Source organism: Cavia porcellus, unplaced genomic scaffold, assembly GCF_034190915.1.
Source record: "Cavia porcellus strain 051 isolate PalLab524CR breed Dunkin Hartley unplaced genomic scaffold, mCavPor4.1 scaffold_20, whole genome shotgun sequence".
In the NCBI taxonomy this organism is placed as follows: domain Eukaryota; kingdom Metazoa; phylum Chordata; class Mammalia; order Rodentia; family Caviidae; genus Cavia; species Cavia porcellus.
In genome coordinates, this window is record NW_026947503.1 from 66,346,691 (window position 1) to 66,488,996 (window position 142,306).

At 46.0% G+C, this 142,306-nt stretch overlaps 3 protein-coding genes across 14 annotated transcripts in view; 2 read left to right on the forward strand and 1 right to left on the reverse strand.

Annotated features, from left to right (window-relative positions):
- The first annotated feature begins 13,550 nt into the window (after positions 1-13,550).
- Twsg1 (twisted gastrulation BMP signaling modulator 1) lies at positions 13,551-78,798 on the forward strand. Of its 6 annotated transcripts, none has more exons than XM_063231978.1 (6): positions 13,804-13,927; positions 14,763-14,922; positions 41,390-41,489; positions 48,049-48,315; positions 50,038-50,250; positions 71,859-78,798. In XM_063231978.1, exons 1-5 carry the CDS (start codon positions 13,809-13,811, stop codon positions 50,217-50,219), a joined length of 828 nt encoding a protein of 275 aa, XP_063088048.1. In that variant the 5' UTR covers positions 13,804-13,808; the 3' UTR covers positions 50,220-50,250; positions 71,859-78,798. The 6 variants fall into 6 exon arrangements, with proteins under 6 accessions (XP_063088050.1, XP_063088048.1, XP_063088049.1 ...); XM_063231979.1 differs by lacking the exon at positions 71,859-78,798 and adding an exon at positions 56,987-57,841; XM_063231977.1 differs by lacking the exon at positions 71,859-78,798 and adding an exon at positions 56,194-56,398.
- Positions 78,799-85,428: 6,630 nt separating this feature from the next.
- Ralbp1 (ralA binding protein 1) lies at positions 85,429-119,519 on the forward strand. Of its 4 annotated transcripts, none has more exons than XM_005001230.4 (10): positions 85,429-85,571; positions 107,151-107,451; positions 108,813-109,271; positions 111,389-111,738; positions 113,074-113,235; positions 114,128-114,259; positions 116,141-116,248; positions 117,237-117,358; positions 117,710-117,833; positions 118,081-119,519. In XM_005001230.4, exons 2-10 carry the CDS (start codon positions 107,208-107,210, stop codon positions 118,282-118,284), a joined length of 1,905 nt encoding a protein of 634 aa, XP_005001287.1. In that variant the 5' UTR covers positions 85,429-85,571; positions 107,151-107,207; the 3' UTR covers positions 118,285-119,519. The 4 variants fall into 4 exon arrangements, with proteins under 4 accessions (XP_005001287.1, XP_003464483.1, XP_063088043.1 ...); XM_003464435.5 differs by having other exon boundaries at positions 85,554-85,704; XM_063231973.1 differs by lacking the exon at positions 85,429-85,571 and adding an exon at positions 85,959-86,144.
- A 2,486-nt stretch (positions 119,520-122,005) lies between these two features.
- The window catches only part of Ppp4r1 (protein phosphatase 4 regulatory subunit 1), a 48,521-nt gene continuing 28,220 nt past the window's right edge, over positions 122,006-142,306 (reverse strand). For 3 of the 4 annotated variants that reach the window (XM_063231968.1, XM_063231971.1, XM_063231970.1), the window contains 10 exons: positions 135,789-136,297; positions 132,065-132,237; positions 130,741-130,836; positions 129,231-129,416; positions 127,351-127,512; positions 125,517-125,617; positions 124,269-124,389; positions 124,048-124,182; positions 123,472-123,613; positions 122,006-122,861 (listed from right to left, as the gene is read on the reverse strand). In XM_063231968.1, the coding sequence (XP_063088038.1) occupies positions 122,698-122,861; positions 123,472-123,613; positions 124,048-124,182; positions 124,269-124,389; positions 125,517-125,617; positions 127,351-127,512; positions 129,231-129,416; positions 130,741-130,836; positions 132,065-132,237; positions 135,789-136,297 (1,789 nt within the window). In that variant the 3' untranslated portion in view covers positions 122,006-122,697. The remainder of the gene's footprint in view (positions 122,862-123,471; positions 123,614-124,047; positions 124,183-124,268; positions 124,390-125,516; positions 125,618-127,350; positions 127,513-129,230; positions 129,417-130,740; positions 130,837-132,064; positions 132,238-135,788; positions 136,298-142,306) is intronic. The other variant, XM_063231972.1, reaches the window with a different exon arrangement.

Sequence of the window (142,306 nt, forward strand, 5' to 3'; positions counted from 1 at the left end):
GCCAATTTTTCCAACACCATTTATTAAAGAGGCTATCCTTCTTCCAGTGAACATGATTAGCACCTTTGTCAAATATCAGGTGGCTGAGTGTCTTTGTAGTTGTGTTTGCATCTTCTAATCTGTTCCATTGATCCTCAGGCCTATTTCTTTGCCAGTACCATGCTGATTTTATCACTGTGGCTTTGTAGTATAGTTTCAAGTCAGGAACTGAGATGCCTCCTGCCTCGCCTCTATTGCTCAGAATTGCTTTTGCTACTTTAGGTTTCTTCTGTTTCCAAATGAATTTTAGGAGTGTTTTCTCTAGATGTGTAAGGTATGTTAATGATATTTTGATTGGGATTGTGTTGAATCTGTATAACAGTTTTGGGAGTATGGCCATTTTCACAATGTTGGTTCTTTCTAGCCAAGAGCAAAGAATATCTTTCCATTTTCTAATATCCTCTTCAATCTCCTTTTTAAGCGTAGCATAATTTTCAGCATATAGGTTTTTTATATTCTTAGGTTGATTCCTAACTATTTCATTTTTTTTAGATGCTATTGTGAAGGGTGATATTTCCATAATTTCTCTCTCAGTGAGTTTTTGTTTGTGTACAGGAGTGCTATTGATTTTTGAGTGTTCACTTTGTATCCAGCTACATTGCTGAATTTTATTACCTCTAGTAGTCTTTTAGTGGAGTTTTTTGGATCCTCTATATAGAGTATCATTCATCTACAAATAGTGATAATTTAGCTTCTTCCTTTCCTATCTTTATCCTTTTTCTTTCTCTCTCTTGTCTGATTGCCCTGGATGGTATTTCCAGAACTATATTGAATAGGAGTGGTGACAGTGGGCATCCTTGTCTTGTTCCTGATTTTAATGTGAAAGCTTTCAGTTTTTGTCCATTTAGTATAACATTGGCTGTTGGTTTGTCATAGAGGGCCTTTATGAGATTGAGGTAGACACCATGTATTCTGAGTTTCTGAAGGGTTTTTATCATGAACATGTGTTGGACTTTATCAAAAGCTTTTTCTGCATCTACTGAGATGATCATGTGGTTTTTGTTTTTGGCCCTGTTGATGAGGTGTATTACATTTATTGATTTGCATATGTTAAACCATCCCTGCATTCCTGCAATGAATCCCACTTGGTCATGATATATAATCTTGATGATTTGCTGCATTGTATTTGCCAGTATTTTATTGAGAACCTTTGCATCAATGTTCATTAGTGAGATAGGCCTATAGTTCTCCTTTTTTGGTTGGGTCTTTCTCTGGTTTTGGTATGAGAGTAACACTTCCCTCCAGGAATGTTTTAGGGTGGATTGCTTCCTTTTCAATTTCACTGAAGAGGTTAAGAAGTATTGGCATCAAATCTTCTCTAAATTTCTTGTAGAATTCGACCATGAATCCATCAGGACTGGGGCTTTTCTTTGTTGGTAAGTTTTTAATTATGTTTTCAATGCCAATAGTTGATACTGGGTTATTCAATATTGCTATATCTTCTTGGTTGAACTTTGGTAGTTCATATGTTTCTAGAAATCTGTCCATTTCCTCTGTGCTTTCCACTCTATGTGAGTAGAAAAGTTCAAAGAAGGTATTTATGATCTTTTGAATTTCCATGAGATCTGTGGTAATTTCCCCCTTTTCAGGCCTTATTGCATGAATTTGGGCTTTTTCTTTATAAGGTTAGCTAGAGGTTTGTCAATTTGCTTATTCTCTCAAAAAACCAGTTTTTTGAATCATTAATTCTTTGTATTATTTTTTTAGTTTCAATTGCATTGATTTCTGCTCTAATCTTTACAGTTTCCTCTCTTTTATGAACTTTGGATTTAACTTGCTGGGTTTTTTTCTAGCAGCTTGAGATGAAGCATTACGTTGTTTATTTGTGCTCATTCTGTTTTCTTGATATGACAATTTATTGCTATATATTTCCCTCTTAAAACTGCTTTCATTGCATCCCACAGATTACAGTATGTTGTTTCTGCATTATCATTGAATTGTAGGTATTGCTTCATTTCTTCTTTAGTTTTATCATCTGTAGCCCACTGTTTGTTCAGAAGGTTGTTATTTAATTTCCATGTATTTATGCAGGTTTTGCAATTTCCTTTGCCATTAATTTCCAATTTCAGTGCACTATGTTCAGATATTACACATGGGGTAATTTCAATATCTTTGCATTTACATAAGAATGTTTTATGGGATAATATATGGTCTGTTTTGGAAAATGTCCCATGCACAGTTGAGAAGAATGTGTATTCTGATATGGTTGGGTGGAATACTCTGTAGACATTTACTAAGTCCAATTGCTTGCAGGTATGATTCAGTTCTATTATTTCTTTGCCAACTTTTGTCTAGTTGATCTATCTCTTTGTGATAATGGGCTTGTTAAGGTCCCCTGTTATAATTGTGTTCTTGTGTGTTTGGTTTTTCATGTCCATTGGTATCTCTTATATAGTTGGATGCTCCTGTATTTGGTGCATATATAATTGTTAGTTCTTCCTGAATTTTTCCACTAACGAGTATGTAGTGACCTTCTTTATCTCTTTTAGGTTTAAAGTTCACACTGTCTGCAAATAAAATGGTTTCCCCTGCTTTTTTCTGGGTTCCTGTTGCACGGAATACTGTTTTCCATCCTTTACTTTTAATCTATGAGTTTCCTTTTGGGTCAGATGTGTTTCTTGTATACAGCATACTGTGGGATCATGTTTCTTGATCTATTCTGTCAACCTGTTTCTTTTGATAGCTGCATTGAGGTCATTTACATTTATGGATCTCACTGATATGTACTGGCTTGACTTTGCCATGTTATGTTCCAGTTGTTTGCTTTCTGTTTTTCCACATTGTTTAATTGCTTGTCCTACCTGGTGATTTCTTTCTGTTGTTGTTCTGGGGATTGTGGTCATTTTTATCTCTATCTAGTATGTCTTTCAACACTTTCTAGGGTTGGTTTTGTGGACATGAATTTCTTCAGTTGTTCTTTGTCATGGAAGTATCTTGTTTCTCCATTAAATTTCAATGAAATTTTCCTGGGTACATCAGTCTGAGTTGAAAGTTGTTTTCTTTTAGGACTTGAAATACCTCACTCCAAGCTCATCTTGACTTGAGGTTTGTGCTGAAAAGTCTGCTGTGATTCTAGTGGGCTTTCCTTGATAGGTAAGTTGTGTCTTTTTTCTAACAGCTTTTAGTATTCTGTTTTTATGCTGCATGTCTGGGATCTTAACTTTTATGTCTGTGTGTAGACTTATGTTGATTGTGACTATTTGGTGTTCTATATGCCTCACTTATGTGCATATCAGATTTTTCCCCATGTTTGGGAAGTTTTCTGCTATTACTTCTGTGAATATTTTAGTTATGTCATTTTCATTGACTCCTGCATCTTCACTAATGCCTATCCGTCTTATATTGTTACTCTTGCATTCTTCTGAAGCTGCTGGATTGTCATTTCATGCTGCTTTGTTATTTCTAAAAGTTCTATCCTTTCATGATTGCTAATTGCAATCCTGTTCTCAAGGTCCGAAATTCTATCCTCAGCTTCATTTAAACAGTTTTGCCAGCTTTCAATAGAATTTTTTGTTTCTTGGATGTCTCTTGGCATCCAAGAGTTTGGATGAGTTTGTTTCTTAAATTCTGCTTGTTTTCTATATTGTTCATTCAAGGTTTCAATCAGTTTTCCATGCTGCTATGTTTTTTTTTTTTTAAATTTCTTCTCTAGCTGCACTGAGCAACTCCTTTACCACGGTTGTTATTTCTGTTTTTACATGAGAGATTACTTCTAATTTGATTTCCTCTATAGCCTCATAGAGTTGTGTTTTTTTTGGTTTTTTTTGTTTTGTTTTGTTTTGTTTTGTTTTATTTCACTTGATATCTTTTCGGAGATTTCTGGTGTGTTACTTTTGAAGTCCTCTATTTCAGTGTCCCTTGTACTTGCTCCTGGCAGACTAGATGTTTAAGATTGCATTTTGCTTTTTCATTTTGCCATTTTCCCCTTTTGGGTTAATATTTGGTCCTTCAATCCCACTAGTGTCAACAGTTGGTAGTGTGTATCTAGGGATCCTACTGTGAGGTTGATATTTGTCCAATTGCTGGGCCCCACAATGAAGAGGTGGGCCAGTCACCTGAATTCCCCCTGCAGGGCCTAGGGATATTGATGGATCAGTCCCTAGTTCCTGCTGTTATTATGTCTTCAGGTTGTTCAGAGTCACCATATCTCCCTGTTTATAGCATTTGTCTCAGCTGGGACCGTACTGTGTCTCTGGGTGGCCCACAGGCCCCCTTAATTTTCTCCAGGTTGGGGGAGGCCTTGTTGGCACTCTCCTCAATCTACCTGATATTCTCTGTGTGGAGGAATGACTCACCCACCCACTTGCCAAGCTCATCTAAGGCCTACTTCTGGATGGGGCTTCTCTGTTGCTCCTGTTTACCCACTGAAGGTGGCAAACTCTATTCCTATTTTAGGGGCAAACTCACCTCACAGATGGAAGCCTGCTGAGTTCTTCTTGCTGAGTCTCGCCTCCATAGTCCATGGTTAATCCACTGCAGTCCAAGGTTCTTGGGGGGCAGGGGAGTATTTTCCCTCTTTTGACCTTTTTTTCTCTTTTAATTGTATTCTCTTCCTTTTTATATTTCCTATACTTTGCTCTCTTTTCTTTTTTAAGTATTTTTCTTGTTTCTTTCTCTCTTTTTCTTTCTCTCTTTTTCTTTTTTTTTTTTTTTTTTTTTTTTTTTTTTTTTTTTTTTTTGGTACTGGGTTCTTTCTGTCAGCTGTTCTTTCACACAATTTTCTGTTTACTCCTGAGTAGGACTAACCCACATCTCACTTTTCTATCTTCCTTCAAATTTTACTCTTTTTATTCTCTAATTTCCTATCCCTCATCAGAACTAGAAGACAGCACTGTTGTCAGTGTGACTACTAAATGTGAGATATGAACACGAGAACATGAAAAATGAATTCAGCAGCTACGTGATATAAGAAAGACTAATTGGAATTAGTGAAAAATCAGAAGACAGCACAAATGGCAAAAGAAAACCTGTTTACCAAGATAATAGCAGAAAACTTTCCAAGTAAGGGAAAAGACTTTAATATACAGGTAAGTGTGGCTTATAGAACCCAAAGAGCCACAATGAGAAAAGAACTTCTCCATGATATATCATAGTCAAAACCCTGGAATCCAACAGAAGAACAAAATCTTAAAAGTGGTTCCAGAAAATCAGTGAGTCACATATAAAGTTAGAACCATTAGAATTATAGCAGACTTCTCAGCATAAACCTTAAAAGCCAGGAGAGCTTGGAGTGCAGTGTTTCATCCTAAAAGAAAACAATTTCCAAGGCTGACATATGCTGCAAAACTATCTTTCAGAGTTGATGGAGAAATGAGACATATCCATGATAAAAAGCACCTAAGGAAATTCATTATTTCACAAGATTTTCAAGGATTTCCCAGAAAGAGAAAATAATGCTGACAATGACAAAAGGTCGGATAGGATGAACACACCACATAGGGTGAAGAGTTAAGTAAAGGGAAAGACAGGGAAACAGCAAGAGAAACATAAGACAAGGCAGGAATGTCAATATCTATCAGCAACAACTCACAGTGTGAATGGTCTCAATTCCCAGTCAAAAGATTCTGTAAGAACGGAGTCGGAAACGCGACGGACAGGGAGGAAGGCTGACTGGTGGCGAGGTGAGCGAGGAACTGACTCCCTACCGCAGTCTGACTCCAGCGGAGGATTTTCTGGGCGCGGGCAGTCCTGTAAGAGCAGGGCGCGGTGGCAACTGCAGCCGCACGTTTCCCTCTCGGACGGGATTGGTGAAAGGTGCCTGGCCGGATGGACGCTGCTGGCGGACTCCCTAGGCTGGCCTAACCCAGATCCCAGAGCCTGACGGTGGCCCGGAGGAGCGACTGACTCCCGCGTAGGCTGCCTCCTCCGCAACTCCCTGGGGCGCAGCGGTGAGCGGGAACAACTAACCAGCGCAATTTGATCAAGCTGTGGCTGACAGGCAGGGAAGCCGGGCCTCCTGTGTAAGATTACATTTTATAAGGAACAGAAAATATGGGGAAGGGAAGCAACAAAAAAGGCTCCTCGACCCCCAATCCTGAGAATCAGGCAATAGTGGACACTGCACCAATAGACATTAAGCGCCATTTAGAGAGCCTCATAGACCAATTCAGGAATGAAGTTATCAATGACCTGAAGCTAGAAGTATGCAGAATAGTTAGAGAAATGCTAAGCACCACCCAAGAAAAAGCAGATGGTGGAATGGAAGAACAGAAAAAGAGGGGAGAATTGCTTGATGGAGAAAACAGAGAAAGCATTGAGTATGTGAAGCAGGTGCAAAGGGACTATCAAGAAATCAAGAAGTCTACCCAAGACTGGCATAACAGCTTGAAAGAAACTAAGGACAGACTATCTGAATTGGAGGGCAGACTTGAAACATGGGAGAATGAAATGAAAAACTTCTTAAAAATAATAAAGAAACACACAGCAATAATACAAAGACAAGAAGATGATAAGAGGAGCCATAACTTAAGGATTAAGAACATAAAAGAAGAAGTAGGGACACAAACAAGTGAACTACAAAAGCTACTCACAGAAATAATCCAGGAGAATTTTCCTAATTTAGCAAAAGGTAAAGATACTCAAATGTATGAGGCATACAGGACCCCAGCTACCTACAACCCTAACAGAGAAACACCCAGGCATATAATAATAAAAATTCCAGAAATTCAATACAAGAACAGAATATTAAAAGCTGTAAGAGACAAGAAACAGATCACTTACAAGGGAAGACCCATCAGAATTACAGCAGATTTCTCTTCACAAGCCATCAAATCACGAAGAGCATGGGGAGAAATAATTCAAGCTTTGAAAGATAATAATCTACAGCCAAGATTGAGATATCCTGCACAACTGTCCCTGGAAATTGATGGAAAAACAAGGTGCTTCCAAGATAAAGAGGAACTGGGGGAATTTGCAACCACCAATTCAACCCTACAGAAAGTATTGCAGGATATTCTAAAAAAAGAAAAATACAAAGAACCCAGAAATAGGGGCGGGGAGGCCACAATGAATGGAGCAGAGAACAAAATGAAGAAGACAAACTGACAGCTACTGACAGAAAAAGAGCTCAACAGAAATGAGACAGAGAAGATTGGATGATAGGAACAGCTTTTTTTGGAGAAAATGACATCTTAATAGGTAATGCTGATTTAGTACCATCTTGTTTTGAAGTCTCATCTAGCTTTTGTTCTTCTGTCTCCAATGGTCTAAACAGGTTGTATCTTATTGGATTTTGCTATGTACGATAGTATAAGAAAAAACCTTTTAAAGACAAGGAGATTATACAGAGACCATTGTTCATTTTCTGTTAGTCGATTCTAAATACTCTATAATGCTGTCATTCTCTTAAATGGATTTACATTGTTTTGATATACTTAATGCTACAGTATTTGAAGTTGTACTCAAGGACTTCAGGGAGGGAATCAATATGGTAACTATTTTTGGGTCAGGATTAGCTGGTGGTGAAACACTATTCTGCTTAAATGGTTATGTTTTGATCTGCCCTGTTTCGCTGTTATGCCCTCTTTTTTCTCAATCTCCACTCCATTATTTACTTTTTTATTTTTATCCATTTAATTAAAGGGAAAAATATAGCAGGATATAATATAGTAACCCACTTTGACTTTCTATTATCTCGATTTGAAGCCCTGTATTACTCTCACCATCTTGTTTTTGACTGAGGTTCCTATATTCTGTTTTGCTGGATAGTATCAGGTTCGAAAGTTTAGGCATCAGCTGAGAAGATAATGAGATTCATTATAACGCCCATTCTCGTTGACTTTTATCTACTTTTGAAGACCTACAATATCTCCAATGTTTTGGTTTTGTCGGTTTTATTCTTTACGGTTTTGTTCAATTGTATTACAACTAATGATATAGGCAATTCTATTAGAAATAGCGGGAGGCATTATGGTAACCATTGTTGATCACCTTGTATTATGTTTTTATATTATCTATTATGTCCACCCTTTTGACTTGACCGATTCTGTTCTGTTATGTCACATTTGGTTTTACTCTCTTCCAAAAAAGCAACAAGAACCGTGGGAGCAATGAAACCCAAAATGTGTAATAGTCACTGTACAAAAGAGAGGAAAAGAAAGTGCTCTAAACTATATAACTGCATGTATATTTCAATGTATAAGATAGAAACTGATATCACAGAGTTTTATTGGATCATTGAACAGAACTGTTTGCAGTATCATTGTTGGAATGTCCACTCTACAAGCTTTAATTTTGTGACTTGAACAATTATTTCTAAGATGGCAATATGTAATCCATTAACTAGTGATTTCCTACTGCGCATTTTTTTATTCTGTAAATCTGTATAACTTGTACCCCTTCACTGTTTTTTTTTCTTTCTTTTCTTTTCTCCTTAAATAAAAATTTAAAAAAAAAAAAAAGATTCCGTAAGGCAGAATAGACCAAGAAAAACATTCAGTTATGCTGAATGAAAGAAACATAATTTAACCCAAAAAGAAGCACATATCGACTAAAAATCAAAGAATGTAAAACAGTATTCCATGTAATAAGAATGTGGAAAAAAGCAGGTATAGCTGTCTCATATTCAGACAAAGTGAACTTGAAGCCAAAACTCATCAAGAGGCAAAGAAGGTTACTATTTATTGGTTAAGGAAGAGATAACCATTATTAACAGAAATAGATAACAATTATTAACATATACGCAGAATAATGGCACACTGAACTTAATAAAACAAGTAAAAGCTGTAATGGATGCTTGTAATCCCACTTAGGAGGCTGAGGCAGGAGGACTGCTGTGGGTTTGAGGCCAGGCTGAACTTCATAAGTGGGTTCAAGACCAGCCTGAACAGCATAGCAAGGTCCTTTCTCAGCTTACCCCCCACCAAACAAATAAATGAAACAAGTAATACTGGACATAAAAGATCAGATAAACATAAACATAATTATAGTGGGAGACCTCAAAACCTCACTATCACAAAGAGATCAACTAGTCAAAAAATCAACAAACAAATATGAGTTGAACAAAAGTTTTTAAACAAATGGGCTTAACAGATATCCACAGAGTGTTCCACCCAATGAAAATAAAGTATACATTCTTCACAGCAGCACATGGAACTTTCTCCAGAATAGACCACATCATAGCCAATAAAGCAACCTTAAGTATATGTAAAGGAATTTAAATTATACCATGCATATTTATCAGATCATAGTACAATGAAGCTAGAAATTAACGACAAAAGAAAACACAAATTATGCCACGGCATGGAAACCAAACAATATTCACTTAAACATTGGATTACAGAAGAAATCAAGGAAGAAATTAAAAGTTTCTAGAACTAAACAATAATGCTAGTGCAACAAACCAGAATTTCTGGGACACAAGGAAAGCAGTCCTAGGAGGGAAGTTCATAGTTATGAATGTCCATATCACAAAAACAGCACGCCCAGATAAATAACCTAACAATGGAGGTCCTAGAAAAAAAGAACAAACAATTCAAACCCAAACCTAGTACAAGAAAGGAAATTATGATGATCAAGGCAGAAAAAACAAACAAACAACAATATCAAAGTTGGCTCTTCAAAAGAATAAATGAAACAGAGAAACCCTTAGCTAATCTAACCAAAAGAAGAGGAAAAAAAAACCAAAATCAATCTAATTGGAAATGAAAAAGGAGAAATTATAATGAATACTACCAAAATAAAAAAGGTTATAACAACTACTTTGCAAATCTGTACACAAATAAATTGGAGAATACAGAAGAAATGGATAGATTCGTAGATTACATAAGAATTACCAAAACTGAACCATGAAGATTTAAAAACTCCAAATAATCCAGTAAGAGGCAATGAAATTGAAGCAACAAAAAATAAACAACTAAACAGAACCCTGCCAATTCAGAAAAACCCAGATCCAGATGAATTCTCTACTGAACTCTACAAAAATGTCAAGGAAGATTTAACACCAATACCTTGATGCTCCCTAATGATGTTGAAAGGGAGTACTCCCAAAGACATTTGTGGGAGCTACCATTACCCTGATTCCAAAACTAGACAAATGAATGGATTATATCTCATAAACAGAAGCAAGGACAAAAATCACATCATCATCTTGGCATAACAGGCAATAAAGAAAGCCTTGTCAAAAAGCCTTTGACAAAAATTCAATATCCTTTCATTATAAAAAAACATTGAAAACACTAGGTATAAAAGGGCCTTCTCTCAGTCTGATTAAAGCCATTTATGACAAACTGATTGCCAACATCACTTGAAATGTTACAAACTGAAAGCATTGCCTCTAAAATAAAAAACAAGACAAGGATGTCTACTATCACCATTAACACAGTACTTGAAATACTAGCCAGAGCAATCATGCAAGAAAAATAAATGAAAAGGATATTGTATGAAAGGAAGAGCCCAAGATACCAATGTTTGCAGATGGCATTAGCCTCTACATGGAAGACCCAAGAGACTCCTAGAATTAATAACCAAATTTAGTAATGTAGCAGGATACAAAACCAACACACAAAAATCAATAGCACTCCTTTATAGCAATAATGAATCCACTGAGAAGGAAAATATCCATGATAGCACCAAGAAAAATTAAATACTTAGGAATTAACCTAACTAAGGAAATAAAAGACCTCTACAGTGCTCTGAAAAAGGAAATCGGAGAGTACATCAGAAAAATGGAAATATATCCCTGGTCCCTGGATAGGCAGAACCAATATAGTCAAAATGGTTATGCTTCCAAAACTGATACACATATTTAATGCAATCCCAATCAAAATAGCATCAAACATTGGATTACAGGAGAAATCAAAGATTTCCTCAAAGAACTAAAGAACACAAATCTAAAATTCATTCAAGGGAACCAGAAGAAACTCAGAATAGTAAAAGCAATCATGGGTAACAAGAGTATAGAAGGGGGAATTACAATCCCGGGCTTGAAGTTATATTACAAAGCTACAGTGGTTAAAAAAATAAAAACAAAGCCAGGCATGATGACACGTGCTTGGAATCCTAGCACTTGGGAGGCTGAAGCAGGAGGATCGTTGCAAATTTAGGATCAGCCTGGGCTACAAAGTGAGCTCATGTCAGCCTGAACTACACAGTGAAACCCTCTCTCAAAGAGACAAAAAAATTAAAAATTAAAAACAAAACCCCCCAGAAGACAGCATAGTACTGGCACAGAAACAGACACAGGATCAATGGACCAGAACAGAGGACACAGAAACAATTCCAAGCACACTCAAGCTATTTGATCTTTGACAAAAGAGATCAAAAACATGTCCTGGAAGAAAGCTGGTCTCTTTAATAAACAGTGCCAGGAAAATTAGCTATCCACATGCAGAAAATTGAATCTAGATCCATGGCTCTCATCATTCACTAAAGCCAAAGTGGATTAAGGATACAGCACAGGAGGTGGTCTGACCACAGTGAAGAGGGGCGACTTGCCTCTGAGAATAGGCCAGGGGGAGCAGGGAGGCCCTGGCTGGAAAGTGCTCAGGTCTCCTGCAGAGGCTGGCCGCCTGCTGAGGGACAGGTGGCCCTTAGACACCCACAGGGAAGGTGACAAGTTGGCTCCTGGTGTCCCGCACAGGCCCTGAGGTTAGACCTCTGACTCCAGGACTGTTAAGAGCGCATCTGTGATGTTTGCAGCAGCTTGTGTGGTAATCTGTTACCAATACAGCTTTAGGAAGATAGTGCCACCAGTTTACAACCCCAGAAGCACACTGTCTGGCTCAGTCCTTCGACTTGTCTTCGAAGCCTATTAAGAAGCCTGTGTCACCATAAGACGGTTTCTTTCATGATGCTCAGAGAGAGGCTTCTGGTAAAAGAAAACAGTGACCCTGAGGCTCCGGGTTCCCGAAGGACCTGCCACAGAACTGAATGCCTTGGCATCTCCCCAAGGCCTTAGGCAACCACCACTTGATCTGCCAGGGCCTGTGAAAGGGCTTCATGTCATGTTAAAAATAATTTTTTTTTCCTTATTACCAAAATGAAACACATGAAAACACATCAGAAAATCCAAAGAAGCAAGAAGGGGAAACACCACCAACAATAGACAACACTGCATCTCAGTCTTGACGCCACAGAGAGGCCTTTTCAGGCCTTTCAAGTAACCATGTGCACAACTCAACACCCTAATCATTCTAAAAACGCGATTCCAACTATAAAATGTTCATGGGCCATGCATCGCTTTCCACATTGAGGATATTCACCTGCAATGGGAGTTTGGAAAGCATGGTCTATGTCTCCAGGATCACTTTTTGGAAGGAGTCAGGAGCTCAAAATTACTTTGATTGTAATATTTGAAATTATTTGGCTTTACCACTCTGATGCTCTCACAAGCACACACGAAGGTTTCCCAGAGGCCCCATGGTCCATGTTACTGAGCTGCGCAGATACAGATAGACAGAAAGCAAACCCGGCTTCTGCTGCTTGACGTTTGCAAGAGGGCACACGTCTGAAACTATGCCACTCTGCACACTGTTTTCTCTGTTTTGAAATATACTTATTTCTCATAAAATGTTATTTAGGTTACCATATCACAGGCTATTATTTTTAAATGAAATAATGGATAATTTTTATATGCCTGTTTAATTTCAAAAGTGTTGATAGAGGAGCACGCGCAAAGCCTCTGCAGAAGCCTTCTATAATTTTCAAGAGTGCGTAGAGGGGCTTCTTTACACGAAAGTCTGCTGCCTTCCGAGCTACATCTTTTCATATTTTGGCTGAGGATGGAGCCCAGGGCCTCACCGACTCAGGGTAAGAACTCTCTCCACGGCGCCCTTGCCCAGCCTTAAAGTATCATTTATTTAAATGGCTGCATCAGTCTATCTATCTGGAGTACCGTAATTCCACGAAGCCATAAAATTAGAATAAGATCCAGAAAGTTAAATTTGTGCAATCATTTTTAAAAATTGTATGCATGTGTACGGTCATGCGTTCTTGCAGTACTGGGGATTGAACCCCAGGCCTTCGCCTGGGCCGCATCCCGGCCCTCTTTAGTTTTGAGACTGGGTCTGTCTCGCTAAGTCTCTAAGTCGCCGGCGGGACTTGAATTCTCGGGATGGTCTTGCTTCAGCCTCCCTGCGTGGTGGGATTCCAGGCGCGCACCGCCCCGCCCGGGCACCTCGGTGACTCTCCCGTGGGGTGACTTTCCAGGCTGCTGGCTTGCTGCACAGGCCCCACCTCGCGAGGCGGCCACCGCGGGCTCTTCCTCCTTCCACTTCCTGCCAGTGGACACTAGGGAGGGGAAAGCTCGGACTCTGCTGCTTTAAGGCTGTAACACTGGGCCATCACCTCCCAGGGAAAGGGCACTTGTGGATCACCTAACGCTATAGGTTCTGTCGACTTATTCACCTCGCCGTTAGTTTAAAAAGCGAGTTTTTTGGAAGCCGGAGAAAGAACCGAGCGCGTCCGTGCTTCCCGCGGGGCCTGCGGAGAGGGCGTGGTTCACGGCAAGACTCCCCGATGGGCGTGTCTCGGGGAGGGCGTGGTCTTGGAGAGCGCTGGTGGGCGTGGCCTGCGGGCGGCGTGGGCGGGCGCGACTCCCCAGCAGGCGGCGGGCGCGGGCGTAGCCGAGTGCGGAGGACGCGGCGCGCCTGACTCTTCGCGGCGCTGAGGGGACGCGGCCTGGCCTGGCTCGGCGACGCGAGGACCGGGGGGCACGACGGGGGGCACGGCGGTGAGCGGGCGAGCCGGGCGGGCTTGGGCCTGTGCGGTGCGGGGCGGCGGGCTGGGCCTGCGCGGCGCGGGGCGAGGCCCGGCCCGGTGTCCCCGCGCGAATGAACGGCTTTCCCGGCGGCCGCGGCAGCGTCCCCCCTCGGGGACTCGGCCGTGCGGGAGCGGCGCGCCGTGGCCACGGGAGCGAGAGGCCGGGCTCTGAAGCTGAGAGCCGGTTCCGGTCAGTCTGGGTTCTGGCCCACTTTGTTTTCTGGGAATGCGCAGCGGCCCTGCGCCCGGCCCTGGGGTCGCAGCGGCGGCAGGAGTGGGGCGCAGATGGGCTGATGCCCCGCGACCTTCTGCCTGCGCTGGACCCGGGCCCCGCGAAGGCCCGCAAGCCGACCTTTACCCCTCGCTCGGGAGTTACTTTAATTGCCTGTGTTCGGGGAGGGGGGGGGTGTGTTTAACGCCCAGAAACTTACCTTGTAAAGGTTGAATCATTCTGTGGGCTGTTAAACCCCTGCCAGAATTTGTGCGGGTCGTTTTTATATTTGAACTATAATATCTTCTTAATAACTTTGAAGCATGTAACAGAAATGAAAGGATAGGTTTACATTTAATAAATTATTCAGTTATTAATGCAATTAACAATTGGCCGTCCCCCTCTGTTACTGGCTCGTTATTTGACTGCAGATTCCTCTCTTGGAGCCACTGTATTTCATTAATAACAGGCAAAATGAAATCGCCATAAATAATCATGAGAAGAATTTCCACAATTCCAGTATTTAAATAACTGGACTCGGGGCATAGTTTGGTGGGAGGCACTTGGGTGGCATGTACTGCTAGGCCCTGGGTAGAATCCCATGTGTAAAGCACACCTGCAGAAAGTGTTTTTAAATTGTTAAGACAGTAGTGGTGGTTTTCATATGGGTTCAAAGCTGAATAATAATGGACCTAAAATTAAAGTCGAATCGTCATTCAGTCTTTTGACATAACAGTAAGTCTTGGTTTCTGTGTGGGTGTATCACCCCCCCACACACTTGCGGTTGATTGAAAGTTGGTTTGTGTATGTCCAGCTTGCTGGGAGTTTTAGGTCATCTCGGCGGGAGAATCATGAAGTCACACTGCGTTGCTGCGCTGATGTTGGCAGGGCTGATGTTCCTCCTGTGGCTGCCAGGATCCCTGAGCTGCAACAAAGCCCTGTGTGCCAGCGACGTGAGCAAGTGCCTCATCCAGGTGGGACTGCGGAGGTTGGGTCTGTTAGGTGCAGTGGTGATGTATGTGTAGCACACAGGTGCAACTCGGGCCTGAGTGTTGGGTGCCAAACATCAGACCCTGAGGTACCGAATCATGGTGTGCTCCTGATTTTTACATCAGTGGTCAGATTCAGGGAGCTCTAGACCAACTGCAGTATCCAGCTTTATATCCCACATGCCACTCTAGGGGAAGAAACGCTCAGTCCAGATGAACTGAAGGATTTCCTTGTGTAATTTGGTTTATAGAGCACAGTCTTAATGACTCAGTGTTGAGAAACAAAATTAGCCAGCTAGTTAACAGGCAGTTGTACCCTAAGAATAAAGTATGCGTTTTCTGTTGTGTAACAAATTACAGCATAGTGGCAGCTTAGTGCAGTGAATATTATGTCGTGGAGTTTCTGAGGAGCATTTCATTTGGGGGTTCTGGCTTAGGTCTCACAGGTTGCAGGTAAGTTACTGGCTAGGATGAGAGAACCAGCTTCCAAGAGAGTTGAAAACAAGTTTACTAAGTTCCAGCCAGCCTTGCTTTTCATTTCTCCAAAAAGAACAGTGAGTTAGGCAGTTTGGCTAGGTTCACGTAGCTCGTAAGTCCTGTGGAATTTCATCTCTGACTCCAAAGTGCACTGTCTTTGCACTAAACATACTGGTCAGTTCTCTCATAAAGTTGTGAAAATTAGTGGCAGACTAATGTCTTCCATAGCAGGTTTCTTTTCCGCTCCTGTGTGGCCACTAGCAAGCTCTCGTCTATCAGCCTCCCTTTGATTACTAGCTGTGAGCTAAAAAGTCCAATAATTGCACATATGGGTTGGTTACCACTTACTTAAATGGTTGGGGCCTAGATGTGTTTCAGATTTTGAAACATTTGCATCTTGGGAAGGGATTGAAATTTAAATGGAGAATTCATATCCACCTCATACACCTCATTCATATCCACCTTGAGATTTTTTTATGCAGTGCTTATATTTTGTCAGACTCATCGGCTGAGGTTGGGTGTGGGATTTCCACAGTGACTTCATGGTGGTACTCACAAAAGGTTGGACTTCGGAGTATTTCAGGTCTTGAAACTTTGGATTAGAGGCACTCAGCCTATATTAGCAGTCTGTCTGAAGCTTGAGTCAGCTAACTCTTGACTATAATCCTCACTTGAGGTAATTGCATGTATCTACTAGAGTGATAATTATTTTGGTAGACCAAAAGCATTTTGTGCTTATTTCTGACATTTTGGTCCTTTTTATTAAGAATTCAAATTCTGGTTGCTCCCATCTGTTACGGCTTTATCTACATTACTCCCAACACCTCACACAGTCATAGGTGGGAATTTTCAGAAGTGTCTGGATCCAGAGTGTGAGATAACTAAATTAGTCCGCCGATCGGTTTAGTGCAGTTCTGGATGTGGGTAACAGGAAGACCTACCCTGAGTGCGGGTGGTACCAAGAAACAGGCTGGTAACCTGGGTGGGATAAAAGGCTCACACATGCTGCCACTTCCTGCCTGCCCTCCTATGGACTGTTTCTCTTTGGCCTTGGAGCTGCCCAACTATGGACTGAAACTTCTACAAACTATGAGCTAAAGTAAGCCTTTCCTCCCTAGCTTGTGGGTGTTGGGTATTTTGTCTTAGCAATGAAAAAGTAACTAAGACATTATTTCATACCCTTTACAATCTTTACTTTGCATTTCAAATCACTTAACTAGGGAAGGTGGTTGGTAAGTTGCTTGGCTTACACACTTTTTACTGTGGACATTTTCAAGTCTGAACAGAGGAGAGTATAATAAACTCAGCAGATAAATCAATCACTAACTCAAAGATACCCCTCATCTGTACTCTTCTACACCATCTACCCTAACTGTATTTTAATTTCAAGATAATCTTTTATTCTGTTTTACCCATAATACCAATGTGTATCTCTAACAGATAAAAACTCTTTAATGCAAAGCTATTAGATCAATATAATGACCTAAAAATTAACAGTAACTTGTCTGCTTAGGCATGTGCTGGCTCTGAGGTCTGTCATTTGCTTCTGAGGTACAGCTGTGCCATGACCAGATGGGGAATCTATGCCACCCCAGGTTCCAGTTCAACTTCATTATTAAAATTAAAGCCTTAGAAGCTTTGCTGTACCGGTCTGTAGGTGGAAATTCATGTAAATCAGAAATCCTCAACTTTTTTGGCACCAGTAACAGGTTTTATAGAAGACAGCTTCTCCATGGACAGTGAGAGCAGGGAGTTTGTGATGATTTAAGTACATTACATTTATTGAGCACTTTATTATTATTATATTGTAATATATAATGAAATGATTATACGGTTCACCATAATGCAGGGGAGCTCTGGACTTTTTTTTCTTGCAATTAGATGGTGACTCCATGGTGGCGTTTTGGTTACTGTCACTGCAGTAGAAAACTCTGGTTCACAAAGATAGGATGTTGAGAATGGAAGCAGGCTTTTTAGTGCTTTTGTGGTAATCTCGGGATATTCTACCTTGCCTCCAATGCAGAACATATGGAAATCTGAAATGGTCTCCAGCAGAGCACTATCATCAGCTCAGCCCACTGATGCTCTTCTGGCATGGCCAAAGTTTATTCACCTGGTTTATTCACAAGTGGGTCATAGATCCATTCTTTCCCAGTATGGGGTGTTTTATGGTTGGCAAATGAAGTTCAAATTTTTCTGGGAGGAGATTGGTAATTGTGTACCAATCAGGAGAAAGGAAGCCCTGGCTCAGTCTCTTTCAAAATCTCTCTAATATTTGAAAGATGTCAACAAATCCCCAGTGTTCATTTGTTCCCCCGAGGTGACGGATTGAGTTTGGTGGGCAGGTTGATTATATGTCACATAAATAAGCATATTTTATGTTCCATTCAGTTTTGCTGAGATGTGGTGTTGGTGGTGACTTTTTCTCAAAGAAGTTGGATTTTAACTGAAAGCTTTTTTTTTTTTTTTTGTCTTTTTCATTTTTCATTTTTTTTATCGGTACCAGGGATCGAACTCACGACGGCCTGCTTGCAAGGCAGGTGCTTATGCCGCTGAGCTAAATCCCCAGCCCCTTAACTTAAAGCTTTTAGATTTCTCTTGCCACTCACTGATAGTGTTTTGATGTGACTCTGCAAGCAATCATTTTTGAGGGCCTCGGTGCCATCAGCCCTCTGTGCTGTGTTAATTTCTGTTTGCAGCCTCTCCCCAGTGCTAGCATCACTGTCTCAGCTCCACTTCTGATCATCAGGAGCGCACAGTGTAGATCTTCACACATGAAGTTTGCAGTAAGGTCCGTAGTCTTATGAGAATATGAGCTGAGCTGATAGGAGGCAGAATGTAGGCTGTAATTTGAGTGATGGGGAGAAGCTCCCATTGCTTTCCCTGTTGCTCACCTGTTGTGCACCCCAAACTGATGCCAGATACCAGATTGGTGTTCCTTGACTTGAATCCCAGGGTATTTTTGCTTGTTCTTGTTGGTTGTTTTGTTTGTTTGTTTGTTTCCCTTGTGGTACTAGGAATTGAACCCATAGCCTTCACACTAATCTCATCCTCAGCCCTTTCTTATTTTGAGACAAGGTCTTACCTGACCTAATTGGTAAGCCTCCTGCTTCACCTTCCTGGAATGCTGAGAAGTATGCCACCACACCCAGACTCTCCAAGTCTATAACTTCTCTTAGTTACAATAATTAAAAATTACACTTTATTTAAAATGCTTTGCTTTTAAGGAGTTTATGTATTTATTTAGTCTTTTTGAGACAGAGTTTCACAATGCAGTTCTGACTGGTCTTAAACTTATAGCAATCCTCCTGTCTCAGCCCCTTGAGTTATAGGTGTATACCACCACATCCAGCCTCATTCTTCTCAATTTCAATCAATGATTTTTTTGCATTTAAAAAGTTTACGTTAGTCCATGTTTGTAGTACATAGTGATTATAGGTTAGATGAACACAGTGAAAAATAGAGCCCTGGACCCACTTCTCCCTGTTTCTCCTGGCGCCCATGAAGAGCTGCTTTTTCGTGTATGTCCACGGCTTCTGTGAGTGCTTTTTAGCCATGTAGCAAAATCATCCCCTTCTGCTGCTCTTTTGTGATTTCTCAGCCGTAGTTATAAGGCATCTCAGGCTTGGTGCCTGATGGGTACAGCTGTAGTTGGCTGCCTTCACCCCAGCTGCCAGTGGTCACTGTTTCCTGTTTATCTCTTGGTTACCTTTCTGCTTCTGTAGCATGTTGAACCTTTCTGACCTATCCTACCAACAAGACATATCATCTCTAGATTCCTGAGAACCAAGAATCAAGCATAGAAAAAAAATAGCCCCACTCTTTGCTTTTAAAATTTTCTTTTATATTGTGAAATGATTCAGGGTATAGTTTTATTTTATTTTGAGTTTTTTGAGACAGGTTCTAACTATGTTGTCCTTGCTTGAGTTAAAGATCCTCCCGCCTCAGCCTCCTAAATGTTGGGATTACAGATGTGTGCCACCATGTCTGGCTTTAAAATATAATTTTAGTTTTAAAAACAGCAGTGCGTTTCTTTAGGGACTCTGGAAAAGGGAGAGTTTATTGGGGCTGCAAACTTCTGGTCGGCCTGGGAACCTGCCAAAGGTCACCACTCTGCAAGTCATGAAAGACAAGAAATCTGCGTCCTTGCATCTATAAAGACTGCCCTCAGACTTTCTGCTTCTGGCACAACTTGCTGAGGGCTGCATGCACCTGTGGAGAAAGGACATTTCCTGAACTTCCTGGACTTCTGCTTCCGGGTCGTCAATGTTGGTGACACCTGTATTCAGAGGTGATCCCGGGAGCTCTGGAGCCCACTGTCTGAAGCTGAATCAGTTCGCACCTCCTGAGGTAGCCAGGGACGGGTGAACCCGTTCTGGGCTTCAGCACCCTCACCTTGCTGTGGAGCACCCCCCGGCCCTTGTGCTGAGGCCAGAGCTGGGTCACCCCAGGTCTCCGCTTGTGAATGCAGCTGCAGGTGTGTTCCCGCGCATAGAGACTTGTGTTTGGTTAGGTTACAGGGATTACACAAATCATGATCACTGTCTCGTCACACAGGGTACAGACGACATTTCCTTGGACAACCATGTCTTTCTTGAGTCGCTAACCATGTTGCTTTAGCTCACACCATCTGTCACTGCCGTTGACCCAGTTTTCCTCCCAGATGGAACCTTTGTTCTTGCTGATCCCAGCCCTGGCCGCGGCTCCGGTCTCCCGTCTGGGAGTGACTCTCCTCTGCTGTGTTCTCCAGGCCGTCCCACCGGGTTTGTTGGACTCCCTCTCATTCTATTAAATTTCCTCCTCATTTTGCTCTAGCTTGCCCTTGAGCAGTCTCGTAGGATGCATGTAGCAAGCCCTCCATATCCTCTCACCTGTTCCTGGTGGCTGGTTTGTGGAACACAGACTTCTTTGTTAAACTCTTCCCCCAGAACTTGGAAGCATTTTTCTGTCATCTGCTAGCATTCCACCCTGCAAGCGAGAAGGCGGATGTGGCATTTTCTGACTCTGTTGGTTATGTCTTCTTCTGAAAACACTGAGTATCTCCTCTGTCTTAGTTATTCTCCTCACGCCTGACTGGCCTTTTGGATAGGAGGAAGCATCTATTTGGAGCCCCTGGCATTTAACCCTAAGCCTGGTACAGGCCAGGCAAGTGCTTACCCCCACCCGTTTCCGCAGCCCTGCTGAGTTCTCTGTTTTGACCAACTGGGCTTGGTTCGCGTGCCTGGTGGCAGGCAGGGGCCCATCCTGTCTTTGGTGTATGGTTAGTCTGTCATCCCAGCATCACTGCTGTTTCCCTGGCGTGGTGTTGAAACCTCTTTCAGTCATCTGACCGTGAATGTCAGGGTTTGTTTCTGAGCTGAGTCTCGCTCCGTTGGCCACGTGCCAGTCTTTACTCCAGCACTGCTTAGCCTCTGTCACTGTAGCTGCTGGAACCATTAGCAATCAGGAAGCTCGAGTTTTGCAGCTTTGTTCTTCTCAGGATTATTTTGGCTGCTCTGGGTCCCTTGCAAGTCTGCGTGAGTTTCAGGGTCCCCTTGTCAGTTTCTATGGTAAACCCAGCTAGCATTTATCTTAACGTAATTGACCTTTTATTTGGAGGTAATGAGGATTGAACCAAGGGTGCTCTACCACAGAGCTACATCCCCAGTCCTTTTTTATTTTGAGAGAGAATCTTGTTCAGTTGCCCAGCTGACCTCAAACGTGCCTCTGCCTTTCTTGTAGGAGGGATTATAGATGTGTGCCACCACCTGATAATAGACTCTGTGTTTCTAGGTTTATAGAAAACTTGAGCAGAGACTATGGAGTCCCTTATGCCTCCCCACATGTGTCCCATATTATTAACGTCTTGCATTCGTGTGGTATACATGTTCCTACTGATTAACCAATATTGATCCTTTATCGGCTAGAATCCATAGTTTGCATCAGAGCTTATCTTTCTACCTTTCTATTGGTTTTGACAGTATAGAAATGTCATATATCCACCGTTACACTTCATCCAGAATAGTTTCACTGCCCTAAAACTCATCTGTTCTCCAACTTACTCTGCTGCAACCCAGTGTGGCATCTGAGGTTCTTGGGGTGAAGGACCAGGAAAGGATGAGAAAAATAAAGAAGAGACAAAGCGGGGGTCAGGGGGAGCCCTTATCCTCCTGATGGGAGGAAAGGAACTGCTCAACCACTGCAGCGTGTTTATTTATATACTAGGAAAGACGATGTCAATGTCAGCCCCTCTTCCTAGCAACCCATTGCTTGGATTGTCTAGGAGCTTGGTGTTCTCTTGGGCTGTAGCAACTTCTTCACCTGGCTGACCAGGGCGATCTTTGTTGTCTGGTAGGGTCATGTCTGGGTCATGCCCTAACCTCAATGGCTCCCAACATTATTTATCTTTCCCTACCTTTCCCGAAACTCCTAGCAGCCACTAATGCTTTTTTATTGTCTGCTATGGTTTGGATCTAAACTATTCCCCACACGTCTCATGTATTCAGAGATGGAACTTTGGGAAGGTGACTGGGTCATGGGAGGAGATACACCATCAGCGGATTGATCCATTTATGAGTTGTTGGCTTACTGTGCCCTTAGGAGGTGAAGCCTGGCTGGCGGCAGTCACTGAGAGTGAGAGCTGGAAGGGCGCTTTGTAGTGTTGTCTCCGGCTCCGCCCTTCTCTTTCTGCTTCCCGCCTGTGTTGGGTGAGCAGTTTTCCTCTGCTATGCCCTTCTACCATGTTTCTTCCTTGGAATCAGTAAAACAATGGGCTGAACCCCCTGGAAACTGAGGTAAACCTTCTCTCCTTCCAGTATTGTTCCCAAATAACTCAGTGGTAGATGACTTTATACATCATATATGTAGTTTTGCCTTTTTCAGAGTGGTTTGGAATTGGAATCACAGAGTAGCCTCTCACTCAGCAATATGAATTTATTGGCTCCAAGCCTTGCGTGGGGTAATGAATTGTTTCCTTTATTGCTGGGTCATGTTCTGTTGTATGTGCATAGGCACTGATTAATACTCCACTGTGTGGCTGTGCCAGTTTTTTTTAATCCACTCACCCACTGAAGGACATCTTGACCATGTCCATGACTGGTTAGTTATGGCTAATATTGCTATGACTTTCTGTGTGCAGGTTTATGTGGCCGTACAGTTTTAGCTGATTGGGAGAACACTGAGGAACTCAGTCTTGTCTATCCTGTCACACCTTCTTAGCTTCATTCTGAAAATTCCTTTGGTCTTACCTCTGGACACGTTCTACTGATTTTGTTTTTCATTTTAGCAATAACTTTTAAATTTGAAAAGTTCTTATTGCTTGCTTGTCAGTTGTTCACATATTGTATGGCAGGACTACGTGTAGTTTTGTAGGAAGCACCAAATCGTCTTCCATTGCAGATGTTCCGTTTTGCATTCTTAGCACATTGAATGAGAGCGAGCTCCTGGCACCCTGTGTCCTCACTAGCACTTAGCATCCTCAGTATTTGGACTTTAATGTTTTCATAGGTGTGTAATGGTGTTCATTTTATTTTAATTTTTGTCTAGGCTGGGGTTGTAGCTCAGTCAGTAGAGTGGTTGCCTAGCACACAAAAGGCCCTGGCTTCAGTCCCTAGCACTAGGAAAAAGCGTGTGGCATGTTTTGTGTGTGCACGTGTGCGCATGTAAGATTTTCAACTTCCTTGTGACCTGGTTTGGAGCATCTTTTCAAGTGATTTTTTTTAACTATGGGGGTGTATCTTTTAGCGATGTGTGTGAAAGGCTTTTGTCCGTTGCTCAAATCAGATTGTCTGTTTTCTTACTGTTGAGTTTTAAGAGATTTTTTTTATGTTTTAGATTCACAAGTCTGTATCAGATAAGATTTTTGCAAACATTTTCTCATAGCCTGTGGCTCATCATTTTATTCATTAAATTTTTGTGTTCATGTTTTTTGCAGAGCAGAAGTTTTTGAGCTTTTCGGTTGTTTCTTTCCCCAGTTGTGGCTTTGAGATGGCCAGGTGCACTGTGATAGGCATTGCGCTGAATCTGTAGGTCTGTGTGGGCAGCATCAGGTCTTCTAATTTGTGAACATGAAGGTATTTCCTTTTCTTAAGATTTTCTTTAATCATTTTCAATAATACTTTGTTGGAGGTGGTTTTTGTGGCCATAAGTCTGCAGGGTTTTTGTGGTATACTGGTCTTGCATTTTTGTTAAATTTATTCATAAATATTTGTATTCTTTTTGATACTGTTGCCATTGGAATTGGTCTAATTTCATCTTTTGGATCATTCCTTGCTTGTAAATAGTCTATTAGATCGTATCTATTCTATTACACTTTCTTAACTTTATTTTGGAAATTTGTTTGGCCTTGCCTTTGAACACTTTCTACTGACTTTTTTTTTGGTACCAGGAATCAAACTTACCAGGCAGGCACTTATGCCACTGAGCTAGAGCCCTAGCCTTTTTTTTTTTTTTTTTTTTTTACATTTTAGCAACTTTTAAATTTGAAAAGTTCTTATTGATTGCTTATTAATTGTGCATAGTAATGCTTTTCACTTGTGTGTCTAAGATCATTCTTTTTTTTTTGTACCAGGGATCAAACTCATGACCTCATGCTTGCCAGGCAGGCACTTATGCTGCTGCTGAGCTAAATCCCCAGTCAAGATCATTCTCTTAGACTCTCGGAGGATACTTGCTGGTGTTTTTAGTGCTGGTACACTACTGGTACATGGCTGGTACGCAGCTGGTACACGGCAGCTGGTACACGCTAGTGCGTGGCTTGTACACAGCTGGTACGCAGCTGGTACATGGCTGGTACACAGTCCCGGTGTCTCCTGGACTGTCTGCTTCTATGGAGACCCATTTTCTTTTTACTTGTCCCTCCACAGCAGTGCTCCCAAGGCTGTCCGCATGCAGGCCTGGAGGAGTCACTGGGGATAGGGAGGCCTGGGGTCCTGGAGTGGGTTCCCTAGAGAGTGCTCTCAGGTTGTTTGTATTGGCCCGTTTTGTTGCTGTGGGTGCTGGTGAGTCACTGACCTCTTTTTATATAAAGCCTGGTTTTCTTTCCAGAGGCCTTAGTATGTAGGTAACCTGACTGATGTGATGGAAATTTGAACCTTAACACCGAGTTTTGATCCCTTCTCTTTCACTGAAGCACAGATTGGCTCTATGCCAGTCATCCCTACCTGGGTACTCCTGATGGCTTCAGGGCGTCCCCTGGATTGTGTTCCTAATTCAGGACAGGCCCGTACTTCCAAGAAGTTCTCAGAGTGACTGATGACCCAAAGAGGCTGGGCAGTGTTGCGGCCTTGCTCTCCTCTGGGATGCGTGGCGTCATCACTAAGGCCCGCTACACAGCAGGGCACGTGTATGCTGACATTGTTAGAAGAAATAGCAATAGCTATTCTTCAAACTTTCTGATAAGTGTACTGAAATGACTGAAGGGAGCTTAAGTACTCTAAGAAGGACAAATATGGTATGTTATAGAAGTGTTTTGGAAGATACTACTTCCTTCCCAGAGAGTACAGAGTTTCACTCTGGGTGGCTGGGTTTGAACAGTACCTGCAGTGTTGAAATGCTGCATCAGGAGGATAATTCAGAACATTTGTTTACATTGACCTCGCTATACTCCTGACATGACTGAGTATAAAAAGTTCACCCTGGAAGCTCATAGTTATATAAATATTTTTTACCAGGCTCTAGTCATTCCTGTTCCTCCTACAGGGTGTTACATATAAGGGTGGTCCTGCTATAAATATTTACCTTGTGCCTCTGACTGGAAAGAAACCTACCTAACTTTAAACATCAAGAGAGTAAAATTGTTGTGTTGCATAATGAGTGGTTTAGCTATCTCAGGGAGAAATTGGTGTGGAGCATTTTGCTTTTAACAAGATCATTACTATTTGAACTTTTTGTTTGTTTTTAGAAGACCTTTAAAAATGTGGGTCAGTATTAGGCTCTAGCCTGTTACGTTACCTTTCTGTCACTGTGAAAAATCTCCAAGTCAACCAGCTTAAAGAAGAAAAGATTATTTTGGCTCACAGTTTGATGTTGGACCATGGTCTCTTGGCCCAGTTGCTGTGGGCTGGTGGCCACAAAGTGTGTCATGGTACAGGACGCTGCTCAAGTCATGGTGATCAGGAAGCGAAAAGAGACAGAAACAGGCAGAGCCAGTACCCTCTCAAGGCTACACCCCCAGCAATCCCCCTTCTTCCCTCTAGGCCTCACCTTTTAAAGGTTCTACCATTTCCTGATGGAACCATAGGTTGGGGACCAAACTCTCAACACATGTACTTTTGGGGGACATTGAGAATCCCAGCTATCACCTGTCAAATTCACCAGGTCCTTTTTCACCCTATTTTCCGAAGGGAGTAAAAGCTCATATTGCTTTGTAAGTACTTGTGGCTGGTGTTTATGATCTAAATATTATAGTTGATGAGAACAGCACAGTTCCCAGGTTATGGTGCACCATCCGATCACTTTCCTGCTTGCTTGACACAGCCATCCATGACCTTCTAGAAAGGTGACTCTGGGGGCTGGGGATTTAGCTCAGTGGCATAAGTGCCTGCCTTGCAAGCAGACAGTCGTGAGTTCGATCCCTGGTACCGATAAAAACGAAAAAGACCAAAAAAAAAAGAAAGGTGACTCTGCAGGAACAGACAGGTGGCGCAGCAGGGCTCCACACCCAGCATAGGAAAAGCTCCTGTGGTGAGAGGAGTCTCCACCCAGGCGTGGCAGCTGTTCGTGGGATGTGCTTGTCAAGAGCCACAGGACTGCCACCTAGGAAGAACGGGTCCCACCTGTGTGCAGTGTACCACAGTAAGCCTGGCCAGAACCTCTGGCAAGGTCAGAGAACACTTTATGTGTCTCACCCTAAAAACCCGTGGAGTTTCCACTGTATAAAAAAAAAAAAAGACAAACCACCAGGAAAACCGAAAGGTTATCTCAGTGCTCGCTGGTATTAAAGCAGCACAGCACCTTGTGCTTCTAACTCTGAAACCACAGTCCTCTATTTGACCTTTAAACAGCACAGAGCTTTTATAAACTGACAAATATGCATAAGCACCTGCCTTGCAAGCGCATGGTCGTGAGTTCGATCCCTGGTACCGATAAACTGACAAATACTTTGTTCTTTACAAAGAAACAAAGCAGTGCTAACGAAAAGTATAGAATATAAAAGTTTATGTTGTTAAAAAGAATTGCCTAACGGGAGGATTGTTGTGAGTTCAAGACCAGCCTGGGCTACTAAGTGAGCTCAAGGCCAGTCTGAACTGCATAGTGAGACCCTGGCATAAAAAGACAAAAAAAAAAGAAAAAGAATTGCCTAAATATAGAAAAAGACCCAGAAGGAGTTACATCAAAATATTTGGGACAGTCTATGTTTGGATGATAGGGCAATAAACGATTTATTCTCCTTTCTGCTTCTACATGTTTTCTAATTTTTGAGTGGAAAATATTCTTAAAATGACAGGCATTTAATTTGTCTAGTGCAACTTTTTAAGATGCAGCTTTATTACTGATTGTACAATAAAGATACCGAAACACTCAAACTTAAATTAAAAGCCTGATGTGATGTACACCTGTAATCTTAGCACTCTGGAAGGCTGAGGTAGGAGAATCCTAAATTCAAGCCCATTCTGGGCAGGTTAGCAAAACCCTGTCTTAATAAATAGAGAGCTGCGCACATACAGCTCAGTGAGAAGGTCCCAGCTTTAATTTCTGGTAGTGGAAAAAAAATGAAGTTAAGCAAACTCTTAAGTATTTATAATATCTTGATCTAAAATAAGCAGGACTGTAAGAGCAAATTTAAGTAACTGTATTGTTAAGAATCAGTCATCACATAATGTTAGATTGCAACTATGCTGACATGACTTTTCAACCTTTACTTAGGTCAAATGGGCATTTAATAAAAACAGGTAAAACATCCTCAAATAATCAGCCCTTACCCAAAATCAGCATAACTGTGATGAGCTTCAGCTCCCCAGCTGCACTCTGACCTGTCAGTGCTCTGTGAATGGGTACCCTCCACAGAGCTTGACTGTGCTTGTTTCTAACTGACCTGTAGATTTGTGTCCTGAAACGAGCATCAGTTTGGTGAGTCTGCACCGACGACAGGATGAGTAAAGCAAGCCACAGGTTCACACGCACATCGGAGCAGGAGGGCATCCCTACGCGTTCTTGACTGTGTGCAGCTGGCCGCAGACCTCCACTGATGTCACCTGTTCACTTGCCTTTACTCAGCGACCCAGCCTGGACTGGACATGGCCAAGCCGACTACAGCTGGGGTGTGCTTTGCTTCACCCCACCCCGGTAGAGGCTCCTGTTGGCCTGGGTGCAGAGCCCTGCCACCAGACCTGTCTGGCCTTCTAGAAGGCCACGTGGTAGCTGGGACCGTGCAGCGTCGAGCCCACCCTCCCCTGCAGGACATGGTTCTTACATTGCTCAAGGGCCACAGGCCAGGCTTTGGCTCTGCTGCTGATGGAGGTGAAGTAATTTCCAGCTTTCAGTGACATAAGGACATTGCCGACCTGATCAGGTCTCAGTATGGACCTGTGTGCCCAGCTCATTTGAGCGGCTTCTTGGGGATGGCCTTGCCAGGTCACCAGAACATTTCCATATTCCTTGTCCCATACGGGAAGATCCAGAAATATTGTTGCTCTTATCACTGAGCAGCAGACTCGAGGTATTCCCAGCTACAGCTTCTGGGCCTGAGGACATCACACCCGGCCCCCAAAGTCCACCTTCTCGAGTCCGTGTGAACCCCGCTGTTGCTTCAGTGCGGTTGCCTTGTGTGAGCAGCAGGACTGATGGCAGCACCGCCCCACACACCTCGGCAGCTGATAGAGCCTGGGGACGTTGGTCAGTGAAGGAGCTTCCCCCTATGTTGGGTTCCATTTCTGACCCGGATCTTATTTCATTTATTTTTTTCTCCGTGGTGGTATTAGAGTTTGAACCCAGGGCTTTTTTTGGTTTTTTATTTTGAGATAGAGTTTTGCAGAGTCACTAGATTGTTCATGCTGGGCTCAGACTTGCAGTGTTCCTGCCTCAGCCTCCTAGTGTGCTGGGATTATAGACATCACACCACCAATCCTGACTTGGATGTTTATGCAGTAAATCTTAAATCATGAAGTCTGTTAGTAGTTAAGTCACTGTCTCAATTCATTTTACATAAAGGATTAAGGTCTCACCAGAATGTTAGATGTTTGTAAAGTCTTTCTCTACAGTTGGTTAAATAGTTAAATAAAATTTCTGTCTTTTGGCATTCAGAAATTGAGAGTCTGTCATATTGTAGGTCTTCCCTAATACAAATGTAGTAAAATATGTTTTAAAAATGATTAGCCTCTTGGCCAGAACTTTCCAGACTGCCAGATTTTCACTTCTTGTCAGCTTTAGACAGTTCGCAGGGTTCTGGCGATGCTGGGGTTGGTAGAGAGGACAGTGCAGAAAAGTAACTTCATTTTCTGTGTAACATGAGTTTTCACTTTTTCCCCCTCATGGATGTAGTGAACCACATGATTATCAGGCTCTAAGAACATCTAGTGTCACACTGTCTCTGCAAGGCTGAGAGGTCCCTGGAGCTGAGAAGGGGGCGTGACCCACCCTATCCACAAGATAGGTTTGCAGGTGTGCTGACTCCCAACCTGGAAAAAGAATTCTCGGATGTGTCAGTGGGCAGTATAAAGGCCTTTACTAGGCAGAGTTAAAGCACACTGGACAAGCAGGTGTGGGCCCCAAGAGAGAAACAGGCATTGTTTCCTGGGACAGGACCTTTTGTGCTACTCACCCTGGAGGCAGCTGACCCACCTGACAGGTATGGGTCTGTTTTGTTTGTTTGTTTGTTTGTTTGTTTAAGGTAGTTAATTTAGCATCTTTGGGTTCTTTCAGCCAGTTCCTTTATCTTAAGATCAGACGCCTTAGGTTACTTTGGGTCCCCTAAGTTGCAGTCTTCTTTAAGTACAATTTTGAGTTCACGATTGTCCTTTTTTTTCTTTAAATGCTAGGGATGGGGCTGGGGATTTAGCTCAGTGGCATAAGCACCTGCCTTGCAAGCAGGCGGTCATGAGTTCGATCCCCAGTACCAATAAAAAAATAACTAGGGATCGAACTCACAACCTTGTGCTTTCCAGGCAGGTACTTATACCACTGAGCTAAGTTCCCAACCCTCTTGACTCCTTTCTACCTACTTCACCCCACCCTCTACAGGACTCCAATCCCTTATTCTTAATGGGTGCAGAAGGACCAACGGTCCATCTTCTTACTGCTTCAGGCCTAGAAGGGAGGCTGATCTTGGCCAGGGATCAGAAGCCTCACCCTGGATGATCTAAGGAGACAAAGGAGAATGGGTTTTGTTACTTGATTTGTGTAGGAAAATTACCAAACCACACCAAAGGAGAACTCTTTGCACCAAGGAGATAAAAGGAAGCAGTGTACTATTGCAGGATAATTCCACAACGGCTACAGCTCTGAGTTTACAGAGAGCTCAGCTTATATAGAATTTAGAAGTAGGAGGTACAAAGCAGGTGACAAACTGTTACATAATTGGCTACATGTATTGAGTTCTATATTGACAGGCTAGTCTTGAGCAAATTGGTTGAAACACAGGAATTGTTTATCATTATATAGAAACACTTGGGGAACAAGGGTGGGGCCCTTACAGGGTGGGCACAGTTAAAGAAGTCCCCATAGAAACATCAGAGGAGGGCCCTTACAGAGTGTCCTTGACTAGCCCAGTGTGCTTTAAGGTAGACAGTTCCCCTGACTCTGTGTTTATCAGAGGTGTGCAGCTGGGCTTTAGACACTGTCAAGGTCCGTTGAATTAAGCAGAAGCAGCAGAAACTTGGTCAGAGACCTCTAATTGATCATGAAATACATATCAGCTTGCTATTTTATAAATGTGTTCTTACCTTGTAATTGTACCTCCGCATGATGAACCTCATCTCAGTGGTACCGAAAAGAGGGCAAAGACAGCAAGTCATGGTGCTTAAGCTTCGTTAGATCCATGCTGCCACGTTCTTGACAAGGCCAGAATTCCCATGTCTCGATGCCAGGTAGCTCTGATTTGAATTCAGTCCTTCCCACGGGTTGCAGTGGTACCGCCAGCACGTGACCATCCCGTTGGGCTGATGGTACTGCTTCTTTGATTACAAGAATACAAAGACAAGTGTTGATTTAGAGATGAGATTTCATCGTACTGTGGTTCCTTAATGAAAACATTAAAATGGTGTAACAGTTGTAATACCGCTAATTTATGGTATGGTAGTTGTAAATGCATGTTATATACACCCTCAATGGGGTACTTGTAAGATTTCATATAAAGATTTCCATGTTTAGAGAATTAATTCTTAATAAACCATGAATGTAAAATTTTTAAATTATGAAATGAATACATTAATAATTATTGTAATGGTATTTTGATTTGTATGAATTTTATATATTATAAATACATATATTTATATTTGTAATTATTATTTGGTAATTATTATTACAGTAATTATTTAAATTCAAGCAACAATCCAGTCCTTTTATAGTGTTTTGTTTTTAGTAAAAAGACATAGAAGTGATTAGATCTGTGTACCACCAGAGGTGCAAGCTACCCCATGAGACAGTCATGCATGTTCTACCGGTGGTTCAAGCCGGCACAGGGAACATGTAAAATATTGGTGAATTATACGAAGTTGACAAAGCTAGGTGCCATTTGGCATAAGCCCTTTATCTTTAATGTTAATGGCTGTTTGTTTTAAGGTGTTACCCCAAATACAACAGGTAGAGCTTAACAGCATGGAGACTCTTTCCTGTTTGTTAAAAAAAATGTAATCTACAAAATTTTAATTATAACAGTGACAAAAGGGTGCACTAAATATATCTTATGTTTTTGTGATTACTGGGCCATTAAAAAAATTTTTTTACTCTAAAAAGTCCTGAAGGCTTTTTATAAGCCAGCTAAAATAACATAATGAAAACATATTAAGTAGCTAGAGGACACATTTTCATTCAGACTGGCCAGTTGGCCTGGGAATCAGACTTCTCTTGGCTCTAAGTTACAGGTGCAGCAGGGGCTGGCCAGCAGCTGGCTGGTGTTTGGAGTCTCTACCCTAGCTTTCCATGTTCTGTAGAACTAGTGCTTTAATTTTTTGTTATATTTTCCTGCTGGGTGGTTAAGACCAAGTCAAAGTAAGACCTGTGTTAGTCTGTATATTTATTGTCAAGGCTGTTATGGTTCCTCAGGCATCACTTTTGGGACCATGTGAGAGTCCATTAACGCTTCTGGGTTTTTGTTTTGGTTTTGGTACGGGCACTCACTGCTGAGCTATATTCCCAGTTCAGTATCTCTGGTTTTTCCTCTGCCAGTTGTGTCTCTGCCAGGATGGGCCATGGTCTTGCTTGGCCAGAGGGCGTCCTTGGAAGTGTGGGAATGCTTCCCTCTCCTGGTCCCTCCTTTCAGCACAGTGCCTGCTGACTGACTCCCATCCTCTGGAACCCAACAGTCTCCCTGCTCAGGAGGTTGACTGACTCACCAGACTTTTAGGATCCTTTTAGCAGGATTGCATCATGCACTGGTTCTGGCTGGCCTCGGGGGCCAGGGCCAAACCATTGGCTGTCCTCTTAGCCCAGGTCTTTCTTAGTGTTGGTCTCCAAGCCTTGGTTGTTGAGCCCAGAAGGTCAGTTGCTCCAGTCTTGAAGTAGAATAGCAGACCTTAGATATTCTAATTCTGTCTGTTGGACTCTTGGACAGATAGAATCCACACTACCTCTGAAAGCAAACGCTGAACGTGGTCAATAGAAGAGACAGCTATTCTCTAGTCAGATTTGCCCTGCAGGGGATGGCTGCCATCTTAATGTGCTATTGAGGTTGTCTCTTAGAAGTCTTGTGTTTGTGGAATGCTAACAGATGACAGTTATGAAGTATTATAAAGAAAATTTAAAATCAAGAGTAAACATGTTAGAATAACAGCTACAATGACATTATTATATTAGAACCATTAGGTTCATTTTAGTATCTAAAGATGCATTTAAATTCTCAGTTTAGTATGAAATACGGTGTTACCTCAGTTCACAAACTTAATTCATTGCATGATTCTGGGGAAGCTGGCCATGGTCATGGCCATCACCTGATGCAGAGTTCACAAACAGAAGCAAACTTGTGCCAGTGACATCAGTGTTTATCAAGTCGAACATTCTTGTTTGCCGACATGCTCTGCAGATGGCTGATACCTAGTCGCATCTTCAGAGTGATACTCCCTGAACTGCGTGATGTTCTGGTACTTGGAGCTGTCATAATACTACTCCATTACAGTCACAAACACAAGCCTGGACAAGTCCATCAGTATGCATGGTTTTGTTTGCATGGCAGGGTATTCTCCTACGTTATATATTTCCAAGGGCTTAAACACTTGGGGATCATAAATGCATTTAATATACCGTGAGGTTATACCACAGCTATGTGGAAGCTAACCATGTTCTTTCTCTCCAAGGAGGAGTGTTAAGCCCTTATGGTGGTGTGTGCCTGGAACCTCGGCACTCAGGGAAGTTGAGCCAGGAGGAGCACAAGTGTGAGCCCAGCCTGGGCCACCAAGTGAGACCCTGTCTCACGCACAAAATGGGTGGGGCACGCAGCTCAGTGCAGAAGCCCAGCCGCTGGGGGGGCAGGGAGTAGCCTTGGAAACGTTAAGCTTTATATTTGTTTTTCCAGTGTTTAAAACTTGGAACATCTAACGGCAGCTGGAGTCACAGCACCCGTTTACTCTTTGAATGCTGTGTACATTCACAGCTTACTGATGAATGAGTAGTGACTGCCTTGCTGGGCGCTCAGTGAGGTTCAGGATAATGCATGTGAAACAGCATGATGCCCGTCAGGGTTAAACAGCGTGCCTGGGCTTTGGAGGAGGAGGAGGCAGTGAGTTACTGGAAGCTTTGAATCAGTCAGTATTTTGGACTTGGGCGAACACTGTTTGGCTTAACCACACGTTCCGTGCAACTGAGCAGTACCCAAGTTTAGTCACGGAGAGGTTTGGAAAATACATAAATATCCTGCTGCAAAGAGAAGTTCACGTTTCAGCTCACTGTGTGTTCTGCTTAAAGAGGAGGGTCTGTGAGCTACCATGGCACTAAACAGAAGTGGCAGTTCCATGGTGAGGGTGCTCAGTTGGAGGAGGCAGAGACTCCAAGGCTGCTTCTGACCATTGTACAGCTCAGTGACAGTGACAGATTTTTGTAGTAGTGAAATGCTTATTCCTCTAAATTACAATCATTTTATTAGAAATGCATAGGAATTTACCAGAGTGGGAGGAATTTGGCTGACTTTTTATTCCTTTCTATTCTAGTAGACATTTCCCAGAGGCTTTTATAATTTAAGGTAACATTAAAAATACACTTTTTTTCTGGAGATTTAGCTGAGCAGCCTAAGCACCTGCCTGGCAAGCACAAGGTTGTGAATTTGATCCTTCTTACTAAAAAAAGTACATTGTTTGGATCTGTGGGTCTTACTCTGCTGCTCAGGTTACTCTAGAACTCTTGAACTCAAATGATCCTCCTGCCTCAGCCTCCTGCATAGCTGAGACTATTCAGATATGTGCTACCACATCTGCTGAAGCATCTCTTTTAATCTTGACTCTTGTGTTTCTAATTATAGATTTATTTTTTTCTTCATAACTGAAATATCTAGAGGTGAAGTGTTTTAAATGACCTGAATAAGAGAGTCTGGTTGACTTAAATGGGGTAATTTTTTATGTAACTGTTGATGCAACACGGTTACATTTTGAGTTGTTTCTCTTTTGTATTTCCAATACTTGAGTTCAAAGCACTTGCAGGTGTTTTTGATATTCAGGAACATTCATCCTCATGCAGTTTGCTTGCTACCAAAACAATTAAAGCACAGGCTTCCAAGTATGTCCACAGCCAAGTGTCAGTCAGCTATCTGCAGGCAGAGAGGGAAGAGGCGGGGAGAGGGCTCCTTCAGGGAGCTGTGCTCCACTGCCTTTTGCAGTGGTTCTCACAGAATTCACTATGTCATTTGGTTTCTTGCTTAAAAACAGTAGTCATGTGCAGCGGGTATAGCTCAGCAGCACAGGTCTGCCTGGTAAGCTCAAGTTCCCAGTTCGATCCCCATACAAAAAAAAAAAAAAAAGCCTACAAAGCACAGTAGTCATAAAGCAAATACTGCCTATACATTTTTGTTCTCTTTTGTTTTGTTTTGGGGGGGTTATTTTGTTTTGTTTTGAGACAGAGTCCCACTGTGTAGTGCAGGTTGGCCCTCATGTAGCCCAGACTAGCCTTGAATTCTCCTGCCCCAGCCTCCCAAGTGCTAGGATTATAGGCCTGCACCACCACAGCCCACTCATCTCCGCACTCTTTTTTTAATTTTTTTTAAATTTTATTAAAGGAGAAAAAGAAAAAAGAAAAAAAAGGTTACAAGTTATACAGAATTTCAGAAAAAATAAACAGTAGGAAATCACTAGTTAATAGATTACATATTGTCATCTTAGAAATAGTTGTTCAGTTTACAAAATTAAAGCATATAAAGTGGACATTCAAACAGTGAGACTGCAAACAGTTCTGTTCAATGATCCAACAAAACTCAGTAATATGGTTATCTGGGTTTTTTTGTTGTTGTTGTTGTTGCTGTTGTTGTCTTTTTCCTTTTTATCGGTACCGGGGATTGAACTAACGACTGCCTGCTTGCAAGGCAGGCGCTTATACTGCTGAGCTAAACCTCCAGCCCCTATGGTTATTATCTATCTTATACACTTAAATATACATGCAGTTATATCCTTTAGAGAACTTTCTTTTCCTCTCTTTTGTACAATGACAATTACACATTTTGGGTTTTATTACTCTCACAGTTCTTACTATTTTTTTTTTTTGGAAGAGAATAAAACCAAATGTGACATAACAAAACAGAGTCAGTCAAATCAAAAGGATGGACATAGTACATGATGTAAAAACACAATACAAGGTGATCAACAATGGTTACCATAATGCCTCTTGCTATCTTAAAAATAATTGCCTATATCATCAGTTAAAATAAAATTGAACAAAACAGTACAGAACAAAACCAATAAAACTGAAACATTGGAGACATTACAGGACTTCAAAAGAAGATAACAGTCAAACCAGAATGGGCATCATAGTGAATCTTATTGTCTTCAAAGTAGTTGCCTATACTCTCAAACTTGATACTATCAAGCAAAACAGAATAGAAGAAAATCAGTCAAAACAAGATGGTGAGAGCAATACAGGGTTAAATATCAAGTTAATAGGAAATCAAAGTGGGTCATTATAATATATCCTGCTATTTTTATTTATTTTTCCTTTAATTAAAAAGATAAAAATAAAAAAGTAATAAAACAAGGAGATTGAGATAAAAGAGGACATTACAACAAAACAGCACAGGTCAAAACATAACCATTTAAGCAAAATAGTGTTTCACCACAAAATATCCCGACATAAAAGTAGTTACTATAGTGTCTCTTTCCTTGAAATCTTTGAGTATAACTTCATATACTGTAGCATCAAATATATCAAAACAATGTAAAACCATTCAAGAGAATGACAGTATTACAGGGTATTTAGAATCAACTAACAGAAAATGAACAGTGGTTTCTGTATAATCTCCTTGTCTATAAAACTTTTTGTTTATATTATCACATATAATAAAATCCAATAAGATACAACATGTTAAAACCGATGGAGACAGAAAAACAAAAGCTTGATGGGATTTCAAAACAAGATTTTTTTTTTTTTTTTTTGTCTTTTTTCGTTTTTACCGGTACCGGGGATCGAGAACTCAAGACTGCCTGCTTGCAAGGCAGGCACTTATGCCGCTGAGCTAAATCCCCAGCCCCAAAACACGATGATATTAAATCAGCACTAACTGATTATGATGTCTTGTTTCCTCCAAAATAGCTGTTCCTACCATCCAACCTTCTCTGCCTCATTTCTGTTGAGCTCTTTTTCTGTCATTAGTTGTCAGTTTATCTTCTTCATTTCGCTTTCTGCTCCATTCATTGTGGCCTCTCTGCCACTGTTTCGGAATCTTGGTATTTTTCTTTTCTAGAATGTCCTGCAGTATTCTCTGTAGAGTTGAATTGGTGATTGAAAATTCCCCTAGTTCCTCTTTATCCTGGAAGCACCTTGTTTTTCCATCAATTTCTAGGGACAGTTGTGCAGGATGTATCAATCTTGGCTGGAGGTTATTATCTTTCAAAGCTTAAATTATTTCACCTCATGCTCTTCATGATTTGATGGTTTGTGCCAAGAAGTCTGCTGTAATTCTGATGGGTTTTCCTTGTAAGTGATCTGTTTCTTGTCTCTGACGGCTTTGAATACTCTGTTCTTATATTGGATTTCTGGAATTTTGATTATTATATGCCTGGGTGTAGCTCTGTTTGGGTTGTAGGTGGCTGGGGTCCTGTATGCCTCATACATCTGAGTATACACCTTTTGCTAAATTAGGGAAATTCTCCTGGATTATTTCTGTCAATAGCCTCTGTAGTTCATTTGTTTGTGTCCCTACTTCTTCTTTTACATTCTTAAGTTATAGATCCTCTTATCATCTTCTAGCCTTTGTATTATTGTTGTTTGTTTCCTTGTTATTTTTAAGAAGTTTTTCATTTCATGCTCCCACATTACAAATCTGTCCTCCAGTTGAGATAATCTATCTTTAGTTTCTTTCAAGCTGTTATGCCAGCTTTCAATAGAGTTTTTAGTTTCCTGGTAATCTCTTTGAACCTGCTTCACATATTCTATGTTTTCTCTATTTTCTCCATCAAACAATTCTCCCCTTTTTTTCTGTTCTTCCATTCCACCATCTGTTATTTTTCCTGGGCAGTGCTTAGCATTTCTGTAACTATTCTACTTATATCTTGCTTTACTTCGTTAAATACTTCACTTTTGAATTCTATGAGGCTCCGGAGATACCACTTTATGTCTATTGGTGCCATGCCTGATACTGCATGTTTTCCGTCCTCATTCTCTTTTGCATTTACCTTTCCTGGATCAGTGTTCTCTGGATTGGGGGCCGAGGACCCTTTCTTGTTGCCTCCTCTTCCCATACTTTTTGTTCCTTCCATACAAGCGTATATAAGAAGCCCAGTTTCTTTCTTTGAGGGTTACAGTTTGTTTGAATCCGCCGGCTAGGTGTTCCCGCCCATTGCATTGTACTAGGGAGACACAGACCTGGGCAGCCTCTGCTGGGCCCGCCTCTCCAGGTCGACCTACTGAAGGCTTCACTGCTAGGGTGCACCGCCAGGCACTGGGACCTGGTTTGGCCTAGCCTGCTGGGTCTTAGTCTGTAGCGTCACCCGGGTCAAGCGCTCCCCACCAATCCCGCTTGAGGGGGGAATATGCAACTAAAGTCACTGCAGGGCCCTGTTCCGGCTAGTCTGCCCGGTCCCAGAATGTCCTCTGTTGGAGCCTCCTAGTCTATGGAAGGGTCCCTGTTCCTCTCACTCACTGCAGGTTGACTGACATCCCTGCCAGTCCCGCTCTCAACTCCGTTCACCGATTCCCCCTCTCAGAGCTTTTGTGTCTCTGTCCCTGCTGTGCCGATTGAGACGCAGCAGCGGCAGCAGGAAATTCAAATTGCAGTTTCCAGAGGCACGGGTTCCAGCTTTGGTGCTGAGATTTTATCTGTTCCGGTTACAGCACCGGGATTGCATTTCCTGTTGGTTTCTCTCAGCTTAGTTCGTTCCTGGGTCAGCAGGGTACATCTCCTCTTGCTTAGGACTCCTCTCACTGCACCTTTCCTGGATTCTAAGCTGACTATCTCACAGAGCCTCCGTAGCTGCTGTTGTCTATGCGCCATGTTCTCTCGGAAGCCATCTCTGCACTCTTGATTTGCAGTGAGACTTTGGAGATTGTAATGACATCCACTAAACTTGCCAACATGGTGTTTTCCTCCTAGGAAGTGGCAGGTATGTTTCCACAACCAGGAAAGGCACTGGTGAAGGCCAAAAGGTAGGTTTGAGGCTCTCACTCTTCCCAGCCTCCTAAAAAGGTTGCTGCTGTGAGTTGCAAATGACAGGAGGGTTGGGCACATGTGGCAGTGCATTTCTCAGATTACTGAAGTTCGTGTGTTTAAATTTTGTGAAGGCAGGGGGTCTTCATTTTTTTTTTTTAAGTAAAGTGAAGAAAAAAAAAAACTGGCTAGGATATTGTTGCTTGCATCCAACTACTTTTAGCAGTTATTGATGATCAAAATGTGTCTTGTTTTTTTTTTCCTGTGGTTCTAAGTAGTGAACCTGAGTACCAAGGTCACAGGCTTGCACCACCACATCTGACACAGCTAAACACTGGCTGTGGATTTTGCCTGTTTAATAGCACAGCAATGAAACTTCTCCCAAAGTCACCTGCCATCTCTCCTGATAGTTGTCACTGTGTGTCACTAAGTCATGGGTCAGTGCATGAGGCCCCAGGTGTGCATCCTGCAGCTCAGCAGGGGTCTCCATGTGCAGGTCACCCACAGATGTTGGCTTTCATGTCCCACTGGTAAACAGGAATGTTGGCATCACACACTGTCACCTCCAAGAGACCTGGCTGTGGCTGGCATGACCAGTACTCTGGAGGCGGAAGCTGGGAGGCTGACCTTCAAAGTCTAGCATCACATGCAGCAGTTCATTCAGTGAACTAGGTTTGGAAGCTGCAAAAAGAAACATTGTGTTCTTTGAATAATTGTGCTCTTTTCTAATTTGTTTCTCCTTAATTAAATATAAGCACCTATGAAAATAAAGGGATTTTCTGTGCATAATGTAGAAGTTTCTTGTGACTGAGTGACAACCTTTATAAAACTAAGAGACAGAAATAATCAGCATCCTAAGGATGCTCTGACAGTGCTTTTAAAAATCGGTATTCAGAGAATTTCCTTTACTGCAAAGCTGAGCCAAGCAGGTTGTCAGGAAGCAGGTTATGCAGTACAGCTCTGCAGTCCTGTTTTGTAGATGTCAGTAAGTCGAGGCCTGCAGCATGTTTTCTGTGGAGCTGGGCAGGGACCGGGATTCTGGCCTGCTGGGTAAGCACTATCCATACCCAGCCACCCCCTGGGCTTGGAGGTTGTGATTAAGAATCTGAACTTCTCAATAAGGTCCTGCCCTTGTGGGTCTTTTCTTATTCTATTTTTATTTTATTTGTCCAGGGCTGAGGAGCAAGCCCAGGACACAACCCCCACCCAGCTGCATCCCCACCCCTGGGTATTCTGCTAAACCTGGCAGGGCTGGGTGTGCACCACGGAACACAGCCTGAGGCTGCAGAAGCCTGGGCACCACTGTGCTCATGCACTGTGGGCACAGGAGAACCCATGGAACTGCTGAGTGAATTAGACAGCAGTGTCACTGCAGTTCTGCAGAGTGCTGCTGTGTGACAACCAGAGCTCTGAAGAGGGCGAAACGAAAGAAGTAAAATCAGCGTTCCAGAAAATGGCAAGCCAGAGTCTGTGCTGAGCAGGCTCTGGTTGCCCAGAGATGCGTTTCATCAAGACGAATATTATGCCCACCACACAGTATTTACATAGAGAGGCAGTGGCTGCATAGTATTAGTCAGTTTTGAAAGCATCTAAGTCTCACTGAAACCAGTTGCTTAAGGCGTGTGACAGAGGACACTGACGGCAAGTTTATACCCACTCAAGCCAACTGGTTTGAGGCCGCTCTGACCTTAAAGTCTCTGCACTTCAGGGAGGGGAAGCCTGCTGCGCCCTGCTCCTTGTACCCGAGGATGATGGTGATGATGAAGGCAAGAACAGAACTCCCTGTCAGGTCCCAGGAACCATGAGGAGACCGTGAGGGAATCTGGTCTCATAGGCACAGGCAGGAAGTAAAAGACAGACATTGCTTTGTTTTAACCAGGCCTGCCAGGCAGCCATTACAGCTGGGCCTCTCGGGCTGGAGCTTTTCTAGGGCCACGTGGCCACGCAGTGTTCCCTTCCTGCTCTCCCCAGTCACCACTTGCCACTTGAAGCCCCTAATGGATCCACAGGACCTGGCCCCACACCTCTGTCTTGGGGCTGAGCTCGATCCAGCTGTCCGGAGCCTGGAGAAGAACCGTCACGCAGTTCACGCAGCAGCTGTAGAGCCCGCAGAGGCATCGGGGGAGGTGACCTCGGTGCAGCAGAGTCTGAGAACGAGGTGCCCTGTGGAAGGAAGTTAGGGCTGAAAGGGCTTCCCTGGGCCGGATGCACTGCTCAAGGTGTTAATCTCCTCCTGGGCTAAGCAGGAGAACATCACTGTCCAGGGAACATCGCAGAAGAGCTGGACAGTGGGCAGGAGGAAGGTCCTTCAGAGCCCAGGAGCAAGATCGGATTTATCGCCCACACTGAAATGTTAATGTGGCTTTTATAAAGATACAGGGAGGGCTGGGGACTTAGCTCAAAGGCACAAGCACCTGCCTAGCAAGCGCGAGGTCATGAGTTCAATTCCCAGTACCAAAAAAAAAAAAAAAGATACAAGGAGAAGCCCGTGGTGGGGACAGAATTTCCATGGGGTTGGGATTGGAGGGGAGTGGGGGTCTGGCAGAGGCCGGGGCTAGGAGGGACAGAAGTCACAGTGCCAGGACGGGACTGTGGGGAGGAGAGCAACTGCCACCTTCTCTACCAGTAATCCAGCATGGCAAGCATGGTATATAAGGGGTCATAGGCCAGTGAAAGTGACCTAAATGCCAGGTATGTGGGTGTGTGTGTGCACATGCATGTGCCCAGGAACGCCTCCCTTGTGCAGGCTGGGACAGTGGGAGAAGCAGCCACGCCTGCAGATAGACCTACACGGTGAGTCTAGCTGAAAAGCAGGATCTTTTCCTTGGACCGAGTTTCTCGTTGAGGGGATATGGAGGTTTAAAGTTCAAGGTTATAAAACATGAGGTCTTTCTTCCCCCACAGTAAAGCGGAAACATCCAGTATGCTCACTGAACGTGTCCAGAGGGAGAATGAGTATGCATAGAGTGCAGAGCTGCACAGAAGTAGTGACGGCAGACACAGGTGCTGCAGGGCTTTGCTGCCCACGGCCTGAACGCACAACGCTGATGCTGTCTCTCTGTCTAGGAACTGTGCCAGTGCCGGCCCGGTGAGGGGAACTGCTCGTGCTGCAAGGAGTGCATGCTGTGTCTGGGCGCCCTCTGGGATGAGTGCTGCGACTGTGTCGGTAAGTGTGGCCGGCTGGCCTTGAGCCCACAGCCTTCCCACCTCAGCCTCCTGAGCCCTGCTTTGTCTTAGTATCCCCTACGACCAGATCCTCCGTAAACAAGCACCTGTGTAGACACAGCGTGCATAGAAGGCACCACTTGATTTCCCTTGCTTGTACTGCATTGTATTCACAGTTTTACAGAAAGGACACCAAAAGGAAATCTAAAAATGCTTACCTTTGAACAAGGGAGAATTTGTTATTTTCTGTTTTGAAATCTTACATACTGTTGAGTTTTTATGAGTCACATATTGGTTTTCTAACACAGAGCATGCTTTATAAGAAGCATCTGAGGAACTTTTCACAACATACATTAATAAAAAGGCCAGGTGCACGAGTGTTCAGTAGAGCGCTGTCCCCTGTGTTGTTGAGAGAAGGTGTCTACATGCATGTTGTGGGCAGCACCTGTGTCCCCAGCAGTCAGCCCTCTCCCCTGGAGGCCAGGGCAGTGTGTCCTTCCTGCAGAGCCCTCCAAGAGGATCAAGGTGGCGGAGCCCCCATGCACACATGTGCAGGGTCTGTGTCCACATGTGTAGGAGTGGTGTGCACATGTGTGCAGATCCATGCACACAGATTGTCTTAGTCATGTTTCTCTCATTGCTGAGACAAAACACCCAGCACCCAAAGTTAAAGGGGGAAGATTTATTTAGCTTGCAGTTTATAGAGGTTTCAGTCCATCATCAGCTGGGTGCATGGCAGAGCAACATGGCAGAGGGCAGCAAAGCAAGCAAGAGGCCAGGCAAGCCTCGCTCTGTCCTTACACTGTGCTCAGGCGACCTGGCTCGGGTGGTGTCAGGTCCGTCAATGGGCTGGTTTAGAAATGCCCTACCCTTAACCTTAGCATTGCACCATGGATCAGTCACACACTAAATCCAGCCACTGCTGAACAGCCCCACCCGAGGCCTTGGAGGACATCTGGATACATCTGTGACAGGTCCCTAGAGCAGGAACACCGCCCTGTCCGTCTTTCCACCTTAGTTCCCGCTTCCTTGCGTGAGGCTCGCTCGCCTCTTCTTCACTCCACTTTCCCACACCTTCTGCTCCTCGGTGATATTTTGCTTCTGCAGCTCTAAATAATACCCTCTTAGAGCCGGGCATGGTGGCTCACGTCTGGAATCCCAGCACTTGGGAGGCTGAGGTGGGAGGATCATTGCGAGTTCGAGAACAGCCTGGGCTACAAAGTGAGCTCAAGGCCAGCCTGAACTGCATAGCGAGACTCGGTCTCAAAAAGACAAAAAAAAAAAACCTCTTGCTCTCTGGTGCTTTCATTGTTAAAACCATCAGCTGACTCCCTGTTACCATGTGGCTGCCCGTACTTCAGTGAGAGCAGCATTTCATAAAGCGGGGTCACCTCTGATGCATAGTAATTTACTAAGTGAATTATCCTGTCACCTGTGTTTCGGGTTTTGGGTGTACTTCATGGACCATTTCCTAATCTTTCAGTGCTTGTGTTAACTCCTTGTTTTGTTTCGCATTTATGGCACTGGGGGTCAGTCCTGGGCCTCCACTGTAAGCTCATCCCCAGTCCTTTGTATTAATTTTTAATTTTTTTGTTTTGTTTTGCTTAAGACTGTGTAGTGCAGGTCTTGAACTCACTGTAGAGCCCAGGTTGGCCTCGCACTCATTATCGTCCTGTCTCAGCCTCCTGAGCATGCCAGCAGAGCCAGCTTAAATGTTTAGATTCCTGACTTTTCTGATGCCCAAATGCTCTCCTGAGTGTCTGCTGGGCACACACACACTGATTTGTTTTCGACTTTGATGCTTTCCTGGTCACTGCAGCTGTCAATGCTGATCCCCGTCCCTCTCTGAGACCATCTCTCCCCCATGTCTTCAGGGACCCACATGTCTCTGTCTCACTCCTCACCTGTTTTCCACCTGGTCACTGCCTACAGCAGGTTTTGGCTTCCCCAGCCCAGGGCTCCCGTACCTGAAGTGGTTACAGTGCTTCCTTGATACTGTCTGATGCTCAGCCAGTCCATTCACTGTCCTCCTTGGGGCTTACTTTTCTTTGTTAGTCATTTACTCATTTTTGATACAGAGTCTTGCCCTGTTGCCCAGGCTGGGATCTGATTTCCTGCCTCCACCTCCCAAGTAGCTGGGTGTGGCTGTGGGTCTGCTGGTTTCTGTCTCTGTAGAAGCCCCACCTCGCATTCTGCTGGGTTTGAAGAATCTGGCCAGTGCCGGTGGAGAATAAGCCGCATTGCAGATCTGCTGATGGCTACACTGTATTAAAGTGCTGCTCTGCTGTTGCCACTGCTGGGCAGTGGGAAGCTGGACCTAGAGCCTGTGGGGTCTCGGGTTGTGGGAGGTGGGTGCAGTGCGTGCACACAACAGGGGGCCTACACTGGTCACTTGGTCACACCTTGCCCTGCCTGGTGGCGTCACCAGAGACAGTGACTCCATGAGACGTTGCCAGACAGTGACCTCCCTGCCGGCTTGACAGGTGCTGGTGTCCTTGGGGTTATCCCTACCTGATGGGGCGTTTATTCACCTGGAAAGAACAGGTAACACAAGGCAGTGCAGGACCCTTCCTTTTCCCATGTTCAGAGTGCTGAATTCAGGGCCTGGTATGGCCCGCTAAGATGCAGTACGTTTATTTTGTTTTTGAGTTCCTGCTTACTTTTTAAGTGTGGCTGTGAACTTACGGCTGTTAAACAACGTTCAGCGTTTTATTGTTGCACCACACATCTTGCTGGGTTACAGGCCGCTCGCAGCTTCTCCTGGCCCTGTGTCCTCTAGGTGTGATCACTGCTGTCCGCCAGCTCAGCAAGCCTGGGACAGCAGCTTGAGTGCCTGTCACCTCATGGCTGGGCCATGCCTCGGCCCCACAGAGTACTGGTTTCTTTAGGAAACAGACCAGGGCCTGGGCCTGGGTCATGTTCTATCCTGTCCAGTGGTCAGCGCTAAAAAACTGGGTACAGGGTTGTATTGATAATGCCAGTTCCAATTTAAGACTATAGGTCTTGCTGGCTATGGTGGCGCATGCTGGTTATCCCAGCACTCGAGAGGCTGAGGTGGCAGGATTGCTGTGAGTTTGAGGCCAGCCTGAACTACTTATTGAGATCCTGGCTCCACCCCCTCCCTCCAAAGCTTGCAGGTCTTTCTTCCTCTTGATTTTGTTGCTGGGTTTTGTTGTAATTCTTTTCTCTTAAGCTGAAATTCTTTGTCCCTAACACCATGGATGCCAGTACTTAGGTGCTTTATGTGTAACATTTCGATGAGACCGAGAAAAGACTGCTGTGTTCTTGAAGGCATAAGCCCAGATACTGTGCCCAGCCCTGCTGGAGTCCTTCTCTGGCTTCTGGACCACTGTGATGTATAGGAAGATTCCTGTGTGCTCATTTGTTTTGATTTTTGCAAAACATTTACATGATAACAAAGACAAAGGTTCATAACCATGTGCATCACTTCCACTCCGAGGCCTCTCTCACCTGCGGTGGAGGCAGCCACGTTGTTTCCCACTCAGACTGGACGTGGGAGGGAGAGATGGCAGCAGGCCGAGCAGGCAGACCCAAAACGCTGATTTCTGGAGTGCAACTTCCCGCTCTTTCCTCCTCTCTGCTCTGCTCTTCTCCCCCTCTTCCCTTTCCTTTCAGACTCCGCTGACACCTCGCAGCTGGCCCAACACCTTGTTCCCGTAGACAGCTCAGACCCTTGCTGACTGCAGTGGTTTCTGCACCCACACACATTCGCCCACGTGGGTGGTCGGGTGGGTGCACGATCACAAAAGACCATCACACTGGGCTCTGTGTGGAGATGTGCAGTTAGGTGTAGTTACTAGTGACTAGGAGACTTTCTTCCCAAAGAGTCACATCCCTCTCATTTTCACCAGCACATGTAGCTCTGCAGCTGCGACAGGGCAGCTACAAAATCATAGTACCAGTGGGCATGGTACGCAGGCCTATAATCCCAGCACTCAGGAGGACTGATTGTTGGGAGTTCGAGACCAGCCTGGGTTACAAAGTGAACTCAAGGACAGCCTGAACTGCATAGTGAAGCACTGCCTCAAAAAAGACCAAAAGAAAAAAAAGATAAAAATCATATCACCAAACTTTGGTTGCCATTGTTAATAACTGGATTTTTGTTCTTAAGATGGGCTAAAAAAATGATATAATCTCTTTTTTTCTGCAGTACTGAGGATTGAACCAAGGACTTCACACTGAACTCTGTCCGCAACCCTTTTTTATTTTATTTGAAACAGTCTCATTAAATTGCCAAGCTGGTAGTGAACCTGTGATCCTCCTGCCTCAGCTTTCCAGAGTACTGGGATTACAGATGTGCAAATGTTCTTTTTCAAACAACTGCCCCTATCTACTTATATTATTTTAAAAGTCCTAATAGTAGTATGGTGGGACATACTTATAATCTCCACACTATAGGAGGCTGAGGCAGGAGGATCAAAACATTGAGCCCAATCTGGGCAACTTAGGAACTTAGTCCCTGTCTCAAAAATAAAACAGTTTTAAAAGGCTGGGGATGTAGTTCAGGCCAAAACAAAAATAGTAATGTGGCAGAAAAATGAAGACTTGCTAACCCTCATGCTGCTTCCCTACTCTCTGGGCCCTGCAGGTGTCACTGCTCCTCACCTGTTGGGCAAAGGAGGTTGACTGACTCCCTGATGCCAGACAGCTGCAGTGGAGGGGACCCAGCACCACGCTGGCCCCTTGTCTGTGACCCCGAATCCCTGGCTGCTTGCCTGCCACATGTCATTCAGATCCTTGTTAAGAAGCGAGGGCTGAGGGCAACAGCGGCCTCACAGTCCTGTCAGAGCTTTCACCCCAGTACCCCTTATTCTTCAGCTAGGAAAGGATGCTGCCTGTAAGAAATAATCATTTACAATACATGTTTTCATCATTTAAATTACAAGTCTTTTGTCCCTAAGTGTTGTAAATGCACAAAATCTCAGAGCTTTTGGTGTACTGAGTCATATGACGTCAGCACTACTGATAGCTGGCCTTGGCTGTGGTTCTGGTCACACATTTCCACTCCTTCATTTGTTCGGGTGGAAGACAGTGCTCAAAGCAGTGTTTGCTTGTCTGTGCCATTAAGAGTGATTGTGGGCGGGGTCACCAGGAAGTGTGCAGGGCCAAACACAAGCCTGCTATCTTGGCTGGAGCCCGGGTTAGTAACTTAGACCTGTCTCATTAATCTGGGCTGGGCAGTTCCCACCCTGGGAGGAGAGGGGTCAGACCTGCCATGATCTGGGCTCTTTGATACACTTGGATCCTTAAAGTTCAGATGTATTGAAAGTTATTTTCCTTTAGCCCTTGCCAGGGTCCTTAAGAAAATGTGGAAAACAAATGAGACATTTTCTTCCCTCCCTGAATGCATAAGTCCTAGAACTTATAAATTTGGTCTAACATCTCAGTCCCTTAATTTGGGAGGAGACGTGTAATTACACATTAGATCTAATAGCTAATAAACAAAAATGAAATAATTTAAATTGCAAAGGAGTTTGCTTGGATGCAGGGCCTCACTGTATGCTAGGATTATTTCCAAAAGATGAAAAATATTTCCAAAAGATGAGAAGTATAAAATAAAAAGCGGCCTTTATTCTGAGAACACGGAGAGAGACGACCGGCACCTCCACCGCTGGCGTCTGGCGATCTCTCCGGCGGACACGTGGTGTGGGGGGCATGTAAATAGCCTCGGTTTGGGGTGGAACCTAAGGCGGGGATTAGGGATGCACAGGTAGCCCATTGGTCCTAGGTTTGGCGCCATATGTAAATTCCCAGGGGTGGGAAGATGGTGTCACAGGTAACTTCCTAGGGGCAGGGCAAGATGGGGCTTCCTGCTTCCGGTTGTGGCTTTCCTGGCTACAGTGTCCTGTCTGGGCCAAAACCCTTTCACTGTGTAGCCTAGGTTGGCCTTGAACTCGCAGCATCCCGAGTGCTAAATTACAAAATGCCTGTGCCACCACGCCCAGCCTGAAGTTTAAGAGGACTGAGTTCACAAAGGGAACCCTGAGGCTCTGTTGTAGTTTGGCTGCTCTGAAACCCGGCCCACAGAGGGGTTCAGCAAGTGGGAGCTGAGAGGGGCCCAGGCTGCCCCACCCAGCCACCTGCAAGCCCTCAGTGACCTGGTGCTCACTCCCCTCCTTGCTCAGAGTTGTTCTCTGCCCTCTTGTCCCCGTCAGCCTCCATCAGTGGGTGTGGACACACACTGCCTTCACCACTTGCTTATTCCTGTATAACTGGGGTCCCCTTACCACCACTTTCATCTCAGCTGTGTGTGGGTGGGCGGCCCCCAGATCACTTCCTAGCCCATCTCACCCCAGCCCAAAAGAGCATTCCCAGCCGGCTTTGCACCTGGAATCGGCTCTTCTCCAGGATCTGGTCCCTGGTGCTCCCAGCCCCTGGGAGCTGGGACAGCACTGCCCTCCTGGGTCCCTTCAGCAAACATGCTGGGAAGTCCTGGCCCTGGCTCTGACCCTAACCCTGACCCCAAGGTAACCTGAGAAGCCCCAAGGCTTTATCCTCTGCAGGAAGCAGCAAGCCTTTTGCCTCTCTGCCTCTCCCAGGGATGTGCAACCCCCGGAACTACAGTGACACCCCGCCCACCTCCAAGAGCACGGTGGAGGAGCTGCACGAGCCTATCCCATCCCTCTTCCGGGCGCTCACTGAGGGGGATACACAGCTCAACTGGAACATTGTGTCCTTCCCTGTGGCCGAGGAACTGTCACACCATGAGAACCTGGTTTCTTTCCTGGAGACAGTGAACCAGCCCCACCACCAGAACGTGTCTGTCCCCAGCAACAATGTCCACACGCCCTACTCCAGTGACAAAGGTAACCTTCCTGTCCCCCACAGCTGTGTTCCTGTGGGAAGCCTGGACCAAGTGTCTTTGGAGCAGAGTCTCAGGAAGCTCCAGGTGTTTACTCCCATGTTGGCCCTGTCATAGCCCCTGGTTTCTTCTGCCTGGAGGAGGGTGGGGAGCAGCGCTGCCACCTGACTGCATAGCGTCACTTAGTATCAGGTGCCATCCTGGCTCTGGTGAGGCGGTGGCACTAAGGCCGCCATCCCCCAGCTGGCCTGTCCCCTGCAGAGCAGAGTCCCAGGAATGCTAAGGTGGGGGACTTCCTGGACACCAGCTCTGCAAAGAATACATGCTTGTGATCGAGGGCCCTAGCCTGACTGGAGAAAGTGAAGGGCAGGGCGGGGAAGGTCTGAAGGCTTCTGAGTCTCCAGTAACCGATAGCGGCAGCCTAACTGGAGAGCGAGGCAGTCACGAGCTTGGTTATTCCCTAGGACATGAGTTACAGATAAATGCTGCCATTTCTGCTCTTTAGTTGGTTGTTTATTGTAGCCACTATTATGATCCTGCCTACTTAAACAGAAGAGATCTTGAAGCATGAATAGTACAAGCAAAACAGCTTTTGTTAAGTGAGAATTCTTACTCCCTTTTAAATTAAAATATTTTATGAAACAGATTCTATGTCTTTGAAAACATCAGAAATATATGGCATGTGGTACTGAGGTGTTTTGCTTCCACTGGCCCCACTATTAAAATGTAAAGAACCCACATCTTCTCTACTGGGGAGATCAGGGAGCTCCCAAAGGCCCTGACAGGAAACAGCTCCTGGCTGGGGCTCTGCTGCCTGCGCTCAGCTTGCAGGGCCCCCTTGGTCTCATGGTTCCTGCCTCTGCTCAATTCCTGGTCCCAGGTGGGTATCCCCCAGCAGCGGCCACCATCAGCAACCACACTTTGTGAGCCGATGGGTGAAGTGGGTGCAGGGGTTTTGAAGGCACTGGTTTCCCACTCCCTACCAGCACCCCCATCTTGCTGGTCTGGTATTGTCCACGTCCCTCTGGTGATCCTGAGATTTTCTCACAGCTCCACTGCTGTCTGGCTGTGTCTGCCCCTTGCCCTGCCCCATACCCCCAGCCCCCGCTTTTGACTTTTCTCTTCTGGCGCTGGGCCTCAGCTCTTATTTCTCTCCCCTTCCTGCCTGTTGGGACCCTTGGTGAGTTCTGTCTTCTGTAGGCACCTTTGAGCGTGCACTCTCAGTTTGGTCGGGTTTGTTGCCCTTGATTTATTCTCTGGCATGATACTCCTAGCTGGGGAGCAGGACTTTAAGCTGTCGTTAGTGATGAGAGTGCTTTATGATAGCCCACATCTGTACCCAGCATTGCCAGTCACTGTGTTGAGTTTGGTTCACTCTACTGTAAATCAGCATAGCATAATCTTAGAATTGCGCCTGGCAGACTTCTTTTGGCTGGAGGATTCTCTCACTGTAGGAAGACCCCTCAGAAAAGCTGGGTTTAGGAAGCACAGCTGGGCCTGCGGTGGGGCCGAGCAGAAGCAGGAACCTGGCTCCTCTCCAGCAGGTGGTCAGGCTTGTGGGCCTTCGCTTCCCCGCCCCCCCAGTGCAGACCCCACCACCACCCTTCCCCGTCCCTTCCCCCTCCGACTCTGCTCCTCCCTGCTCTGCCTACTGCCCAGCTGTCCCCAACCTAAGCCAGCTTCCTTCCTGTCGTCCTCCCTCGCCCCTGGCCTGCCTATCCCGCAGAGCACCTGTGCACGGTGGTGTACTTCGATGACTGCATGTCCATCCACCAGTGTAAGATCTCCTGTGAGTCCATGGGCGCCTCCAAGTACCGCTGGTTCCACAACGCCTGCTGCGAGTGCATCGGCCCCGAGTGTGTGGACTACGGCAGCAAGACCGTCAAGTGCATGAACTGCATGTTCTAGGGCGATCCAGCCATGGGCGGGACGTGGCGTGGTGAGTCTGCTGGCAGCCTGAGGGTGCCGAGGGTCTCTGAGGTGGAGGGTTAGGGTGAGCGGCTTCTAAAGTGCACGCGCCCAGGAACCTACTCCGTCCTCCTTCCTGGCCTTCCTGCCCGCCAGTGATGCACACTGCCCTGGGACGCTCATGTGGTTTGCCGGACAGGAAGCCGGAGTTCAGAGTCCCTTGGAATCCCCCAGTGCCGTTTCCTCCAGAGTCCGGACCCCTTCTGCTGTCCAAGTGCCGCAGGAACCTGGACCCGGCCTGTCCCTGCTCAGCCCCGCACAGAGGCTATGGCTGTGTGGGGCGGACAGCACCCCTCAGCTGGTTTCAGAAAGCAGGTGCTCGATGTGTTCCACCCCTGAGGGCAGCACCAAGAAGAACCCTTCCTGTAGCACACTAGCTGTCTCCGCTGTAAGGAACGTATCCCGTGTCTCCCATGCCACCCAAAGTGCTGGTGTCACCCAAAGAGTCATCTTCATCCAGGCCTTCAGGTGCTCCACGAGGGACACACTGGCAGAGCCCCAGGCTGGGGGTCCCTGCCTGCCCAGGTGCCATGCAGGTCCCAGCAGAGGCATGATAGGCAGGGACAGAAGGAGACCCATGGAGAGGGGCGAGGCAGGGCCAGGATGGAAAAGGAACTGCGTATGTGCCCTGTTTCCATTACTTCGTCTTCATTTGTTAGGCTTCTGTCTGGATCTGACCTTCTCATTAAACAGGCCTCACTGTGTTGTAGAAAGTTAAGGCTCTGGGGTGGGGGTGCAGCTCAGGGGCAAGGCACCTGCTGGGCATCTTCAAGGTTGTGAGTTTGAGTCCCAGTACCGAAAAAAAAGGAAGTTAAGATTCTGAAACTTATAAGAAAGTCCATTCAGAACGGTGTCCACTCCAGACACTCCACGGGACACCTCTTTGCACCTCCTCATGACCTCTGTGTCTGAATTTTCTTTTTCTTTTTTTGTACTGGGAATTGAGCTCAGGACCTCGAGCGTGCCAGGCAGGCACTGTGCTGCTGAGCTGTGTCTCCGGGCCTTGTCCCACCATCTTCGAGCACCAGTCAGAGGCATATTTACGTGACAGTAGAGTTAGTTCACAGAACTGCGTATCTCTAGTGCTTTTGAAGGACAAATAACTTTCTCGAAACACTCCTGTGTCGGCATGTTTTAGTATGTAAAATGCATTACACTCTGGGATCTGTTTTTACTATTATTTGAGCACTAGTTAGATCATTTGAGACAGTGATTAATTTTTATAAGATAAAGCTGAAACCTTTCCTTCTCTTTCAGATAACTCTAATGAGTATTCAAGGTACTTTAGCCTTTTAAGAAGTTGCGGAGTAGATTGTGGAAGTACACTTTTGTGGGGGAGCATTGGAGTGTCCTTCCTTCCTTTACCTGCAGTGCCTCTGTTCAGAGCGCCTTAGCCCTCCCGCGCTCTCCTCCCGCAGCAGCTGAAGGAGAGGGACCGGAGAGGGACCTGCATTCTTTCAGCCTGCTGAGTTGTGGGAATTTGACACTTGTGAATGGAATGCTTTTTGTGTGTATGTCTCTCGGCAGCATCGGTAATTTTTCTTCTTGTTGATCGCAAGCATCTTAACTACATTTGTCATTTTTAAGATCTTCATTATTAAAGATTCAGTATTTCCTTTTCACTTCTCAAATTTCACTGTGATAATTTCTTAAACCATATTACTTCAACTGGTTTTTCTTCACCTGTTTGTCCCACTAGAAATTTTCCCCAGCAGTGTGATCTTTCGTATTTAAGCTTGTTTATTTCTCCCATTTTACCAAGTGGTTGGGAAAAAGACGGACTTCACCTAAAAGCGTTGGTTTCCAGTTCTGAAATGCATTCAGGGCCTCAGGAGTGGTCTTTCCAGGTGGAAAGGAGTGTGTTTGCGAAGCTGTTTGCCTCACTGAAAGTTGAACGACTTTATCAATCCAGCACACTCATTCTTTGATCGAAGCTATTTAAAATTCCTTTTTCTTTTTAATGAAGAATTAGGTTGTTACCTTTTTTGCGATCAGACCCCAGATGCTGGGTTCTAAATCAGTAGATTCTGTGCAGCTGCGTGCACAGCCTTTCCAGCGTTTCGGGCTTACTCCTGGGGGCCGAGGGCTCTCCCACGTTGGCATTATTGCCACAGCTGTGCCCATCATTGTCACCCCAAATCAAGTAAACTTTCACATAAAATCTGACATCTGCTTCCACAAGAGAGGAATCTTTGTGTAGAATTATGATTCTAAAGTTTCAAACAGCAGAGTTGTTGTTAGACTATTTGAACAAATATTTATAAATCAGAATGGCATCAGAATAAAGAATTCAAAACTTTTCCTGGAATGTCAGGTAATCAGCACAAGCCTTACATTGTAAAGTTCCTTTTTATGAAAGCTTCTCTGAAGGACTTTAAAATCTGTTCTTCACTGCAGTGGGTGTCTTTGCTGTATTTTTCATGACCTGATGTGTGGAAAAGTGTGTGTGTGTTCTTTGTTGTCTTTAGAAACAAAAGCATAGTTTAATAAAAATGTGAAGTGAATGTGAGTTGTATTTTGTTCAAGTCATTGTGGGACAGCGGCGCACAGGCCACTCTGCTCTCTGAGGGCCCATGAAGCATACGCTTTCCCCGAGTCTCTCTGATGCTGTCGCTGCTGACCTGGGCTCCTGGCAGTTTGCGCCCTGCTCTCTTGTGCTGTCCTCCAGCCCAGGGACCTTGGACTCAAGTCCATTCCTCTAGTTTTGCCGGGCTCTGGGCCAGCGGCAGGTGGTAGGCAGCAGCCACAGGTGGACCAGACAGGAAGAGGATATGTCAGAGCCAGAGCCAGAGCCAGAGCCGAGGCTTTGCCGTGGAAGCCCAGAATCCGACAGTGGAAGACACACGGGAGCCAGTTTAGGGGTGTGGGGCCGAGGGTGCGTCTCAGGGAAGGACACTTGCTGGACATATCCACTGCAAGCCCAGTGTACACAGAAACTGGAGGAGGGTAATACAGAATGATTGAGCCAGCAGGGAGCCTGACACTGAGATGCCCAGGGGCACACAGTGCAGGGCTACCGCCCCATCACGGATTACCTGTTCAGACTTGATGTGTTTTTTGCTTTTAAGCCACACATGGTGGTTGCCCGAAGGTATGAGGTATTTGACTGCGTAGATTCTTAGCGTCCCAGTGAGATCAGATCAGCTGGCATATCTCATCCCCAGTGTTTCTTTGTCTTGAGAACTTCAAGAGCCTTCTGCTAGGGATGGCGCAGGGCCTGGCACACATAGGCAGGTCCCTGGCCCCTTGCTATATCTGTAGGATACTAGATCATGAGGATGGGACCTAGCTGCGCTCTCCGAGCACAGAGGAGAGGGGCAGCAAGGTGCAGGTGAGCTGGCACGGCTGAGATGGGCCATGCACCAGGGCGTGTTCTGCAGCCACCAAGAGGCCGATGAATCTCCTGACCTAATTGCTTGTTTCCATGTCTAAGTAAAAGTGAGGTGCGCCAGATGCTTAGGGCTCCTTGTCCACTAGAGGCAAGGCCCGCTGGCCCCTCTTTCAGCATTATCTCTGTGTCCTGTCTTAACTGCATTCGCCTCTCCAGCTGGGCAGCCCTAGGAGAATGGTGGCTGTGAAGTCCAGGCATAGTAAGGGAGTGACGGCGAGTAACAGGGAGTGACAGGAGCTCACAGCAAGGGGATCCCATCGGCAGCAGAGGAAACAACAGGATTTTCTCAGCCCGCCGCGGTGACAGGCAGAAGTCCCTGGCGGAAGTGGAGCGCACTGCCGTTGATTGTGCCCATCCAGGGCTCAGGTCCGTGCCCGGTTGCTTCCTGACATGTTACCGGGTGTCAGCAGGCATTACCCTTGGTTTCCTCAAATGGACATGTTTAATGTAGAGAGTTGGGAAGTAGAAGTTTTGGGGTGTGCTAGAAGCCAGGACTCGGTTCTATGCCCCGAAACTTCCTCCACACAGAGCTTGGTCTGTGCACTTCTTTGTCCTCTAACTGCAGGGAGCATTCTACACTCAACGTGCCCTGAGATCTCATCTCCACTTGCCTCTGGGTTAGGCCTTCCTAGTGGACTGGTTTCCCAGGGTTTTGCTGATTTGATCCAGTGGGGATGCTCTTGGGATCCTCCTGCCTCAGTTTCCCAAGTAGTTGGGTTTACAGACATGTGCAACCCCTCCAGCCTCCTATGCTAGCTGCTTTGAAGTATTCAGTTAGTCTTTGTCGACTATGGTCACCCAGTGTCACAGGACATCAGAAGCTATTGTCCGCTCACTGTACCTTAGCCATCTGCTCTCGTGTCCCCCCCACCCCGTAGGGTCTCCCCTGCTAAATTGACAGCAAACTTTAGGGAAGCAGCTGGTCCCCAGGTGGACCAGTTTTTCTTGAGCACAGATGTCAGTTACCCGAATATGATAAGGAAGACTCCATTCAGCCTTTACAAAGCAGCCTGAAGGACCCCCCCCCTGGCTCCCCCAGGCCATCTGAGCTGCAGTTGCAGCTGCGGTGCCCAGGGCTCTGTACCCAGGACACAGCCACCTGTGCTGTCCTGGGTTCTGGTCCTCCTAGCGGGAGATGGCAGTTTCAAACAGGACAGGACTCGGGATCAGACTTGAACCAGTGGAAAGCAAACAGCGACAAAGGAAGGGGTGCAGCCCCAAGTCTGCAGGTCGCCTTGCCCCCCCCCCGCCCCCCCTTGCCCAGCCATTCACTGCCTTGATTTGGACCTGGGTGGTTGTGTCCCCATCTGTCTGGGGTGACAGTCACGCAGTTGGGGCCCAGGCTGCAGGTCAGTTCGTGGGTGCTGCTAGTGCCTCCAAACCCTGGAGATCACAGACTAGCGGACACTGGTGGGGGGTCCCTAGCAGCCCAGTGGGAGGTGGGAGTTCTCAGGTGTCCTTGAGGGCAGTTTTTGTTTGTAGTAAAGACAATCTGAAACTAAATATTCATTTTAAAGTAATGTTCAATTTCTTTCATTTATAAAGTCATAAACCTAGTTTTTCTATACATTTTTAAAAGGTTTGCCAGCATTTCTGCCTGGGGCCTGGCATTAGGAATAGGGTGTGAGTGAGTGAGGCTTGGGGTCTGCCCAACACTTAAGGAGCAGACTCAGTGCTTGGTCCCCGCAGGCTTAGCAGAACCAGCCAGACTCCACTGCCCAGCTACTCGAGTCACATTGGAGACGAAGGCTACACTCGGAGAAGCCAGCTCCGAGCATTTCAGCACCCAGCTCTTAACACAAAAATACTGACAATGCAGTTTTGATTCTCTTATCGGGGCCGCTAAGTCATTCCAGCATGAAAATCAGCTTACCGTTCGGAAGGCATTCACTGTGGTTTCTTCCACCCCCATAAAAGTTGAGGTCTATGACCTGGAAGGGAAGGAATACAGCAGCAGACTGCTGAGCTCCACCCGGATGTCCCTAAAATTCAGCTTGAGGGGGACCCAACCCTGGCCATATGCTGCAAAATACCTATTTCTTATGGATGGCCCAGCCGATGGGGAAGTGTGTCCAGTTTCCACCAAAGTTTGCCCTTCTGGTCATTTCTCACTCAGGCAGGTTCCCTGGCATGTAACAAGATCTCCTGGGAAGAAGGGTACTCAGGTGGGGGGGGGGGCTCTATCGCCCTGATTCTCAAAGAAGCCTGTCCTTCTTGCTCAGGTCAGTGCCAGGATCAAATCTAGCATGTCTTTGGACGTTTTTTGTTTGTTTTGTTTTTGTTTTTGCTTTTTGAGACGGGGTCTCATTATGCAGTTCAGGCTGACCTTGAGCTCACTTTGTAGCCCAGGATGGCATTGAACTCACAGCAATCCTCCTGCCTCAGCCTCCTGTGTGCTGGGATTACAGGAGCGGCCACCACACTGGCCTTAAAATACGTTTTTGTTTTTTCCTCTAAGAGTCCTGTGATGAAATTCTCAGTGGAAATGTCTCTCAGAAACTGATGGAATCTTCCATGTCTTAGGGCTCTGAGGACCTGACAGCTGATACAGAATCTGTTGGTGCAGGCGGCTCGTCACAGGTGTGGCTGCAGCTTCCTAGGAAAGTTGTTCCCTCAAAGAAGCCCAGCGACTTTTGACCACAGGCCCCCATTTCCTTGTCTCCCCTTGGGGTTCACTCCTTTTTTAATGATGGATAATGGAGATCTGAAGTAAATGCACCTTGAATAAGCAGAGATTGTTTTTTCTCACATAACTTGGAGTCCGAAGCTAGGTAGACGTCCCCAACTCGACCACCCAATCTCCAGCTCCCAAGCCCATGGTGCCAAGAGCTGACCGAGCTGTAAGCAGCAAGAAACCACCCAGCCTGTGGTATTCAGTTACAGCAGCAGCAGCAGCAGCAGATTGATCCCCGCTCCAGGGAGGAAGGCAGGCGGTTAGTGCCCTCCACCCTCCACAAGGTGAGCTTTAGGAAACAGCCCACAGCTCATAGCTCTCAGAGCAGCAGAAAGTTGTGCCATGATGTTAAAGACGGCTGCAGCATCACTAGGCAACAGGGATTCCTCTGTCACTTTACAACCTTCCTCTCCGTGGTCTGCTCCTGTCTGAAATGTGGTTATGTGGTGTGTGACTCTGCTGTTGTCAATGTTTCCCTTCAGTTCTGTAGGGTTGTGCTCAGTGTATTGTGGAGTTCTCATAGGTGCACGTATATATGTGATTGCTAGAACTTCTTAGTGAATTGACCCATTTTTCATTATCATGGCGATGCTCAGTTTGAACAATCATAATTACCATGTCCTTCTTTGTCTTTGGAAACAGTTTTGACCTTAAGGACTCTTTTGCATGGTCTTACATGGCCCCTACTTCTGGATGTTCCAGTTTCAGACTTCCCCAGTGTCCCGCACAAGACTCACTTTGTCAGCTTATGAACAAATCCGACTTACAGACTTACAAATCCCCAGAATGGAACTCCTTCGTAAACTGTGGACACGCCGCATTTGCTGTTACGTCATTCTTTGTATCTTTTTACTTTTAACCTATTTGTGGCTTTGATTCTAAAGCAAGTCTCCTGTAGATGTTGAATCATTGGACTGCTTTTTTAATCCAGGCTACCAATCTCTGCCATTGAATTACAGTGTTAAATCCATTTACCTTTTATCTAAGTGCTGGTAGGCAAAGGGCTGTGTGTAGCATTCTACTATCTGCTTTGCTAAATTTTTTGTCTTTTTATTTCTCTATTACCACATTACTGTTTTGTTCTTCTCTTTTTATTAAACACATGTTTTCTAGTGTACCATTTTAATTCTCTTATTATATTTTACTGGTTGCCCTGGGGATTATAATTAATGTCTTAATTTATAGAAATCTGCTTTAGATGAGTTCCAATTTAATTTCAGCAGTAATCAATAACTTCAATTCTGTGTCTCCATTCCCTCCTTGCTCTGTGATGTCACTGAGAAAAATTATGGGCTGGGGATTTAGCTCAGCGGCATAAGCGCCTGCCTTTCAAGCATGCGGTAGTGAGTTCGATCCCTGGTACCGGTAAAAAAAAGAAAAATTACATCTTTGTACTTTGTGTACCCACTACACACAGATTATTTTACTGCTTTATATGGTTGCTTTTTAAATCAGGAAGAGAAAAGAGCTACAAATAATAAAATACATTTATATTGCTTTGTGTGTGTGTGTGTATGTGTGTGTGTGTTTGTGTGTGTGCATGCATGCACACCCATGCATGCACTAGGGACTGAACCCAGGGCCTTTGCACTGTGCTGTATTCCCAGACCTTTTTTAATTTCAAGAGGGAGTTATAGGCTGTAGCTTAGTGTCACAGTGCCTGTCTGGGAAGCTTAAGGCCCTGAGTTCAATTCCAGGTACAACAACAAAACAAAATAAAAACATCCCAAGTCCAAATAGATTGCTGAGGCTGACATGACAGGCAGACCCTAACACCTCGGGCCTATACTTGTCTTTTTTTTTTTTTTTTTTTTGTCTTTTTCCTTTTTATCGGTACCAGAGATCGAACCCATGATTGCCTGCTTGCAAGGCAGGCGCTTATGCCACTGAACTAAATCCCCAGCCCCTCACTTGTCTTGTTTTGTTTCATTTTTGTCATTTTTGAGACAGAGTCTCACTGTGCACATCAGGCTGGCATCGAACTCATAGTAATCCTCCTGCCTCAGCTTCCAATCCCCGAGAGATACTACAGTGTGTACTGTTATCCTTGGGACAGATGATCAGACCACCGGCCCCGGACCTGTAAGGGCAGTGAAACACCCAACACCACAAGCATCAAATTGCATTTCACCTAAATAGCTATCTTTCATTTCCATCCAAAAGACCCCTTTAGCATTTCTAGTGGGAAAGGATTTAGTTGTAAGGGGCAGAAACCAAATTTAAGCCACTCCTAACAAAAGCAACAAACCAGTGGGGAATGCTGCCACACCTAGCCAGGCACAAGACTCTGGTGCCCTCCCGTCCCTGCTCCAGGCAGGTCCCCAACTCCACCCGCAGGACCAGCTTGTTCCTGCACAGTGGGATCTAAGTGGGGTTACAGAGTCTGGGGAGGTCCCCACAGATGGGAACTGAACCCACCGACTGTAGACTTTGTGTGTGTGCTGGCCCCCATAATGCAAAAGGAATTCTCTGGAAGCAGCCTGTGTACCCATGAACAGGTGATTGGTAGAGAAAATGTGGTATCCATATATAACAGAATACTACTTGGCTACAAAGAATGACAACTTTAAGACAGTAGGAAAATAGATGCACTCAGAAAATACAATTTTTTAGTGAAATAAACCAGACATACAGGCTTAAATACCATATGGTATTATTTGAGTAAGGCAAAGTACAAATAAAGGGAATGATAAAGGATGGATTTCCTGCCATAGGGGCATGGTCCAAGGGAACAAGGGTGAGGGGAGAGGAGGAAAAAATAAGAATAAATTATGCCATTTTCAGGAGCCTGATAACCCCAATTATTGTAAGTGGTATATGCCATCACACGAGCTAGGACAGTATCAGCAAGTAGAAAAAAGCAGGTAGGAGTACGGAGGAAGGAGGAGGAGGGAGGAGGGAGGAGGGGGGAGGAGGGGATTTTAAAAACTGAAGCAAGGGGCTGGGGATTTAGCTCAGCGGCATAAGCGCCTGCCTTGAAAGCAGGCAGTCGTGAGTTTGATTCTCAGTACTGATAAAAAGGAAAAAGACAAAAAAAAAAAAAAACTGAAGCAAGCTGTGCTGTGTACACATAACCACTCTCCAAGATGACTGTTAACTGTATGAATTGCAAACGTGTAACAATAGAAATGAATTTTTAGGACATGTCCGTGAGAAGCACAGTAAGGGTTTCATTAAACAGAAATTTAAAGCATGCACCCAAAGAAATAAGAGTGCAAGCCCTCGAGAGAAAGAGCTATGTGATACCAGAGCAGGAGCATTTTCTCCCAGTGAAAACTGCAGAAAAAGATACCCCTGCCCAGGGTGCTGGCCACATTACAGGTGTGAGCCCAGGTTGTGTGTGTATTGGAGAATTTAATCTTCTCTGAATCCTCTCAGCCAGTTCCTTTATCTTAGGATTAGATTCCTGGTCTTTGTGTTCTCAATTATCCAATGTGTGGACTTTTGCATTCCTGAGGAATTGTAAGTGTGACAGGTCCAGAAGGAAAGGAGCCGCCCGTAACCAGGGGATGCTTGTGGACACCTTAAGTCCCTAAGGTGTCCCAGTCTTCTTTTTTTTTTTCTTTCAAGTTTTAATTTGAGTTAATTTATTACAGAGATTTTAGGAAGGGTTCAGGATGCTATGTGTCCAGCATAAAAGGGGGGAAATTTCTTTATGTTTCATTTTAAAGAAAATAAAACAATAGAATGAAACAAAACAATGCAAGGAGAGTAACCTTGGATTTCAAAAACAAGACAGTGGAAAATCAACAATAGTTTCTTTTTTTTTTTTTGTCTTTTTATCGGTACCGGGGATCGAACTCACGACCGCCTGCTTGCAAGGCAGGTGCTTACGCCGCTGAGCTAAATCCCCAGCCCCAACAATAGTTTCTATACTGCACGTTGTTATGCTCCAAGTAGTTGCTGTACTAGATACAGGCACGCAAAGTTAATCAAAATATAAGCACTGAGTTGTTTTTTCACTTCAGTTACTATTATTTCAGAAATTTCAGGTGTGTGACTTACAACTTCTTTTGTGTCTTCAGTCTTCTTAAATGTATAAATTTTAGTGATGATTTCCTCATCTCCTTCCTACCTGTCTTTCATTTCTTCTAATTCAGCTCAGAAGCACTCCTCATCATTGATCCAGGGGGTAGGGGGATCCGTTCTCGCAGATCCCTAGCCAGACTGGAAACTGATGTCCAAACACTGGTGTGACACAGAACACCTACGTGTTTGTGATGTCAAGGAACCAAAGGAGGTTGGTGTCATGGATCCCAGTGTATAGTAGACATGCAGTATCCTAGTTCTGTTCCTTCATTCCTGAGACAGAATACCTGATGTCCAAAATTAAGGAAAGAAAGGTTTATTTATAGAGATTTCAGTCCATAAATCAGCTGGTTCCGAAGCGGGGTGGTAGGGCAGAGGGGCAACAGTTCATGGTGACAGAAGACAGCAAAACAAGTAGCAAAAAGGGGAGAGCAAGCCTCTTCCTCCCTTATACTGTATGCAGGCTGCGTGCCTTGGGTACGTGCAGCACTCACACCATCCCTGGGCCCTCCTTGCGCACAGGTTCAGGATATTTACAAAGTGAGGACCCTGGCCCCCTCATGAGTTGAACTGGAAATGCTGAAACTCTATCCTGAGGTGAGGGCGTGAAAAGAAGAGGTCTATGTTGACTCTGTCTTCAAAAAGCCTGCTCATGACCACACAAGGCCTTGGGGGACATCCAGACACCATAAGTTTCTTCCTCTAGACCCCAAAAGATTCATGCACATCCCATTTGGTCCATCTACAAGAGTTTTACTAAAGTTGGGGCTTGGGATTTAGCTCAGCGGCATAAGCGCCTGCCTTGAAAGCAGGCAGTCGTGAGTTCGATCCCTGGTACCAATAAAAAAGAAAAAGACAAAAAAAAAAGAGTTTTACTAAAGTCCTAACAGTTTCAGCATTGCTGAAAAGTCTAAGTTCCAAGTCTCCTCTTGAGATGTAAGGCAAACTCTTAGCTGCCAGCCCCTGTGCAAATGAAAAGAAAGATATTTCCAACATTAATGGCACAAGATAAACATTTTCATTCCAAAAGTTACAACGGGGATACAAAAGATTGGGATGAAAGCAAATCTAAGACTTCCAGGAGAACATGGCGGACACATAGCAGCAGCTACGAAGGTTCTCTGAAAGACCCACCTTAGAATTCAGGAATGGTGCGGAGTAAGGAATCATAAGCAAGACGAGATATGCCCCGCTGACCCAAAAACAAACTGGGCTGAGAGAAACCAACTAGGAATGCAATCCTGGTGCTATAGGAACAGAAAAGCCTCAGTGTGGAAGTTGGAGCCCGCGCCATTGGAAGCCGCGATTTGGGTTTTCCGCCACCGCTGCTGCGTCTACATCGGCTTGGCAGGGAGAGAGACTGATGAAAGCTGAGAACGGGAATCAGTGAACGGAGTTGAAAGCAGGACAGGCGGGGAGCTGTGCATTGACCTGCAGTGAATGAGAGAAACTGGGACTCTTCCACGGTCTAGGAGACTCCCAACAGAGGACATTCTGGGACCGGGCAGACTTGCGGGAACAGGGCGCTGCAGTGACTTCAGTCACGTATCCCCCTCTCTAGCAGGATTGGTGAGCAGTGCCTAGCCTATGTGTCACTGCTAGCTGAGACCCAGTAGGCTAGCACAGCCCAGGTCCCAGCACCTGAAAGTAGATTGACCTGGAGGGGCGGGCCCCACATAGGCTGCCTGGTCTGCAACTTCCTGGTGCGCTGTGGTGGGCAGGAACACCTAGCCAGCGCAATTCAATCAGACTGTGGCCGGCAGGGAAAGAAGCTGGGCCTCCTATATACGCTTGCATATATAAGGAACAAAGAATATGGGAAGAGGCAGCAACAAGAAAGGCTCCTCGGCCCCCAATCCTGAGAAAGAGACAACAGCAGACACAGCACCAATAGATATAAAGCGCTATCTCCAGAGCCTCATAGACAAGTTCAAGAATGAAGTTATTAATGACCTGAAGCTAGACATAAGCAGAATAGTTAGAGAAATGCTAAGCACCACCCAAGAAAAAACAGATGGTAAAATGGAAGAACAGAAAAAGAGGGGAGAATTGTTTGATGGAGAAAATAGAGAAAGCATAGAATATGTGAAGCAGGTTCAAAGAGATTACCAGGAAACTAAAAACTCTATCGAAAACTGGCATAACAGCTTGAAAGAAACTAAGGACAGATTATCTGAACTGGAGGGCAGATTTGTAATATGGGAGCATGAAATGAAAAACTTCTTAAAAATAACAAAGAAACAAACAGCAATAATACAAAGACTAGAAGATGATAAGAGGGTCTATAACTTAAGAATTAAGAACATAAAAGAAGAAGTAGGGACACAAACAAATGAACTACAAAAGCTACTCACAGAAATAATCCAGAAGAATTTTCCTAATTTAGCAAAAGGTAAAGATACTCAGTTGTATGAAGCATACAGGACCCCAGCCACCTACAACCCAAACAGAGCAACACCCAGGCATATAATAATCAAAATTCCAGAAATCCAGTACAAGAACAGAATATTAAAAGCCGTCAGAGACAAGAAACAGATCACTTACAAGGGAACACCCATCAGATTTATAGCAGACTTCTTGGCACAAACCATCAAATCACGAAGAGCGTGGGGGGAAATAATTCAAGCTTTGAAAGATAATAATCTCCAGCCAAGATTGATATATCCTGCACAACTATCCCTGGAAATTGATGGAAAAACAAGGTGCTTCCAGGATAAAGAGGAACTAGGGGAATATGCAACCACCAATTCAACTCTACAGAGACTACTGCAGGATATTCTAAAAAAGAAAAATACGAAGAATCCAGAAATAGCGTCAGAGAGGCCACAATGAATGGAGCAGAAAACAAAATGAAGAAGACAAACTGACAACTAATGACAGAAAAAGAGCTCAACAGAAATGAGGCAGAGAAGATTGGATGATAGGAACAGCTATTTTGGAGAAAATGACGTCTTAAGAGGTAATACTGATTTAGTATCATCTTGTTTTGAAGTCTCATCAAGCTTTTGTTCTTCTATCTCCATTGGTCTAAACAGGTTGTATCTTATTGGATTTTATTATATATGATAGTATAAGCAAAAACTTTTATAGACAAGGAGATTATACAGAAACCATTGTTCATTTTCTGTTAGTTGATTCTAAATACCCTGTAATACTGTTATTCTCTTAAATGGTTTTACATTGTTTTGATATATTTGATGCTACAGTATACGAAGTTATACTCAAAGATTTCAAGGAAAGAGACAATATAGTAACTACTTTTATGTCAATTATCTTGTGGTGAAACACTATTTTGCTTAAATGGTTATGTTTTGGTCTGTGCTATTTTGCTGTTATGCCCTCTTTTATCTCAATCTCCATTTTATTATTTACTTTTTTATTTTTATCCTTTTAATTAAGGGAAAAATAAGTTTAAAATAGCAGGATATATTATAGTAACCCACTTTGACTTTCCATTATCTTGATTTAAAGCCATGTATTGCTCTCACCATCTTGTTTTGACTGATGTTCCTCTATTCTGTTTTGCTTGATAGTACCAGGTTCAAAAGTTTAGGCAACAGCTGTGAAGATAGTGGGATTTATTATGATCCCATTCTGGTTGACTATTATCTACTTTTGAAGACCTATAATGTCTCCAACGTTTTGATTTTGTGGTTTTGTTCTTTACTGTTTTGTTCAATTTTATTATAACTGATGATATAGGCAATTCTATTAGAGATAGCGGGAGGCATTATGGTAACCATTGTTGATCACCTTGTATTATGCTTTTACATTATCTATTATGTCCACCCTTTTGATCTGACTGACTCTGTTCTGTTATGTCACATTTGGTTCTACTCTCTTCCAAAAAAGTAATAAGAACTGTGGGAGCAACAAAACCCAAAATGTGTAATTGTCATTGTACAAAAGAGAGAAAAAGAAAGTGCTCTAAACAATATAACTGCATGTATATTTAAGTGTATAAGATAGATAATGATATTACTGAGTTTTATTGGATCATTGAACAGAACTGTTTGCAGTCTCACTGTTGGAATGTCCACTTTATAAGCTTTAATTTTGTAACTTGAACCATTATTTCTAAGATGACAATATGTAATCCATTAACTAGTGATTTCCTACTGTTTATTTTTTTCTGTAAACCTGTATAACTTGTACCCTTTCTCTGCTTTTTTTTTTTTATCATTTTCTCCTTAAATAAAATTTAAAAAAAAAGAAAGCAAATCTAAACTCCAGCAGGCCCTGTGGCTCCACGTGCAGCACTGAGGCAATCTGCGAGATGTGAGCTTTGGCGCTGCAGGTGACTGTAGCTCCCATAGCTTCCCTCTTGGTCCTGTTGTGCTGCCTTCTTGCAGGTTTCTCAGGTGACCCACATTCCTGGCCTCCAAACTTCTGGGTTCTCCACTGCACCTTTCACCTCACCCTCATAGCTTCGCACACTGTCCTCTTGGGAGCACACTGCTTGTCTTCCCAGGCCTCTTTGTGAAATCAAGGTGGACGTTTTCTTAACCCACAGGTCTTGCGTTCTCCATGTGCCTAAGACCAGCACCATGTGAAGGCTGCCAAGGTCCGCTGCCAGCTGGAGCAGTAGCCCAGCTTGTCTGTCTCTTAGCTGTAAGGGTCAAGTGCCTGGATCACAAGCACTCCGAATCCAGTTTCGAGGAGCCAATTCTCTAGGAATGTGGTGCTCGGAGGCTCTCACCTCAAAGCAAAGTCTTTCGCTTTTGCAGTTTTGGGGGCTGGGATGCCCGCAGGCCATTTTTTCTGTTGTCCACTCCCTTCCCAGCAATCATGATCTCTCCTCTACCTTCGCAGTCTACAACTTTATTGGAGCTTCCTTTCTGGCTGAACTCACAGCATTTTAAATCATTATTCCAGGCTCATTGCTCTTGATTCTCAATAACATAAACAGTAGCCATGCCACCAACTCAGCATTCAACTGCCTTGGAATTTCTTCCACAATATTAGTTGGTCCACTCCCCTTAATCTCATTCTCAGGCAGAGTCTCTGGACATGAGCAAAATGCAGATAAACTTTCACATCATCTGGAATCCAACAGCCAATGCAGTCCTTCTTCCCAGCAGAAACTTCCAGAGCCTGGTCTTTACTGGAAGGATTTCTATCAGCCTTCTGGTCGTCCAAGCTCTGACCAGAATCTCCCTTATACAACAGCATAAGGCATTCCAGATGTCACTCTTTGAGGTGACATCTCTGAACCTGTGCCATGCTAGGCAAGCACCTGGCCCCTGAGCTTCACCCCCACTATTAGTCCTGTTTTTGATGGACAGGGACATAGATTCAGTTCTCAAGCACTAATAGTTTACAGATAGGATGTTATATTTTAGGGGTTTTTTGTTAATTGATTTTTGAAGGGTCTCTGTGTAGTCCAGGCTTCCTTAAGCTCACCAATTAGCCTAGGCTGACCTCAAATTCTCAGTGATCCTCCTGCTTCAGCCTCTGGAATGCTAGGGCCACAGGTGTGTGACACCGTGACTGGCGAGGATGTTGTTACAGTATTTTGGTGCAATAGAGAAGTAAAAGTACAAAATGAACAGGTTTATTGAGTCGAGGATGTGGAAAGGAGCACACAACCCACGGTGGCTGGGCTGTCTCCTTTGACCAGACAGAGAGGCTGAGGGTTCTATGATGTGTGATTGAAGTGGCGCACGGGGTGGATATTGATGACATGTTAGGAACTGATTGGAATTCCCTGTGCCTGCAGACAGAAAGGGGAGTTGCAATTAGGGCTGAAGAAGAAGCACGAAGTTGGGGCTGGGGATTTAGCTCAGCGGCATAAGCGCCTGCCTTGCAAGCAGGTAGTCGTGACTTCAATCCCCGGTACCGATAAAAACAAAAAAGACAAAAAAAAAAAAAAATTAAAAAAAAAAGAAGCAGCAGGAAGTGGTAGGTGTTCCTGCTTTGGCCTTCTACCATGTTAGACCACCGCCATAAAGAAAGTGATTCATACTAGGGCAAGAATCTTTCAGATGTTATATTTGAGCAGTATGATTTGAGGACAGCTCTACCTGTATTGTACAACTTGTCCTTCCAAAGGAATTTGTTCTGTCACCTCAAAGGAGATGTTTGAGATTATAAATGTAATGCATGGCCTGCATTTAAAGAGCTGTGTTTGATGTGCTGACACTAATCAAGACTGATGTGAGCACCAACAAGAAACTCCAACTGGTTTCATGAGTCCATGAGCGTGAGCTTTAGAAATGCATTTTTTAAAATGTGTTTGATTTTTTTTGTTTTTTTTATCGGTACCCGGGATCGAACGCACTCGACCGCCTGCTTGCAAGGCGGGTGCTTATGCCGCTGAGCTAAATCGCCAGCCCTAGAAATGCATTCCCCCCCCCCCAGGTGCATGAATCCAATAGAAATGCATTTTTAATCACAAAACACACCAACCAACCACTCACAGCTGTGCTACTGTATAATCTGTGACAGGCCTGCCTTTAATGCAGGAGATTAGGGTGGGGCAGGCCGGGTGGGAAAGTGGGTGTGGTCTGTTAATTCCAAAATTCCTGGGCACATGCCCAGAGCAGTTCCCCAAACCCTGCACATGGAGCTGTCTCCCAATCCCTCTTGGAAGAACTCGAGCAAGTGTTCACTAGGACCTGACCTCACCCGAGGAACTGGGACACAGAGACAGACCCCCCCCCCCCCGCACTCTCTACCACCTGCTTCTTGCATAATAGTCCACCTTCATGCTAATTTACTAGTTTACTACTTTACTTGGCCCAAACTTGCTCTGCAGAGGCTTTTTTTTTTTTGGTTTTTTTCATTTTTATCGGTACCAGGGATTGAACTCACGACTACCTGCTTGCAAGGCAGGTGCTTATGCCGCTGAGCTAAATCCCCAGCCCCTGCAAAGCCTCTTTTTTTTCCTGCCTTTAATGTAATACCTTCTTATCTTTTGCCCTTGTCTTGACTAGTTTCTTTGTTCAGAATAGAAAGAGCCTAGAAACTACTTCTAGAAGGAGACGGTAGCCCCCCAGAACCGCAGTGTCCTTGGAATATCCCTGGACGGTGCTCATGGGCAGGAAGCAGAAAGCGCCTTGGGGAAGGCGATTGCTAATTACTAAAGCAAACCTGGCCTGTGAGCTGTTTCCCACCCTCGTGCCCTGCAGAACCCATCACGGACTGTGATGGGACAGGTGTGTACAGGCATCTGATGGCAGCATAGTTAGCAGTGAGTGTGTATTTCTTACCACTGCTGCTTTGAAAGACAGTAACCTTTAGGGTTTGTCCTGGCGGAGAGGGAGGAAATCCTCCCCAGTCCCTGGTCCCTCCCATCCCCTCTCTAGTCCACATGTGTCAGAGGTTCTTTTGTTGCTTCTTGATGCCTGGTTCCCCTTGGTTGGGGGGGAACAGTCACTGCCCCAGTGCCACAGCTGGACCTCCAAGCACACTCAGTGCCTGGCTGCCTTACTGACTGGCAAGGTTTTCTCCTCAGACTGGAGGTGAATCTCCTTGGTATTGTTTTACCTCCCCCCAGTACTGAGAATCACCCCAGCACCTTCACACTAGACTATACCCTGGCCTGTTAAAATTTTTTTTTTTTTATTTTTAAAATTTTGAGACTGTCTCAGTAAATTGCCTGGGCTGGACTGGAACTCATGACCTTCCTGCCTCAGCCTCCACCATGGTGGGTTTGAATCAGCTTTAGCAGGTTCATCTAATGGGATGATACTGAAACCCTGCAGGCCGCAGGGCTGGGAGCCAAGCCCAAGGCTGAGCAGATGCAGAACCTCCTGTAGTTTGCACAGAGGGGGTCTTGCACAGCCTGGCTAAGGGGTTGGTGTAAACTGGGTCTCAAGTTCTTTCAAGTGTGGAGTCAAAAGAGGACCCTGGAGAGGATGGCAGCCTGTGGGCTGTGGGCAACAGTTCCTGCTCCTGCCAGGGAGCCTTTGAGGTCCTGAGCACCTTCCGTAAGGGAGGATGGGAACTCCCTGCAAGAGGGCATCGTGGGCAACACTTTCTCTCGATTTGTAAAACACTGCAGGGGTTACTTTTGAAGGAAACATCAGCCTGGACACAGAAGCTTGCCCCAAACACTTATGCGTGGACTAAGTCCCCAGACCCAGCTTGTGAGTCCCCTCCCCCTGTATTTGTGGTCACCCAGAGGTGCAGAGGGGTGCTGGGCAGCATTCCATGGCTGTTACAAAGCACCCGAGAGCACAAATGTATAAAAAGAGAAAGGCAAACACACCACTGCCATCTGACCCAGCCATTCTGCCTCTGGTTATTCACCCAAAAACTGAAGCAGGAACTCAGACAGACGTTTGTGTGTCTGTGTTCACAGCAGCTTTATTCATGCAAACGGCCTGGAGCTGGGAATAACCCGAATGTCTGTCAGCCAATGAACAAGTGAGCAAAATGTGAATACACACTGCAGGCCGTGATCCATGTGTAGAAGGGAAGGTGTTCTGCAGTGTCACAATGGGCCCAGGGCCCGAAGGCCGTGGGCCAGGCCGGTCCCCAGACCCAAAGACACGCTGTGACTTACCCTCTCAAGTCGCGGAGGGCAACACAGGAAGTAGCCAGGCCAGTGCGGACCAGGACTGGGCGAGGTGGGTTTCAGTTTAGCAGTAGAAAAATCCCTGGAGATGGATGGTGTGGACGGTGGCACAGCAGTCAACCAACCTGGTATCACCGACCTGTGCAAGTTGTGAAAATAGTAAATTTTGTGTTAATGTACATTTTACTTTAATCTAGTAGGGAAGCGTGAGGAATACATTGCCCACTGCAAACAAATCGGTAAGGAACATAAAATGATAATTTTCAACTTCTTGTCAAAAAACTTTTTTTTGAGATAGGCTCTCTCTGTGTAGCCCAGGGTGGCCTTGAGCTCACAGGTAGCTAAGGTATTTCCTAGTACATCTACAGCATGCCTTTTTCTGATCATAGCTCTTACATAACACAAAAACAATCACTGTTCTTCAGACAGCAGTGATACGGAAGAAAATATAATTAAAAACCAACTTGTTTTTTCACTAGTAAAGAGCAAACATCTTCATGCTGAAGATTTCACAATGTTGGTTTCTGAATGTAGACAACCAATAGCGGTTTGAAATCAACTCCAACTCTCCATTTAGAAACCAAACAGAAAAACTATAAAAATACACTGAGCTTTTCTTAGTCCCAAATTGCAAGCCACTGAAAGAGCTGCTTGATCTATTTTTGGTGTCATAAAAACGCAGATACATTTCAATCTGTTTTTTTCTTAAGGACATTTAGCAATAAGATACATGTAAGTTACATTTTAAAACTCATTACAGCAGGGTTTGGGCTGGAAAAATGTCTGGCAGACCCATCTCCCTGTGGAGCACTGACAGGTGTGGTCAGCTTGTAACCCCAGCTGACCTGATCAGGGTGGTGCTGACCGTGCACAGCCCACCTGAGGACTGCTGTCAGGATAAAAAGGAGATGTGCAGAGGTAAGGTGCTGGCTCTCCTGGTGCTGTGGGTGCTCTTGAAGTAGTCTGTCTAGCTTCTTCCCTGATAGGAACTTGGCTGTTAACTTTTTTTTTTTTTTGGTCTTTTTCATTTTTATCGGTACCGGGGATCGAACTCATGACTGCCTGCTTGCAAGGCAGGCGCTTATGCTGCTAAGCTAAATCCCCAGCCCCCAGCTTGGCTGTTCTTATCGTCAGAGGAGTGCAGCACCCTTTGGCTGAGAATGGCTGTGGTTCACTTTGGGGGAGCTCTGGTTTTTACTGTTTCTTGGCTCTGGAGGGGAAGGTGTGTGCTGTTCATACTGGCTTCCTGATACGAACTCAGCTGTTATTATCGGAGTGGCTCGGGACCTCGTTGTTGCTGAGGATGGCTGTGGTACAGCCCTGGTCTTTATTTTGAGCGTTACTTCCTGGCTCCAGGGCAGATCCCTCAGCCTGCTGGCACAGATCCTTCACCCCACTGGCACAGGTTTTCTGGCTTACCCCACTGACTTTGGGCCTTCCTAGCCCAGATCTGTGAAACAAACTTGCAGGAGTTATTGTCTGACTCATGGGGGCATTGTCATGGCCCTAAGCCTCCAGCTGAACTCATGCAGGACACTGCTGTGGGACCCACACCCTTAGCTGGATTCTTTGGGTCTTGGTGTGTGGATGACTTTCCTGCACTTTCTTTGTATTTGACTCTTTGGGTAACCATTATAAATAATACTACAAATTATGTGTCCGGGATCGTCTTGTTCTCCTTGCAAACTCTGACTACAGTACCACCACAGACCTCGTCTTCCAGGCTATCATTTTTCTTGTGTTTTATTCTCTTGTTAGTGAACTTCATTTCCAAATACTGCTTTTATACATCAATACTTTTAAATTAAATAGGTATCATCCAAGAGCTCCCCCTCTGAAAGATGAGAACTTAACCCACACAATGGCTGTCTTCTTAAATTATCAGTTACTTTATCTTTAGTTAATCTGTTTTATCTTGCCTTGGATTCACTGAAATCTCTTTCTGATTTGTTAACCTTACACTGTATTCCTTGCCTCTCTAGGATGTAAAAGTCTTTCCCAACTTTCACTTCTCAGCTGAGGTTCCTGTACTAAGTGGTCTGGGGGTGATCTAGTTGATGCTAAGAGTTGGAAGCTATTGAGTGGCGTGCATGCTGGAGGGACAGGGTACAGGAGAGCAGCTCAGCTCCTGGCAGCCAGGAAACAGAGGGAGGAGCCAGGAGAAAGAACACACCCTTGCAGGCCACAGTGCAGGGAATCTCCCCACTCCAGGCTCCCCCACCCCCACTTCCAGCCAGGCCCCACCTCCTGACCATCTTCAGCTGCAAACTCATCCTTGGATGAATCCACTGATAGATATAGCGCTCCAGGATCCAGTCAGCTCCCAAAAGCTCCCCCTCTGAACATACTAGAGTTTAGGGAGAGAGTCTAGATCTACATTTAATCTGTTGTTTGTTTACGGTGCTGGGGATTGAACTCAGGACCTTATGCATGCAACACATGCACAATGCCACTAAGATACTTGAATTGTAGGTGGAGGATTACGTTAATATATGTTGTTTTAGTGTCTTCTTTTACACCCTTTATGAGGACCTAGGTGACTGTAGATCTTTAAAGCCCAGCCTATTGCTTTTTGCTCTGTTTTGTGCAATGAAAATAAAAGTTACAGCTGATCTTTTCCAAACATAAAGCACCATTATTTCCCTCCCTCAGAATCCATCACTGTCATACACAGTGGCCGTGCTGACATGCGTGCTCCTTCCAGACAGCTGCCAGCTGTTTGCTCTATCATGGACATGGACACTTTTCATGCCCAGACCTCAGACCCACCTTTTCAAAACACTGTGTAGCATCTGCTGCAATGGACTCATAGCTGATTAATCCGTGAGGGTGAGCCTTTGCTATTCAAAGCAACGGAACATCAACGCTCTTGTGCATATCACACCCGGTCTGTGATTGGAGTAAGGTTCTGCATGACAGCCTGCATGTGTTTTTGATTTTGTGAGATGCTCTTTTTCTCTCTAGGAGGCCTTCACCAACCACAGCCCCCGTGCACTGTTGCAGTTTGGCTACAGCTTCAGCTTCTGAAAGTCTGCAGCTCCACCTCGAAGCAGTGAGATATTCCACAGGGGAACCTTGCTTGTTCCCTGGAGGGCCGGTTCTTGTCCTTTGCTAGAGAAACTCCCAGCTGCTTGGATCAAACTCTTGACAGCTTTGGCAGTCGACTCTCCTTTGTTGTAATTAGACCCACACGTGGACGCCCTGGGGGTGGTAATTACCACCACCCGACTTTATAAGCCTGTCTGTGCTGAAAGCTTTCAATAGCCGCTCTGAGGAGATCCTTTGATGGCAAACTTCAAAGCCCTGCTTTGGTGAAGGCTTTTTTTCTTTCTTGTTTCAACTCCAGTAAAAAGATGGGACAGACACCCAGTTCCTTCCCGAGAGCAGTGGAAACAGGGCAAAGGCAGAGCAGAGTCTAACTGGACTGAACGAGACGCATTGCACAGGCACAGACTCTCAGTAGGGCAAAGAGTCCATGCCGGGCACAGGGGAACAGGAAAGAAGGAGGGAAAAGAGAGAGAGGAAGTGGGCTGGGGGTTTAGCTCAGCAACATAAGTACCTGCCTTGCAAGCAGGCAGTCGTGAGTTTGATCCCCGGTACCGCTAAAAATGAAAAAAAAGACCAAAGAAAGAGAGAGAGAGGAAGTCTGTGGCCTAAGATAGTTTGAAAAAATGACTGATCGAAGCTACTACCTGCCTGCTTCTGCAGGGCCAGGAGCTAATATGAATATTTTTGGTTCAGTCACGAGAGACCTATCAGACAGCCCAGTGTCTTACACAGCTGGAACCCAGGCAGAAATGCACCCTAATGCCCCACTGTCAGCCTCTGCCAAGTCGCCTCCGATCCAGCCAGAACAGACAGAGCTTAGTGATAGACACACACTGACCAAGGGTACCTAGCAAGGGCACAGTGCAGGCTGAGCCCCACGTCTCCTCTGACTTTGGAGCCCCCTTCACCGCCCAGTCCCCAGTGCAAGGTGAAAATCACGTCACCTAGTGTTCCTTCCTTGTCGATGTCAGTGATTGTGAAAAGGATCACAAGCGTAGATCACGCATACATACAAACTGCATACAGTGGTACCGGCTATGAAGGAGTCAGTGTGACCTGGGAGTTTTATAGATAAAGGGTTAAATCCAGACAGGTGGCTCCAGATCCATGGATGTGATGTCAAGATTCATTTAATAAAAAAAATACATATTCAAGTTAGATGTACAATTCTTCACATAGTCATTCCATACATAGTAGATGATTTTATTCTAAGCAGGGGCAGAAGACGTAGAGAGTCATGAGGCATAGTGCCCAACGACATAAACTGAGGGGCATCTTTTGCACCCGAAGGAGACAGTGTGTCAGAATATGAACTCAGCGCATGGAAAGAAGAGACACTGAGAGCCAGGAAGAGAGTCTTGGAGTTGCTTAGGCCTTAGTGTCAGCTGGAGTTAAGATTCCTGACCATGTACAGTGGGATAGTCTCCTTTTCTTGAGTTTGAACTGGATTTCTATCACTTCCTACTGAAGAAGTCTAATAATGTCTGCAGTACCTATTTCATGGCCGAGTTTAACAATCATCAGAGAGAGACTGGCGAGGACTTACCTTCCTGTGCTCACTTACATGGTTCCAGACACCTACCCTGCAAGACAGCTGCTCCTTGAAAGCTTCCAATTCACAATTTATAGATTCTTGAAGGATTTAAAACCACCAAGAAGCCAAGGAGAGCCGAGAGTTCTTGTTTCAGGTCACAACTACATGGTTTAAATTGCCTGAAGTCTTTCAGGGTCGATTTCTCTGGTCCTTGAACCTGCAACTTGGTGGGTGACTTGGTTTGCCGGGTGAAATGTTCATCAGTGACTCACAAACAGGGATTTAAAATGCGCACCAGAACAGAGAACATGGGCAAGACTCCGGAGGACAGGCGGCTGCAGAGACCATCAATCTTCCCTGCTAAGTCCACCAACTGCCATGCATGAGTGGCCCAGGCACAATCAGCAGTGCAGAGGTTCAAAGCCACATAGTCACAAAAAGCAAAAAGGTGATGGTCACAAAAAGCAAAGAGAGGCTCACACAGCTTTGTGTCTGGCTTCTAAACGCCTTTCTCTTGTGTGCATATTTTTTTAAAAGGAAATTTCAATTACGGAGCAGTGCTTTGACTCAGAGGACTGTGGGGATCAGAGTTCTGGTGATGGTCCTGAGGAAGTGGGCAAGTGGCTTTCTGGAGTCTTTACACTCAGCTCTTCCAGGGATCGAGGTGCCTTTATGTTAGGCAAACATTTGATTGCTCACGAGGGTGTTTAATTTCCATTCATTTGCATAGTTTTTATGCTTTTTCTTACCATTGATTTCTAGCTTCATTGCACTATGATCTGATGATTTACCTGGGATAATTTTGATTCTTTGGCATTTATGCAAGCATGCTTTATGAGTTACTATGTCATCTGTTTTGGAGAAAGTCATGTGTGCTGTTGAGCACAATGTATTTCGTTGTTGATGGAACACTGTAGATATCAAGCATTTCCATTTGTTTAAAGGTTTAGTTCAACTCTGAATTTTTTTGTTGATTTTTTTCTAGTTTGCCTGTCCATTTGTGACAATGGGGTATTGAGGTCCCCTGTTACAATTGTATTGCTGTTTGTATGATTTTTAACATACCGTGATATTTACTTTATGAAGTTGAGTATGCCAGTATTTTTTTTTTTTTTGTCTTTTTCGTTTTTATCGGTACCAGGGATCGAACTCACGACTGCCTGCTTGCCAGGCAGGTGCTTATGCCGCTGAGCTAAATCCCCAGGCCCCAGTATGCCAGTATTTGGTGCCTATGTGTTTATAATTTCTCTTACTGTTGAATTATTCTCTTAAATAATATGTAATGACCTTCTTTGTCTCTTCTCAAGAGTTTTGGCTTCAAATCTACTTTGTCTAAAAGTAGCATAGCTACTCTTACGTTTCTCAGGTTCCTATTGCATGGAATATTGTTTTTTTATCCTTTGATGTTTTTAATCTGTGGATTTTTTGTTAAGTTTCCCGCAAGCTTGAACTACTGGTGGAATGTACCTGACTGTTCCACCAGTTGGCTTATACCACTGGTGGGACAAACTGATCTAATCACTTTTACTGTCTTTATACTAGTAGAATTATTAGAAATTCATCTAGTGGGACAGTCACGCATACACCACTGGTGGGTCAAGTGGCCTGGCATGAGACGCGTGAATTGTGGCCCCATCATAAACATGTGAAGTGTGTTTCTTATATACTTCATATTGTTGGGTTTTATTTTTGATCCATTCTGCCAATCTCAGTCTTCTGATTGGGGAATTGAGGCCATTCACGTCAAAAGCTATTCCTGGAAGGTAACTGACTTACTGCTGCCATGGCATTGTTTTCCTATGCTGATTTCCTTGCTTTTCCCTTTTGCTTAGCTGCTCATCCCGCCACACGTATTCATTCTTTTTTACTATTGGCATTGTTGGATTTATAGTCTCTTAAAAGTGGGCAGGTGGGGCCTTTGTATCAGAGGGCTCAGGGAGAACCCCAGCAACAGAAGCCCAGTCCCAGCACCCACACCCAGAGGCCAAGATCAGCCCCATGCCCAGCACAAACCTCAGTGGAGATTTGGCTACAGTACACAGCACATTTCTGGAATCTGACTTTGACCTGCTGTGGAACTATAGACATAGACACTAGAGGAATTTTACTACTTTTATTTTTCTCTGTGTGTTAGATTGGTTTTCCTTTTTCTGTCCAGTGGAGTTTTTGTTTTGTCTTATTTTGGTTTTTGTGGTTATTTTTATTTTTTTCTTTTCTCTTTTTTTCTTTTTTTCAGAATTTAGGTTTTTTTTTTCTTTTTCTTTTTTTTTGAGACGGGGTCTTGCTATGCAGTTCAGGCTGGCCTTGAGCTCACTTTGTAGCCCAGGCTGGGCTCGAACTCGCAACGATCCTCCCGCCTCAGCCTCCCGAGTGCTGGGATTACAGGCATGAACCACCACGCCTGGCTCTAAAATTTAGGTTTCTTACCTTTCATGTTGCTCTCTTCCTGTTACCTTCTTTCTCTCTTTCCCCAACTATCTCACTTGATTTTATGTTACTTTTATGTAGGCAAACATTGTCACTTCTCTTTCTGGTTTACTTCAGTATTCCTTCGTTTCTCTTTCCCTCCTGCATCCTCCAGTTTCCCAAAACATGGGGGGATCTCTCTTTACCCTCCAACTTTGCTCCTACTATATCTGACCTCATTCATTTCTCTATCTTGTCCTCTATCCCTCTTAAACTTCGCCTCAACAACTGGGTAAAATCACCCCACTAAGGGAAAAATTATTGCATACAGGTTCCTGGTATATGTTGGATTTTGTTATAGAATGCAGAATTTGTGCCTATGGTTAAAGGTATCAGGTTAACAGTTACCACAGTTTATTAGTAGCCAAGCAGGCTTGAGACTGTTCATACTGCTAACTGTACTACTTTAGCCAGGAAATTATACCTGTTATAACCAGTTTTACTCCTCTGTATGACAAAACCATGATTGAGTGGGATCATAACCATAATTGTAAGTCAAGTACCAAAGGACTGGGTACTGAGCCAAATAGATAGCAGCTTCTCATCCCTAATACATTGGGAAAGGAGGTTCTTGAGATAGACACAAAGATCAAGAACTATCTACATCTAGAAGACATCCCTGAGGAACAGACATTTCCTAGGAAGTCTCTATTCTAGGGATACAGCTGCCTACCTTAAGAAATCTACAGGTGGGGTTAGGGATTTAGCTCAGCGGCATAAGTGAGTTCGATCCCGGATACCGATAAAAAGGAAAAAGACCAAAAAAAAAAAAAAAAAAAAAAAAAAAAGACAAAAGAAATCTATAGGCATCAGCAGAAAATGAATCAATAGAAAATGATGAGATGCAGAGCAAAATGAACCCTGGCCCCCGGCCAAACAGGACAAGCTCAGAGCACAGTGAGACAGAAACAACTGGAAACGAACCACTGGAACTTTCTGGAATGATGGCAACAGAAGTGAAAATACAAACAGAAGAGGCTACAGAAAAAAATAATCTCTGACTTGCAAAAAGAAATGATCAAAAATAAAGAGATTAAAGCATACACAGATTTACAAAAAAACAGAGGAGCTCAGGAAAACAATAGAAACTATGAACTCGCAACACAGGAAAGAAGTGGAATCCATGAAACAGACCCAAACAAAAACCCAGAAGATTAAAAAGTACATTGAAAGTATGTGCAACAGATTGAATTAAGGCAAGAATAGAATATCAGGTCTAGAAGGCAGGGTTGTGGCTAGTGACCATTAAAAGAAAGATATCTTTTTTTTGTTTTTTTTTTGGTCTTTTTCCCTTTTATCAGTACCAGGGATTGAACTTTGAACTCACGACTGCCTGCTTGCAAGGCAGGCGCTTATGCCACTGAGCTAAATCCCAGCCCCAAGAAAGATATCTTAAAAAAGCAAGAGGACCAGGAACATAGCTCAATGGCACAGTGCCTGCCTGGCAAGCACGAGGTCTTGAGTTCAATTCCAGTATATAAAAAAAAAGGCAAGAAACCATGACAAATCCAACAGCTACAATATGAAGCAAAGAAGAACAACATAAGATTAACTGGAGTCAGTGAGAAAGCTGGAGAGAGCACAAAAGTCATAAAAAAAAAAAAACTTCACAGAGATAATTGCAGAAAACTTTCCAAACAGGGACAAAAAATTTGACATACAAATAAATGAAGTATATAAAATACATAAATGAAGGATATAGAACTCCAAATAGCCATGACTAAAAAGTTTGTATGTGTGATGTACTTCTGGTGCTTTGGGTGTAATGTGGTTCAGAAATGTTTTAGTTGGTCATAGCTATTTGTGTTACTATATGCCTCACTTATCTGTATGTTCTTTTCTTACATTTAGGTAGTTTTCTGCCATTTATTTCTGTGAATAGTTTTTTATGCCATCTGTGCTGATTTGTCTTGTTTGCATCATCTAGCAGTTGGTGGGTCCATTATCTATACTCTCTTGTTGCTTTTAAGGTGTCTTGGAGTTGGTCTTTGAAGTATCTTTGTCTTCTGGGTCTGAAATTCTGTCCTCATATTGGTTGCTTTTCCTGCTCATACATTCAGTATAATTGTTTTTTTTTTTTTTGTCTTTTTCATTTTTTTATTGGTACCAGGGATCAAACTCACGACTGCCTGCTTGCAAGGCAGGCGTTTATGCTGCTGAGCTAAATCCCCAGCCCCCAGTATAATTTTTAATCTCCTGGTTTTCTGACTAAAACCTTTTCAAGGACTCCAGTTCTTTGCTAACCTGGTCATGTTTTGTACCATTTTGTTAGGTCTTCCAGCTTTTTATTAATGTCTTCTGAAATTTTCCAGATTCTTTTGGTTATTACTTCCACTGTCTGTTTAGTTATATATATATATATATATATATATATATATATATACATACATATATATATATACTTTAATCATTGTCTAATCTGTTACCCTTTGAAGTAAACTGAGTGGCTGGTTTATGTGCTCTTCTCAATACCCCTGGATTGGCTTTGGGGGAGTTGGTAGATTTGGGAGGCGTGGTGTTATCTTGTTTTCTCATGTTTCCATTGTTTTTGTTTGTTGGCTTTGTGCTGAAGTTTGTGGACACTTATGACTTTGTTCACAGTACAGAGAGTTCTTTGGCTACTTGCTTTTCAGTGATGTACTTTGGGTATTGCTAATTATAGTGTTTGTCTCAGCCCCAAGAGCCAACCACCTTGGTTAGTTTGGGAGGGGAGGGTGCAATGTAATTGGCCCAACACTGAATTCTCTGGGAATGTCTTCTAGTACTGTGAATGTCATAAATGTAACCTGAGTGTTGGATTATAGAGAATACCCATTACTAGCAACAATTATGTGACCCTGGTAATATCAAGCAAAACAGCTATAATAGCATCATCTAAGCCAAAATGGATATTAAGATGCCATATGAACCAATAATGTACCACTTTTTACTCTGAATAGAAAATCCACAATTATGGTATATACATTAAGATGACCCAGGTAGTTGGAACTTAGGTACTTTGGGAAGCCAAGCAAGCACCTCCCCTCCCTGGTAAGCGGTGGAGGTCTGGCCCACTTGCAGCCCTTCCAGGGGGAGAACCAGCAGCAGCTCCTGAGATCCGCACCATGTTGGAACTGAGGACGCTGTGAAACCAAATGACCATCCTGCCTCCCTGCTAAGCAATAGTGAACCTACTGCTACATGGCCTAGAGTCAGATATCCCACTTCCCCTATCCTCCTCCCCCCGCCCGCCCCCCCCCCCCGCCCATTAGCAAATGGGAACCAGAAATCTGAGCATCTCCTGGGAGGTTGACCATTGCAAATAAGGGGGACTTCCTTCTACCATTTCTTTGAAGGCAAATATTTTTATTACTGTTTTGCTCTTTTCTGATTAATGGTACTGCTCTATTCAATATTCTGTTTTGATAAGTTCTATAGTGTTCTATATTTCATCTCATTTTGATATACATGATTGAAAGAACAACTATTATAAAGATAACAAAATATACTGTGGGGGCTGGGGATTTAGCTCAGCGGCATAAGCGCCTGCCTTGCAAGCAGGCAGTCGTGAGTTCGATCCCCGGTACCAATAAAAAGGAAAAAGGAAAAAAAAAAATACTGTGATACCTATTACTGTTATCCTGGTAACCTGCTTTGAAGTTCTGTACCAATTTCACTGTACGATCTTAGTTGGCTTTATTCTGACTTGTTCTGTTGTATACTTTCAAAATAAAATTAAAAAAAAAAAAGATGACCCAGGTATTGATTTATAGCTAATATGTACTAAATGCTACAACTATAGCTACACTAACAATAGACGAGTATCAATAGTAATTTTATAGGGTTATTTCTGGAATATTAAAGCTTTATGGTTATACTATTGAGAATGGGGAATACTATCTGAGAGAAGTGGTATAAAGTTGTGGAGTGGAGTGAATTATGTACACAATTACAGAACTATGTAAAAACAGGAAAAAACGGACAAGAAATAGAAGATAAAAGAAAAAGGAAGAAAAGAGAAATTTTATGGGAATAAAAACTAAAGTGTGAGTAGTTAAAAGGGAAAAGAGGAAAAATACAGAAGAAAAGAGATAAAAAGCAAGGAAAAAAGAACAAAAGAAAATTTCCCAATTTTCCCTTTACTGCAGAAGAAAGTAGGAAAAAAGAAATCTGAGTGTTGGTTTACACAAAAAACCCACTAATAGTAATAATTATGCAAGTCTGGTAGTATTAAATAAATCAGCAAAAAACAAAACAAACACACCACACACAAAACAAGCACAAAAACAAAACAAAACAAAACAAAAAACCCCAAAAAAACCCACTTCTCTGTGATTCTGAGTGTTTTTCTTCCTGGATCTACAGTTTGGGGCAATGTTTAAGTCAAGATCGATCCCTGTTCATGCTTGTAGATAAAAACAGCAGCCAGACGCAGATGTGCGGTGGATGCAGGCATAGCAGGCAGAGGGCCCAGGGTAAGGGTGCTGTGTCATCAGGTGCAGAGGCACTCAGCAGGAGCCTGAGCTTCGGGCACCGGGGCAGGCCTGCCCTGTAACTGAGACCCCTTGGTGGGCCTCTTTGCAGCTGCTCCTTGACTGCAGCTGTTCACTGGCTGTCTCTCACCATGGGGACCTAACACAAGGAGCTCTGAAATCAAGCCTTCATGCAGCTTCTGAGTCCTGGCTCAGACAAGGAACCTTCTCTGGCTCATTGTCCAGCCATGTGTTCTCCCCAGTCACGTGCCGGATGCTCAGGCTGCAGCTGGTCAGCGGCTGTTGCCTTCAGAGACTCCCTGGAGCAGAATCCCACGCACGCCCTGCAGCCTACAGCACCTGTGGGTCCACTGCTCTACCACTCTCGGGATTCAGTGTCCTCGCAGAGAGCCTTAAGCCAGGGAGAAGAGGTGCAGACTGTCCCTTCTGTTCTCTTCAGTTTTCCTGCAAACCCTTCCTGGTTCTTGGGATCTACTTTTCTTTTCCTCTCCAGGTTGCTGTTTGCCAGGGTCTGGAGTTCAAATCTCAGAGAAGCTAAACTGTTGCTTACCACTCTACCATATTCCTTTTAATTCTGATTTTGAGAAGCGTTCTTGTGAAGTTTCCCAGGCTGGCCTCCAACTTGCAGCCCCTCTACCTCAATCTTCCAATAGCCGGGATTATGAATGTGTGGCAAACACCCAACTTCGTGACTTTTCTTTTCTGCCTTAATTTTCAGTTGTGTGGGTCTGATATACTTATCTGTGGTTCCCTTTGTTCTGGTCTTACTTTGGATTTACCTGAACTTTTTATCTGTCAAGTTGTTGTCTTTATTTTTTTGTCTTTTTCCTTTTTATCGGTACCAGGGATCGAACTCACCACTGCCTGTTTGCAAGGTAGGCACTTGAAGTTGTTGTCTTTAAATCAGGTTTAGAAAACATTTAGCTATAATTTTAAGTTTTGGCTTTCCTTTCTCTCTCTTCTTTTTCTATCATTCTCATTCCATGTGTGTCGGAGTTTCATAGAATTCCACAGGCCTCTGTGGCTCTTTCTCTTTCTCCCTTTTTAATGCCACATGGAGCTTCCTGTATTTTTTTCACTTCTCCCCAGTAGTGAGAAGTGAACCCAGAGATTCTTTGGTTAAAGACTTGCTAAGTCACTAAGTTCCCAAGCTGGAATGGTCTTGTAATTCTCTGGCTCTGGCCTCCCAAAATGCTGGGACTGCAGACGTGTGGCACCATACCATGCTCAGAACGTTAGAGGTACATTACTTATTTGGGTTCCTATGAAGGAATAATCTGCATCACTCTTTGGTAAAATAATATTTAGTTTTATTATAAGAACACCTGATGTTTACATATCACCTCCAGTATAAAAAGTACTGCCACACTTTCTCTCACCAGTATCTAGGTACTTGCTTTTTCCCTCTGCATAACAGCTACAAATGCATATTCTTAAGTTTTGCTCACTGATAAAAAATACTTTTTTATATTAAATTGCAGAGGCAGTATGAATGCTATTTTTTCATGGGGGGGTGGAATAACATCTCAATTTATTTTGATTTATAGGATTCTTTTTTATGTCATCACAAATCTTCCACCGAGATCATCTAATAAAATTTATTGCTGTACTTTTCAACTCTATAAATTTCATTTCTTTCTTATATAGAGTTCTATTGTGACGACGTTGCTGAGTGGATTGGTTCTAAATGAGGAGCTGCATATGGTATATTTGTTATTACAATGTTCAGAGCAAAGAGATGGTTAAAGGAAACTCCCAACAACTGCTTTTTTTTTTTTTGGTACCAGGGATCGAACTCACGATTGCCGCTTGCCAGGCAGGCACTTATGCCGCTGCCAACAACTGCTTTTATTTGCATAACTCTTACAAGCAGTTACTGTAATATAATAACAACGTAAAACTATAGTATGATACAGTATAATCAGCCAAGATTACAGTACTGTATAAAAAAGGTATATGGTACCAAAAATGGTGAGGCTTTATAAACAAGATGTGCAGAACTGTTTCAAAAGAAGAACAAAGGGGCTGGGGATTTAGCTCAGCGGCATAAACACCTGCCTTGCAAGCAGGCGGTCGTGAGTTCGATCCCAGGTACCAGAAAAAAGCAAAAAAAAAAAAAAAAAAAAAAAAAAAAAAGAACAAAGAGGGGTCATAAGTCCTAGGAGGTGGTGTTAAGTCTGAACAATACACGTTGGTCCAATTCTGATCATTCATTTAATGGGTGGGCTGTTAAAAGAGCAATATTTGCAGGCCACTTCTCTATTGAGATTTTCTATCTGTTAAATAACTCATTAACTTTCCATTTAATCCTTTGAAAAATGCTCTTTAATTTTTAAACATAAGACCTATTTAAAAGTGTACTTTTAAGGACAGTATCTAGGCCTACCTAAAGACATTTTCTATTGATTGCTTTTTCTCCTGTTTTTCGTATTTGTCCATAAGAACTGCCATTTTGGGTTGAAATGTGGACATTTTATGTGTTACAGCAACTCTACACATATTTTAATTTTTCATGATGTTGTTGGTGTTTTGTTTTTAATTATCTGCTCAGATTTAGAACTTGTCTCTCCCATGATGTGTGGCTGCTACCAGCTGTTTTTAAAATCCTCATTTGTACTTTAGCCTGACTTTCTGGTGCACGGCTGCACAGGTGAGTGGTGGGCAAGTGACTGGGGAAAAGGCTATATTCCAACACTGCTAGTTGAGGAAAGCAGTCCAGCCTACACTTCTCAAGTCCCCTTGACTTTCACTTTTTTTTTTTAAACTTTAGAGAAAAAAAAGACAGAAAAAAACCTAGAAACAAACAACAGCAACAACTTTCATTTTTAAAGTGGGTCTCAGGTCAACCCCATTGAAGTGCCTCATTTCTTAGCTGGTTAGAGATCTGTAGAGGCTTATTTTACCCTTCAGTGGCTCACTTATTTCTTTCTTTCTTTTTTTTTGGCTCTTTTCGTTTTTTACTGGTACCAGGGATTGAACTCACGACTGCCTGCTTTTGAGGCAGGCGCTTATGCCGCTGAGCTAAATCCCTAGCCCGGCTCTCTTATTTCTAAACTCTCCCTCTCCCTGGGGCAGGGGAGGGAAGAGAAGCAGCCTTAGGCAAGACTAGACACAGACTATTTCTACTGAACTTCTAGCAGTTTTTGAATAGTAGATGTTTCTTAGTTTTTTGTATTTGATTTCCACTGCTCCAAAATAGTTACTTTGCCAGTTTTACCCAGCTTTATGTTTGTTTTGTGTGCAGAGAATTACTGAGGCAGTTAGTGGCTAGTAAGGATGTTACAGTGCTGTGTAAAATAAATCCAACTGAATTAGTAAATTGCTAGAATTTTAATAGCAACCAGCCTAACCGACACAGGGCACTTATGGCTCTCAAGTTTAAAGCTAGTTTTTGCTTTCTGTTCTATCGGATAGGATATTTTATAGTATTAACGAGGTAAGGTTCTAATGATTCCACCAAACTCAATGTTATAATCCATCTTTCCAGCACTTGCCAGTCCTGACTTCATCCTCGGGCTGCACTGGCTGGCTGCCCCCTAAATTCTCATCCCTCTAAGCTTTCCCCTCACAGGAGAAAAGTGGTCATATTTGCAGAGCTCATGTACTTACTGTACACTACCCAAGAGCAGGGAACTGCAGTTTACTGAGTGCCCCAATTCAAGTCTTTGAGGGCTCACTGGTTTTAGTAGGGTTATGTAACGAGCATCTCTGAAACTGTGACCTCAGGTAATGGTTATGCTGCACAGCTTAAATGGGAGGGAAGAATGCCGGAGAGGGCAGCCACCAAATATGCTCTGTACTCACTCACACCTCTGTTCGACATAATGCAGGTATGGCTTGTGTACTGGTTGGCCCTTCCATGCTCACATGCGCAAAAACACTTAAGGAAGAAAACACGGGTGAGATCAGGATGCATTCTACAACTTGCTTCTTCTGTCCTTTCTCCCGTCTGTTATTCCTACTGCAGATAGCCCCAGGAAATACCACCAGCAGTGACTCCATCACCCGCCCTAAGCAGAACGTGTGCACCGCCAGTCGCCATACTGGTGCTTCTGGGAGACTGTCCTGTTGCTGAAGGGGCCTTAGGAACGCTGTTCCACACCTCCATGTCCAACTTCGAGCCGCTGAAGGTGCTCTCTATATAAACGAGAGGCAGAGCACAGGGAACACACTCGGGGCCAGACGTGAGAAAGGCCAATACTGGAGCACAGGGCAAACTGCATGCCAGTCATAGGCTCAAGAAAGTTTTTGGTTTCTTTTTGGAGACAGAGTAGTCTAGGCTGCCCTCGAGCTCCTACAGGTTTCTGACCTCAGCCTCCTGAGCGCTTGGATTATAGCAATGCCCCACCTCGCCTGGGGGAAGGGCGTTCTCAATAGAATGTGGCTCAGGAAAGGAGCGATTGGGAGCCTGAGTGGTCGAAATCCCATCTTTCCTGGAATAACTGTTAAGTTTATAAAACAAAGAGGCTCAAAGTCCTGGCTTTGAGCTTCCGGTGCACACGAGGCGACGATTTTTTGGGGTCTTGTGAAGGGCTCTGGGGGGAACTCAGTTTCGTTGGCGACGTGCAGCTCGCACTCCAAGGAGCTCTCCGCACCCGCCAGGCGCTCCCTCCCTCTGAACCTCAGAGCCAGCGACTCCACCCAGGGGAGCCAGGCAGGCTTCGCCCGTGGCCTGGAGGCGGTGCGCAGGCAGGTTGGTCCGGTTAGGACTGCAGAGGTCTGCGCGGGACAGTGTGGAATTCGGCAGCAAAGGGACACGCCGCCCGAGCGGAAGGACAAACAAACCTTTCCCACTCAGCACTAAATCCTCGCTGGACTTGTAGGAGTGCCCCCCCAGGGCTCATACTGCGCAGGCGCCTGCAGAGCATCAGTGTTCGGCGCACGCTCGTGTCACCTCAGTGAGCCCAGGGGCGCGGGAAGCGTGGAGGCGCGGTGTCTTCTGGGTGTGGTAGTGTGTTTCCGGGACGAGCGGTCCTCAGCAGGGCTTAGGATTGGCGTCTGAAGACTACAACTCCCATCATGCCCTGCGCGAGGGCCCCGTGCGCATATCCTTGACTGCTTCAGTTATCACAGCTAAGCGACCCGGGAAGTCGGCGGCAGCCGGAGAAGCGGTTGCGCGTGCGCCCCGGGCCACACCGTCGCGTTCTTTTCCAATCAGTAAACAGGCGGGGGCAGGGAGGGGTGGGAATGGGGCTCTTGAGGCTCACCGGGGGCACAGCGCTGGAGGCAGTGGCGGCGGCTTGAGCGGGGCGGCGGCAGGGTGTGCGGCCGCGCGGCAGCGACCTCGCAGGTCAGCCGGGCGTGTGGCGGTGGCTGCGGTTCCCTGAGTGTCGGAGAGCCTGCCGTCTGTCAGGGTGCTGCGCGTTCTGGCTCGGACTTGGCTGGAAGTGGGGATCGAGTCAGGCCGAGCCAGGGCCGGGCGGGGGCGTGTCAGCCTCCCAGGAGCACCAGAGCGAGCCTCCCGCGGCCTGGCGGGGCGGGGGTTGGCGGGGGCCTACCCTGCGTCCACCTGCGCCCAGGCGGGGCTCTGCAGCTCCACGGCGGGAGAGGGGAGAAGCCCACTCTTTCCGCATCTCGGGCCCAGGCTGTACGCGCTGGGGCACGGGCCGGGGCGCCTACGGGCGCGGGCCGGAGTCTGGGTCCAGCGGGGTGCACGGGCCGACCTGGAGTCCAGCATTCCCTTTCCAGGCCGTTTCCAAAGGTGCTTGTGCCACGCAGCCCTTAATTGAGGTCAGCTCGCTGTCCTTCCGTTCTTTCCAGTTTGCCCCTGTGAAACAGGTTTTTCAGTACCTCGGCGTTCCGGAGCCGCTGCTCCTCTGCTGGCTCAGGCTCTTTGGCTCAGCGTTGCAGAGCGGCCCTCCTTGTGCGCGGCGTTTGCCCCGAGGCCTCGCAGCTTGTAGATCGCGGAAATTTTAGTTCAAGGGATTTATCGGGTTGGCTGGAGACGCTTTCCCAGAGTGCTTGTTTGAGAGCCGGGTTTGAATGCTGCAGTGCTTTCGTCATTTTTGACAGTTTCCCAGAATATCTGAGTGGTGATAAGGAATAGCCCCACTTGGGATTGGGTGTTCGGGGAGACAGCACTTCTAGGAGAAGAAATGAAACTGCTAACGAGAAATGTAGCCTTATTTTGTCTCTTTGGAATTGTGTAGGTGATTTTTTTGATAATTCGCTTTTTGGCATGTACCTGAAAATGAGCTGTACTGGCAGTACACTTAGTAGGGTAGTTCCCACTTTTCATTCAAGGTGCCCCGAGGTACAAGGCGATAGGCTTAACAGAAACTACAGATAAGTACTTTTTAGAAAAAGTATCTAGCAACTACATGCAAGAACTTAATTCGTCATCTTTTCAAAATAGTATTTCTTATAGATCGAGATGGACTATTTCCCCCCAATTTAGATGTGGTATGAGAAAGTGCATATTAACTTTATTTTATAGGTGTATTTGCAAAGTTGTTTGCTTGGTAAAGACAGATTAGGTCCCTGATATTACCTGAAAATGTGTTCTTTTGCAGAAGAAAACCCTGCATGTAAGAAGGAACAAGGAAAAATAAATTGTTTAGGTTCTTTCCCAGGTGAAAGGACTTCAAGGTGGATGAGACCACCTGCCTTCAGGTGGTCCAGCTTTGGTTCTTGAACTGTGCACAGGTGGAGCCCAGGACCTCAGCTGTGCTAGGAGAACCCTGCCTCTGAGCACACCCCAGCCCACAAGTACAGTGTGTGTTTAGGATTGAAGGGAGACAGGCTGGGGTGTTCAAGGATGTACAAAGAAGGTAGGAAGCAAAGATGAGGTTATAGAGAAGGGCAGTAGTCAAGACAACCTATAAATGGAAAACAACTGGACAGATGTAGAAATGGTTGGCATTTAGGCAGAAGGAACAGTGTGGGTGAAAGCATCCAAAACTGTATTGTAGGATCTGCAAGATTATTTAGTTAGAGTGTAAGATGGTGGGGAGACATCAAGCTGAGAAGGTAGGCGGACCAGATGATGGGTGAGGATAGTCTTATTCTTTTTTTTTTTTTTTTTTTTTTTTTTTTTTTGTCTTTGTCCTTATTATTGGTACCGGGGATTGAACTCACGACTGCCTGCTTGCAAGGCAGGCGCTTATGCCGCTGAGCTAAATCTCCAGCTCCCGGATAGTCTTGTTTGTACACCATCCGAGAAATGTCAGCTTTTTCTTATAGGCAAGTAGCAGTCACTGAGACAGGACAAAAAAGAGAGACCTAAAGTGGCTCAGGGTCTCGATACGCAGTTCAGGCTGGCCTTGAACTCACTTTGTAGTTCAGGATAGTCTCAAACTTGTAACGATCCTCCTGCCTCAGCCTCCGGAGTGCTGGGATTACAGAAGTGTGCCACCAGGCCCGGTTTCAACTGTTTTTTAACTCTGTTTGTGACAGGCACTGTATTAGGTATCATATGTTTTATTATACTTGAAGCTTAAGTACTGGGCATGACTGAGGCAGAGACTGAAGACAGGAGCTTTAGGCTGAAGGACAGTTGGACAGAGACATGTGGGGGTGAGCTTGGGGCACACTTCGGGAAGTGGGAAGTTTGCCTCAGCTGTGACTGTTGTAAGTAGCAGACAAGGCTGCAGATAGATCCTCGACAGAGCTTCCTGCCATGTATTTTCCTGTGGGTGATAACAGGGTTTGTGGCTGTTACACAGAAAAGAAGCGTGGTACTATTTTCACTTCAGAAAAGTCATTCTAGAATGCAGAGTGTGGATTGTAGGAAGTGGTGGTTGCATAAGATTGGATGCAGAAAGACTGGTTAGGTTTTTGTAATGACTGAGATGAGTGGTAAGACTGTCAGTTTGCAGCCATTATTAAAGCAGTTTTTAGAACATTTTCATTATCCTTCCAAAGGAAAACTCTTCCTATGTTAATGTACTTTCCATTGTTGCTGTTTTGCCTTTTTTGAACATTATCTTTTATCCTGAAATTTGAGACAGGATCTTGCAAAGTTGCTCAGCTAACCTAGAACTTTCGGTCTTCTTGCGGCAGCCTCCTGAGTAGCTGGGATTATAGTCATGTACCACTGTGCCTGGAAACAAGGGTTACTGAGCTCCTGTCTCATTTAGTTTATCCACTGGGCAAGTGTTCAAGGACAGCTCCTGGTGTGGACGTTTTCTTTGCCTTGGGTGTGTCCCCATGAGTAGAATCCTGGGTGATAGGTAAAATGTATGTAGTGTTCACTCTTCTTCCTGGCTCGTCCCACCTCGGTGCGCTGCCTGGCTATTCGTCACGTGGCAGCCTCCATTCCAGCTCTGTTGCTGTGGAGCCGCAACGCGGCTCTCTGGTACCCTGCTGCAGTGCTCTCATACTGTCTCATGCCCTCAGAAGAGGGAGGGTCCAGTGCAGCAAGATATTTTGAGAGGCATCTAGATGGCAGTCACATAACTTGGGTCAATCTGTTGTTAGCACTGTCCTGTTTTATCTTAGTTATTGTTGCTCTTGTACTGTGCCTGCTATCTGCACTGAACTTTTTACAATGGGGTTTGAATGTATAGTAAAATCATAGCATGTGTGGGGCTAGGAGTGACGTCTTTCAGGCACCCCTGGGGTCCTGGACGGTATCCTCCCACCGTGGATAAGCAGGAAGCTTGTTAGGCCTCTTTTAGGCACACCTGAGTTTATGCGAATGAAGTGGGTGGGCCCCTATAACATTACAATGGGGGGATCCTTGCCAGGAGGCCGGCCAAGTGACTGGGGGAGCAGATGTGTGAGTGGGGTGCTGTTGGGCTCCATCAACCATGCCTGTGGGGTGCCGCCCTACCCCCTTTGAGACCCTCTGGGCAGTGGGCTGGTGAGTGTGTCCTGGTCCGGGAGGCTGCTGTCCTTGTGACCCTCTGGTCCTCATCTGTGTATCTCTGCACTTAGCTTTTCATTTCTGTCCTTTGTCGCCTTTATCATGAGCTGTTAAATGTGAATCAAGTGTTCCCCGGAATTTTGTGAGCCACTTTGCCAGTTGCTGAACGTGTCAGAAGTTGTGGGACCCCGGGTTTCTGGCTGCTTGGCCAGGAGTGCAGGTGGCGGGCAGGGTGGCACTGTGACTGAGACTGAAGTGAGGCCCTCTTATGAGTGGAGCCTTTAAACCACGGGAAGCTGACTGACTCGTGGGCGAGCACCTCAGAATTCAGTTGAATTGGAGGACAGCTGGTGTCTGAGGAGTTGTGGTATGGCGAGACATACCTGTGAGGTCAGAAATAGAAGCCCTGGCCTGTAGCACGCGCATGGAGCACTCCCTCCCACTTGTTTTGTGGGGTAGGTCTTTTGGTGATGACTTTTCTCTTTTTGTCTTTTGGCTTTTTCTGGGAGGTGGTCTCATTAAGTAGCCCAGGCTGGCTTCATATTTGGGAAGGTCCTCCTGCCTCAGCAGGTATGTGCCATCCTGCCTGGCTTTAGTGTTTCTCAATCAAAAAAGGTCTGAATTTTTTAATCTTTCATTTTTGAAAGATAGTTTTACCAAGTAAGGAATTCCTGCTTGACAGGATTTTTCTTTCAGTACTTTGTGCTAGTTGCTCTGCCTCTGGCCTCTAGTTTCTCAAGAGAACCTATTCCTGCTGAGTCACTTTTCTCTCTTTCCTTTGTTTGCAATTGGTTTGGATGCCCTGACTTTATCCCACTGAGGTTTGAGCTTCTTCATTGAATTGGGATGTTTGGGGCTGTGACTTCCTCAGAGACTCTTTCTGTTTTCCTCTCTTTCCTTTTGAGACTCCTCTTCTGTGGCTTTCAGCATGCAGAAATCCCTAAAGGAAGGGGATGTGGATGTAGTCAGTGATAGCACTGAACCAGCACCCTGGGAGGCCCTGGGCTGGACCCCCAATACCTTCAAGAAAGCAAAAAAAAAAAAAAAAGAGCTGAAGGAAAGCATCACAGCTGTCACTAAGAGGGATACCAACAGAGAAATTTTTTTTTTTTTTTTTGGTCTTTTTCCTTTTTATCGGTACCAGAGATCGAACTCACGACTGCCTGCTTGCAAGGCAGGCGCTTATGCCACTGAGCTAAATCCCCAGCCCAGAGAAATTATTTTAAAATCAGAAATTCTGGCATTGAAAAGGTTGATATTGGAAATAAGAAATTCACTGATGAGAACCCACAGTGAAGGCCCAGGGACATGAAGACAGACAGGTCATCGAGGCTTGGAAAAACAAGACTGAGGGACATGGGACTGCATCTGGGGTCTTGGGACGCCAAGCATCCCATCTGCTCTCCGTCAAGGCTGTTCGTAGCCTTCTCACCCTGGACTTCTGGTGAGTGTGTTTGCCTGTTATCTGGTGCTCCAAGTGGTGGCAGCTATAAACACGCTTTTGTCTCTAAGTATTTTTGCAGTGTTCCTTATGCATTACCTTGGGGGAACTTGCAGGTTGGCCTCTTTAGGGGAGATTTTAGAGTTGTGTATGTTGGCGTCTGCAGGTGGGCAGGACAAGTATCGAGATGTTCCGATGTGTTTGCAGATGGGGCTTATTCTTCTGTGCTAACCTTGGGGATGTGGGCTCTTATTTTCAAGGGTGCTTTATTAAAAATAATTTTATAAGTTAGTTGTCATGTTTAGTACCAGTATTTTTTCCCAGGCGTCTTGTTGGCCTTTTTGAGTTTATGGGATTTTAAAAATGTCATCATGGTTTTCTGAAGGTCTTTTCAAACAGAGAATTAAGGAAAGAAAAAGAGTAAAGCTCTTTCCTCTCTGGCTGCTAGACTCTTTATTTGGGGGATGTGTTTATTTGATACTTTTACACTTTTGCATGAATATAAGTAATACAGAGAAATTGAGGCTCTTAAGGTGTACAGCTGTGTTCCGGGCAGAGCACTAAGATTTGAACGTCATATTCTTCCTGTTTACTGGATTATCAGTGCATCTACCCATCTCTTTATTGGAGGTCTGGGTGAGATGCAAATAATTTTTGTTAAGCGCACTTAGTGTTGAGTTTATTTTTTGAAACAATGAATGCTTGTGGCCTCTCAGGGTGAGAAGTGTAAGTCTACGCTGTACCCTGTCACCTCAGCCGTACACCATCCCTCCCCGGAGTGACATGGTGATATGTCTCTGGATTCTTCTGAAGGTATTTTCTGCCCATACATGTAAAGGTGTGTGCGCATACTGTGTCCTGAATGGTCCTTATGCTTAGAGAAAGGAAGCAGTGTTTGTAGAGCTCCTGCCATGTGGTAGCTAGTGGGGCTGTGGATATTTGAGTGAAATTCTTCAGGCTGATCATCTTGAATTTTTTAAAGTTATTTCAGTTTGAAACTGTTGGATGAAAGGTGGTTGAAAGCAGAAATACTGGTAAAACCCACTTGGACTTAGTATTTGAGCTGATACCATGGTACAGTGAAGCTCCATAAAATAAATGTTAAACTCAGAAGCACTGAAATTTGAGAGCTGCTGTTGTTATGGATTGAGATGAAGCTGCACATCATTTCCAGCATTTACAAGTGAAGCGTCTCCGTTACAAGTTTTTTTTTTTTTTTTGTCTTTTTCCTTTTTATCGGTACCAGGGATGGAACTCACGACTGCCTGCTTTCAAGGCAGGCGCTTATGCTGCTGAGCTAAATCCCCAGCCCCCATGGTTTTTTTTTTTTTTTTTTTTTTTTGGTCTTTTTCCTTTTTATCAGTACCGGGGATCAAACTCACTTTGGTCTTTTTCCTTTTTATCAGTACCGGGGATCAAACTCACGACTGCCTGCTTGCAAGGCAGGCGCTTATGCCGCTGAGCTAAACCTCCAGCCCCTGTTATAAGGTTTTATGTAATTGGAACTTTGCCCTCTTGTCTACGAAGTCACGGTTCACGTCTGCCAGCTGTCAAGGCCTTTGCCACCTGCGTGCCCCTCAACACGCGCATTCCGGAACCGGACAGCATAGGTATTGCTGACGGGCACTGGCACAGTGTCAGAGGCTGTGAGTAACCCAAGGGGGGCATCCTGGCTACAGGACGATGTGTGTGGGTCCTGTGCGGTCTGCAGTCCCCAGAGTTCCTGTATCCAAACCCCCAGGGTACCAGAGGAGGGCTGTAAAGTATGAAAGAAAACAGCATATTTTACTCTGTGTAACTACAGCTACCGCATGTGCTTGTGAGGTCCTCTGCAAACTCTCACATCTTGCCCATTGCGTTGCACTCGCCGTCACTACCCTTATTTTTTGTTGTAGGTAAACTATATGGTGTTTCTTTCTCTCTGCCTGTCTTCTCCGTCCCTCGCTTCTGTCTGTGTCCTGCTGTCACAGAAGGCAGTTTGACAAAGCAGTAAATTCGAGGAAAAGTACCATCCAGTGTTAGACCTGAACTCCTTGTGGGCACAGTGGCTGACAGTTTTTGAGAGCTGCTTCTGTCACACTTAAGTCACCTCCAGGGCTCGCCAGTGTATTTGCTTGCAGTACCCTTGGTGCCTTGGAGTGCTCTTTGGAAACTCTGGGGTTACAGTGGGAACCTTTATCTGGTTCCCATTGTAACCAGTGGTGTTAATTTCTCCTTCTCACCCCCAGTTAAATTCTGATTCCAGAGATTCTTCAGGATAGCTTATGTGATCATGAAATGTAGCACACAGAGGCCTGCGCCACAGAAGGATGTAGCATCCCTTTAAAGGTGCTGTTTCACTGTTAAGTGCCCTTGATACTATATTTCTCAAAGGAAACATTTCCTGAATGCCAGTGTTATGTCTCCCATGTTTAGAGCGCCTGCTCCTGATAGCACTTTGATTTTAACTGCAGCAGCCCCCTGGGGTTTTCCCCTCTTGCCTAAGCTACATATGCAATGTGTGTATCTCTGTGACTGGGCAACTGTTTGAACCCTTGAATCACAGCTTTCCCAGCCTTTCACCTTGCAGTCAGGAGGTGGAATTATCTGGGGTGAAGGTTTCAGCTGTCCCCTGCCCCATCCCCCTGCTCCCGTGGTACTAGGACTTGAACCCAGGACCTGCACACTGAGCTGCATCTTCAGCCCTTTTTTAAATTTTTTTTTTTTTGAAGATAGCAAAATACAACAAAACAAGACAGAACAATTGAGACAGTGCAGTGAAATTGGTACAGAACTTTAGAGCAGGATACCGGGATAACAGTACTAGGTACCATGGTATATCTTGTTATCTTCACAATAGTTGTCCAGTCAGTCAGGTATAGCAAAATCAAACCAAAAACAGAGCAGTATAAAACCTATCAAAACAGAATATTGAATAGAGCAAAACAGTTAATCAGAACAAAGCAAAACAGTGAAAATAATATTTGCCTTCAAACAGAAGATAGAAGGAAATCCCCCATATTTGCTGTGTTGCAAAGGGTCATCCTCCCAGGAGATGCATAATCAACCCACCAGTACAAGCATTTAGTACCTGAGATGCTATCAACTCAGGCTGACCTCGGAACTATCCGGGTGCTGGGGGTGGGGGCTGGACGTTTCCTTCTCAGCCTCCCCCGAGGCTCATGGGGGACGCTGACTTGTTCTCTCCCTGGAGCACTTGCCGCTGCACCTGCTGTGTGCTCGCTGCCACTGCTTACCAGGAAGGAGGGCTTGTTGCTCTCTTCAGCTCTTTTAACGCTTTTTATTTTGAGACAGAGTCTCAGTGAGTTGCCCAGACTGGGCTTGAGCTTTCAATTCCCCGGCCTCAGCCTCTGAGTGCTGGGATTACAGGTGTGGGGGTACCTTCATGCCCAGCTCAGTGTGCATTTTTTGACATCTTACATTGTAATACTCTGAATTTGTAAACTTTTCTTGTAAAATATGGGACATAAAGCTTTTTAGATTTTAGCTGCTTTTAAATTTAATTTAAAATTTTTTTAGCTGCTTGTTAAAGTTGATTTTGCACTGTCTGTTTCCTGGGACAATTTGTTAATTTTTCTTTTTTTTTTTTTTGTCTTTTTGAGACAGGGTCTTGCTATGCAGTTCAGGCTGGCCTTGGGCTCACTTTGTAGCTCAGGCTGGTCTTGAACTTGCCACAATTCGCCTGCCTCAGCCTCCTGAGCGCTTGGATTACACGTGTGCACCACCATGCCTGGCTTGCATTTTTGTTTTCTTATCCTTAGTTCTTTAATAATTGTCAATATAAAAAAGATATTTCATGCATTATATTTCTTAAGCTGTAGTTGTAGACTTTGCCGTTCCTTAAACTGATTTTATCACGGATCTGGTTTTGGGGATGTTATTTTATGTGTGACAAGAACAGTGTTGAGAAGCTGTGTAGGAAACCTTGATCTCTAATGTAGTTAAGTGAATTTCTGAGAGTCACAGCTGGGCTCTGAAAGTTTGTTTTTAATCTTACACCTGGGTATAAGGGTATAAGAAAGAAGCTAAATAGGAGATTAAGCCTGGAGATATATAAGAAGTTGTAGAAAAATAGAACAACTCAAATAAAGAATAAAACCTCCATTAAAGGGCCAGGGATTTAGCTAAAGTTGTGAGCACCTGCCTGGCAGGCGCGAGGTCATGAGTTTAATCCCTGGTACCAAAAAAACCCTAAAAAACAACAAAACCCGACCTCCATTAAATAATACAATTTAAACAGTGTTTGTAGATTTGAAAGGATTAATTACACAGCAGTTAAACTGGGTGGTAATTGGTTTGTGAAGCTGTGTATGAGAAATGGGTTTCAAGCCAGTGAAAGTAGATGCCAGTGCTATATTTGCCAGGTGCCTGCCATGGGAAGGATTTCAGTGTTGATCATGTGGTACCTTCTAGACCTGCTTGATCTGAAAGCATTGTTTCTATCCCATTTGTGCTCATAAAGTTAAAAAAAAATACTAATAAAAGATTTACAACTGTTCTTTAGGTGGACATAGATTTTTTTACATTAAGTTTAGAGTAATTCATAAAGGTAGCTGGAGACTTTAGCTGGTGACTATGTGTGAACCTGACCTCTGTAGACGTGGAGGCTGGCTGTGAGCTTGGCCAGAGAACAGGCCCTTTCCCTGCTGGTCAGATACGCCCTAGCAGGTGGCTTCGTGCTGAGCACCTGTGTGTGGGGCAGGCATGTGGGGTTTCAGAGCCTGCGTGGCCCAGCATAAAGTCAGTTATCGGAGGTATTTTGTTTGTTTGGTATTGCACATACGTGTGTCATGGAGGATTGAACCCAGGACCTTTGCGCTAAATGTTGTCCTGGCCTTTTTGTTTTTGAGACGGTCTCACTGAGTTGCACAGTCGGGGACTGAATTTTCAGTCCTCTTGCCTCAGCCTCCTGAAGTGCTAGGATTACAGAAGTGACCACCCTGCCCAGCTAGGTATTTGTTACAGAGGGGAAAGCTAACGCAGATGGTCTTTTTTTTATTGGATTGTAGGACTTCTTTACACATTTTGGGCAAAATTCTTTGTGTCACACACAGATTTGCACGCACACACACACACACGCACGCACGCACGCACGCACGCACGCACTGTTGGTGCCTGAGGGATTGGCTCCTTTCATGCTGGTTCCTGGACCCCTGTAGAAGCATAGGTACCTTTTCTGAATGGGGTAGTGTTTGCACATAACCCCCACACCCTCTCATACACTTTAAATCATGTCTGTGTTACTTTAAATATGAATGCTAGGTAAATAGTTATTACAGGTATATTTGGGAGGTCTGATTTTTTTTTTTTTTTGAGTTCTTTATATGCTCTCAATAGTTAATTCTTTTTCTGAGTAACAGATGGGACACGTTTTTTTCCCAAATTGGGTTATCTCTTTACTTTGTTTGTGCTTTCTCTTGCTGTGCAAAAGCTTTTTAATGAGATGAGATCCCAGTTGTTGATTCTTTGTGATAGTTCCTGTGCAAGTGGGGTTTTATTCATAAAATCTTTGCCTATACCAATATCTTCAAGAATTTTACTTATTCTGTCTTCTGTCAGGTTTAATGTTTCTGTTTCAATATTTAGATATTTAAACCATGGCGCATGATGAAAGATATGGCTCTAATTTTAATCTTCAGTGCATAGTGAAAGATACGGGTGCAGTTTTCATCTTCAGCATGTGAAAAGCCAGTTTTTCCAGCACCATTTACTAAAGAGACTATCTTTATTCCAGATGTGTTTGGTACATTTGTCAAGGATAAAGTGGCTTATGTATGTCTGGAGTTGTTTTCACATCTTCTGATGTGTTTCACTAATCTTCAGGTCTGCTTTTTTGCCATGCTGTTTTTATCACAGCAGTTTTATAGTATAATTTCAAGTTAGGGATTATGATATGCTTCTTGCCTTGCCATTATTGCCTAATATTGCCTGTGCTGTTCTAGGTCTCTTCTGGTTTCAAATGAATTTTAGGATTGTTTTCTCTTAATTCTATGAGGTATGCTATTGGAATTTTGATTTGGATTGCATTGAATCTGTGTAACAATTTTGGAAGTACGGCCATTTTCACTGTATTGGTTCTTATCCAAGAACAAGGGCGACCTTTCCATTTTCTGATATACTCTTCAATCTTCTTTTTCAGAGTATTGTAGTTTTCAGTATAGAGAGGTCTTTTACTTCCTTCGTTACACTGATTCCTAGGTATTTCATATTTTTTGGATGCTGTTGTGAAAGATGTTGTTTCCCTAATTTATCTCTCAGTGACTTTGTTGTTTGTGTATAAGAATGCTATTGAGTTTTGAGTGTTGAGTTTGTATCCAGCTGTGCTGCTGAATTTGCTTATTAAATCTAGAAGTCTTTTGGTGGTGTTTTGGGGATTTTCTATGTAGAGTATCATATCCATGAATAATGATAATTTAACGTCTTTTCCTATTGTTATTCCTTTTATTTCTTTCTCATGTCTAATTGCTCTGGCTAAAGTTTTTAGCACTACGTTGAGTAGGAGTGGTGATATTGGACGTCCTTGTCTTGCTCCTGATTTTAGAGACAAAGGTTTAGTTTTTGTCCATTTAGTGTGATGTTGGCTTCTGATTTCTCATAGATGGCTTTTATCAGGTTGAGATAAAGACCATCTATTCCAATTTTCTGTAGGGATTTTGTCATAAATGGGTGCTGGGCTTTGTCAAAAGCTTTTTCTGCATTTTTGAGATGATCATATGGTTTTTTTTTTTTGTCCTTGGCTTTGTTCATATGATGTATTATGTTTCTGGATTTGCATATGTTGAACCATCCCTGCATCCCTGGGATGAAAGCAACTTGGTCATGATGTATGATCTTGATGATTTGCTGCATTCTGTTGGCTATTATTTTATTAAGGAATTTTGCATCTGTACTCATTACAGAGATTGGCCTGTAGTTTTCTTTCTTAGTTGGGTTCTTCTCCAGTTTTGGTATCAGGGTAATACTTCCAGGAGTATTGCTTCCCTTTCAGTTTCATTTGAGAAGTAGTATTACTAGATCTTTAAATTTTTTGTAGAATTCAGCATAAATCCATCACAACCTGGACTTTTCTTTGTTGGTAGGTTTTTAATTACATCTTTGATTTTATTGATACTGGTTTATTTAGGATTTTTATATCTTTTTGATTCAGCTTTGGTAATCTATATGTATCTAGGACATGTCCATTTCATCTACATTTTTCATCTTATTAGAATATAATTTCTTTTTTCTTTTTCTTTTTTATCGGTACCGGGGATCGAACTCATGACTGCCTGCTTGCATATGCCACTGGCTAAATCCCCAGCCCCTAGAATACAATTTCTATAAGTGGGTATGGATAATCTTTGGGATTTCTGCAGGGTCAACTGTGATTCTACCCTTCTTGTTCCTAATTGTGTTGATTTGAGTCTTTTCTTTTTTTAATAAGGTTGACTTAGGCTTTGTTGTTGCTGTTTTTTTTTTTAATCTTTCAAAGTATCAACTCTTTAATTCATTGATTTTTTTTTTTTGTACTTTTTTTTTAGTCTCAGCTGCATTAACTTCTGCTATGATCTTTACGACTTCTTGAATCATATAACCTTGGGTTTGGCTTGTTCTTTTTCTAAAGTTTGAGGTTCAACATTAAGGTGTTAAATAAGTTTGTTCTGTTTTCCTGATATGGCTGTTTATGGCTATAAATTTCTCTTGTTGGACTGCTTTCTTTGTGGCCCATAAGTTCCTGTATGTTGTATTGTCGTTATCATTTAATTGTAGAAACTGTCTGATTTCTTATTTAATTGCATCTGTGACTCATTGGTTGTTTGGTAGACGGTTGTTTATATTTGCTATGTGTTTATGAAGTTCTTGTTGTTTCTTTTACCATTGATTTCAAATTTCACTGTACTATGGTATGATAGTGTTCATGGGATAATTTCATTTCCTTTGCATTTACTTAAGCATGTTCTATGAGCCCAGTATGTGGTGTATTTTGGAGAATATGTGCAGCTGAGAATATGCGTTCTGATGTTTTGGGATGGAACACTCTGTAGACATCTAAGACCATTTGTTCAAAAGTTTGGCTCAGTTCTAGTATTTCATTGTTGATTTGTTTATCTGTTTGTGTCAGTGGGGTATTGCGATCTCCTAATACAATTGTATTACGGCTTATTTGATTTTTCATGTCCATTAGTAATTGTTTTATATAGTTAGGTGCACTGGTGTTTGTTGCATATATAGTTGGTTGCTATGGCTTTGTCTTGGATTGTTGCCTTTACAGGGATGTAGTGACTTTCTTTGTTTCTCTTAATCCATTTTGGCCTGAAATGTATTTTGTCTGCAAATAAAAGTTACCCCTGCTTTTTTTTTTTTTTTTTTTTTTTTTTTGGTTTTTGATGCATAGAGTATGGTTTTTCATCCTTTGACTCTGTGAATTTCTTTTTAAATTAAATGTTTTCCTTGTATGCAGCATATTATTGGATGTTTCTTGCTCATTCTGCTGGTTTGTATCTTTTGCCTGGTGAATTGGGACCATTAACATTGATCATTATAACTGACATGTGTTGGCTTATCCTTGTCATATTGTTGGCTCCCCCACTTTCTCCGCACCCTTCATCCTCGTCTAATTGTTTGCATCATCTGGAGGATTCCTTCTGTGGGTGCTGATGGAGTTGTTTTCTTATTATCTCTTTCTAGAATGTCCTTCAGAACATTTTGGAGCACTTTTTTGGTGTTCATGAATTTCTTTGTGTGTTTGTCATGGAGGTATCTTGTTTCTCTATCAATTTTGAAAGATAGTTTTATGGGTTGAAAGTTGTTTTCTTTTAGGGCTTGAAATATTTCACCCCAAGTTCTCCTTGACTTGAGAGTTTGTGCTGAGAAGTCAGCTGTGATTCTAATGGGCTTTCCTATATAGGTGATGTTTCTTTTCTCTAATAGCTTTTAATATTCTATTCTTTTTTTTTTTTTTTTTTTTTTGTCTTTTTCGTTCTTATCAGTACTGGGGATTGAACTCACGACTGCCTGCTTGCAAGGCAGGCGGTTATGCCGCTGAGCTAAATCCCCAGCCCCTAATATTCTATTCTTAGGTTGAATTTCTGGAACCTTTACTATGATAGGCCTGGCTGTAGATTTTTTTTTTTTTTATCATGGCTAGTTGGAGTTCTGTATGCCTCACTTGTGTGTCAAATTATTTTTCCCTGTCAGGGAAGGTTTCTGCCATGGTGTTTGTGAACATCATTTGTGCTATTCTGCTTTTTCATTGACTGCAGTCATCTTATGTTGGTCTTTGCATCATTTAGCAGCTGCTGGATTGATTTTTCATGGTCCCTTGCTATTTTTAAGAAACTTTTCTTTTCCTGATTGCTTGCCATAAGCTTGTCTTCTGTATCTGAGAGTCTGTGCTCACATTAGCTCATTCTGCTGCCGAGAATTTTTTGTGGAACTTTTATTCTGCGTATGTGCTTGAATCTGTTGTATGCATTCCATTTCTTATGTTGGACATTTATGGTTTCTATCATGTTCTTAAGCTCCTCTATTTTTTAAATCTATATCTGCTCTAGTGTCTGCGTGGTTTTCGTTGTGGTCATCATCTTTGTGGTTATTGGGAAATTATTTCTGATTTGCTTTTTTCTAGAGCCTCATTCATTTGCTTTGTTGTTACCACTTTGGGGGTGGGGCTTTCAGACTGTCCCACCTCACTGCCCCCTGGGTTTGCCTTTGGTGAACTGGACGTCTGGGGTTGCGTCTTGTTTAAATGTCCTCTCAAAATTTTCTTTCTTTTTTTTTTTAAATTTAATTTCTGGGTTGATGCTTGTAAATTGCCTATGGTAAGTAGCTTTATTGTTCCTATTTAGAACTCCTAGGAAATGACTACCTCTCAGAAGTGTCTTCTAAGTGTAGCGGGCTTTTGGGTTTTGAGTCTGTTGCAAGATCCCACCTCTTCAATTTGTTAGGGGTGAAAAGTTGATTGTTACTTGGCCTGGACCCTGATTCTTTGGCACTGGCCCACAGTACTTTCTTTAACCCTTAGGCAGTCTCAGTTTTGGAATACCAGGAAGAACAGCTGGTTAGAACAATTATGTCACTTTGGCTAACATGGTACAATCAGTAATAAAAATAGCATCCAAACAGCCTAGAAAATGACGAATTGAGGTGACTCTTAATTTGCTACCTTTAACTGTATGAACTGGAGTTGTGGTTATATGACAGAATCTAAAACAAACAGAAAAATGTAGGAAGAAGTCCTCAGTGTGTCAGTTTTACCATTGGGGGAGAAAAATTTAAAAGGGGTTAGGGAGAGAATAGAGTAGTAGAAGAGGAAGAAGAGGTTAGAAGCAACGTTGGAGGACAAAGGGGGAATCACAAATTTTGGGAAACTGATGGAAAAGACAGGAGGGAAAAGGAGAAGGAAGAAATAACACAACAACCACTACAAGGAAGCTAGAAACCACATTCACACTCATAAAAGCAGGATCAAACAAGACAAAAACAACAAAACAAGAGAGTGGAAAAAAAAAAATCCACTTCCAGGTTTGTCTCTGCTGTCACTTGTAGACAGTGTTTGGAGACAGAATCCGAATCTGTGTTGATGTATCCCAGCAGTGGGTAATCTCAGGGAATCTGCACCTCTGTTTCTCCTGCAGTTTAGCCTGCATTCTGCAGTGAGGCTGGGACCAGAGCCGTTCAGCCTGTAGCCATCAGTGGCCTTCTGAGAACCTTAGGTCAGCGGGGCCTGGATGGGCCCAGCAGCTGCTCTGAGTTCTGGGCTCAGCCGGCCCCTCTCCAAGATGGCAACTAGCCAGTGGCCATCTCCTGCAGGCTGCCCGACCTCAGCATTCACTCCCAGCTAGTGCAGCGCTCCCCATCCCCTGCTCCTTCCACTGCTGCATCTCTCTGTAGGCCTGTAGTGCTGCCACGGGTCTCCCTGTGACCTGTGAACTCGCAGGTTTGAACCACTCCTCCCACCAGGTGGGTCCTGACTGGGGAGAACGCTCTGCCACCTCCTCCTCCTCCTCCTCTGTTAGTTTCTCTCTCTGCCCTCCCTGTGGGCTTCAGTTCTCTCAGGGACCCACTCACTTTCTTCTTATGTTCCCTGAGCTGCTATGTTCAAGTGTCCGGACGGTGGTGACTCAGGCTGTTTCTCTGCAGCTAACCCACCCATCTTCCCGGAAGTCATTATTTGTGAATTATAGTCAGTGCTTCCTAGTACTGCCTGGAAAATGTTTTTAGAAGTTTTTTTAAAATTTTTTAATGGTTTTTGTTTGTTTGTATTTTGAGATAAGGTCTTGCTGTTATAGCCCAGCTGTCCTGGAATTCCGGCTGGAATTATAGTTGAGTGCTCATTTGGTGATCTATAGACCATATATATATATATATATATATATTTTTTTTTTTAATTTTTATTTTAAAGAGGGTAAAACTAAACAGAACAAAGAAGATCAGAAGAAAACAATGTAAGTGACACAAATTTCAAAGCAAGACAACAGAAGATCTATTCTATAGTGGCTACCATAATGCGTCTTGGTTTCTTCTAAATAGACTTCAAATTTTAGATCTGCTGTGCCATGAGTTACGTTTTGTGTGTAATGTGGCGTAGTAGGTTGAGTCTCATTTCTCTCATGTGTTTTCCTAGCACCAGTTGTTGACAAGGCTGTATTTTCTTCTCCAGAGTCTTGTGTGGGAGTTTCTTGCTGGGCTGCCCTCTGGTCCTCTGGTTGATTTGGGTAGTCCCCAGTACCGTACTGTCGGTACCACTGAAGCTTTTTCCCCTTGTTTCTCCCCACTGGGATTTGGGTTCCTGACATCTTTAGCTCCGGTCTGTTGATTTGAAGCAAGAGAAAATCTTGGTAGCTGGAGATGCAGATCAGTAGTGAAGCACTTTCTGAACACATGCAGAGCCCTGGGTTTGATCTTCTTCCCTCTGTTCCTCTCTGTCTGTGTGTCTGTCTGTCTGTCTCTCTCTGTCACAGACACACACTCCCTAACCCTAAACCAGCACAGAGAAGCCTGTCCTTCCTTTCCCAGGCCTCTCCTTTCTTTCCCGCCACCTTTCAGTTGTCTTCCTTTCTGCTCTGTGTGCTGCTGAAGTGAGCGTAGTTGTCTTTTTTTTTGTTTTTGTTTTTAAGCCCTGGTGTCCAAGATTTTTAGTTTTATTTTTCAGGAGAAATAGGAATAATATTGTTTACTGAAATTTCAGAAAGCTTAAGCCGGGTCTCCTTATGCCTCAGAAATAGGGATTTCTGGTTCTTGCTATCTTACCTTTGGGTGGGTCTGGCTCTTCTGCCCTGCTGCGTGTTAGGCACATCGTGGCTCCCCACTGGCCAGCGTGTCCTGCTGCAGACGCTGTGTTTTGCCTGTTGTCCTCAGCTCTCTCCGTGGGCGCTCGGCCCTTGCTGCCTGCTGACAGCTGTGTGGGCTGTGCCCAGCTGTGTGCAGCAAGTTGTCCTAAAATGTTCAGGCCGTGAGAGCCCTTCCAGGCCCTGACCTGAAAGGGCTCGTGGTTCTGGAGGCTGGGTGGTCCAGGGTCCCGGCTGGCCGATTGTGGCTGTGCCCAGCGGTGGGGTGGCAGGGTGTCTCAGCTCTCCCTACTCTGAAGAGGATGCAAATCCTCTTGTGCGAGGCCTGCTATGACCTTGTTGCCGCTTCATACCCTCTCTTCGGGGACTAAGTCTCAGCACATACCTTTCAGGGGCCCTTTTAGTCCACAGCACAAGTCCACATGGGCTTCTCTCGGGTAAATTTTACCAGATAACTTCCTGGGGTCCTCAGGCCACATGGAAGTGGAGTGCAGGTGCCAGTGAGCCAGGAGGGACACCCACCTCTCCCCAGCCTGGCTGTTCGCCTGCTCCCCAGCAGGTCCTGCTGCCTCCCGGGCACTGAGGCACCTCTTGCCTGGGCGACTGCTCTCGTTCCATGAACCCTTCGTGCGTGCCTGAAGAGGCAAAGAGTTTGGTCACATTGCCCATTCCTCCTGGTGCTGTGTGACTTAGGGCAGGTTAGTTAGTGTCCCTGTAAGCAGAAGAGCACAGATGTTTTCACACATGCACCCTAAAGAACTTACTACATAGATGAGTTCCAGAGGCTCAGGAGTGTCACTAAGATTTACATAGCGGCTGGAATTGCATGCTGAGAGCGGATTTGGGCCTGGTCTCTGTCTTTGGCAGCTCGGTACTGGGAGCAGGGCTGGTGGGCCATGGCCGAGGACTATGTGTGCCTTGGTGGTAGGAGGCTGGGTCACAGCCATACCCTGTGGTGCAGTGATGTGCGGAGGGGAGCCAGAGGAAGGCAGGCTGGTGCTACTGCTGGAGCCTGGTCATGGTTTTCATAGCAGCTCTGTCAGGGCATCCCTGGCACCGTGAGTGATGCAGCCCCTGAACTGTATGGTTTTGTGATTGTCAGTGAGCGTACAGACTGTGTAGCAACCAGTGCCTGTGTTGTAGAATGTTTTCTGTCTCCACCGCAGATTCCCTGCTCCCCTTCACGGTGAGTATGAGTTAGCCAGATAGAAATGCAGGGGCAAAGGCCGAGGCAGGGGATGGCATGTGCGAAGCCAGCCTGGGGCAAGTGGAGAGAACCTGCCTCAGAAAAGGGGCTGAGGATGTAGCTCGGCAGGACTGGATTGGGCAGCAAAGGCAGCAGGAACACAGGCAGAATAATGGCCTGAGCCACTCCCCTCTGCTCATGGAGGCACTGAGTCACAGCAGCAAGTAGAGCGCACTTCAGAACGAGAGTGCCAGGCCGGGCATGCTGGCCCACACCTGCCATCGCAGCACTTGGGAGGCCGACGCAAGGAGGACCGCTGTGAGTTTGAGACAGCCTAGGCTTCTTAAGAAAGTTCAAGGCCAGCCTGTACTACACAGTGACATCTCCAAAAAAAAAGAGCGATAGCCACAGCTGCATGCAGGGTGCATGCCTGGAACCCCAGCGACCTGACAGGCTGAGGTAGGAGGGCTGTGAGTTTGAGACCCAGCCCAGGCTCTCAGTGAGGGTCTGTCTCAGAAAGCTCTGGGGGTGCAGGTCAGGGGTGCACTGCCTCTGGGTTTAGTCCCTAGTGGCACAAAACAGCCGAAAGATAGGGTTTAACAAAGAAAATAAAAGAAGTGAAGTGCAGCTTATCCGTCCTTTAATGTTTAATGGCCTTCCTGGTGTTTTCAGTCAAGGATAACACAAGCATTCATTAATGCATGTCTTGTTAGTATTATACATCAGATATACAACAGTTATACAAATGGTAGGACATTGCTAAAATGCCGAAAGGAAAAATTCAGTCTTTTAATTCAGAGATAATCATCAATCTTCTCTTGTTCTTCATACATTTTGTACATACATTTATGCTTTAGTATTAAGTACCCTGAAGCTGATTTTTTTGAGATAGGGTCTCATTCTACCCAGATCAGCTTTGGACGTGCAGCAGTCTTCCTGTGTGTGTGTTGGGGGTGGGGGGATGACAGATAGTGCATGACTGTGCCTGTCTGATACTGCAGAGTGCGTGAGAGAGAAGAGTAGCTCTCTCTGTCAGCCGTTGTAGAGGAGGGAACAGTACGAAAGCCATTGCCGTTCCCCTCCCCCACGCTTCTGGGAGGGAACAGTGGTTAGGTGTCTTTTCTCTCTCTTTTATTTTTTTTTTGTCTTTTTCATTTTTATCGGTACCAGGGTTTGAACTCATGGCTGCCTGCTTGCAAGGCAGGTGCTTATGCCACTGAGCTAAATCCCCAGCCCCTGGCATCTTTTCTCTCTGCTGGGTTATTATTGCACAGTGGTTCTAGCGGGCTCTTCCTGAGACGCTCTTGGAGCCGGGGTGTGTGTGTGTGTGTGTGTCTGTGTGTGTGTGTCTGTGTCTGTGTCTGTGCGCGCGCGCGCGCGCGCGTGTGTGTGTGTGTGTGTGTGTGTGTGTGTGTGTCTGTGTCTGTGCGCGCGCGCCGTAGTTGGTCTATGGCAAGTCAGATCCCCTGAGGTGCAGCTTCTCAGTGCTGTGGTGATTTGTCTTTGTGTTCTTTTTTTTGTTTTGTTTTATTTTTTGTTTTTTGTTTTTTTGGTCTTTTTCCTTTTTATTGGTACCGGGGATCGAACTCACGACTGCCTGCTTGCAAGGAAGGTGCTTATGCCGCTGAGCTAAATCCCCAGCCCCTGTCTTTGTGTTCTTGTAAAACTCTTATCAGAAGAATAAAAGAGAACTTCCTGGGTAAAAGAGAGCAAACTTCAAATTCTGGTGGCGGTGATCCGACTGCTGCTGTGCACATGGATGGTGGCAGATACTCCGGCGTCCTCCTCCCACTCTTGGGCCTTTTAGTTCCTGCCTGTCTGGTAACAGATAGACAACTCATTGCTTAAGAGATGATCACTGAAGCTGGAAATTGTTTCCACAGATACATTAGTGAGCCGTAAATAGCTTTTCTGTGAATTGTCTGTTGGCAACTTCCTGTCATTCTTGTGACTTATTCCCATTTTCATTGGTTTGTGAGCACTCTTCATTTTAAGTTTCTTCACAGCTTGCAAGCTTTTCTTGCATTGACTTTTTTTTTTTTTTTTTGTACCAGGGATCAAACTCATGACCTTGTACTTGCCAAGCAGGCGCTTAGGCCACTCAGCTAAATCCCCAGCCTTGATTTTGTCTATAGTTAGATTTATCAGACTTGGCACTTGTGTTTGCAGGGTTTTGAAACTTCACGATGATATTTAAAAGTGAGTCCAGGGAGGAAAACTGATTCAGGTAGTAGTTTCACGTCCTATCGAAAGGGCTTTGAGGAGGAACAGAGCTAAGCCAAGTAGCCTTTCAACACGGTGTTCCCACTGTCTACCTGCTGTCGAAGGAAGAGGGGTTGTCTTCTGTAGTGCCTGCATTTGTGTGTGTTTCAGGACTAAATCAGCCCCTCCGTTTCCCCCAGCAGAACTGCTGCACAAACTGTAATGGTTATTAGCAACCCTGCGAGCTGTCTGCTCACACAGGAGGTAGAGCTCTGTCAGTGATCTGGAATTATGTGGATCATTATAGCAACTGAACCTGAATTAGTGACGTGAACTGGTCCAGTGGTGGTGAACCAAAGGACGTGTGTCATTTTTCTTTTAAGACAAAAGCTGTTAAGGTATGAGTTTTTCCAAACGAAAGCCTTCCTGCTTGAGCGCTGTTTGGGTGCTAATCTCTGGAATCGCCGTCGCTGTCCTGGTCCTTATGATTTATTTATTATGTGTGGTTGTTTGTTCACAACATAAACGTCATAAGATTTGATGTCATTTGGCAAGCAGATGAAACCCTCTGCATTGGTGAGTTCTTTCTGAAAGAACTCTGTGTTCTGTAAGTGCCATCGTGCAGATTTCTGTTCGGGTCACTTTTCTAACACCTAATGATTATAGTGCCTTCACCTCCCCTCAGCTGGGCACCAGTGATGCCTGGGACAGAATCGAGCTAGCGCTGAAGGGCGTTTCCAGAGGGCTGTAGGGAGAACAGTTTGGCCTCTAAATATGGGCAGTTGCTGCTTCTGCAGCGGGGTTGGTGACCGTGGACATTTTCTCTGCACAGGTGTGTGTGATGGACAGGTGACACGGAGGCCACAACCTTTACGGTCAGGGCGCCAGCATGACCGAGTGCTTCCTGCCTCCCACCAGCAGCCCTGGGGAGCACCGCAGGGCCGAGCATGGCAGCACGCTGACACGGACGCCCAGCTCGGAGGAGATCAGCCCCACCAAGTTCCCCGGCCTGTACCGCACGGGCGAACCCTCGCCACCCCATGACATCTTGCACGAGCCCCCGGATATAGTGTCTGACGATGAGAAGGACCATGGGAAGAAGAAAGGGAAGTTCAAGAAGAAGGAAAAAAGGAGTAAGTGCGGTTTTTCTCCATGCTTTTGAGATATTTTAGTTAAACTTCCTCAGACTAGGTTAACTATTCTGGAAATGTGTCCAGTCAGAAACTGGTTTGGTCTCTTCTGTTTCTTTATTTTTCAGTCTTAGTTTTTGATACTGGAATTATAGTTCAGGGTCTTAATCTCACAAATAAAAATTCCAGTGAATATTTTTTTTGTGTCTTTTTCCTTTTTATCGGTACCGGGGATCAAACTCACGACTGCCTGCTTGCAAGGCAGGTGCTTATGCCGCTGAGCTAAATCCCCAGCCCCTCAGTGGATATTTTTTGAAGGGATCATTCAAAATAACGTATGAAAAGTAGATACTGAAATTCTGCCCTGATGGTCTTACTTTCCTAGGTGGGTTTGGGGTGTGCTTCTGTTGGTGTCATGAAGAAGTAGTTGTGCATTGGTTATAGGCAGCTACCAGGATACCTTCATCTGGGCTCTTGGGCACTGCGGAGGGAGTTGTCTTAAGAGAGATCTTTAGTGTAGTAGAGATGGTGATTTAAGTATTTTGGATTTCATGATGCTTTTAATTTATGCACGAATGAGCTACCACTTGATTGGCTGAGTGGCCTGTGGGACCACAGCACAACCCTGACAGCATTTGTGAGCACTGCCACTCCCCTTGCTGTACTTGGGAAGGGGCCCAGCGTGCATGCACCTGTACCCTGGCCATGTTGCCCTATTGCAGGACGGGGGTGTCCTTTCTCTTGTGCCCAGTTTCTTTAGCCTGGTATGACATTTGTTAATTTCACTCACATTCCATTTGATAGTAATTGTTCATTTTTCTCTGTGTATTGTTTCCCTGCTCCAATATAGAACTTATCCACTCTGCTTTTGGTGGTTGTTTGAATTATTTTCAGGCTTTTTTTTTTCGTACTGAAAATCAAACTCAGGACCTTGTCTTTAGCAGGCAGGCACTGTGCTGCTGAGCTATGTCCCTGTCCCGGGTTGCAGTTCTCAACTGTGATGAGTCTGCTTCTCTGAACAATGTCATAGGTCTGAGTGTGTACACATGTACATTTTGTTGTGTGTGCCTATGTGGGGTTGCGCCCTGTTGGTGTGTAGAGCCTGGCACACGCACTGATATTTGGCTCACGCACACATATCTTGCAACACGGCCCAGGCTCCCCACCTGGTGTCCGTGCCAGGGCATATGTCCCTCTTGTGGTCCGCCATTGCCAACGCAGTCTGCTTCAGCTGAAAGGTTCACCTCTTGCAGGGTGCGCAGGGGAGCTGAAGCGGGGCCCTGTTCTGTGGCCTCTTAGCAAGCACAGGGACAGTCTGACAGTAAGCCGCTGTCTTAACGTGTGTCCTTGCGTTGCTTTGGCAGCTGAAGGCTATGCTGCCTTCCAGGAGGACAGCTCTGGAGACGAGGCTGAGAGCCCGTCCAAGATGAAGCGGTCCAAGGGCATCCATGTCTTCAAGAAGCCCAGCTTCTCTAAAAAGAAGGACAAGGATTTTAAAATAAAGGAAAAACCCAAAGAAGAAAAGCATAAAGAAGAAAAGCACAAAGAGGAAAAACATAAAGAGAAGAAGTCCAAGGACTTGACGGCAGCTGATGTCGTGAAGCAGTGGAAGGAAAAGAAGAAAAAGAAGAAGCCGATTCAGGAGCCGGAGGGGCCTCTGGTCGATGCGCCCAGCTTCAGGCCCATCTTCGGGATCCCCCTGGCCGATGCGGTGGACAGGACCATGATGTACGACGGCGTCCAGCTGCCGGCCGTCTTCCGAGAGTGCGTGGACTACGTGGAGAGGCATGGCATGAGGTGCGAGGGCATCTACAGGGTCTCAGGTACGGACGCGCGGCGTCCTCTTCCTTCCTCGGAGCCTCGTGTCCCCAGTATCCCCAGTGCAGTCTGGGTCCCCCACACACAGCACACTGAGAGCTGGGGCTCTGCAGGGACTCGAGGGTCTCCCGTACGGTCAGCGTGTGCTGGGTCTGCACTCGGAGGACGGACAGATGAGCTGGTCTTCCTCGCACTCGGTTCCCGCACTCAGCAGGCCGAGAAGGCGCGGCTGTTTTGATGCTTGAGGAAACTGCCGTGCGCTCCGGGATAACGGGCTGTCAAGGAAGAGCGTCTTGGCTGCGCTGGTTACAGTTCTGGAGGAAATGCAGTTTCTTAGGCAAGGAATTGGGATGCATCGTTCCTTGGTAGCATGTAGCACTAATGCACTTTAAACAAGTGTGCGTATTTGATTTTTAAGAGTGTTTTATGGGGGCTGGGGATTTAGCTCAGCGGCATAAGTGCCTGCCTTGCAAGCAGCCAGTCGTGAGTTCGATCCCCGGTACCGATAAAAACGAAAAAGACCAAAAAAAAAAAAGAGTGTTTTATGATGAGCTGGTTTTTAAAATATTTAAACGGTAATGGTACAAGCCATGCCCCCAACCAATCCCGATGACCAGGAGGAAACTTTGTGTCAGGCAGTTTTCCCAAAAGCGTCCATGGTGCAGCTCAGAGTCCTTCTCTGTCTCTAACCGGTTTCTGATGTGCACCGTCCTCTGGAGAGGTGGCCCACGGGCTCCTGGCTGGGGACTGGGGTCTGGACCCTGGACCTGCGCGGCCTGGCACCAGTGGTGAGTGATGCCCGAAGCCAGAGCTGGCTTGGGCGGGGACTTTTGCCTTATAAACAGTAGTACTGGTGCCTGCCAGAAAGTTTAAACCCCAGTGCAAAAGACAGTTTTATTTTTTAATTTACTGGTCTACATTTTCGTATTTTTTCACTAAAATGTATCTGATACTGTCCCTCCTGCCCTCCCTCCCTGAAATTCTTTAAATATCAAGCTTTTAAAGGAAAAACACTTTGATAATACATCCAGAGTAACCCTAAACAAAACAGTCAAATTGTCTGAACAGAATCTAATTTGCTGTATAGGTACTGTGGGTTGAAAAGTAAATGTGTTTAACACAAACAAGTACATTGTATATGTGAGATGCTATGATTCTGTCTGACAGAGATCTTTGCCCAGAATTTCAGCTAGTTATTACTCATCTTGTTTTATTCATTTTTATAAAAAATGGATATTAATTTTCTAACTTTGCTGTCCCACAGATTTTGCGTAAAGATTACTACTGTTATTTTTGCAGCCACTTGGTTTGGGGCCACTTGGCTTTATTCTGTCAGTGCTGGGTAAATGATAGATTTCATGGTAACACGTGGAGAGGCTTTGTGTGTGACATGGAAGGCCGGGCTGAGCAGGGCTCTGCGCTGATCATAAGCGCCGTTCAGGTCAGAGGACAGTGGCTGCTCGGGGGTACTGGCCCTGCTCTGCGGCCTGACATCAGGGACACAGTGCAGAGCTGCTCCACGCGGTGGAGGTGGAGAAGAACCCCAGTGCAGTGCTGGAGAGTGGCGCGAGTTCCTTTGTGTCCAGTGGGAAAAGCCAAACAGTTTGATTTTAGAAGCCCAAATGTTAGTAATTTTTTTGTTCCAGCTGTTTGGATTAAGAAAACACTTTAAAAATTCAAACTGAAGTAAATTGAAATTAGATGAGTACTGTGGAATGATGAGTAACACGTTCACAAAGAATTCATTCTGAGAGGTAACTCACCCTTGTGTTTGCAGATTTTACTTTAAAGTTAATTCACCTACAACTTTTGGGAGGTGCTCAGTATGAGCCAGGGTACATTTTGTGTCATCAGCCTTGTGACAAGTTAGAAAGCGCAGTTGGCTGAGTTTGGGTTCCCCTAGATTTCTGCATAGCTGCACACACCTCCAGACGCCCTGTTCTCCTGACTCTGTGGGCACTGAGGTCCTGGGCTGCCCTCTGGAGGCGCGCCCTGCCTCGGGTCTCTGCGACGGAGGATGAGCATGGGCCTGCTGGTCCCCATCTCTCAGGAGGGGCCAGTGCTGTGGTCGCCTGCACTGCCCTCTCATCGCGTCTTCTCTCCCGCATGCGAATGTCTGAAGGAATTAAATCGAAGGTGGATGAGCTGAAGGCAGCCTATGACCGAGAGGAGTCTCCCAACCTGGAGGACTATGAGCCGAACACCGTGGCCAGCCTGCTGAAGCAGTACCTGCGCGACCTCCCCGAGAACCTGCTTACCAAAGAGCTGCTGCCACGCTTTGAGGAGGCATGTGTGAGGGCCACAGAGAGCGAGAAGGTGCAGGAGTTCCAGCGCCTGCTCAGGGAGCTGCCCAGCTGTAACAGCCTGCTCCTCTCCTGGCTGGTCGTGCACATGGACCACGTGATTGCGCAGGAGCTGGAGACCAAGATGAACGTGCAGAACATCTCCATCGTGCTCAGCCCCACCGTGCAGGTATTGCCTTCTGCAAGCCCGGCACTGCTGGGAGACCAGGGTGTTTTCTGATATTTTGTTTCTGGTTTTGGTGGTGCTGGGGTTCGAACCAGGGCTGTGCGCGTTGCTTGGTGAGCCCAGTGCTACTGAGGTACAACGGCCCTTATTTGTTAAGTGCCCCATGACAGAGAGCCCTGAGGGTATTCGGGAGACACCTGAACCGCAGGGCCTTTCCTTCCTTAGGTGGATGGTCTGGACATTTAGATAAAGGAGCACATTTGACTCTTTGTGTATAGCTGGGGAATTCCAGTGGTGAGTTTAGAAACCCGCTCTGGGTGACAGTGTGAGTAGCTGAAGAACTCAGGGTGCCTGCGGGTTGGCACTCAGCTCTGCAGTTTTAAAGGATCCGGTTATTTCATCAAGTGGGATCGTTGCTCAGGTATATCACAGACAGGTCAAACTCAGTGGAAAGGGATCTACATTAATTTGGCCAAGAATTAAGGGTTTCATTTGTAAAGGCAGATCTTAGAACTGTGTATAGCAGTATATGCCTGTAATCCTAGTACCCCGGGAAGCTGAGGCAGGAAGATCACAAATTAGAGCCCAGCCTGGGTGATTTAGCGAGCCATGTCTCAACAGCAACAACAAAAAAAGAAGGCTGGGGTGTAGCTCAGTGCAAGACTGCCCTGAGAGCCAGGCTTGTGGGGGTCAGTGCTGCTGACCTCAGCCTCCTTTGCTGCTGCTCAGGTGATGCAGTTACTAATGCCATAGGCTGAACAAGAAAAACAGGACCTAATAGTTACTTTGAGTTTTAACTCCTTTTTGGCATAAGTCATTGCCACTGTTACAGGAGTGTTTTCTTTGAAGAGTGTTTTGTTGTGTTGATGACATTTTATAATTACATTTTATAATGTAATTTAATTCCAGTTTCTCAAACTAGAATGATCGTAATCTGGTTGCCAGGGCCTGGCGGGTGTTGCCATCACCTGGGGGCAGTACCACCGGAGGCCCTGGGTGTTGTGAACAGGCTCCGTGGTTCCCAGGTGGCTTTGCCTCTGCAGCCTTGCACCTGCCCTCCTGCAGTCTCCGGGGAGGAGGACTGAGTATGCTTAGTCAGTGACCCTGCAGGACAGAAAGGAGAGCTGACCTGATGGCCCACAGTAACCTCACTGGTCCAGTCCCAGGTTTCGCAGAGCCATACCTCAGCTGGGCAGGCCATGTGCCATCAGCTCAAGTTACCTGTGTTGTCTCTCCTGGGAGCTCCGGTTCAGGTGTCCCAGGGCACAGGCTTGTGCTGTGTGATGCACGTGAGTGAAATAATTTTGTTCTCTTGCAAATCTTTTTCTTTTCCTGCAGATCAGCAATCGTGTTCTGTATGTTCTTTTCACGCACGTGAAGGAGCTCTTTGGGAGCGTGGTGCTCAAGCCGGTGACGAGACCCCTGCGGTGGTCCAACATGGCCACGATGCCCACGCTGCCTGAGACCCAGGCTGGCATCAAGGAGGAGATTCGGAGACAGGTGTGCCCTGTGCCTGCCCATGGTGGACTCTCTGGGGACAGGATGATGAGCTCTGTCCCCTGAGTGCCACCATATGGGGACACTGTGCCCGCCACGGACGTCAGGGCATTGTGGGCAGAGGGCACAAGCTTTTAGATCAGAGCACCACTGGAAGTTCTCTGTGGAGCGCCCTGGCTCTAGGCCAGTAGCAGAATGCTTTCAGCCTTGGTGTTTTTGTTGTTTTGTTTTGGAAGGGGACAGGCTGTTGCCATGTAGTTCAGGATGGTGGTGAGCTCACTGTGTAGCCCAGGCTGGCCTCCAGCTCACAGCAGTCCTGCCTCGACCTCCAGAGTGCCCCAAGCCAGCTGATGATGTGCTGCTTGTGAAAAGCACGCTGTCATGGGTTTGGGGTGACCATTTCCCAAATGAGGCAATGTGAGGAGGGCTCAGCTTGGCCAGGCTCATGATGACATTTGTGCATCTAGAGCAGGTTGCTTCCTTGGCCATGTTTTACACATGAGGAGGCTGAAGTTTGGTAAGTAATAACCATCTCGATTCCCAGGCTAGAACCAAGAGCAGCCATGTTTACTGCTGCGACTCTGACAGAAGAAACCTTTCTGTGTGTCAGGTCAGATAAGAAATTCACAGTTTAGAAAGCAGTGCAAGTGCACTGGATCACTGCTGCTGCCTCCCGACCTCCCCGCCTGTCGTATACCCCGCTCGGAGCTCCTGAGCATCTCAGCCTCAGCCGGGGCTCTGTGGGCGGTTGTGCTGCCAGGGAAGCTGGGCTGATGGGGGCACTTGCTCCATGGTGGCTGCAGAGGCCCATTCCTGTCAGACCTGGGAAAGTGGTTGCTTCCACCTGTGGAGGGCGCGTGAGGCAGGAGCCAACAGGGCCGCTCTTGTTTTCTAGGAGTTTCTTTTGAATTGTTTACATCGAGATCTGCAGGGTGGGGTGAAGGATTTATCTAAAGAAGAAAGATTATGGGAAGTGCAGAGAATCCTTACAGCCCTCAAAAGGAAACTGAGAGAAGCTAAAAGACAGGTGAGTTCATCTGTCATTTCCATAGATCATATTTTAAGACGATATAGAAAGGATGTGCTGGGTCTTTTTTGTGGTACCAGAAATCAGGGGCTGGGGATTTAGCTCAGCGGCATAAGCGCCTGCCTTGCAAGCAGGCAGTTGTGAGTTCGATCCCTGGTACTGATAAAAACGAAAAAGCCAAAAAAAAAAAAAAAAAAATCAGACTGAGGTCCTTGTGCTTGCCAGGTAGGCCCTTGTGCCACTGCAGGGTGCCCAGGCCTGTGCTGGGTCTTGTGCACACTGCTGTCGGTGACTTCTTCAGGAGTGTGTGTGCGAGTCCACTGCAGTGAAGTTCTCTGATGGGAAGCAAATCCACCCGTGTCCAGTGCTTCACTAACTTAGGAAGATTCTATTTAATTAAAACAAGATGATTTAACTGGCATGGGTCTGTGTATTTCCTGCTTGGTCACCCCTCTGCCCCACAAGCCGAGGATGCGTGAGGCCCAGGGTCAGTCAGGGCAGGCAGGCTCAGCCCCCGTGTCCTACCAGCTGTGTGTGGCGCGCATTGTGGGGTGGGCTGCGAACTGGGATTCTCGCTGTCGGGGTTGCCCAACACTTCAGGTACCATCAGTGGTGGGGAGCAGGCAAGCAGGGCCCAGGCAGGACCTGGGCTCCCACACCTCTTGCTGCTTGGTCTGTTGGGACAGAGTTATCCGTGGGTGGCAGCCAGCCCTTTGAGAAGGGCTCCATGGCTTCTTCACCAGGTTTCTGGTTCTTTGATTCTTGCGCTCTCCTCCACCGTGGTTTAGTGCGTGCTGAGCCATGCCCACATTTCGCCCTGGGGCTTTTCATCTTGGAGGAGTGTATGGCTTTTTTTTTTTGAGACAGGGTTTTGGTATGTAACTCAGGCTGGCCTCAAGCGTTCAGTAATCCTCTTGCCTCAGCCTCCACAGTGCTGGGGTCAAGGCATACACCACCATACCCTGCTTCCGGGTACATGGCTTTTAAAGTAACAAATTAGGCTGAAAGCGAGAGTCGGTGTGGCATGTTCTGTAAGCAGTGCCACTCTTGGGTGTGGTCCTGAAGCTGTGTAGTGCGCAACAGCAGCCGCATCAGTGCTTGTGCTGGAGCCTTCTGGCCCTCCGTGCTGCACGGGGTGGGGCCCTGCTCTGGCCACGTGACCTCTGGTCCAGCATGTTACTCAGCAGCTGGTGACATGCAAAGCATGGAGCACTGTCCACCTCAGGCTCAGTGAAGAGGCCAGGTTCAAAGTCTCCGTGATGAGTGATTCAGTTTCTGTGAACCTCAGGAGCCAGGCCTGCTGGTACTCAGGAGGCTGAGGCAGGAAGGATCACTAGGAGTTCAAGACCAGCCTGGGTTTCATAGTGAGTTCAAGGCCAGCTGAAGTACATAGCAAGATCGTGTCCCAGCCAGCACTTGGGAAGCTGAGGTAGGAGGATTGTTGCAAGTTCAAGACCAGCCTGGGATGCAAAGTGAGCTCAAGGCCAGGCTGAACCACATAGCAAGACCATGTCTTAAAAAGACCAAAAAAAACCCAACTCTCAACAACAGCAAAAAAATTGCAGGAAAACCAGTTGTGATGGGTAAGAAGTAAATGGTGGGGACCCAGGGCCTCTGGTGACGGAATGTTCCATAGCATGGTGTTGCCCAGATCACTGCACAGCTGTCAAGACTGAGTCGTAGCCTCAGAGCAACCCTCTGGTGGCACAGGATGGCCCTAAGACCCCAGAGGTGGTGGGCAGCACAGACCGAGTCCAGGCAGCTCACCAGGGCTTCGCACTTCTGCCCAGTGCTGGGAAACAAGAGGCCAACTCGTGGAGCGAGAGGTGAGCTGTGACCCATGGGCCACCCGCCCACCCTTGTCCCTGTCTCGCTGCACAGGAGTGTGAGACCAAGATTGCCCAGGAGATCGCTAGCCTGTCAAAAGAGGATGTCTCCAAAGAAGAGACGAATGAAAACGAGGAGGTCATCAATATTCTACTCGCCCAGGTAAGCCACATCCTCTTCTCTTTCACAAGCCTTTTAACCATTTAAAAGTGACTGCTGGAAAGGCTCGGCTGCAGAATCTGCCGATGCTGGTGCTCTGTTCCTTGCGGTGCCCCCGCCTCGCCACCCACCTCGGCGCCTAGCCAAGCAGCTTTGTTCTCGTTCGTGAGTCTGGACTTCAGTAAGGATCTGTATAATCCCTGAGCCCAATGCCCCTTAGCTCAGGGCTCCTGTCATGTGGGATGCAAGCCAGGACGGAGCTGCTGTGAAGCTGTGTGCAGGCTTCGTTCTTAGCAGGGAAGTAGTTGTGGGAGACGGGTTGCCTCACAGCACACTGTAGCGTCCTGGGAACCCCGAGTTCCAGGCATGGGCGGGATGTGAGCTTCGTGTTTCTTCCGGAGTGTCTGGAGTCTGCCCTGCTATGGGCTGGACGCTCCCTGGGCTTGCCTGGTGAGGAGTGGAGTCCCAGAGACGGGAGTCTCCTGAGGCCTGTAGGGTCTGAGGCTCTGTCCAGCAGAGGGTCAGCCTGCCTGAGCCCCTGTGCTCCGCGTTTGCTACTCCCTGCGTTGCAGCTGCCTTGGTTCCCCCTGTGCAGGGTGGGGTCCTGGACGTGTGGATTTTCACCTTGCTTTTGACCCCTACCCCTGTGGCTGGGCCAGCTGTAGATGGGGGTCTTCTGTTACACAAGATGTGCCCTATCTCTCTTATCTCAGGGACAGGCTGTGAACGGTGGCCCTTGGTGGGCAGCAGTGGTTTCTGCACTGTCTTTCCTTCCCTCATCTGCCTTATCCAGGATGCTGACATTGGGCACATGTCCCCTGGACCCGAGGTTCCTGGTGATACGGTGGAGGGAAGGCCACCATGGCTTGGGGACTGCTCTTCCTGAGAGGCTGGGCAGCATCTGCGGTTTGTCCCCGGGCCCTGCCTGGGCCCTGGTGTGAGCTCGCAGGCAGCAGGGTCCACAGCCCCCCTCCCTTTCCCCTTGTTTCAGGAGAATGAGATCCTCACCGAGCAGGAGGAGCTGCTGGCCATGGAGCAGTTCTTACGGCGGCAGATCGCAGCTGAGAAGGAGGAGATCGAGCGCCTGCGGGCTGAGATTGCCGAGATCCAGAGGTACGGGGAGCCTGGGCTGTTCAGGTTTCCAGAACGGGTTCACTAAGTGTGACAGGTATGGCACACACTCCAGGAGGCCAAGGCAGGAGGGTTGCAGGGTAAAGGCCAGCCTGGGCAGCTTCCTAACTTGAGACCTTCCCCTTGCGCACACACAGTTCCAGCTCTCAGACTTCTTTGGAAGAGAGTTAGACCAATGAAATGAATGGGCTTTAGTATCATGTTTATCAGGTCCTCAGAATGTGCAGCAGGAGGGGACGCGGGGCTCAGCACACACACCTGGGCTGTGGGCAGCACGTATGCCGGAGGGTGGCAGCTGGGGAGGGCTCCGAACAGCGTCTCCTCTGTGCTTAGCCGCCAGCAGCACGGCCGCAGCGAGACGGAGGAGTACTCGTCGGAGAGTGAGAGTGAAAGTGAGGACGAGGAGGAGCTGCAGCTCATTCTGGAGGACCTGCAGCGCCAGAACGAGGAGCTGGAGGTGGGTGTGGCAGCCGTCCAAGGGGGACTTCGGCACAAGACTTTTCTCCCCCAGCTGAAGGCAGTGTCGCCCACTGGAGTGGCCTTTGCGTGACCTCTGAGCTCAGCAGGGACAGCAGAGCTTGGGGGGACCCAGTGCTACCCGGCTGGGACCCTCTACACCGCATAAAGGGCCAGGGCTGGGGCCCTTGGGGGTGGTGCGGAGGCAGCCTGAGGGCGGGGCCCTCATGTCCCTGTCCCCTCTCCAGATCAAGAACACTCACCTGAACCAAGCCATCCACGAGGAGCGAGAGGCCATCATCGAGCTGCGGGTGCAGCTCCGCCTGCTGCAGATGCAGCGCGCCCAGGCCCCAGCCGAGCCTGCGCTGGAGGATGAGGAGCCCGAGCAGTGGGTGGGCACTGCCGAGGCCAAGCCGTCGCCTGGCAGGGACCGGAAGGAGACACCCATCTGAGCCAGGCGCCTGGCCTGGCCTGCGGAGCTCCCGGTCAGACTCAGGGCAGAGGTGGCGCAGGCCTGGGGCCACACGGATGCTCTTCAGATAGTGTCAGCACATTGGGATTGCTTTTCTTCGTTAAAGTAACGATTTTAACCCTGAGTGGCTTCTTTATAAACCAAAAATTGTCTTTCTTTGCTTTTTTATCACAGCAGAATCAGGATCTCTTTCTCATCCACGGCGGGGGACACACACACACACACACACACACACACACACACACCCACCAAACCAGGCCCTGGCCTAGCCCACTGGGATGCCCGCCGCCCGCCGGGCCCCTGCAGACCTGGTCACTCTCGCTTGTGCCTTCCACACCTTCTCGGTGCAGACGACGCGGTGAGGGCGCCGTTCCTCTCCTGCCGGCCGGCCTTGCTGTGGCCTCAGCCCCGTCATGCTGTCCTTTGGGCCCACCTGCTGGCCGCTCACTGCCAGAGGCCGCAGGTGGCCAGGCGCCCCAAGGTGCCACAGAGATGCGTCTCCAGCCCCAGCCCTTTCCCCAGCAGCCCCTCAGGTACAGGGCTCCTCCAGGTGCCAAAGGGGGCCGGAAGGCTCTTGTCTCTGGGAGCAACCGGGCCAGGCTCTGCTGTTCCTGTCCTCAGTCCTGAGGGACCCCCGAGGGGCCGGATGGAGCAGTGGGAAAGTGGCTTCCTTGCTGCGGCCTGTCTCGCCCCTCACTGCTCCACTTTGAGGCCACAGCCCGGGGCTCAGGCAGTTGGGTTGGGCGGCTCCGTGGGTGCAGGTGGACTGGCGCCAGGGCTCTTCCTCTTCCATCCTCTTTCTCCTCCTGCTTTTCCTCCTCCTCTTCCTCCTTCCCTGCCTCCTGCTCCTCTTTCTCCTCTTCCTAGTTAGTATTTATTTTCAGCACCTGTTTGATGCAGTTTTTTATCCTACCTATTGCACTGTTGTGACTTGTTGGCCATTATTTGATTTTTGTACGGAAAAAAAGCTTTGTTATAGAAATCAGCATACTATTTTTTTAAATCTGGAGAGAAGATATTATGGTGACTGGAAATATGGTCAGGTGTCAAATATAAATGCATAAATGCCTTGCTGTCCTGTCAGACATATTTTATTCATTTTATATTCGTTGGGATATTGACGTTTCCTTTTCTGTTTGTGTAAACCCTTAATTTCTATCAAGGTGTTATGGGTTTTTTAAATTAGTATTTCATTACAAATGTCTGATTGGTTAACTAGTTTTTTGCCAGAACCATTATTGATCAAATAAATTCAACAGCCATTTGGGAAAAAAAAAAAAAAAAAAAACACCCGGGTATTTTTGTATGCGTTGTCTCTGGAGTGTGAGTGCCCTGTGGCCGGGAGAGTTGATGTAGGTTTCCCCTCACATCCTCTCAGTCTCCAGGATTTCAGACTCCGCCCTTCCTGCCCCCCCCCTCCTCAGCAGCTCTCTGGCCTCTGCCATGGCCCATGCACCAGGACAGCGGTGGCTCAAGGTGACCCTGGGTGTACAGTTCAGGGCAATGCGGCCCTGGATGAGCGTCTCTGGGACTGGCTGATCTGGAGTGACAGTGACTTTTCTGTTGGCTTCTTGAGAAATTGCAGTGTCTATCACTAGACGGCTGGCTGCTTTTCCCTGTTAGCATTGAGTCCTGCAGAGCTGTGTCGCTGAGCCTGGAATCACGGCTCTCAGGGTGGGTCAGCTTCCCTGGTGCTCTCTGTGCTGAGAACACTTTACTCTTTATTTAGTGATCTTGGTTGAGTCACCACTTCCCTGTGTCTGGCCAGTAACGGTTACCGATGCACTAAGGGGATGAAACACTCCTGTGGTAAAATTCCTGATGGAATCCTGCACATAGGAGTATTGTTAAATTTAAGTGAGCAAAATGTGACCTAAAGGCATGCTGGGCAGAAGCCCGCCAGTGCTCTAAACATACACAGAGCCGGAAGCCCAATGGCCAAAGTAGCGTGGCGTTCTGTCTCGGCACAGGGGATGGAACTTGGGCCCACACATGGCAGGTGGCACTCCAGCCCTGAGGCTTCTTAAGGAAGAGAATTTCTGCAGGACAGAATTCAAACCACCTTCTCGTGGCTTAAGGATGATCACTGTAGAACATGCCTGCCTTTTACAAAACTCAGTCCCCACCAGACTTGTTAGTGTCCCAGGGCCAAAGCCCATCTGTTAAGCTGGTTCTGAGGTCACAGAGTTGCTGGTCCGATGGGCCACCTCCTGGGACCCCACCCTGCATGAGGGACAGCCCTGCTGGCTCCTGCCTTGAGCGGGGTTCAGGGAGAACTAAAAAGCCACAGTCTTACTTTGCCCTTTCTTCCAGATCCAGGTTCTTTGGCTTGAGCCAGCATGCACCCCGGGGCCCCTGCTCAGCTGTGTGTGGGGAGCCTTGCTCCTGGCTCAGGAACACCCCAGGGGACCGCACGGGACCCAGGGCCTTGGGCTGGCACTGTCTTGCCCTTCCTGCAGGTGTCCACTCCAGCCTGGCTGGTACACTACTGCCTGGGGCCCCACTACTACAGGGTGACGCAGCAGGCTGCTGTGTGGCATTGGACGGTTCCGGGAAGATGCAGGTAGGCGCCCATCCTGATAGCCGCAGGCCTTCGGACAAAAGTCACATGCACAACGGTGGCTCCTCCGAGCCAGCCATCTGTCAGGACAGCCATGAGATGCAGGAAGTGATGCCTGAGTCACAAGCTGCAGGGCACTGACGGGGGGAGCACCCGGACCTGGGACTGGTTAGGCCTGTCTGGGGCATCATGTCCCTTTCGAGGGTAAGGCGGGGGTCAGAGGTGACCATGCACAGTGGATTGGCTGACAAGGCTGCTCCATTCTTTTTTTTTTTTTTTTTTTTCCTTTTTTATCGGTACCAAAGATCAAACTCACGACTGCCTGCTTGCAAGGTAGGCGCTTATGCCGCTGAGCTAGATCCCCAGCCCCCAGGGCTGCCCCATTCTTAGCACTCTCCAGTCCTGTGCCTCCCAGCACTGGGCCTGCCGTATGTGGAGCCCTGCATGCTGTTGTGGTCTCTCTGGGAGTAACCCGCTCTGAAGTCTGGTTTCTCTCTTAGCGACTCCATGCAACACAGCCCACGACGGGGTCCCCAGGTTACCCACACTGCGTGGCTGGAACAGCTTTGCTGCCATGTACCTCCCTCCTAGTGTTGTGTGAGACGTGTGCAGCTGCTCAAGCAGCGGGCACTGGAGACAGCAGGAAGCCACTCAAGGACCTGCCCCTCAGTGGTCACTGCCACCATTGTCCCAAGTGCAGGGCAGGGCTCCAGTGCCCTCCTCAGGACCAATGCCCGCAGGCAGATGTCTCACAGTAGCAGCTTGTGGGGAAATCTGAGGTCCCCAGGCACTGCAGCTCTGCCTGCTGACTCAAGGTGGCCTCTGTGTGTCCTGGGACGCAGGCATCAGCCACACAAGCCGTGGTTTGCATCTTTCCCAACTCCCTGGGCATGCACAGAGTGGGGCCCTCTCACCCACTGCTCACTAATGGCTGCTCTGCAGACGAAGACCCCACAGCAGAGGCCGTTGGCTTTGGGGAGCAAGGGGTGCCCCCCGAGGCCCTGACCTGGGACACAGCGATTCCAGGAAAGGCCGCACCAGGTGGAAGACACTGCAGTCTGCCTTCCCTGCTTTCTATGAGACACAGTGACAGGTCACGTCATGTTTATTCACAGACACCTAGAAAACAAGTGTGCATCTCTTTCTAGATGTCGTTAATAAATTTTATTTGGACAAGAGAACTTGTTCCACGGCCATTCTGACAGCATGATTGAGGACCACAGCACCCCGGGCGGCTGCACAGACGCCCAGCGTGTGGAGGAAGTCGCACTCGGAGCAGACCATGATCCAGTCCAAAACCCCGACAGCCACGCTGAGGACTTTCCTTCCGGTCATGACCAGCATGAGAAAACCAGGACAGAGACACTGAGCAAACAGTCTGCACAAGTGCACAGCAATATGCTGCATTCCCGAGTTAAGATCTGATCTGCTTTAGTGTTGGCATCAGGCTTTCTGGAGAAACCTGCCACTCCCTTCCGCATCTGGACCGGCCTGCAGGTGCCGGGCAGGGCCAACACTGCTGTTGTTCCCGTGTCCAGTGTGCGTCACTCTGGCTGCAAGAATTCATTCGTCGGCTGGTATAGGAACCTGGGGAGCGCCTCAGGTCTCGGGGATCACCCCGCTGGGAGGAAACCGTTCCGCCCGTCACGTGTCCATCAGGAAGACAGGCGAGTTAAGGCTTTGGTGACAGAAGAATCCGCTGAGAAATGCTGTTCCCTTCAGGCAGGGTGAGACAGCGTCTACTCACTCCTGACCGCGACCGTGGGGGGGGGGGGGAGGCCGAGCCCCAGCAGCCCGCACCCTGCCCCCCCAGCACACGCCTGAGGCCGCTGCTTAGTAGGTCGAGGAGGCTGTGCTCATGGCGTCTTCAGAGACTTTGGTGCTGGCGGGGTGGAAGCTGGCGAAGTACTTGACGTCACTGTCTCGGTCCATCTGCAACGCCATGATGGTCTGCTCCACGGCCTCCTGGTGGCAGCTGGCAGAGGTAAGGAAGTACTCTGGCAACGACATGACAGGGCTTGGGTCAGGGTGGGCATGCAGAGTGCTTGTCACAGAGACACATGACATGGCCAGTGACACGGTGGCACTCAGTGACGTGCTAGGGTTTCTATGGCTTGTCCATAGTCCATACTATGTGAAGTCCCAGGACACTAAGGGGGCATGAGGAACAGCGCTCCCATCAGGGGACGGAAACAATGAGTCTCACACCAGCGGGCCTGGCAGAGGGAAACCCGTCTCCCGGCGGCGGCAGTATTGGCAATGGCGCCATGTGCTCTCTGCCTAAGCCAGACCGGCCTCCCTGTCCCCTCACTTTATCCCTCTAGAAACCCCAGGCACAGCGGGAGAACAGCAGTGGCCCTCACCTGCTGTCTGAATTTTGTCACTGCTGTGCGCACCACCACCCCAGCTCGTGCATCAGCTGCCATGAACACATGAAAGGCTGTGGGGCCACAGCACACACAGTCTGGTGCCACGACTGCAGAAGCTATCGTGTGCCGACATGGTGGCACGCAGCGCGGTCCTTGGAGGACGCGGTGGGAGCAGGCCCAGCCCTGCTCCGGCCCAGGCCGGCTGCCGCAAGAGGCTCTCCCGCTCCGCACTGCCCACCTTTCTCCAGCAGCGTCTGCCTCAGCGTCTTGGCCAGCAGCACTCTGACGTTTGGAACCCTGTCATTGGCCAAGGTGAGCAAGTGTGGCATGAGGTGCACAGCGAACTGGTCCATGGGCAGGCAGTCGTCCTCGATGACTGTCTAATGGAGAGAGCCGAGGGGGTCAGCCCAAGGCCAGCACACCTTCAGAGGGTTTGGGGTTTCAAGTGTGGGGACAACTTGATAACCAGTCTTCTAGGCACTTGGAGACTTGAACAAAAGTGCCCCTGCTGAGAGGGGGAATGGTGGCTGATGTGTATGATGTGTAGCCTGACAGGTGAATGTGTGCTGGCGTACCTAGTAAGCAGGTAACAGCCGTGGGTCGAGACTTGCTGGATCTTCAGGGACAGATGTGCTTGCCCTGACTCAACACGCCAGCATGCACGGCACATGGATCCCGGCCACGCCCACCTCCCCACAGGCAAGGCCAGCTCGTGTCATTTAGGAATACACAGGGCAGAAAGGGGGGCCACCGTGCGCCCTGTGGAAATGGGCACAGGACAGGGTGTGCTCGGCCAGGGCAGAGGTGGCCTCACCTGGCACACGAAGACGAAGGCCTGGCGGCCGGACCAGCGCGGGCACCTGCCGAAGTTGTCCACCAACTCCCGGATGAGGTCAGTGCCGAAAGTCAGTGGGGAGGCCGCGTGTAGCTTCTTCACCATCTCGCTGACCTGCGGGGAGCAGAGGGCGGGAGGGGCACCTGCTTAGGACCTGCACGAGGTGCCATCGGACACTCGGAGATGCGGTGACAACGTACCAGCTTGTAGGAAATCCAGCGGACGGAGGACACTTTGTCTGCACACAGGTTCAGTGCAATGGGGCGCAGGTAGTCGTACACGTCTCTGGGGCTGTACAGTTCCAGCAGCAGGATCAGCTGTCTATGAGGACAGTGAAGACTCGGCTGCCACATAGCCACGTACACACGGACAGCCTCTAAAACACCGTGTGAGCCTAGGCACCCAGGAGCCAGTGAAGTGGGCCTCTGTGGCCCGAGGGGCTGGGCCAGGGCACCAGGTCAGGGACTGAACCCAGGGGGCACATGTGCTAGGCACGGCTTGAGCCCTCAACTATAGCCCGAGGCCTTTCTGTGTCGTTCTCACTAAGCTGCCCAGGCCAGCCTCAGCCCCCCAAGCAGCCTCCAGGCTGGTGTGGCTAGGTGACTATTTATTTGCTGTGTGTGGACATGGCACCTCCCCAGGCCCATATGCTGGATACCGTCACCAGTGTCACTGTCCTGAGAAGGGGGGACCACCCAGAGACAATGGATGGAAGCAAGGTCTGAGGGAAGGGGCTGGTGAGAGGCTGGTTTCTTTCTGCCTCTCTACAGCCCTGAGTCACAGGGAATGGCAACCAGAGTCTTGGGCCAGACAAGCCCCTTCTTAAGCACGGTATACAGCTTTTAACACCAAGACACAGGACAGGCTGGGAGATGCTCGAGTTTCCAGTCACAGCTGGGGACACCCTGGGACGTGCCATCTCCCACTGAGGGTTCTCTGTGGGAGAGCCTGCTATGCTCTGCCGGGGTGCAGGGGAGCCAGGACTTTGCAGTGCCCATGACAATGCTCCCCAGGGGCCAGGCCCTTGCTGAAGAGGCATGACATTCGGGTCACCTCTGCGTATGCTGGGTGAGACACAGCTCAAGCTTTAGCCAGTGGCCTGGCTGGACAGGACCACGTCAGTCCTCTCTCTGCCACTAACCACTGTGCTAAGAGGTCCTTTAAAAGACTGACAGTGGCTGGCAGCCAGCGGAAGCCACTGGGTACTCCTGGACCCCCTTCCTGGAGAGCCCAGCTACCCCGATGGCTGTGAGCTGCATGCCCATGCAGCGCAGGTCAGTGAAGGGCTGAGCGGAAGGACCCACACTGAAACCAATGCTGTACTCACAGCTGATCGAGGGCAGGACCGGGTGATAAGAGGGATACCAGATGAGGGGGCCCACTAGTGCTAAAGCTTCAGGGCAAACAATCTTGGGACATCCTCCTCATCAGGCGCTCGCAAGACTTACTCCGCTAGCTCGGCCCGGAAGCGCCAGTTCCTACTGTTGTCAGTCACCAGGAACTCCTGGAGCTGGTACAGGTACTCTCTCCTTTTGTCAATATGAAGAAGCTGCAACAACAGAGAAGCACCCTTACTAAGCAGGACAACAGGCGTGTCACTCCTTTCCTAGGTGGCTGCAGAGCAGACCCTATATTTAATGCTTTTGTATTCCTCACCTGATTTCCCTCCAAATCCCCAAGATCTCCAAGAGTCACCATCTCCCTGGGCTGTCCCTACAGCCTGTGTGAGGCACGCTCCCTGTCCCGAGTCTGACCCAGGTGGCACTGTGAGGCACCTCATGGCTGACAATGCACAGAGTAGAGAAGCTGCTGTGAGAGCATGGAGAGCAGCTGTGCCATCTCCCGGAGGAAACCTCACGGCAGCCCCACATCAGAATGAGCCCAGCCGTGCAGGAAGGCAGCCTGGCCCACCATTTAGCAACACAGGGCTGGATGAGGGGACCGGGGCTGTGGGAGCCCGACAAGGTACTAAGCGTACTGCTGCTACTTTGAACAGCTTTCCTCCTGAGGGGAAGCAGAAACATGAAGTGAGGAAGAGCAAATGGAGGCGCTGGCAGTCACTCTTGTCAGGTGAACCCAAGCCCATGGGTTGGGGAGGTCTGCAGCTAGACATGCACCAGGTGGCCTGTGCTGACCCGGCTCATGACAGCCCACTAACAGGTCTTGTATTTTTGTGTGTCAGTTGAGAGGAATCCAACCACGTAAAACCAAACCAAAGTGAATCGTGACCCCTTAGTGCCTGCCTCCCGAGAAGGCCACAGCACATGCAGGGGACAGAGCAGTGCCTCAGGAGGACTGGGGCTGCCTCCAGCTGGGCAGTGGGGGAAAGATGCACTGTAGAGTGAGGGCGGACAGACAGACGCACTAGATAGCTCCCATGGTTCCCAGACCCAGGTGTCACTTCCACCTTCACAGGAACAGGAAGGCCTGGAGTCCACAACCAATGTTCGGAAGTTTTCAAGAGACTGTGGGAGCCACCACTGTGGGGCGAGCCATGCAGGGCCAGAACTGTGTGTGAGTGGCTCCAGGGACACAGGTACCTGTCACTCACGAGGGCAGACCTCTGGCTCACGATGGAAATCCCCACGTGTCATCTCTTGAGAGACCCATGGCAGCCCACATGGGTGACAAGCCTGCCAACAAGCCAGTGTGGCCACGTCCAGGGCCCATGGCCTGGGAAAACTGAAGGCTGGGTGAACAGAGGCCTGGTCTCGACCTTCGGAGAGACACTACATCTATACCAAGGCCTCCGCAAATGAAGTCACTAGGACACGTAGAGCAATTTCAGTGCAATCCCTATAGAACACTGTACCTTTAGAATTATGATTACTTGTATAACTCAAAGCTATGCTTGCAAATATGCTAGAACTGTAGCTCAGCTGAAGAGCTGTGGTCAGTCCAAGGTGAGTAAGCACCAGGCGTGTCCCTGGCGCCAGCTGTGTGTCAGGGTCAGGGTCCTTGGGGGGGGCGGGGGCGGGGCAAGAACCCCAAAGCACCACACGTGGCTGAAGGTCATGGACATTTCTAATGTATCTTGGTACAAATATTCATTTCCACAGCCTAACATTTAAAATAAATGTGAGCATAATTGTTTTTAAAGTAAAATGACATTAGCAAAGCTAACCTGATCAGTTTTTCTTTATGAAGCTATACCTTACCATTAGTGTGCTGGTTTACATCCTTATGAAAGAGCTCAAAGACCCCCTGCTATCACCAAAAATAGAGATATTAGGCTTACAATGGAATTTTATATGTTTCTACATAAAAGAATTTAAAATTTACCTTCAGAAAATCATGCAAGTGTTTAAGGACACCTATCCTGACTTCATCGAGGTCTTTTAGAAATCCATTAAAAATTGGAACCAGATCTGCAGCGGTCAGCTGGTCTCCGAGGATGACTGCGAGCTCGTGGATGGAGAAGGCCAAGGTCCTCCGCACTTTCCACTGCAGAGGGAGAGCCGGTCAGCGAGCTGAGCCGCAGAGCGCACAGGACTCAGCATTATTCACTCCAGAGACACAGCAGGATGGACAGCGACATGGCAAAAAGCTGGCAAGTTCTTTAAATCTCTTTACAATCGCCATTTGCCCTTTGTTTATGAAGAAAGCTGTCTCTAGGAATCACTGCCTGTACAGCTCTGATCCCGGTGCCCGGACCCCTGCATGTATCAAAGGCCACCTCACACTGCCCCACTTGACTTCCTTGGGATTCCTGTCTGCCCTTCTGGGATCAAAGGTCCAAAACTTGTATGTACAAAACTGGCAATTTAGAGAAAAACAAGAAAATCTGTTTGCTGAATGGCTCTTGGAAAAGAATGCCCACGCTGAAATACATTAATAGGAATCTTCAAAGTAGCAATGTGTTGAGCAGGCTGTGGTGGTATACAGCTGGAATCCTAGCACTCAGGAGACAGAGGCAGGGAGATGAAGGATGAGGCGTTCAGTGCCAGCCTGGGCTCTGCACTGCCACTCTGTCTCAGTAAATGAAGACAGAACCCCTCAATCAACAAATCCATTTTTCCCTCCCTGTTGCATTAATTTAAAAATCTGACGTGTGCCTTAGTCTAACTCTGTGCTTGTGTGGGTCTCAGCGTCCCTCTTGGATTAAATGTACACCTGAATTTTCATCTAAGCCGGGCAAAGGCAGATGGGAGGGGACCGTAGGGACAGATGCTGCCACAAGGAGCCTCTTGGGCACCCTAGGCTCTGCCCACGTTCAGCCCCGCCCTCGGGGTGCAGGCCCCTAAGGTTGCTTTCCACTGTCCATGTACTGAGTCCACGGCACTGATTCCTCAAAAAATGCAGTGAGCTCTGCAGGGTGAAGGGAAACTATTCCTACCAGTGTAACAGTCTGACTGACCACTTTCGATTTCACTAGAAGACCAGCTTTCTGTGCAAGAGGAGCAAAATTCTTGGTTCCTGGAGCCCAGACCTAACAGCAACCCGGGGAGGTGTTAGGTCACCAAAGCTAGGAGGAGAGCCACACAAAGATGCTAGAGAACGTGTGGTGATACAGGCACATAACCCAGCACTCTGGGAGGTTAATCCAGAGGATCCTAGGTTTAAGCCTAACTTGGGTCACTTGGTGAGGCGCCATCTTGAAGTTAAAAACTCTCCAACTTTTTAAAGGGTTGGGACTGCAGTTCAGTACAAGGGTCCTGGGTTCAACCTCAAATACTGTCAAATTTTTTAAAAAAAGTTGGCTGCCAGACACAGTGGCTTTCAGGACGCTCTTCTAAAGTGGCTGGCCCATAAGGACACAATAACCATCGGCTCAGTCTGCAATTACAGTCGGCAAGGGGACGCCAACAGGACCGTGCTAATAAACCCTGCCATCCTGTCTCTGAAGGCTGAAAGATCTTTTGGGCTCTGGGATCGAATAGGCCCTTATACCAGGATTTCTAGGGGGACATTTTATCTTTTATTCCAAAGAATGAATCTACAAACCAACTTTAGATCATACACAAGTCCTAAGCTAGGAACTCAGGCATGTCAGCCATGTTAAGAGAAAAGCTGAGAAGCTAAACTCTGGAACTCTTTCTTTGACATCATCCACACACACCTCATGGTGACAGAAGGTTGATGCTGAAAGCCCTGAAGCGGTTCTCTGGGTTTTGCCAGCCAACCCACAGAGCATGGTCCCCACCCCTCAGTACCACACCCACCTGCATGTCGGAGGCCAGGGTCTCGTAGGTCTCTCTCAGGCAGTGCCAGTTCTGCCTCCCAAGGGTCAAGGCCACCCCGGGCAGGCTGTATGCACAGTGCTTGGCAATCTCCGTGTCCACTGTCTGTGCGCGGGAAGGGTCGGTCATAGACAAATACTGATCCAACAGGGCCTGAGGCACCACATCCTGGGGAGATGGGAGACAGTGTGACAGTGTAGTGTTCAGATGTGCCTGCAGCCGCTGGGGCAAGTCTGGCAGGACTTTCCAGCACATTGATCTGAACAGGTCAAGTGCTCACATACCCAACAAAGGAAACACGCACCAGGGGAAACACAGAACTTAGAACCACAATGAATGGAAACAGCTGGTAAGTCCTGAATTACTGAAGTTAAGAGCTACCACAAGAGGTGGCACGTGCACCACGAACATGGAACATACGTCATCTGTGCACAATCGGCAACACGTTTTCCTTAAAACAGCCACACACCCCAGAGGGCACTTTACATCACAGCAAACATGCGTGTGGAGTGTGAAGAAAAGCAGCAGACACAGCTTGCTGCCGCATGTGCCACAGCCTGGAAGGAGCCATCGAAGCACAGTGTAGTGCTGCTCCTGGGAAGTGCAGTGACTGCAGGGGAGAAGAGCCAGGGACACTACTGCCTGCCCCTCACCTGCACTGCATATAAAAATCAGTCAGGTGGAGGTATCTGTTACAGCCCTGCGTCTGTACAGTACAGCTAGGGAAGAGCATATTTCAAAACTACACACCCCAACTCCATTTTTAGTAAGAAGATGAGCAACAAGCAAGCACATGTACAATTTGACCTATGAGATCTACTTTTGGTACTAATACGGTCCCAGAAGCAAGCCACACGCCTGGGGACCGTGACATGCGGTGCTGCTGTCACATGGTATCGACGCTCCCCTGAGAAGTGTGCGTGGCCAACGTGCACTGCCAATGGGTATGACAGAGGGCTGGCCATGGGGTACTGGGAGGTAGCTCATTTATCGGGGACCTGGGGGCACACGTGTGAGAGTCTCACTGTGTTTTTCACAAGCAGAAAGAAAAGCACAGAGCATGCCCCAACAGTTCCTGACGCGCTCTCCCCACTTTCGAGTCCCTGGAGGTAGACTGTGACTCGGGGTCCCCACTTTTGAGTCCCTGGAGGTAGACTGACTCAGGGTCCACTGTACTCGACAGTGGCATTGAGCTATTTTACATGTTCTGTCCTGAAACCAGAGCTGCATGTTAGAACTCTCAGTGACTTAGGCACAAGCAAAGACCTGGTAGTGTGAGATGCTTGTAGCTGTCTTGAGAGAAACAGGGGACCTCTGCTGTTACATCAGATCCCATGCAGCTGGGGAAGATCTGTGCCTGTGTGCAACTTTCTGCTACATTTTCTTATTCTAAGTGACATCCCAGTTTATCTGTGCAGAGATGAACACGGGTAGGAGACGGGCTGTAGAAGAGGGCAGAGAACCAGCAGAGAGGAAGGTGCCTGGCACTTGCCTGCACTTTAGGTCTCCTCTCCTCATCCGGGCTGAAGCTGCTGCTGGTGCTCACGTCCGAGTCACTGTGGATGTAGTGGAGGGCGGGATCCATGCTCTGTGAGGAGAGAGTACTACTTCAGAGCTGCTGTCTTGTATCTCACTTCAGCTATTCTACGAGCCCACTCACCTTCAGACTGTCCGAAAGACACACTGGGCATGCAACTGGTACAGGTTTTATTATTTTATACATACGCCTAAGACCCCGTAACTCCTGATTTAAATCAACTTGCTGATTCTCAAAAAATGAAAAGTAATTTAAAAGTAACTTTGAATGTAATTTACAAGTAAACTTAAAGTAATTTTGAAATAGTTTAAATTTCTCAAATTAGCTCACTTATCAAGTGGTATTGAGACATTCTTTCAAATATTGTAGAGGCCATTGGGTGTCATGTGTAGTTATTTTCGAGTTAATATCTAATTTCACAAACATTATACAAAAAATAAGCCTAAACCTTCCAAAAAGCAGACATAAAGAAAAATACCCAGTAAACAGTCAAGGTTTCAGTCCAAAGCACTAACATTATACTCGTTTCTAATACACTAGATGTCAGCTAATGAAAAACAAAACAGAAACACACTAACTACGGCATTAAGAATCCTCTTGCCAACCCTGAGGTGTAAGGACTGTCCTGAGCTGTCTGTTACTCAAGCGGCCAGGCTCTGGGACCACTGCCTTTCAGCAAGGAATGGTGGGTCCCCTCTGTCTACACAACGCAGGGGAAGAAACACAGACACTCAGTGGCACTGGCCAGAAAGGGCTGTGGTGGGAAACGAGGGAAAGAGCATACGAACAGCTACACCTGTGCAGCAGAGACGATGCCAGAACAGTACCCACCCTCACACTCGAGTCCAGATAATGCCACTGGCCTCCGCAACATGGCCTCAAGTCCCGATCTTCTGCTCAGAATACTGTGTTGCTCGCTGCAGTGAAATGGTCCGATCAGAAACAAAGCACCTCTCCAAAAAGAAAAGGGAAGAATTAATTATTCTTGATAAAGGGCTTTGTTTCCAGTAAGACTATTTCACTGCAGTGAGCTACGTTCATGTTGAGTCTAGCAGGACGGGCATATAGACGGCACTGGCATTTACGCCTCCAGGCGTTTACTGTGACACTAGCGTCACAAGGACACGAGGTGGCAAGGACTAGGACTTTTAAAACTTCATGCAAAAGAAGAGCTGCTGACGGCATGTGCTAGCTAGGAAATGATCAGCTGTAATGTCCCCCAACAACAGACTCCCAGACTCAAACTGCTCCCATCGGTCAATGCCACTGGGTTCGTTACCTCAACAGCATCGCTGATTAAAGGCACAGAATCATCTTGATTTATTTTACAATTTTGTAGCTCATTTATACCCGGTTCATCTTGCAGCTCGCCGCTCTTTTCCATGCCGACAGCCTCTGTGTGGGTGTCCAGGCCGGAGGCGCGCAGGGCGGCCGACAGCACCTCCACTTGCGCTGCGGGAGGAGAAAAAGACAGTGAGGGGCAGCCGGGTGGCACCCTCTCCGGCGCACTATGTGTTAGCAGTGGCAAGAGAACTTTTCATACTGCCATCAAAAAGCTGGAAAAAAGACTACGATGGTCAATCCATAATTAGTCCTCAAAGAAAAAAAGGAGAAAACTAATATGCTTTCCCGAGATTAAAATGTCTATCCACTACTGTACATTATTCTGCGTTAGTATGAAAAGGCAAATGCTATCTAGTTGTGGAGGCACCTCCAGTTTATTAACAGGAATCGATTCAGCAAAGTTAACGATGCCGTGGGAGAGCCAAGGCTTACTTACTAAGCTACTTTAGCAGCAGAGCAGTCACACAAACCCTGCCAACATAAAATAATGGCAATTACAAAGACTTCTGAGGCAGTCACAGCCGACAGCCCATCTCACCCCAGCTTGTTTTTCTGTAATTTGGTAATGGTGATCCTCTTAGAGATGAAGGCCCAAACTGAACCCCAAACCTACTTTTTGTCACAAAGTGCCAAAACTGCAATTAAATATACGTACTGAGGTTTTATTTTAGAAAAAACAACTCTTACATTAACATCTTTTATCTTAAAACAAACAACATAGATGCCGCCTCGGCTCTAACGCTCTGAAAATGAAATCATTATCTTGCCCCAAAAACAAGGGGTCCCCTGGGAGCACTGCCAGGCTCGCAGCAAATCAGAACAACTTACCACGCGGTCGTTCCTTAACCTGGCAAGGACTACTGCCTTCCTCATAAAGGACATTCAGACAGAGGAAAGGGCATTCTCCATTGGCCCGCGAGGCAACAGGAAATTTTTTTTTTGGTCTTTTTCGTTTTTATCAGTATCAGGGATTGAACTCACGACTGCCTGCTTGCAAGGCAGGCGCTTATGCCGCTGAGCTAAATCCCCAGCCCCTGGCAACAGGAAATTTAGCAAAAAATATTGCTCAGCATGCATTTAATGCAAGTAATCAACTTGGATGTTCAAAATGTGAAAAATTTGAATTAAAATGCATTTAAACAAAATAGCAACTACCTAAGACAACCTATGCATATGCTACAGTGAGTGTAAAATCTCTAAGTACATCAAGCACCAGGCATGCACACGAGGAGGTTCTGTCTACCAGCGTATTCTTGGAAAACGAGGCCAGCTGCAGGAGCCTGTGCATGCAGTGTCTGGGGAGAATGCTCATCCTGAGAACTCCAGCAGCAATCTGCAGAGGCCCTTGGTTACTCTTCTGCACCGGCTCTCTGGGATCTTTCAAGGTCTTCCCCTACCCAAAGCCAACGAGACTCAAGGACCCACCTCAAGGAGCAGCTACCGTGAGAACAGCAGCAGCAGCTAAGTAAGATGAGGCTAACAGAGCTGGCATTTTCCCTCTCTGGTTTTCAAGGCTAATTATTTTCCGGCTAGGTCTTATTTTGGGGGAAAAACTGCTTTGGAAAATGAGCTAAGATGGAGCCCAGTGATGACTCTAGGCTCCAGGTAGGAGAGGAAGAGGTTTGTGCTCTGGGTGTAAGGTCTAAGGCGGCACCGTCATAAGACCAAGGGGAGATAGCACACAGGGCTTTACCAAAACCTGCCTTCACCTGCAGCGCAGACCAAACGCTGCTGCTCGTTTTCTTACTAGGGTCTATCATTCTATTCTGAGCTCCAGGATTCATGTGGGAACAGTGGACTTCCAGAGTATGTCTCAAAGGCCCTGGTGTCACTTCCCTGGGCAGACGAGCTGTGCAGGAAGACCCTGGCTCAACTCACTGAGCATGGAAAACGCTCACAAGGCAGTGGAAGTGATACACATCTCTGACAGAGCTCGGCTTTCATCTGGGATAAAAGTTCTGCCTTTGAGAAACACTGATGGTTTCTTGTAGTTTGAGGGAAATAACCATCCTACACTAGCAGAATTAAAAAAGAAAAAAGTCACCAAATTAGTGTGTCATTAAAATTCAAAACCTGTTCTGAGGTGAGGAAGACAAAGGTGGTCACTTGAATCCACGAGACTAGACATGCCTCCAGTCTCACTGGAAGCAAAGCTCCAGCGCTCTGCAGCCTCCAGGGCATGCCCCGACGTGGTGCCCATCTGCCCCATCTGTGTGCTCATCGTCAGGAACGGTCCCCAGCCCCTCAGGCTAACGACTGAGAACCTTCTGACAGATGGCAGAATGTAACAAATCTACACTATACAAGCCTAAAAGCGGAACTAGAAACAGAACTGATTTAAGTCACAGACAATATTTGTATTAAAATCTCTCAACCGCAAGTCTTAAGTCATATAGTATACAGTATTAGCCACTTTTGCCAACACAAAGTCATCCTGAAACTTCCATATACACGTAGGTTTTTAAAAAGCAAACTATGAAAAAATATCCTTATTTGTTAAAAAAGCATAAAACTTTTTTTTAACAAATTCATTCAGTATTTCAGTTGGTATGTGTTAAGTGCTAGAGAACCAGCCAGTATTGTCATCCAACAAGAGCCCCCAAAACAGGCTGGAGGACTAGCTGCCACTGTATTTGAGATAAAAATGGAATTTAAGAAAAAGAAAGTATGACAGTTATGAAGCTAACAGCAGTGACAAACGGCTGAAAGCTGTGAAGAAATAGAACACTTGTCTAAGGCAGACTATCTTTGCTACAACTGACCCTCACTGGTGGTGTGATTATCTGTGCTCAATTACCCTCACGGGAGAGAGGAACACTAATGCAGGATTCTGGTCAAACAAAATGAAAAATCTCAATACTTGCTGTATCACAAAGTTGTCACAAAATGCAGAAAACTGGCTCACCAGAGTAAAAAACCTATGATAGGGCCACAAGTGAGGAATAAAGCAAAAAGCACAGCTGTCAAGCTTCCATAAAAACTTGCGTGTCTACGGGAGAAACATCCTGCAGTGTCCTGCTGAAATCACCCAATCTCTTTCCTACCCCAGCTCACAAAGCAACAGAAAGACTGAATAATGGAGATATGCAATCACGAGGACAAATCTCAGACATGCTGCGTGGGGGGCGGGGCATGTATGACACACCGCTCAATCCCATTTACATGGGGTCCAGAGAGGTGTGACCACAGGGCTGAACAGGCTGGCTGGAGGGGTGGCGGGGAGGCTTTGGGTAAGAAGCTCGAATGCCACCTGCAGCCACCAGGGTGACAAGTGTGTTACGCAGCAACAAAGTCAAATCTGACTGGTATAAGTCAAACGTTCTTAAAACCACACATTCCACAGAAAACAAACCTGTGTCCGCTGTTATCAGATGGTAAGCCTTTTCTTGAAAAAAAACACAGTGTCTGCTATTTTACAGTAAAAAAGGCTTATACGATCCACAGCAAAACAGGGCAGGGCTCAAAATTTTTAAACTGTGAACGCAAAGCTCTAAATAATAGTGAGCTTTTAGAAAGGGATATCAACAAAAGAGATTTAAAGCTTAGTCATATCTACCAATCTTAAAAGAAGGCAGTTTTCCTGGTCCAAGTTTTTTCAAGTTGCAGCATATTGTATATAGATCCATTCCAGAATAAAGCACTTGACTGACTCTCCCTACCTTTAACATCGGGATCATCGATGTGGGGCTCTAGGTTTTCTATCATCTCCTCCAACTCCCTCCTGGTGGCCATACTGATGTTTGGAGAACCTGGACCGGGGTCTTCAGAGGCCTCCTCTGGCCTCTCCAGGCCAAGGCTCTTCCCAGAGTCCTGCTCCAGCTCAATGTCCAGATCGATTTCGGGAAGAGGAGTCCTCCAGAAATGGAAGGAGTTATACAATTCCTGATCTAGGAGGGCAGAGTCTTGTGTGGTGATGTCAGCCTCCAGCTGCAATGCGGATCTGCAGCCATCGGGTTCTCCACCCTTGTCACTATAAACTGCTTCTGGCTGAGGCTCTGAGGACAAAGGACAAAGTGAAGGGCTGTTGGCTGGAACACTCAGCTCCCGTGAAGGATCCTGTGCTGCTCCGGCACCACTGTCTTCCAGAGCGCACTCCAGCCAGGCATTGGGGCCAGTGACGCTGAGGGCTGTGGGGTCATCCACTGGCACGTCTTCATCTCGGAGCCTTCTATTATTTCAATGGCAGAAACAAAACCAACATGAAAGTGTAAAAGTGATTACTAGAAGTGATTACTGGGATTTAACTTAGGCAAATTAAATATTAAAAATACAAATGGAAGAGCTTTTTCCTACCAGGTGTTGTGCTTTCAGAAGTAAACACTTGTCAAACGCTGAGTCTAGACACTAAGCACTATTACTGGTTGGACATGGTAACATTGAATCCTGGGGTTCACAAACCCATGCAAATTTCAATACTAGGTAATTAAAGAAAAATAGTAGGAAGTAGAAAATTCTATAGTGCTTCTTTAGGTACATAAACATTTTAAGTTATTTAATTTTCAGGACTGTTTATATTGCCACTCTGTTCCAATCAGATAGTGAAAGCTGAGAATTAAAGCCTTTTTGCTTTTGTAAGAAAAGGGAGAAAAAAACTACACAACTGTGTGAAAGATACTTTGTGTCTCACAAAAATACATTAAAATATGCTAAAGTATAAAGGATTATTTTTCTTTCTTCCACAATTTTCATCTCTACTCCCAAAGGTCTTCTCAAAAAGCCAGAACTTACATGCTAAGGACAAAGCGTACAAGTTCCTAGGTAAAGCCCACTGACAACTACCACCCATCTTGTTAGTTCCTATATTTTACTTGATTCGATTAAACTGAATATGCCTTTACTGAGCACCTACTAGGAGCCAGAAAATTAAATCAGTTTCGAGAATGGGAATGAGATGCAGATCTGGCTGTGGAGATTACAATCAGGACAAAGAGAAGAAACAGGCAAACAAGTGACTTCCCTAGGGAGGGTGGTGAGCAGAGACGATGCATGCTGAGGATGGGGAGGGAACGCTGACTGCGCATTCACACGGGGCTGTGGGGAGAAACGGCTACGAGGCAGAGCCAGCCAACAAGGCTGGAGCCAACAGGCATCACACAATACACTGTCTTCAGAAGACAATGATCTCTGGTGTGAAGAAGCACAGTGATGCAAAAGAATGAAATTGTCTTGGGATCCACTGTACCCTGGAGCTACTCCAATGACTGGCAGGAAGTGAGGCAGGAGTTCTGCTCTTAGATGTGTTCCTCTGGAAGCAGAGGAGAATGTGAGGTAGAACTCTGGAAGAGCCGGGAGAGATTCTGATGTTTGGGGCTCTGGAAGCTATGAACATGATCCCATACTGCCAAAACCAGCAGCACATAGGGCCTCACTTCACACCGGAGGCCAGAAACACAGGGGAATTGGGAAAGAGTCACACTATGGCCCAGTCAACTGAGCAGACACTGGTAGCACCAACAAAGAGGAAGCGAAGTCTGATGGAAAAGCTACCGGGCTTAGGACTCCAAGGGGAGCCCTCTGTGAAGAACTAGGTAGTGATGTCTACTGAGATGTCGGAAGAGGCGGAGAGTAAAGAGAGGTGGACGGCATGGACTGACTCCCCAGAGATGTAACAAACATTAATGAAGAAAACTGGATAACCCCAAAGACCAACAGTGAAGGCATTTTTCTGGTACAAAAGGATGGTACAACTGAGCACATGTTCAGGCTGAGGAGGACATGGAAGAACTGAGACGCGGACAATGAAAGCGTAACTGATAAGACACTTTCTGAAGAAAAAACACAAGCAGCAGGATGTGCTGGCAAATGCCTACAATCCCAGGACTCTTGAGGGCTGAGGCAGGGAGACTGCAACTTTGAGCCCAGCCTGAGCAAAAGGCTGTCTCAAAATAAAAAACAGGCCTGTGGATGTGAAGGCCTTGGACTCCATTCCCAGCCCTGCAAAACAAAAACCCACACAGGGGACTGACACCCCTAGAAGAGACACCTCCTTTTAAGAAATACGGAGGGAGATAAGGAAGGGAAGATAAGGATGCAAGTTTGTAAGGTGACTATGGAGGAAAACAGAGGTCCCCCTGAAATGTCATGTGCATTCAAGTACACACAGTGCAAGACAGGGAACCAGAGGCCCACAGAGAAAAACAAGTGCGATGTCCACGGGGACTGGGACCCAGTGAGGCAGCACCGTGTGCTGTGTGCATTGGGGGAAGTTGAGCTGACCTCCACCTTGCCTTCAAACGGATACTGATGACTGAAGAGTTTTAAAAATACACACAAACAGGATCCACATAGTACTCTGAAAACACACGGCACACTGACAGCATTTTCTGTTCTCTGTTTCCCTTCCATTCCATAAACATACACCTCTAGTGCGCACACACAGCACCTCCGTGACAGCCAAGCATGCAGTCCCCACCTACGAGACGCCCCTCACACATGAGTCAGGCCCAGGGGTGGCTGGGGTTCTGCATTCATTCAGTCCTCGCTCAGCAAGATGTCACCTGCCGCAGGCGATCCTCTAAGATCCCCTGCCCTCCAAGAATGGCATGAGTGCTCTTATGGAAAATAAATGTGCTTTCGAATGCAGATTTTTCCCACCATTTGTTCTTTATTAAAAAGCACATTATTTTTTCTTTTATACAGAACATTTATGGTGGAATTTGAACAAAATCTATAGATTAGATAATGTATCAATTATTATTTTTGTCTTTTGAGACAGGGTTTCGCTGTGTAGTTCACGCTGGCCTTGAATTCACTATGTAGCCCAGTCTGGCCTTGAACTCAGTGATTCACCTACCTTGGCCTCACAAGTGCGGGGATTATGGGCGTGTGCCACCATTAATTTCTTAATTTTAGTTATGTATCAATGTCTGTGTTCTCAAGAAATACATAGTGAAATTTAAGAAATTAAAAAAAAAAACTATCCTGTCTAAAACTTATACTCAAAGAGATCAGAAAAAACTGTAGGGCATATATGGTAAAATAATACTTGAAGAATTTGGATAAAAGAGATATGAGATTCTTTCTGTAATTTTTCTGAAATCATTCAAATAAGTTATTTTAATAAGTTTAAACCAAGAGAATGGGGAACAATGAAAGGGTAGAGCTTAAAAGACTTCATTTATTATCTGACAAATTTAAGAAACTTCCATTTAAAACACATACAGGGCCGGGGCTTAGCTCAGCAGCATGTCTGCTTGGCAAATACGGAGTTGTGAGTTCGTCCCTGGTACCAAAAAAAAACCAAAACCAAAACCAAAACAAAAACAAAAAAAAACACATACAAAAGAACCTAATTAAATGCCTGTCTAGAATGTAAAGTTATTCCAGGAGATTGAGTTCTTTGATCACTGTCTCACCAACATGAAGACTGAATTCCAATATTCTTGGCAACAAAGTCCCATGGAGATGACTGACAAGTTTTTCTACTCACCTAACAAATGCAAACTCAGGAGTACATGCAAGCTTCACAGTCACAGTATGGTTTTTAAGAGACAAGTACAGGGCATGAAAAGATCTTCCTCGGTATTAAATTCTGGGAAGAAATACTGCATATGTAGCTTCAAACTGTCAAAAGTAGAAATTCTCTAAAAAGTGATTCTCCCCAGAGCTAGGTTACAGTCAGTGTGTGCCAATCTACTAAATGGCGAATGCTCAGGCTGTCCCTGCCAGACCTCTACAAGCTGTTATCCAAGGCACCTGTAGCTGTAAAACAAAGGAGACCTGAACCCTGCACACAGCATCTCGCGGCACAGGTGCACCGGGGCCTGTTAGAAGTTTCTCAATGAGAATCCTCACTGTCTTTCCCGCCAATGTGAGCTTAGGTAATATCCTCAGAGCTGCTCAGCAGACACCCTGGGTACCCAGAAAACACAATTTAGTAATCTAGGCAGAAGAGAGTCTGAGGATATCTAGCTCAACATGCAGAGAAAGTGAACACTCCAGGATGTGCTTCACAGTACGGTCCTGCACCTTAGCTTAGCAGTAAGAACAGAGAAGTGGTTCAGTTGAGGTTTTTGAAATCAAATCTACTGCTTTTCAGATTAAGATTAATAAATGCCAATCATGTGCCAGGTCCAGTGAAGATCCTAGCATAAACAAGGATAAAAACTAGACCTAGCCCATGGCAGCCTGCCATACAACACGCAGTTGTACACAGTTAGACACAATTGACGCTGAGGGTTCCAGGCCCAGTGCTGCTGGGAGCACAAAGAGCTCTGAGTTCCCTGGCAGGCAGGAAAGGGCTCCGGGAGAAGTGACTTGCAGCAGCGCCCACACTGTGGTTGCCTTTGTCCAAAGAGGGCACAGATGGAACAGGGCAGCTTCCCAAACAGAGGGCAGCAAGAACAAAGGCAGGAAAACCAAGGAACACAGTGCATTCAGATGACAGCATAACTTTAGTAAATATAAATAGAAGCCTATTTTACACAATTTTACAAGTTTGAACATTTGATTTTCTTTCTAGAAGTAGTAGCTAGACCCACTTTGGAAAGCGAGAATAAGCCTGAGTGGGTGAGCGAAAGGTAAATCTGATTAATTCAGATGTTTGCAGTCATTGAGGTCTTAGAATAGCAGGAAGTGACAGCAAATGGTCCTAGGCCTGGTGAAACGCTGCAAGGAGTGGACGTGGAGGGTCAACGATCTGCTTACTTCCATTCACCCGAGAAACTTGAATTCTAAGAAGGTGAAAGGGCCTCAAGGCCAGGGACTGAGTTCCAGCCTTCCATTTACAGTGGCTCAGAGTAGGTGCTCAGTTAAATGTGCAAAAGTAATCAATCAATGTAAGTACAGAAGCTTCCAGGCAGCAGAGAAACCAAAGTCAGTGCTGTATTTAAGGAGGGAAGGCACAGAAATGTATGGTGTAGGGCCTTAGTGACATACAGGATTCTCCTTTATGATGCTAGGAAAACAACATGTGTGCAGTATTTAATCTAACTCCTTCCTTAGCCAGCAGCTCTCTTCCCTGCACCACACCAGGAACACAGCTCAGTTACACCTAGTGGTATAAGCAGCACTGACCTGCCCATGAGACAGTGGAGAAAGAATTAAACTACCTTTAAATAGATCTCCTGACACAGGGCCAGTTAACAAACACGGCCTTAACAGTCACATAGGTGGGCTTTTCCAAGTCTCATGAGAACATGGCAGAGCCCTCTGTCTGTGTCATGCCTATGCCTGCTCGAGACTGTAGCCACTGTGACATGGTAATCTTACCATCTGGCTCTGTGTAGACCCTGTCCTACAAGGCCCTCTCTAGATTTAAAAGTGAATTACACAGTCTTCAATATACTCAAATCAATAGTAAAAAAGTATGCCAACTTTAAAAATGAAAACTGTAACATTCCCACCCCCCCATCCTTTGGGTCAAGTTACTTCTGGCAGTTGTTTTCAAAAGAACCGAGACTTCACTTGCTAGGAAGACAGAGTTAAAGTGAGTTTTCTTCCTTTACAAAAAACAGTACCTCAGGTTTGTTTGGCTATTCAGCAGGACAGTAGGAGAACGGGCAAAAGGGTAAAACAAGGCAGCAGAGAAGAAAGGAAGAACTGCCAAATCAAAACACCAAGAAAGCAAATATCACAGTATCAAGACCTACAGAAGAAAATGTCTGTTAGCATCATGACAAGGGAGGGACAAGACACTATGGCATCTCAAGCATTGCAGTAGGGACCATTTCAAAAACATATACCCAGACTATTACTTTATGTGCAAAATCTTACATTTTATGCATATTTCCCATGCACCCAGGTCTAAGTTATTTCCTTAAGTATAATTTAAAACTAAAATTGTTATAAATTCTTAATTAAAAAAATTTGTGAAAAAATATCAAAGTTCATTTTTTAAGTTTATTTACAAATCTGGTTATCATAGTAGACTGACATTTAAAAGTGATATTTTAGCTAATAAGCAAACTAAATAGGGCTAATCATTAAAATGCTCACTTCTTCAAGGGCAACATTATAATTATTCTGTAGGCAGAAAATTCAGCTCACATTAAATTACCTGACTAAAAAGAAAAATAAGAGAAGTGGACAATATGCAAAAAAAATCCTTAAGCTAGGTTTTACTCCTTAAAAACAAAATTTTAAGAAATGTTTAAAGAGTTTAAGCACTCTCTTATATTCTAAATACAAACAGTTTAGTAGGTAAATAATTTATTGAATAAGCTTATTCAAACATTAC

What these genes read in the sequence shown, in the direction of transcription:
- Ralbp1 (XM_005001230.4), top strand. Translation starts at nt 107,208, where the DNA reads ATGACCGAGTGCTTCCTGCCTCCCACCAGCAGCCCTGGGGAGCACCGC. An exon ending in AGGAGGAGATTCGGAGACAG is followed by an intron (nt 113,236 to 114,127) that starts GTGTGCCCTGTG and finishes CTTGTTTTCTAG; the next exon opens with GAGTTTCTTTTGAATTGTTT. An exon ending in GAGATTGCCGAGATCCAGAG is followed by an intron (nt 117,359 to 117,709) that starts GTACGGGGAGCC and finishes CTCTGTGCTTAG; the next exon opens with CCGCCAGCAGCACGGCCGCA.
- Twsg1 (XM_063231978.1), top strand. Translation starts at nt 13,809, where the DNA reads ATGAACGGCTTTCCCGGCGGCCGCGGCAGCGTCCCCCCTCGGGGACTC. An exon ending in TGAGTGCTGCGACTGTGTCG is followed by an intron (nt 41,490 to 48,048) that starts GTAAGTGTGGCC and finishes TGCCTCTCCCAG; the next exon opens with GGATGTGCAACCCCCGGAAC. An exon ending in GCCCTACTCCAGTGACAAAG is followed by an intron (nt 48,316 to 50,037) that starts GTAACCTTCCTG and finishes CCTATCCCGCAG; the next exon opens with AGCACCTGTGCACGGTGGTG.